This window comes from Ptychodera flava, chromosome 5 (assembly GCF_041260155.1).
Source record: "Ptychodera flava strain L36383 chromosome 5, AS_Pfla_20210202, whole genome shotgun sequence".
Classification (NCBI taxonomy): Eukaryota; Metazoa; Hemichordata; class Enteropneusta; family Ptychoderidae; genus Ptychodera; species Ptychodera flava.
Window position 1 is genome coordinate 46,085,815 of NC_091932.1, and position 144,179 is coordinate 46,229,993.

Sequence of the window (144,179 nt, forward strand, 5' to 3'; positions counted from 1 at the left end):
AAATTAGCGTCAGGGATAGCCAGACGAGGTGGCTGAAGATAAAACTTGCTGACAAAGCTTTCAGCTTGTTTCAAGATGAAGAAAATACAAAGAAATGAAAAAATGAACGGTCATCCCATTTGATAAAAAATGATGACAATTTCACTTGTCAAAATCGAAACTTATCCATCCTTCAGTTTCAGTTCTTTTGCAAAAAAGCTGATATCATGAATTTAAATATCCTTATGCAAATTTCATGATCACACTGAAACCAGAATAACGTCATTAATAGGGAGCAGTTAAAAAGTCACCAGCCAAGTGGTATGAAGGAAACAATTGTTGTGGCTGAATGAGAAACTTGGCAATAAAAATATATTTATATAAATTTGAACATCTGTTGAAACATTGCCTAATGTTATCTCTAGGAATCCAAGTCAAAATGTTCATAATTATCAAAGAGGTACCTTTTGTTAAAAGTTTTTTTAGTCAAATATGTGAAATCATGATATGAAAATTTTATAGTATTTGGACGAATCCGAGAATGCGTTTCTTAAATCCAACATATCAAATTTAAAAGGTGATAAGGATAGTTTTACAACAGATTGAAGTTGTTTTAGTGTATATAATGAAAACCTAGTGATTTATATTTGCAAATATTGTTCCAAATTTAGTAGACCTTATAAATATTAGGCTAAAGCAATTGGATAAGTACATCCTTGTTTTGATTTTTGACCATTTGAGCATTTTAAAACTGATTTGTATATTTCAGGAATAATGTCACTTGAACAAAGACCAGTCTTAAACCTATGACGAATCAATTATCAGACTAAATACTAAGGTGAAAAATGTAGATTTTGTGTTAAGTAGATGCATACACACACACATACACACACCGCACACATACATACATACATACATACATACATACATACATACATACATACATACATACATACATATACACACACACATACATACATACATACATACATACATACATACATACATACATACACACACACACACGTACATACATACATACATACATACATACATACATACATACATACATACATACATACATACATACATACATACATACATACATACATACATACATACATAGACACAGACACACAGACACACAGTCATATACAAGTATGAAAACGTACACCATTAAAAGGCAGTCGTACAGTCAAATGTCGATCATTATTTAAATGATTTATTCTCACTTTAACTGAAATCTACAAACTGCCAGAATAAAAGTTGTACAAACACGTCTTCTAGCAGAATTCAAAATTCAAGTTACGTGTACGATCACATAATATCGTTATAGTTTTAAATAAGATTGCTACATCACTATTTACATTCTCATCTACCTTTTATAAAGAAATCCTTATGTAAATACAAAAATTGTATCTCCTTGTCGGTCCTGGGAAAGATAGCGCCCTCAGTGAGTAACGCCTGACCATACGGTAGAATGTGCCTCGGGGACATATATTCGTACTCTCAAAATTTTACTATATTTCTTGTCTACAACTGGAGTGGTGTCATTTTACAGAACCTGCAGTAAGTAAACTTTTCACCGGCTTATTTTTGTCAAATAAGAAAATTTAATATTTTTCCATTTTGAATATCAAATATCGGTAAATTTAAGGTTGTTTGTTTCTCTGTTACTCAAATTTGCACGTTGACCCTTGACTTTTATTTTTGATTTTGAAAGAAAATGGTTGAATATTTTCATTGATGAAAGCTTGCGCAGAAGTTTAATATCACTTTCGTGGTGCGAGCTACCTTAATGGCACAGTAAACTCAATGCTTCGGTGACAATGCCTTTTGATAAAGACAGCTGTACGACATGATGACGTACGTCCAAAATAATTTACAACGAGCACGCAATGCTCTTAATAAAAAATAAATTTACAAACACTTTTAAGGTATAAAAACGTGACTGCTCATAAACGATTTTCAACACTGCATATGTATGATGTCTTAATATTATTCAGAATGGATTTGAAGTCATTTAAAGTCAAATAATGCCTCGTTTAAAGTTTTGAGTCGAAAATCAGCACAATAGTTGTCTTAAAATTAAGATTTTTCTGAAAATATTAATGATATATCATTGCAAGTATATATGTTAGGCAGTTGGCTGTTCATGTCCCCATTATTATCAAGCGGAAACGATTGTTTTCTGGTGAGTTTCAAACTTTTGATACAATACAGTAACAGTGAAGTAAAACGAGTTCTAAAATACACATCTTCTGAACACGAACAACAACAGACGATGAAATATGACTGGTTCCGCTTTTGCTGAACCTGTCCGGAGTTGTACCATGAGTTAAGTAAGTTTTGGAAGTGCCCCTTGTAGAAAGCACCATATGCATCTGTGCATACACTACTGACATTCCTTGAAAAAAGACCAACGAAAAATAAACCAGTCGAGTTCGAGTTTGAATTAGTCTCCAAGGAAACGCAGATGTATTTACATTGGGAGTATGAACCATTAGCTCATTAGCTGTTGACATGGTAACAATAATAACCTTGTGAACGTCCATTTATTGGTCGTTGGCGCGTGAGGTAGCCTTCCCAAATCAATTTTGCACCGCCTTCAGTTCGTTAGATAATATCAAAGTAAACTTACTCCTGGATAATGTAGCGAGTTTTAAGTCGGTTACAATCCATGGAGATTGTTTCTATGGCACAGAACACGCAGATTGTCTCTATGGTATCGAACATAAAGACTGTTTCTGTGGTATCGAACACGAAGACTGTTGCAAGCATTGTTCTTATTAGTCCATTTAAGAAACTAGAAATGTTCGCCCACCATGTCTTCACCGTCGAAATTCGGTCACCGTTTTGTTGTCATATTCCAATATACATGAAACAAGATGTTCCGGTCCGTAATTAATTTACGTTGGAGTATCCAGTTACACCGATGAAGTGTCAGGCTCAAGCATGTGATCTTGGGAAATATTGACTTCTGGTTTGGCCAGCTACATCTAACAGGCAGTGTCTGTTTTAAACCCTTTGTTCTGATGAGATCACGCTGTCAGTGTCTGCTTTTGCATCTTTTCTCGCTTTTTCTGGGACCGCCTGTTATTTTTACGTCGCCGTTTTCGCTCTTCCCGAACCCTTTTTCTCCGTCTGGACTTGTTCTTTTTCCGTCTCCTTTTGTCTCTATTGCCCCTTTCCGTGTTCTTTTCTTTATTATTCTTACCCCTTTCTTCAGCAGGTTTCGGTTCTGAACTGTTGAGATGGTCTGTGAGAGTAAAGGGATATAACAATTAACAGGGGAAAGAGGTGTAAATATGTATGGGGACGTTTTTTTCCTCCGGGTGGTGCCGAGCAGAGCCGACGTGAATTACACCCTGCGCATGCGTGACTTGCTGCTGGTTTAAAAAGAATTATATCTTTACTTGGTTGAAGAAAATCAAACAGCCTTACTATCAAAACGTCAAAATGCCTTACTAGGAATACTTTGTCGTAACTTTCGATACTATCCACAGTACATTTATACAAGTTAGGGCCAGGACAAAATTAATATGGGAAGGGCTGGTGCTTTTCAAACTTAATAAAAATGGCCCTCCTCTGATTGCTTGCACACAAATGCTGACCTTTCCCATTATCCTTGATCAAAAACAAGGACCTTTTCCTGGTAGTCTTTTAACATTCCAGATAGAAATGCCAATATAAAGGTAGTCTGTCAGCATATTGTCGACAAAGTAATTTACATAAGCAATTTGAGTGTCAGCAATAATATTTCTGACTTTATTCATGATGGGTTTACAATCCAATAGACACCGCAACATTTCAAGAAAAAAAAAGAAGTGGCAAATTTGTGACAGAAATATTGAAAAAAATTTATGACGGACCATAGCAGTGAAAGAGACTGATTTAATACTTTCTTGGCTTTTGGTTCGTTAAAATATGAAAATATGTCCTCTTCACGTTTTCCATATGGTATGTTTTAACAAAAGATGTGTTCGCTGCAATATGAACTTCACGAAAAGTTCTTTTATTGGTATAAAACAAAGTTTGTAATTTTCTTTTACATATTTTGATGTTTCTATGTGTGAAGATAGATTTTGTACAAAGTGTTAAAGTAATGACAATGTCGTATGTGCGTTTTATAAGCTATAGAGAGGACGTATTTGACAGTACAAGTGCAGTCAAAACTACAATCTTCAGTTCAGCATATTTCATGATTTCCCCATATACTGAAAATTCCTAGGCCTTGCTTTCCACAGTGTTGTAAAAGTATCACTTGATCTTTCCCTATGTCCATGCACTAAAATTGCAGAGCCGCTGCCTATTCGTGCACGAAATGAAATGGCCAGCCTCAAAGTGCTGCATGAATGGTAACTCTTCCCATCGCACCAGCCACCCCTCCTATGAAATCTGACCAGGCCCTTACAACGATCTCGGTCTGATAAGAACTTCAATCGAAGTGTTTGCAATGGTGCCTCTCTAACTGAGCGCGTTTTTCAATGAATCACACACGCTAAATGATGTTAGTGAAGGACATCAATTTCTCACTTTTATTAACAAATTTATAGCCGCAATCGTTAGGAGTATGGGTCTTATGAAATCTAACATCACAAATACTGCCACAGGTAAGATATAACAAACGAGTATGAATACTTTCCTCCTCATTCCACTCTGTCATGTGGGAAACTTAGGTCGATTGTTTTCCTTACAAAATTATGATATTTGATACAAGCACAGATATCTTGTACGCTACGATATAGTACCCCGTTAATCTTTTTTTATATAAAAACCTGGCAAATCACCACCAAATTTTGGAAATGATGCAAGCATTCCATACAGCGCCCGGCCCCTCTGCTTGGAGCGTGATTCTCACCTGGACAGTGTCTGGGCTTCATCTTGCATGGCTTGGACTCTCTTATCGTCGGACAAGATCTGCCCTGTGACGAGGGCTTTACGATAACTTCTCTTGTGCGGGTTTCTAGTCCCCGTTTAAAGCCACATGCTTTATCCATTTTCAAACAAATCCCCCAAGCGCTCCACGTGGAAACCTCGCAGTCGACTGCAAATAAAACCAGAAAGTTTCACATTAACTTATCTTCGCAAAGGTTTTGGGTTTCCTAATTGTTCTCATACAGGAGTTTCAACGGCCCTCACCGGTGCCTACAAATTATTTTGGCTCCATGCATGAATCACACTCAAAGCAGACGTGGCCCTCATAGTTCCCGTGTCCCATTTCTGTTGTTTGCTGCGCTGTGCTCATGAAAGGGATCTGGTGTGTGCTGTTCTTTCCATGATTTTCATTGACCAGCTTTATCGAGCAATCTGGTTGGTGAGTTGTTTCTTTCGCCAGGTTCATTAATGATGTCAGCTTGCTCTACGTATAAGATACGCCCTCGTGTGTATTCGAAGGAGCAAACTGTGTCCAGAACTAGGGCAGTGGAAAAGAATAGCCTTGTACTATGACGATCCCATGCTTTCGCATGAGATCTCATGCTTTCTTGATCTCATGCTTTCGCTTCCTCGGAACGCATGTGCAACATTGCTAAAGTCAGTGTGCCACATCAAATAACCAGAATATTGACAAAAATGACTGTCGCACACTGGGCCCATTTCTTGGAGTACAGCGCAGCCAGCGGCAGAAATGGGGCACTTAACCAAACCATATAGTATTCACACCCCTGCAACAGATAAGGGAGCCGTCATTATTTACGCTCTGTGGGCTAGAGGAATATGAGGGGGGTCACTCAAAATACTGAAAACTTCAAGGGGGATGCTCAAAATGTGGAGAGGAAGCAGGGGGTTATTAAATTTTTCGTGCGATATAAATTGTAACACCTCGCAGATTACACCATTCACACACCAATTTCTCAAAATTTTCGATGCGAAAGGGGGACACTTCTCGTGCTCTCCCCCTTCAGGTGTTCTAACGGTTTTCCTCAGTATAAATAAAATAAAAAACACCCCTAAGATTGTACCAGACTGCACCATTGCACATATCAATTTCTTCAAAGATTCCATGAAAAAAGGGGACAGCCCCTCTGAGGCTTTCTCCTCAGCCTCTGGCGTGTCCCCCGTACTTTCAAATTCTGCCTAGTCAGATATCCTAGTTAAGAACCCTGTCATTGTACCCATCTAAATTAAAAAATACTATATGGTTGGATACTGGTTATAGCGTGAGCTTTTATATCTGTCTTTTTGTTGTCACTTTGAAGTTAATTTTCTTGGTTTCACCTTTTTCAACCGTCATGAGATAACCGAAGATAATCTAGCAGGGTACATCAGGATTTGAAAGGTCTTTACTATTGCTGTATTTATGTAAATTTTACAAATACGTGTATTGGTGTTTCACTTTTCTGAGGGGGCAGTCAAAATTTCTTGGTTAGAGAGGGGGGTGACTGAAATTCATCATGGTTCCATGCCAACCATGCTCGAAATTTCGGGGTTTCCAATGAAATTCCTCCGACCTCCCCCAGGCCGTAAATAATGACGTTTCCCTAATTTCAAAGGCACGTAATATTTTCGATTCTTACTAGCATGAGATACTTTCATGGCAGGAAAATTAGGTCCTCAATTTTTACCGAGTCATGATAAACTAAGCTAAAACATCTGTTTGCATTATTCTTTGATTTTATAGGGAAAGACAAAGATTTTATGCGCTACGTTAGATATATGTGCTTCCAAAATGGGGCATGGTGTGGCGCTATCACTGCGTGTATCTGAAAACATGCCACATCCCGCAACAGTGGACAATTTTCGTGCGGTTCGAGGCTTTGAGGGATTTTGACTGGTTGGCGCAGTCAACATGACATTTACTTCTGCCAGAGGCTAAATGTCGCGTCGTTTATTAAATAAAGCTGTGGGTATTAAGTTCTATTCTGGAAACGATGCGACATCTGCCCTGTCATACGTAGTAGACATATCTGACTTGCTATACGTGGTGGGCAAATGTACACTCCAAGCGATGACAACTCTACAGGTGCCGCCAACGAAGCTGTTCGTGCTGAAAGATGTTCTTGCCCAGTTTTTCAGCAGGGGTTGGGGCAAATTTCGGTCAGTAGGAAGACAAGGTCAATTTAACCGTGGGGAGGGAGAAAGTTCTTGGTTGTTGGTACCAGAAAATAGGGAGGGGGGCGGAATGCTGTGGTTCATAGAACTTCAGGGAAGGGATTGTGCATAAGAGGGGAGCAATGTTGCAAGGTTTAAATGATACACGTATGTACATCTAATGGGTAGAGGGGAACTGTCACTGTTTGCGAGAGGGCATGCAGAGAGGATGTTGAACCGTGACTTTTATGGGGAATGGGGACGGCCAGACCATTGATACTGGGGGGGGGGCATTATTATTCAGTGGGAGGGCATGTTTTACGCATGTGTTGTTGGGAGGGAAGTTACGAACACTTTGACTTTCCCCTCAAAATTATAAGGTCACGATTAAAAATATGTGAAATGATTATATCAGCTAAAGAAACATGTTTTAGGATGATTTTGTAAATTGACCGAACTGACAAGTTTGTTGCACCTGACTCTATAACTTTAAGACTATCAAAAGTGACTTTGCGTTGCCATAGACCCTGACCTCAGGGTCAATGTCCGCAATCTATGACATAAAACACATGTACACTACTGCCGATAATAGCTCGGCACTAAGAGGTCAGGTCAGGTCAGATCAGCTTAAAATTCAATTATTGTCTTTCGGTCGTTTTTTTTTTCAACGGTCTGTTACTCCAATCACGCATAACCCGGCTACTGATTTAAGAAAGAGACGAGAAAAAGGAATTTTGTGAGAAACGATTACCTAACCAAGGTACATCCATCTCGTGTCACCAAGGAGGCCTAACATTTGAGATTTATCCGCAATAAAAATCTGACGTCTAAAAATTTTAGCCGAAGCACGATACAAATTTTGCAAGCGCATATTACTTTGCATTATATTTGTCGTATGCGCAAGCAGTCATCACATACGTTAACTTATAGCATCTTCTCAGTGATTTTGTCATAAATTTACGAAAAAGTGGAAAATCACCTCAATTCTTGCACATTTGGACGATGGTGTAAGTTCTACTAGGAGAGGAGCAAAACATTCAATAGACTTAATACCAAAGTCCTGCGATATCGTGAATCATCAGAAAATGATCAATTGCAAAGATGAGAGCTGAAAGATCAGAGAGCACTCAGTTAAGGGTTATCGAGTCTCTAACTACGTCATGGAGCATGGCAACAGCGGAACGCACTCTACGACCCGTGCGTCAACTGTAACTTGGCTACGCTGGCTGTGAGAGCTAAATCCTGAATTTCATTAGAAGATGTTCTCAAATTTGTGTAGTTCATAATTAATTCAACAGAATTACGCAATGAACGATGATTTCTCCACAGTAAACTGTTCTGGTTAGAAATTGAAAAGATTTAATTACAGTTGTATAACTACGTCAATAGGCTGATAATCCGAATTTAGTATTTATATTTTTTCTCTGGTGGAGGTAACGTGTTTGGATTTAATGATGTTATTATATAATCTCGCGTGATTTGTTACCTAATCTCGCTGGATTATCGAGAGTAACGGGAAATATTAAGGGATGGCGAGATTGGCTACTGGACTACTAGTCTTTGAATTTGGGAATCGAACTGGTTCTTCATAATTGTATATATTATAAGTCAAACAATAAAGTTATTGTCCACTTTAGTGATCTTCTTACCTCTCAGACAACTACGTAGTTGTTTGAGGTTACCGGAAAACGATGGTAAAATTTCAAAACGTTAAAAAATAAAGACATTCTACTGTACTGTGGAAGCGTTGATATGTCATTTCAACATGTCTTATAGGTATAAGTATGGTAAAAATTTCAGTGTAGGAGGGTGAACATCCAAACCAAGCGTTGGTAATGAGAAAGTTAAAGAGTTCTCAAGATTTGATGCTTTCACACAGGTTCACTCTGAGAGCGAAGCGCGAAATTTTCAGTGTATTACCGTACAGAGTAAGTACAGCAGAACGGATTCATCACAAATCGCATGGTATCTTTAAGTTTTCTCTGTCTGATATTTTCATTTCCATTTGTATTAGTTTTTTTATAGTTTGTGTCCCCCCTTTTTTCTGTACATTTTTTGAATGTCACAATAATCTAGGGAACGTTCAAATAGATAACAGCTCCAGGCTCGTTATTCGACACATTATATTATATTTCTCTAAAATTTGTGGCGAGCCTTTAGAAGAATGCGAGCGAGCCATAACTTTCAAAAAGTATCGATCTTTATTTCTGCATTGAAATGCAAGATCAAACATCATAGTCCACAGTACAACGTGTCAAGATACTCATTGCATGTAGACTGTAAGCTTAATTTTGCAGACGACACAAAGATTTACAATAAAAGCTTAGTAGTATGCACCTCGAACAGGGAAAGACTTAAAATTTTGCTCAAACTTTCCTGTAGGAATACTTCAACCATTCTCTTTCAAAATCAAGGATAAAAATCGGGTGTCACCGTGCACATTTTGGTACCGGGGAAACAGATTACCAAAGATTTACCTATATTTTTGAAATTTAAAATTGACGCCATCCCTATGTTAACTCTATGGAGAAAAATAACATTTTCGACTTTCGAAAAACTAAGACGTTGAAAATATTTCTTACACAAAGAGCTATAAAATGAACCACAACAAGTGGTAGATCAGAAGAGAATTGTAAAAGTTAGAGAGTCCCGATATCTGTCTCCGAGGCGCATTCTACCTTAACAAATCGAGTCATTAATTTGAGATCCCTGAGCTCTTTTGTATGCAAGTTCCGATTTGCAGAAAAATATAATTTGTTCTTATATTTCAAATTTAAAAGATGAAATTTCATATGGCGTTAAGCAGATTACAAGAAAGCGAAGGATGGGAGTATCAGAGAAAACCATAATGCATGGATGTCCTGCATTAAAGATTCGGAATCAAACCAAACAAGTCATTAAAATTGCCAATGCTGGCATAAGGGTTACCTGTACGTTTGCACTCGCTTGTTTTTTCATCTGGGTACATATCATCCGGGCAGGTTTCAACACAATCGCCTTCTGAGAGGTAGTATGGAGATTGACACCGAGTGCAGAAAGTCCGACCAAAGCATTTTGCACAGTTGTCGACTTTACATTCTGGGAAAGAAAAGGAAAGCATTAGGCTTGATCACAGACAAGGAGAAAATTTGTATGTGGTTCGATCTTGTATAATAAATCGTGTGAAAGATAGACTGTAAGACCGAGCGTAAACAAGTTACAAACACAAGTACATGCATCGTTAGGGCCTATATCATATATTTGTCAAAATTTCGATCGATTTACTTGTGAATATGTTTACGTCTGAGGCAATCAAGCATCGGTCATTTTTCATTAATTTTGTTTAATATGAGATACTACTTATATTGTTTGACATGTTGAAAGATACTGAATGAATGGGTGACCATGCATATATTCGACCCCGGTTTAAAGCACGATCAATGAAACCATCGCGAAAATGAATTAATGGTCATGACCGTCAATTCATTTTTGCGATTGTTTCATTTAATTTATCGAATATATGCATGGTCACCCATTTATTCAGTATCTTTCAACATGTCAAGCAATATAAGTAGTATCTTGCATCAAACAAAATTCATGAAATATGGCCGACTTTGTCCTTTTAATTATCGTTCTGTTATAACATCGCATTGCTCTTACATTCTGACATACTACTTGAAATTACCTACTGTAACACATGTTCATCTCCGGTGCCCTGTGTCCATAGTAACCGACGGGGCACTCATGCGTGCAAATGCCGATATGTTTCATGTCACTTCTGTGAAGAAGTAGAAAGAGTCTGGGTCGACACGTCACGCAGCCATTGTAGGTGGAACATGTCTTACATCCGTGCCTACACTCTGCAAAAGAAGTAAAGCAAAATGTTGGAGAATGATTTAGATTTGATTCGCTCTTTAAATGACAGTATTTACCCTGAACGGTTCCACACACACCGACAGAAGAGCCCGAAATTAAGCACAACAATATGTTTATTTTTATTGCCAAAACGAGATAGACGAACTAGACAAGCTCAAAGCCTAATAAGCAACGTGGCTAATTTAAAGCGCGCTAGCATGTGTACTAGTATTTTGTAAAGCGTCCCGGATTACTATTTTATACAAGTTCAGCGACAGAATGTTACATTTACTGGCTTGCATATATAGTTCAGAAATGCTTGTTTAAAAGTGTTTATTTTTTCCGAAGATCGACTGCAAAAAGCTTGCGGCGAGCGTCATTTAAACAGAGATGTGTCAGCACCGAGTGATAACTGGAATTAAACCAAACATACAGAAAATTTGAAAACTAACCCTGGTCAAACAACAGTGGGGAAACTCCGGTCGTGACTTGAGCTATAAAATAACAACAAATACAAAACCAATCAAGTTGTGTCTCTTACTTTCTTTGAATGTTTTTTTATAAAGACGAAATCTTTACCGTAACTTTCATTTTTGGTGTATGCTCTGTGTTATTATATTGATGTATAATTGACATTTTATATTAATTGCCGTTATAAGTGTTCTCGATAGTTTTTGGACGCCCTCTTGCGATTAAATGTTCTGAGTATAAGCATCTCCAGGGAACTTAAAGAATTGCCCGAAGCTTCGAAGTGGCGGTACAACAACTGACCAGCAAAACTCAGACCAAAGGTCCGAATAAGAAAATAAACTACTGTTTCCATTCAATGTGATTTCACAAGTGGGTGGGTTTTGAGGGGGTCACGTGACTCCATGCCCCATCGGAGGGGCAACCGAAGAATAGCAAGGCAGAATGAGCGAATCGGAGTGTGAAAATCCAAAGAATGCCCAGTATTCGAAGTGGCATTGTTATTCTGAAGATCTTGTTATTTCGATCGGCATTATTCCGAACCGAGGTCCTGACATCACTTATGGGGCTCTTAAATTGGAGAAAAGAAAAGGCGAATTAACGTATGCGTGTATTGTCGCGACGCATTACACAGGGAGACGCTACTATTAGAAGTTTAACTAGTTATGTCGTACATTCAGACAATACCACTGAAAAAGCTCGGCGACCTCTAGTCTCTTCAACTTGTCTCTACTTTTCCCTTAAAAGTATGTGCAGATTGGCTTCAGATAACTTTCTCAGGGAATTTTCTCTACCGTTGAGTTCATTTCAACCGTTGTATTTTATTGGCCGCGTCGCATGCAATCGGTCATGTGTTAATCTGCACTGCTTGTTACAAGATGGAGAGTTCATAAACAGAGATTTACGAGAATATTATTAGTTTAATGAATTATGGTGATTTATTAGTCACAGTCAGAAACGAGTAAGAAAGAACATAAAGTGTTTCACAAAAGATTGTGTTCTTTTATTCTTATAGGTCAGGTACGCTTGGATTAAGATGACAAAAGCGAATAAAACCACAGCTTTTCTGAGATTTCCGTTCTGAATCTAGCGATGACGTCACAAGGGAAAAGGATATCACAAATTAATAATTCCTGCACGAAATTATTTGATCGATTGTCAAAGTTTGCCATGCGATACGGATTTCTATCTTCACATGCGAAGTTATACTTTCTTACTTTCATTCAACTGAGAATGCTATAAGCGTGACAACCCGTTTCGCAATTTTGGTAAAAGCAATAATAAAGTAGCGTTTTTATCCGGATTCCATCGAAAAAAGTCTATCTTCATTCATACCTTCCGGATGCGTTTTGTCAAGTCATGTTTTCTTTTCATATTGAACTATTCGCTGTAATTTTTGATATTATGAATTTATTTCAGCGAACCTGAATTTAGGAGTGCTATAGTTGATTTGTCTTGGAAGAGTATCTAATGCAACCACACTATTGTTTCTATAGTCCTTCCATGGTATAGCATAACTGTTTCCAACGGATTGCTGCGATCCGTTTGCCTAGCACTAAGTGAGAGAGTGAAACCTAATGGTGCGTTATCTTCTTTGCGTAAGTTTACGTCCAACTGTCACATAGATAAGTCACTGGCCTGAGTTTGACAGCTGTCTGTCGAGCGACTGCTGACTTTGACAGTCGTTCCAAGACAGTGATCCCGAAAAATCCTTTCTGTGGGCAAGGTGGGTGTTTGGGTGGTCGATTGTAAACCGATCCTGTAGCCCAAAGGCAGGTTTTGTTTACCGGACGGGAATTGTCACTTTCTATTCAGGTTTTAGTAACTTCCCCGTGAATTCCGCTTTGACAAGTGGGTGGAAAATTTAGACTGGTGATCAAAACTTCACCGAAAGCCAAATTGTTTAAGATATGTGACCCAGAGAAAGGAGTGCGGTCTCCTGTTGCACGGACTATGGTAAGAATTCAAACAAGCACTACAAAATATGCGAAGGGCTAGAGTTGTGTACAACAGGTGGTCGTGGAAGCGTTTGGCTTGAGAGACCAAATGGACTGGCAATAAGAAAGAAATTTCCTTTGAATAAATCGAGCATAACTTCATTATCATTTAGCCTTACAATTGAAGGGACATTTCCACTTATCAGAGAATTGACGTCACCCGACTAAAGTAGTTACTCGGCGCGGCGCATAAATGAAGTTTGTAGTCGTCAGACTCGCTGTCAACTTGAGCCTCTCCGAAATTGATGATGCAAATTTTTGTCACGTTTCGCAAACTCCTTGAGTTGGATTTCTCGAGGAACAAAATGAATTGGTGAGTTTTCTTTACGAATAGCGTCAGGCGTCTTATGGTTTCCACTTATTTCAAATTATGGGAGACAGTGATAAATACTCTGTGGACGAGAATTTGTCGCCGAAATCGAGCATCGGCGTCGCCGGAAATTGGTGTTGAAAGACGCCATTGTTGTAAAAGTATATGATAACACAGTGGAGCTGTTTAGAGGAGCTACACTTTGGTCTATCCATCATCTTCAGAATAAAAAAAGACGACGACAACAACTTTGTTACGGTTCACAGCAGTTGAAATGTTGGCTTTTAGCAAACAAAATAATGAACAGTGTGTATGGATCACATTACAATCACCACACAAACCAACAAAAAGCGTCTCTTTTGCCCTTGAGTAGAGAATTAACGAACTCGGACTCTAAGTCATTGAGAAATCTTAGTTAAATCCCTTGAAATCTTTATCAAATTTAACCTGTCTACTTTGCGAGGAAGTAGGGCAAACATGTTTTGCATTTCGGCAAATTTCAAATATTTTCAGAATCAAGTTGAACGTCGAACACTTTGAAATATCATGGTTGCTAAGTTTTGGTTGACAGTTAAATTCCCACGCTAGCATTCAAATGCTGCAGCTTCACGGGCAAACGATGGCGTTGATTGGCATTTATAATACAGGACACATGTTTGGTTAAATGATGAGTATTTATGCGGCAGTGTTAGTTTTTTTATCATTTTGAAGTAGAGGCCACATGTTTGGTAGTGTTGCTCGGTAATCTACACACAGGTATTTCATTTCAATAAATGTGAATTGTACATACTACGGCTCCCGGCAAACTGTGCGACATTGCGGCGACCGTACCTTGGTACCGCGCAACGTAAGAACGCCGAACCAGTACACGCAGAGACTGTGTCTTTGACGTTGTCAACAAATTTACACATTTAATGTTTCTTACAAGTGACTAAAACACAAGTTTTGTCGCAGTACGGCCATGCAAAGCTTTGATTCCGTAATTTGTGGTAATGAAAGACGCTGCTAATTTTAAGCATTCGATTCACCAAATACACGTCCACAAACTCATGTATGTCCGACGAAATGTTGCATTATTTTGAAGTTACTCTCATTTAGCCTCGTTGGTCGCCAAACATGCTATATCTCAGGGCACAGGAGACTCAGAGATCGTGTGAACTTTGCGGGCCAGGTAGGACTAAGTAATAATCGTAAATCTCATTATTGTCTTCTATGATCTTTCTATAACCACAACAGTGAGTCCCCATAGCGGCGTGGCTTTGATGGCAGAAGAATTCGTGAGACTGAGTTCACTGCATCGTTGTGGTGTGATTATACTGCCATTTATTGACCTCTCCGATGTAAACTTGAAATATCGGCAGAATGTACACGGAAATCATAACCTCACATTTCGCTGGATCGCAACATAAAACGGTTTTCAACTCGATTCTTCCAGTGTTTGCGAAAATGCGTGCGGACTAAGCAGTCCTTTTTCAAAACAGTGTGAATTCCAGTTTTCAACACTCAACATGACCCTAAAATAACGCTTTCCCCGAAGGTAATAATCCAAAGGATTCTAGTTCTGATGCTAGTTATGGTAGTATGAAAACGACAAATGAGATCAAAAATTCACTTCCAGAACGTCCCGGATGTGACACACAATAAATAGTCTTTTTGACAAATTGAAACGAGATTTGTGCGACGATTTTATCAAAACTAAAAACATGTCCACATAAATCTATGCAATAGAGCTACATACAGTGTTCATATTTCCCGGCTGGGTTTATGGAATAACTTTGGTTGGAAGTCGCCCGAACACAGAGAATGGTGAGAAAGAGTCGAATCTGAGGGTGAATCCGATTGAGAAAGAGAGGGGCAAGAGTCTAAGAAAAATTACGAAAGGCTACTCGATTATAGTGAATCCAAGTCTCAGGCCAACTTTTTTCTCGTGCGGCTTGTTTACACACAAATCCACAATACAATCTATCATCGTCAGATTTATTGCAGCAAATTAACTCTCTGCGAGTCGGTAAACAAGTGACAAACTGTCAAGGACGGATAATCCCAGAATTCGCACGTTTTTATCACTATTGTCGTAATATGGCCTTCGGAGGGACCTTGTGTCTATCAATAGCGTTTAACTAATAATTCTCCCGGTTTCTTAACAGGCCTAATACATGTCCTTCCAGATAATGTAGGTAGGGTACAGTTCACGAAAACGTTAGTTTGATTCAGTCTGCCTCTCGAAAGTGTCTGAAGTAATTTTATGGATTTATTAATTATTATGTCGATGACTTGTGTTTGGAATCTATCTACAAATTTCAATCGAACAATTGTAGCTCTCTCTTAGGGTATTGTTCGCCTGAGCCCCTGTATGTATGTATGTATGTATGTATTTATATATGTATGTATGTATGTATGTATGTATGTATGTATGTATGTATGTATGTATGTATGTATGTATGTATGTATGTATGTATGTATGTATGTATGTATGTATGTATGTATGTATGTATGTATGTATGTATGTATGTATGTATGTATGTATGTATGTATGTCTGTCTGTCTGTCTGTCTGTCTGTCTGTCTGTATGTCTGTATGTATATCTATCTATCACATAAAAATGTAGGTCGCTCTGTCTGCCGGTTGGGATGATCTGTATGCTTTGTTTGGTCTGTATGGCTGCATATAATAATATTGACCTATCACTCCATCAATCAAATCACAGACTGATCTTCATGCAACCATTTATATACAGCCCGTGATCACTTTTAAATCTGGCACTGTTTTAAGCCACTCAGTCTACAACTTATGCTGTGCTTTCATATTGCTATGACTTTCATCAAAAGTTTCAATCACAGTGGACGATCGTGGACTCGTTTTCACCAACGCTTCTATTTTTGTGTGTCGGTCGATTCATAAACGATGGCTAGCCGACGTGAAATATACAACAATATTGTTATATTCTTCCCTGGGATTACAATATATGCCATGTCAGTCCTATTGCATACGTGACATTGGTGTTGATAACAGGTTACAAGAGATGAGTCAGTAAACAAATTACTATCAAAACATCGACCTGCACTAAGTACAAGTAACAGACAATAAAATCGAGTATAAACTAATTCTCTGCCTATGCGACAGTGGAACGTTGTCGCCGTGTTTCGACTCAACGTTGGCAAACTGACCGCAATTTATACCCACTGCCCTGACTTCTCTGACATTGCACTAAAATCTACCATCAAGACCATCAACCAACCACAAACAACCTCGCACTGTGGACTGTGGCTATTCGAAAGATGACATGTCAGCAGCCACGTCACCGAGAACGATAGACCAAGAACGCATAATGGAGTTGTACGGCTCAAGCCTTGGTCCGTAAACCACCTCGTGGATTTTTATTGCAGGGCTGGCAGAACGGATTTTTAAAAGATGAACTACCCATACATTAAGCCACCTGACCAGGACTTACTCACTGCCGTTTGTAAGCGCAACATCACTTTGCGACATCAACAACTTACCTGATTGACTTCCAACTGTAAAATATTTATTACTTGTTAATTCTTTGAATAACTTTTTACGGCGAATCTTTGAAAGTTCAGCGAACATTCGCCTTGTAGTGAGTACAAATTCTTCCCACCCTTCCCACGTGAAAGGAAAGAAAGGAGGCAAAGTTACGTATTGTATGTAACACTGTCGTAAATATATGACAAGTGGGTGTAATCACAACACTCAAATTTTGCAAGCACTGAATCGTCCTGCTGGCAAACAAACCATTCCAGCGACGACCACGTGAAACATTCTTTACATTTGTACATATTTACGAGTCAGACACTGTCAGTACGCGGTCTATATCATTGCATTTTTACGACAGTCAATAAAATAATTTCCATTCTGTAAAGACTATGTTTTTACCGCGAATATTTTATCCTCTTAAATATCACGCGAGGAGATACCAGGAACGCCGCAATTTTAACGATGACGACACATATTTTTATGGCTTGTTTACGTTGTACAGTGATGATGTCATTAGATCTTACAATCAAGTTTTATGTCCTGAAGGCTCCACTTCAGAACGCTACAACAAATATACCCAAGATAAGGCAAAGACCGCCCAGGTATAGATGATACCAAATGACTGAAAAAACAGGAAAACATAAAACCTATTCGACCATGTTTGAAATTACTGTCCGCCCGCATGCCCCATGCGCATTTTGACGTCCTCATCCGGTTGGAAGACATTTAGTCTTGTCATGTCGATTTTCAGGAAACTTGCATGCTCGAAAACAACTGAAGTAAAATGAAACGGTCCAAGTATTGGTGTTCATGGATGTCCGACATTTTTAATTGACAGATAAACAATCGAGAACATAAATATGAAATTAATATAATAACATATAGCCTCTCCCTGTTTATGTTGAGGCACGACACTGTGCAGTTGCTCAATTCCATTTCCAAACAGTTGCACTTAACTCAGAATCGAACTCACATTATTGGTTTTGATGAAAGTTGCTGAAGATGAATTTTGAAGAGCAGGCAAATTTCTGAAAGGATAGGTAGCTTTTGAAAATTACTAACCCTTATTTCTGGTACATGCTCTAGACAAATTTCAAATACTGACCCAAAAAATCATTGTGAGTTACTGCTGGAAAATATCGCGGATGCATAATTAGGAGGATTTACTTGGATACAGTGAGATCATGCGATCCTATGAGTCAAAATTGTAGAGACTTTGATATATGCTGACTTAAAACAGGTCTTATAATATGTTCACCAGGCTTCTAAGTTTAATGGGAAAACAGAAAAAATATCGTAATTTCGTTACACGCAAACCTAACATTGTAGTTCTATACCTGTCAAGGTATGAAAAACTATTTACAGCGTTTAAAAGTTAAGCAGGTTTCCAGGGTAACAACTTGTGTCAATTGCTTTCATATCATGAAACTAATTTCTGTACTGCAAAATTTTCTGGTTGGCAACAACAATGCACACTGTGCATGTCTATAAGAAATCCGTGTTCACGGGCAGAACTCGGGTTCGTAAGGCCTTCTTTGGAGTGAAACAAAAAGCGTTGCTAATACACAAAATGGGAACGTTGAAAAGAGAAAAAAACAGGACGAAAGTAACACAATTGTACTTGAAGATATAAGTTGTTATTAATACACGGATCTTCCGCTAGAACACTTTGGCCTGGATTCCCGTCTATATAAGGTCGAAAGTGGCACGCGGGCTGAGTACATTGATGGCTCGATATGAAGTATAAAAACATCTATGTCACATCATTGATAAGGCTTGTGGGGGTTACCGCGTCACAAGGAATGTGACAACCCTCCACAGATTTTGAAATTCAAAGTCATTTTGTGGAGGGACCGTGGTTTATCAATCTATGATTCCTAGTCGACAAATTTGTAATCATGCAATCTGCACCTGTGTTATTATAGAATGAAGACGGATAAATATCGTGATATGAAGCGTATTATTCATTGATCTTAACCAATAATATAGTTCAATAGTTGTGCTAATCTGCCAATTCAAAGGCTTCTATTTCGTATTATTACATCAGGGAATAAAATCTTCCTGTCAGCGTACGAATTTAATACTGCTAAGCTAACATACACGCCCTGCATGTCTGTTCACGCCTTAAATATTTGACGTCTGGCAAAATAAAGTCTGGTACAGTATCTGGGAATTGAAAATGGTATGCTTTTCTCACATCAAGTCATCACAACATGATTATTACATAACTACAAACTGTGAATAAACAACTGGACGGATTACGCCGCAAAGTTTGAGCCAATAAATGCAAAAATCCTTGTTCAGTTTAATTTGTATGTTTGCCGCCTTTGACTGTGGGGTAAAAAGAAGCAAAGGTTACGAAAGAGAATCTATAGTTATAACGTTAGTCACTCTTTGCATAACGTAAAATATCTTAAAATGAAAAAAAAGCAAAGCTTTGTACAATAGTAATACATTTTACTAAGATTGTACACCTGGCAAACTTCTCAGGCTATGAGAGAGATTTTTGAGGCTGGACTAATCTTTAGATGTGCACAAATCTCATCGGAGAAATGGACTTCAACTGTTCCATGCAACAAGTCACGAACATGCAAAGAGGCACGTTCAAAGACAATTGTCTCATAAACGCGCTTGTTCGTTAGGCCTCACCCCCAGCCAGCGTGTCTCTGTTAACAGGTGTTCCACAGGTTTTAATTTATTACCAAGCCTCAAATACCTTAATTCCCAAAGTGTTATACCACTACAGATCTTACAAGGGATTTAGAAATTCAAATATTGCATTATTCTACGAGTACTCGTGTTAATAAACGCATAAACTACGGAAGTACGTCACATCTGCGATACTGTCAGACCAGAACCAAACATCGCTGAGAACAAAACATGCCACCAAAAGGATGACCCTAGACGGGCACTACGAAAAATTGGCCAGAGTTCACGGGGTAATCTCTCTGTCTGTCTCTCATCTTATCTGTCTGTCTGTCTGACGCTGTGACCGTTTAGAGTGTTATCCATCTGTCTGCCAAAAGAGGTTTTTCTATGACTAAGTCTTTATTAATATATATTCGCACACTCAACCAGACTTTTAATCGATTCATGTATTGGTCTGTCGATCTGATTTTCTGACGGATGGGCAACTCGTCTGCATGGTCACAGCGCACACGTCGGTTTCTATAGAAAACTTATCATCCAGGGACAGGTACAAATTAACATGAAGTAGGCTAAATTAGCCGCTTCAAAAAAGGTTTAATCACTTCAATTTCAACAAAATAGCCTGCCTACGCTATCTGTATATCGTACTCCATCCTAATTGAGAAAACAGCGAGGTTCAATCTGTTGAGTCACTTGCGAAATTTAATTCTAGGATTATAATAGTAATGCTTTGGTTTCATTCAGGCGCCTTTCATTGCATAGTGTCCAAGATGTTGACAATAAAAACTGTGTATCGTGTCGCCGCTATCAGCCTTTTAAGAATGTCACACCAATGTTACCGTATCACCTGAGCTATTACTAAGTCGGTGTCTATTTTTAGCAAGACATGTCTCGCTCACTTAACATTCAAAGAAGGGTATGTGATAAGCAAAGGCTCGCGTTCATGCTTTTTGCTCTCAACTTTTAAAGCGCGATGTTTGTAGCGTTCATATCCAGATGGTAGACAAAAAGTTTCATCATTTACAAATCGGCTCTATATCTTACATTACCTCATGACGCATCGCGCCGGCCCCAAACCGATGCAAATCTAGCCACTTAGACTTAAATGAGAGCATTAATCGATCTTGTGATAATAATTAGCGGGGCAGAGATTTGGTTCGAGTCCAAACATTGTTTGTTTAGTACTCAAAGTCTGTATGAGATAAATCAAAATGTCAGCGACGACGAGTGGCAAGCAAATTGATTCGGTCTGAATCTCGATTCAGCTGACTGAATGATTTTGAAAAGAGATTGATCGTAACTTGTGTTTGGATTAAAGCGGGAAATAGCGGGAAAAATGTAACCGCAAAACACTTGAGTTTCACACTTATGATTATGAAAAAGTTTGCGAGAGTAGCCCTATCAATCAAACGACCGCTAAGATTTGTTGACATAGTAATGTCATCTTCATCGGTATATAGCCATATAAAAATAGTTGAAGATAATATTGCTCTATTTTAATAGACGAAGCGATTGAGCAAAATCGTGAAACAACTACAGCTAATGGACTCGAAAATGCCATTCTTGAATAGAAAATACAAACGATTTTTTAGCACAGTCGTTCAATTGCAATCTTAACTTTTGTAGAAATGGAAAAGAAATGTGACATGAAGTCGAAATGATTATTAGTTCCTTATTTAAGATGTTCTTGATATAAAACTGAGAAACAGATGGTGAAATCATATCTTCTTGTTTTTAACATTTCATGTAAAATGTTTGCATACGATGTGGCGATATACTCTAGAGTTTGTTTTCAACTTTAATGCATTCCGTTCTCGATACCAGATAGAAATAAATGTTTGGGGCCATACCAAGTCACTTCGATAAAGCAACGATATGTACACTGGCTCTTGTCCCTAGCTTACAGCGACTGTAAATTTGTGTGATAGGTATCTCTATTGATTCCTTGTCCTGTAAATACCTTTGTGTCAGTCGTGTCTCTATGCATCGTTACCGCACAAGCTCTGTCTGACGACCCATCCCCTTTAGTCATTTTGAAATCTGGAACAATTGAAAAACATAGAAGCCGCCCGATGGCCCAAATTTTTAATTCTAAACAGTCGACATTTATTTATTAAAATGGAGAATATTTTATTAAAAATGATATCGATACGCAATTTAGTAAAAGTTTAAAATAACACAATGTCAAACATTTAACTTCGGCTAACATCTCATTTACACACGAAACACTGACGGTACCATTTTGAGATAAAAAGTGAAAAATATTAAAACGCTTACTTCTTTCTTATTTGTACAAAAATCTTCTATGATTGAACAAAAATGACAGACGCCTCACTGTAATTTTTTCAGCAATGCGTATTCCTTAAACAGTATGAAAAAATACCGCATTCAATAATCCAGGGCTAAGATAGTTGCGTTAGTGTTGCGAACGTCCACCTTTCGAAACTTACAGGTTTGAAAGAGAAGACACTCAGAATCGTGATTACGAGTTGGAAGATGATGTTGGCAAGTTTGTCTTCGGTATAAGACAATTGGAGAATCTGAAGGTATCAAAATTAGAGAATTTCTGAAAAGACATCACAGATTAACGACAGATACTCAGTGTATTTCCCTCGATTATAGGGAGAAATATATTTTATCTAAGACCATCTCACAACAGCAGACGGATCAGCATGTCATATATGTCGATTGTTGCAAACGAAGACTTTTCTATGGTGTTTTGAAACCTAGATTTGACTCGAAATCTGAACTGACCATACTTTGTGCCCTCTTCAGGTCTTGCCGTTCACATTCTCAAATGTGAATTAATGCTGCGAATCACGGCAGATATTTTTTTTTAGTTTTCGAGTATTATTGCTCCGCCGTCATGGAGAGAAAAAAGAGGAAAAAAACAAACAAAACTGACGCACAATGGTACTGGAACGACGTGAAATGCGATCATGTTTTCATTCAACGGTAAACAGGCACGGTCTACGTGGAGTGCAACAGAAGTTTTACCTTTTTGTTGTGCTTTGATTCGTATCATGCGTTATGTAAGACTATGGGCCTTATTCGGTACAACGAGATTTGTCAGCGTTTACCAAATGAACAGCTGTGATTGAACTCAAACGAAAACAGAAAAAAAATCAAATCGCCCGTGAATGAAAAACAAAGGGGCATTTCGAACAGGGATAGCCAAACGAGAGTTTAGTGTAACCATGACAACAATGGGGTTATAAAACATCTTAATAAGTTGCCATGGCACCAGCTGAGCCAGTGATACTTTCTGGTTGCTTTGTAGTTGCAATGTTTGCAAAATTTACGTAAGAGATCGGCGTAAATTACATGTTTCAGTGCTGTGTACTTGGGTTATTTTGCTAGTCCCTGAGAGTAGCCCACGGCATGATGGTTTTCTTATTGAACAGGTCAAGATTTTGTGTGCCGACAGATGTCAACGGAAATTGTTAAAACAAGCATGGTGTAATCAAATGTCAAATAAATCATTCAGGTATAACTGTTTAATTTTCTCGAACGTTGTCCGCAAACTGATTGGTTCTGGCGAGTTTGTCCTTATGTATCTAACCCAACAAAAGAAATCGATTAACCTGTTAACAAACCCGGATAAATGTATCTTTACTTATTCTACACAAGGTTCAACAAAAAATACCGTACCAAACAGCGTAGGAACTTCGGTGATGGGGGCTTGTGAACATGGACTAGGAGGGCAGTGAGTGTCAGAAAAACAGGTATAACTTGATCCAAACCAAATTAATTCCATTGTTTTGTTTGAACAAAGAACTGTAAAGACAAAGCGATTTCTGGCGATGCAGGATTACCGTGCTAAAGTTGTCAAGGGAACACAGCTACAAGGACAAATATCCACATGTGGAGCATATAGAAACTAAATTATTAACGATTAAACGAGAAAAATGGCGTTTCTGTGGATCATGGAAACCTGGTGAGATTTGAACGCCTCGAAATCTACCGATGATCTGTTTAAATCGGGACACTTCCTGGTGCCAGGTCCTGTTCCAAAAACGCTGCGATTGCTCCTCAAGGGGATAATAAATGGTGTTATGGAGTGGTATGGGGAAGTCTATAGCGCCGGTTTACCGGTGAAGTCTCGCTGCCAATATAATTTAATCCCGTGCATGCCATCTCTGTACCGCATAGTCTTTGCATGTGTGGGACAGAAAAGTTTACCCAAACATAAAACTTGTAATTGTCAAATAGAGAGCCATAAACTCCACAAAAGTACGTTATATTTGTGTTATAAAGGTACTTTGGAGCGGTGGGGGTTTTGTTGACTTTTTCCACACACCCGTGCGAACTCATCGCTGCTATTGGGTTCTATTGTCTGCACGCCCTTTTAACGGCACAGATATGCTCGCCACTGTCTGGTCTTTTTAGACAATGGTGAACAGTCTTGATTTCGAGAAAAAAGCAACATTATTTACGAATTATCGGCCATGTTGGCCAACGTTGACACAACACGCAAGAAGTCACAGAACGTGTCATCGAAAAGAAACAAACGGTTAATCCTAGCGAAATCGGCTCGATCGGCTCTATCAAGTTATTTATAAACTTCATAGTCATTCCAATAAAGTATTCGCGAAGTGTTCAAAAAACCTCTCAAAGTTCGGTTTGTGTCTTCTAGCTTGGACAGAGGTGAACCCTATAGTGCGTAAATCATCCAAAAAGTAATTTGTCCGTTAGATCGCGCAATGAATCACTGGAAATTGATTACTCTCGCTTTGTCCGAGTGACCGCTTGTAACAAACAATCTAAAGAAGCACAGCTCATCTCCAATGGACTCTGAAGTACCTATATAATTAACTCCTTGGTTGTATTAGAGCAATCATCGTTTCAAGTATCTGTCATCTTCTATCACATTTTTTTGTTTGCTGGAATTTCTGACACTTCGGGGTAAATATTTACCGGGCAATTTTGTTACATTTCCGACATTTTTGAAGCAAATCCCAAGGTTTTAAAATGTTTACTAAGCAATTACTTCCCAAAACATCGTGGTCGCTTTTCGGTCACGGTGGCCGGTCTTTTAAAAGTTCCTTGGGTCTGTTTTTGTCTGTATTTAGGCGGCTATTGTCAGTTTACCGAGCAACAGAGTGGGGCTTAAAGTTTGTGCAGAGCGGCGGCAGAATGAACGCGGGCAATCCGTAATTTTCAGTAAATAATCGCGAGAGCAAAAGACACAACGTAATCGTCAGAATCTAAACAAGTTTTGTATGGGGATGATCAGGAATGAATGAGTTCTATTCAAATGGTAGTTTCAATTAAGACGAAAGAAAACTAATTATCCAAAGAGAAAGTGACTGAGTGAGCACTAACAAAATAAAACAAAACATCTTTTAGGAACCCTACAAACATCTTTCTTTCTGGGCGAAGCACAATGCGCCGGGAATGTACTGTCTTGCCGGACGGGTTATTTAGCTCGCATAACATTTTGGCAGATGCCGCCCTGGTTTGTCAGAACGTGCAGGTTTGGTCTATCTGTTGGACTGCGTACCGTTTACTGTTATCAAGGACATGAGAGAATTGATACCCCGTTTTAGTAAGGGTCAGCTGAACAGAGAGACGTGCTTGCTGCCTGTAACGGGATGAAATGTTCTGCCCGGAGTGTCAAGAGGATGCAGTCGCACGGGACGACGGCGGGTCCAAGGGAAAACTCGCCCGGCATGCCTTGAGAATAGCAACACGTTAAATCACGCGAAGCTTTATCTCCATACTTTAAGATACATCAGTTGAAATCGGAAAACTTATTCAAAATAGTCGGAGTGGAACCACGCTCCGTCCTAGATACTTCAGACAGCATAAAGGAGTTTAATAGAAAAATGGCGAAAAATTCAGCGGGGCAAAGGGTCTGCAAGGCGCATAACTTTCAATACAAAAGAGGATAGCGTTTATCTTGTCGCTGGAGTTGTGTCTTATCGGTCCGTTGAAACACGCTCACAGCACAGTGCATATGATATCCCGGTCAGTTAAAAGCCACTGGTCAAAGACAGACAATCCGCAGGTACTGCTGGCGAAACGCTTATCATGGCGAGAGCGTTCATCCGTCTGTAAAACTCCAGATAAAGATCGACATCTATACACGAACTGTAGTGTAATTTAATTATTCACAATGGGAGAAGGGCTCAAAGACCGGCCACTTCGTGAGGAAAATAAATAAATATAAATAAATAGAGTGGGTTTGCAGATCGCTGTGCGTGACTAAAATACGTGTACTGGCGATCAGAAGTAATCTACTCACAAAATTGGTGAAATCCTAAAGCGCGCGGGTTTACCGCATCAAAATAAGATTTCGCACCGGTCCAGTGACAGAAATAGCTCTGAGTGGATTTTCCTATCATTGCAAAATGCATCCATCAGGGCGTACTGACGGCCTATGTGGCTTAACTTAAGTAGAGCAGTATCAAAGCTTACCTCTAGAAGTGCCAGTGCTTCGATATCTACAGCCTGATGGAGTGATTTCACAAAACCAGATGACGAGTAAAATCAGTATGGTCCTGAAGGTCTCCATCTTCAATTATGTAGCCCGGCGACCGAGAAATCAGTTGCCAGCATTTAGAGTCCGATTTGATAACCTTCAGTCAAGTCAACGACCTCAGAAATCTTCTCCAGCTCTAACGACACGTGAAATCAAAAAATATCAAATTTTTTGGAACATGACCGGCTGGCCCAAGTCTTTGCTCCGCCACAATAATACACTATGAAAGCCGCTGTCAGAAGTTCCCAAGCTAACAATTACACTCTTTCACATGCCTTGAACAATACCAACTGGCTGTGCTGTGAACCGCGGCACCTCCCTATGAGACAGGTGATGTGCATGACAGGGGGGAACAACCACTCCTAATCTGGTCACTACGACACCACGACATGTGCAACGCCAGCAAGCAATTTGCCGTTGTCATGGTGATAATAAATTCCCTGAGACCCGCGATGTTTTGACAAGGCCAACGTTCTGGTTCATTGTCACGGCTGTGATTGTTTGGCATACAGGTGTACCATACATATATAAAGCATGCAGGCTTGAGTCGGGGCAACGACATAAAGGGACAGCAATAATATTCCCGCCACGATACGCCAGAATTACAGCGTCAGTTCATCTCTGCATACACATCCATTAGATTCGTCAAACCGATGTTGTCAACACACACATAACTGCAAACCAGGTGTAAAATAGCTGTCGTCGATTAACAGAAAATCTAGTTCAACAGGTTCATTACTTATGCTCCAATCTACCTTCACCTTTGTAATATTTCACACCTCAAGGCACGTGACCATACCCAATAAAACTTCGACCAACTTCGGACTTTTCAAGAGATGGACGACTCAGAGCATCGTTGTGCACTGCCTGCAGATACACTTTCATATATTTTGAGACATCATCTGACAACCGATGCGGATTTTCCGAGTTCTCCAGAATCCAGAGAGCTGAACTCGCATGTTGACCGATGTGACGTCACATCCGTAAGTTTCGGCCCATGTAGACAATCGACTCCGGCCGCACGCCGAAATATTTGACCAATACTTTTGGCAATATACATCACCAGGGTAACGAGAGAACGCAAGGAATTCCTAGGCGTGTTTTCGATAAGTGGGATATTGTTTAACGACCGTTTAATACAGTGTATCTCGATAACGTATTCCGTTAGGAATTTATTCATTATGGAAATCGACATGTAAGTTGGCATCTTCAATTGGACCAGGACATGTCGATTATTGGTAATTGACAAGTGGCACACAATATTCTCTCGTGTACTCGTACTATCACGTGACTGAGAAATAGTCTGATTGACAACGCTACAGATGAGCTGAATGTGTACAACCGCGTTGTGATCCACACTGTTTTCTTGTTTTGGTTCAAATTCATATGACACCCGAGATGAGGTCGTTATCTGTGACCATTCGTGAAACAGATTATTTTGTTAATTTTGCACCTATACCAGATCTGTTATCAGCCCGGCTTACAATACCTTCAACGTGTCGGAATCAGTCGACTATGGCCAAAGTACGACCCCAGTCTACCCTTTTACTGACTGCTGCAGGTGTCACTACGATTGGCGGTTCCATCAAAATAGAGAGAGCCATATAACCGCCCAGAGAATTCATCATTGAGGGAAGTTGAAAGGCGCATTTTTTCTGCTTCTGGCCTGGCAACTGGCAACGTATCAAATTTGGTACGGGCGATTATGGCAAGACAATTCAGCTGGTGTATACATTCATGTGCAGAGTAAACCGATTGGACCGTTCTGTCTGCTGGCAAATAGCCACCAGCGCGTAAACTGACACACTGTTCATTCTCTGCCGTGTGTCCCTGGACGGGGCTCAGTCCTTAGGGCCGGGATTGTGCACCCCTTTCGATTTTTTTGACGGCATTGTGCGAAACTATTCGTACATGAAGTGACAATGCGAATCAATTTGGATCAACAAAGGCGCCCTACCAGCTTTTCCTTGGGAACAAACAAAGTTAGAGAAATATGCGTCACGAACTAGACTGTCTGAGTTCCTTCGACTTGGTCAAAGCATTCACATCGCCAGATTGAGAGCCCTTTGTTGACAGTTAAGTCACCTGATCCACTTTTGAGACCAAAACGTCATAATTTCGTTCGTTGCAGATTTTCTTATTCGTTAAAATCGCACACCGTTGAAGTCACACGATTGGATCTAAAGCAGGGTATGACCGTTTACCGCATATTCTGGTTGATTGCATAGTTTTAGAAACGATTATGCATGAATAGCTATATAAAATTCTGATATGATTAGATAAAGAACGCATTAGGTGACACAATTATGATTGTTAGTGTTGGATGGGTGAGTAAATTAAAGGGTACGGATATAAGGCCGCAGTTCACTCGGAAAAATTCCTTTGTCGCTATTGTGTAGAGATGGTCTGACCGTTGGGGACATCAGGGCAGCGTAGATTCTTCACTCAAAGCCCGGATGAACTAAATCAACATGATGTTCGTGCTACGCTCAGACTTTGTATACCTGCAATGACGTTACGATGAAAAGCTCTTTGTATCTGTAGATTTCAGATAACCTCTACGAGGACTGCATCGACAGAAGGTGGACAAGATCTGATGATTTTTCACTGTAAACGAAACCTTTTAGTAGATTTATCTGACGGTAAATATGTACATAAAGATAACAATGATAAACAAACATAGGCAGCTCTGAGTTTGAAAGTGCTCCCTTTGAGGACAGTCAGCAGTTCAGTTTGTGTCTACACAGACTGACTAACGCATAACGTCTCTAACATCCTAGCTTCGAAGAATATAAAAATCTCCGACGCATGAGGACGAAAATTTGAATAGCCTGGCAATGCGTATAAGCTGCGATATTCTGTCAGGGTTTGTGGATGTCTATCTCAAGATCATACCGGTTCTCCAAATTAAGGCTGAAACCGTCACAACGAGAATGAACTACTATTGAATTCAGTAATTCCTGTCCAAAGGGAACTGTAGTTTGTTGTTGTTTTTCAGTTACAGCTATACTATCCAATTCTTGAACTCTGTTCTGTATGTTAAAGTTTGGATGGACGAGACTGTTAGTTATCAAGGTTTAACCGAAATGACCCTTTTTATCGCATTCAAAAACAACACACTATCTACGAAATCAATCACGATGTGAACACACACAATTAGCACACACGTCAACATGCCATTCGTCTCAGCAATTAACGACCGACTGCAAGAAATAAGACAACCGATCTTTTAAGTAGTTTCATGTTGCGATAAAATCACTTGAAGGATCATCAGTTTGATAAGAAAGGACCAACATCCTGCATGAGACCCACAGGTAGTTTGTGCTAAATAGTAACGGGAGAATTCGACTACAACCTGGATACACATGTGTGTTTGCGAAGTCCATGACCGGCGCAAATTTAGACAACAAATATACTCGGGGTTTGTTTGTAGAAATCACGGGCAATAGCAGTAATTAACCCCCATCTCTGGGGTTAGGCCGAAATTGAAGAGGCGTTGATCGGCATAGTCAAGTCGAAGCTCATTCAGCTGATAATTAATTGAGGGCAGCATGCCACAAGACGCTGATTGTTCCTACGGGAACGAAGCTCATAAACATGGTCAATCGTGACAATTTGTCATGTTATGTCTTGGTCGAGGCTGACTATGGCTATCGCCACGACGCGTGTGTGAATGACACTGACGCGTACACGGGAGAACATTTGAATTGTAAAAACTCGTGCTGGGTGAACGCTGAAATGGAAATGACATGCCCGTAGTCTGCCAGACAATGGATGGATGAAGTCGACTTGTGTGGCAGCTACCAAATTCAGGCACAGTTAGCTTGGCAGCAGATAAGGCGTGCAAAATCACAAATTACTCAAGCGTACAAGCATGCAGCGAGTTGTTGTTTATTCAAATGTGCTGATAAAGAGGTGTTTTAACTGTACACACACGAGGTGAGAGAGAGAGAGAGAGAGAGAGAGAGAGAGAGAGAGAGAGAGAGAGAGAGAGAGAGAGAGAGAGAGAGAGATTTTAATGAAACGAAAAACTATTTTTAATTAGGTGACATAATTTTGTTTGTACGATTAGGTTTAGTCTCGAAAAGCTCTTAAGACTTCCTCAGTATTTGATTCCCGCAGCATCGTGTGTATGGCGTTTGAATTTATTCAACACTTTGATCCAGTCATTGAGGTACAAACGTCAATTCCCTTGATTGCAATTTCCTCCACGATTATGAGAACGCTGTTGTTGTAAGAGTAGTACTCTAAGGTTATATTTACTTCAAGAAAGTGCATTGAGGTATCATCAAATGGCGTGATATAAACATCGGTTGACTAAAATTTGTTGAGTTTATCTCGAAATTCATGAGATGCGCTTGCAGCCATGATTAACATTCAAAGAAGAATAGCGAAAAAGGCAGTATTACCAATTTGTATCCTGTGTGGTAAGCCTACACATCCCATCGTAAGACATTCGTTTGCGTAAAATGGGATTTAGAGTCTATCAGCGTGTTGATTTATGTTGCTTTCGTAAGAAACCGTCATTGTCAATCTGATCTCAGTCTGTGAGTAGCCTCTGTGGTCGAACACCATGAAAGACTTGACATGCTATTTTGGCTTGCCATTCAATCTTTGCAATTGCTCTTTTTTAACCCCCTAGTGAATCCGAGCCGTTCAACCGTGATCATGGCTTAGCTTGAATTCGGATTTCTACGTCCGTAATCATGTTATGAAAACAACAGCATGTCCATGTTGATGTATTCGTGAAATCCGGCTTTTGTCTTTTAATAGTTATTTTGTCGAACATTCTTGCCCGACCGGGGCTCTTGTAATTACGGACACAGCCCCCATACTTCCATGCAGATAAAACACAGCCCCCATACTCCCATGGAGTTATGACACAAATGATGGGTACAGCTAACTCTTCTAGACACAGCCCCATCTCCCATGGAGATAACACACAAAGGCTGAGTACAGCTAACCCTTCTGAGAAAGTTTGGTTGAGTCCGACGTAAATTAAAGCTGAGGAAATTGCAGTGTTAGCAATTTCGCCAGCAAAACAGATGTAATGATATCCATTTTTCTTCTTTTTGACAAAGAGTAATCTATTATAAAGTTCTACAAAGCTTTAATACAGGGAAATGGAGACGATATTGTGAATAATCATTCTGGCACTGCCAACTTATTGTCATAGAGAAGAGCTCATCACCTTTCACCCCTATTAGAGTACCTTCTACATGGGTCTAACTGTGCTCCCAGAACTGTGAGATTGAACCAAAATTTGGGTGGTTCCAATTGGGTGGTAAAAAGATAACCAGACAGTGGCTAGGCTTCAGACTGAAGTCAATGACAGTGACAGAGCTTAGCTGAGAATGTTGGTCTGCCTTTGTAAAGGCTGATGAACGCATTGGTTTTTGCATATTGTCTGCTCCACGAATAGGTCTCTCCAGAGACTGCTAAAATAGGACCAAGTAGATATGCAAGGCAAATCCCTGATTTGTTCACATACCGTCGTCGAATACAATTACATGGTCTTTTCGGCGATTAGTTTCGATTTCAACTCCCACTCTGGGCTCACACATTCGGGATTAGTATAGTCGAAATCACGTGACAACTGTGCCATTCAAGCTGTGCTCTGGCACAAATTTGATGAATTAAAAAAAAGTCAAACACAACAGTGCATCAGAAGTTTCTAAATACCGATTTGCTAGAGATCTAACTGAAAACAACCTGTTTATAACACGGACCACACAAGTGGAAAGACGATTTTCACACTAATGCTCTTCATCTGTATCGCATATTCACTGCAAGTCTACCAAGGTGGAGAAGATTGTTACTGTGAAAAAAAACCCAAACTATCGCAAGTTTAAAGTAAGTCAATTCCGGAAATATGCGCGTATACAGAATTAAAGTTCCACATTTTAAAGGAAGGAACGCTCACCAAATTATTCTCTTTCAACTGGACGTTTCAGAAAAACTTTTATAAAGTTTCAACTCTTCTGTGAGTTTCCAAACGAATGAAACGAAGATGTTTTGTATCCACGTCGTATCTGAGATGTCATTAATATCATTTATCGAAGTAAAAGTATGACAAACAGAATAAACCATTTCCATGTCATTATGCCAAACGTTTCAATAAAGGTCAGACACATATGCATGTCCAGTCATCATACCTATCTAGTTTCAAAATTATTTTTAGGTTACGTACTCACAACTTGAGGGGAAGTTCGAAAGCACCCTTGACTTTGATGACGTCACGCAACTTAAAATGGCTAACTTTGATGACGTCACGCAACTTAAAATGGCTAACTTTGATGACGTCATGCAACTCAAAATGGCTAAATTTGATGTCGTCACGCAATTTAAATTGCCACTAACCACAGTTTAGTGAGTAAGGCCTCGATGGCGTGTCGAAAGATGCAAGTCTTCAATTGTTAACGACACTACGTGGTGCCATAATTTGCAAAATGTATTCCAAGCTCCCATTCACCCTAAATATTTGTAACTCTTGTTTCTTGAAACCTTTTATCTGAATTCTAGTTAGTATGTTACTAGAAACACTTGTTATTTTGCCTAAGCCCATTGCCATCGTTCATCATATAAAATATGTATTCATATGTCCCTAACATTTGCTCATCAGTATTGACAAAACAGGGTTGATGCTTCCACCAAGAGAAGCAGAGTGGTGAACCGTAAATATCACACTCTCCTGCGATCTTGAAATGGCGATTATACCGTTTCAAAGAGTGACTTATATCCAAATCGTCTATGAAAATATCAATTCTTCCTACAGATCTAATTTATGCGAGTAGTAAGTGTTTCGTTTTTTCTTTACGCCGATTTCCTTCGTGCAGATGTAATAATAAAACTTAAAAAGTTAGTGAAAAGCTCAATTCATTTTTGTCATCACAATGTCTGTTATGCAAGTTTCTTTCCTCTTGACATCACTTTAAGGTTCATAGGCCGAATGCCAAGACGCACACAGACTGCTACCTCGATGACGAAGGTCAACTTGTCAAAAACATCAAGCATCACTTATGTCAGCAGCTAGGTGATGACATTGAAAAGGTTAATAAACACGTCATAGCGTCAGTTTGTGATTGTGGCACGAAATATTTAAATGTTAGGATATTTTAATTCTATCCAGGTGCACCTGAAGCTCACTGGGCCCTATATTCCATATGAAAATAATCGGGTTTCTAAGGGATTCTTAAAGGACCAGCAGTTGTAACTTTTGATGTCTTTTGCACTGCTTTTGTTTTGTTTGCCAATTTCAAATTCTTGATCAACTGCCAAACCATGTTAAAATACCCACTATTCAACAAGTCAACACAGCGTGTTTATGGTAAAATGCACTGTTATTGTATATTTGAATTCATGTCTGGACCAGAATTCATTTGTCAGCAATAATAATTCAGTCTACACATGTACAGCCTGAGTTGACAAGCTGAATACTGTGTATCTCGTAATGTGTTTGGGAAGTAGAACTAGAAACTGCAATTGACATGAAAACGAAAATTGTGGAAGCATCATCCAAAGTTACAGGTACTGGCCCTTTGAATAGCTTTGTAAAGGAACTAGATCCCCGGGAGGTATCGATTTGTAAAATTGTTCTGTTTAGGGACAATTTTCTTCATCTTTCCTCCAGACTGATTTCCGAGATGTCTCAAGAAAGACTATGTAAACCGTAACCTACAGGATGGCGACTCAACTCCCTGGAATTCTCAAACTCAAAAAAGAAAACTTTCCGCATAGCAAATATGATAGTCATCATCATCATCATCATCATCATCATCATCATCATCATCATCATCATCATCATCATGCTGGTGCTGCCTCGGCCTCTGCCTCTGCTGCTGCTGATGATGATAGATGACGATTTGATGATGATGATGATGATGATGATGATGATGATGATGACGATTTGATGATGATGATGATGATGGATGATGATGATGATGATGATGATGATGATGATGATGATGATGATGATGATGATAATGATAGATGATGACGACGGCGACGATAACCATCACTATCATCGTCACCATTATTATCATCATCATTTTAAAGAGAATGACATTAATTTTTTCAAGAACGATTTCAACCATGTCAGACTTTGCCCATTGTTGTTGTTAAGTCAAGACTCTCATCGACTGTCAAATGAAAACTGTTGTCAGCTCTAAAGTTTTTCACTTCCTTTGCGCTTACGGATGTTCCTTGATCCAGTTTTAAAACAATTCATGCTTGAAAAGAATTGCATTTTGCGAAAGTGTCAAATACTCGTCATGTTTGTTCAGTCCACAATAGAGCAGCTAAACGGTGAAACCCGCCTCAAGGTGGGAGATTTTGAGAAAGGGCGACAAATTCTAAATGGCGCACCATATGTTACCTGATGTGGCCCATGAGTTTAATTAAAAAGCGTTCCTAAAGTGAGTAATTAATATGCGGAAGCCAAACTGAAACGTGAAAAAAACGCATGAAAATGTAGAACTGTTAACATGACCAATTGTATGTGAAGGGTTTTTTAACGATCTGGTGAACAAAATAGGCACTTCAATGCCCATAGGTATCGCGCTTTCGCCTGCAGTATTTTCAAGGCAACAGATTTGCAGCTTGTCAACTTGTACAGATGTTTAGATGCTATGAGAAGCCTCTTGAGTCAAAAATAGTCAAAAATTTGCACTTGAATATAGGAATGAAAGGCTGAATTTGAAAAGTTTGCCCAAGGTATTAGAAATACAACAATGGTGACCAGCAAGTGTTTTGATGTAACCGAACGGCCTCATGAAAGTGTCCATTCAAGGCGCAAAACACCGAAGAGAGTTGGAGTTTTGGCGCAAGGAGGGGATAATCTACTCAACAAAACAGTCTGAAGAAGTCATCCTTTTGCCGTGTATTTGTGTGCCACCCCCCTACTCGCCCAATTGCTTGGGCACAATGCGAGTCCGTCAAAATGGCACTACACAGAAACTATTCTGTTTATGTTCACCATTCACGCTTCCTCCAACGGCCAGCTCACTCTCAATTTCCGCTTTATTCTAAGTCTCTTGTTCCATTGCTTTACTCCAGCCAGCATCCATTCTGATGGGGGCACGGGTCAAATTTCGATCATACCTGATTCGGGCTCGACCGTGACTAGAAATGTCAATAACTACGCCGTGAATCGAAGCGAGGAAAACCCGAATCATAAAGACTGGTCTAATCAAGAGAATTGTCAAAATTATCCTTTGCTCTCGAAAGCAAAAGGGACGTTCTTGTTTGTCAACCGACTTCAAGGTGGTACACGAGTCAAAGAACGGTCTATACATTTTCCACAAGCCAATCGTGTACTCGGCTGGCAGTTTGTCCTGAAAAATCTGTCTGTCGTATTTTTTATCAACCAAGTATTGTACATATACTTATGTGCCTATGCTATTCTATTTACCTCAACCTAAACTCGCAACAACTTTACATGCATTATTCGAAATTTCAGACTATCGTGTTTCCACGGACCTTGCCATCAGCATTTCGTATCATTTTTGTGTACCATTTTGGTAAAGTGTAACCCCTTTTGAAAGTTTGATTTACAACAGGTTGCCTTAATATCAGTGACGGTCTGTTTCCATTTTATGCGCCTCTTTACATTTTCGCAGGTCTCTGTGTCCCGTATATGAAGTGTCTAGACATCTTGGTGCACAGCGTCAGCGAAGTATTGCAGTCATAAGTGAAGGATAAACAGCGCTTTAGCATATTGTGCCTACTATTATATATCTGTAGTTCCTTACTCAAATTTTGGCAAAGATATTGCATTTTAACTAATTTTAATTGGTCACCTCAAGTGTAATGGGTCATTTCTACATCTTGTAGAGTGCCTGGTAAAATCTAGTTACAATAACTTCAATGCATTCACTTGAAAGCAGGTATTCCCTTGAGAGGGTACGCATGACCTCTGTGTATCTCCCAGCCTTGAGGGTGTTTGAATATTGTATCCTGACATGTGACGTATTTTCCTTGAAAAACTAAGACTCCAGTGTTCAATCAAAATCGACAACAAATAAGTAACTGGCATGCTAAAAATGATCCACAGAGTAAGGAAAATATTCCAGGAATCGAAGCACAAAAGAGGGCAGGGATCAAAACGATCAATAAAATGGCAAATCCATGATTATACAGTCGGGTGTGCTAACACTATATGGAAACACCCACGGGTGTCTTCCTGGTATAATGGCAGCATTACCAAGTGAGCCATGGAGATGAAACTGTCGCAAGGGAACTCGTTGACTGCAGAATATTTGAAATGACATGGAAATGAATGGTCTGGCTTAAACACCTGGCGGAAGATCACCGTGGGAGAGGTGGAATTCGATCCAAGGTGTGCATCAAGGCGTATCAAGATATGTCTTTTAATGCTGTGCTTCTGAGTGGATCGTACCGGTGGAGATGGACACGACCAGGGCCTCTGTTGTTTTTAAATACTCAAGAAGCAGTATAGTGTTTGTCGACAGTCTTCTGGAAAAAAGTGGGGAAGACCAGTAAATGCGGTGAATTGTGCAGAGCAAACAATGAACATGAATGGCTTGGTGTGCCCACATCGTAATTTTTCAACAATGGACAGGTTACAAGTATTTACTCTGCGCAGATCAGTGGAGACAGGGAGATAAAAGCAGCTGCGGGATTCTGAATAGAGTTGATCTGCTCAGTCAGAAGTGATTTTGTCTATCAGCTCCTTAAGAACCTTGAACAACATTGAGAGAGAGAGAGAGAGAGAGAGAGAGAGAGAGAGAGAGAGAGAGAGAGAGAGAGAGAGAGAGAGAGAGAGAGAGAGAGAGAGAGAGAGGGAGAGAGGAGAGAGAGAGAGAGAGAGGGGGAGAGAGACAGACAGACAGACAGACAGACAGACATCGGCAGACAGACATAACGAAGAAAGATGATACAGAGACGTGTAGGCAAACAGAAGCAGTGAAAAGATAGTATGCTGGCAGTGTCTGATAGATTGAAAGAATAAATGAAATGGTTGCACTGTATCGAACTCTTTCCTTCTTACCTTGGCGGTGTTGACATAATATGCGAATAACAATAAATCTGTGAATCAGCCTTCATTTTAACATTGCAAGATATTTCTCATCGATCTACTGTGATATTATTAGCCGTGGAGTATTCGATGTTCTGTGATGTGCAGTACAGTATTGCATAAACTCTGTCAAACTTCTTTATTCATCCAGCTGCGTTCACAACACCTGTGGAGGGACGATTTTGGGGAAGGGACTTGAAAAAATTGAGAGTACATCAGGGGAACTCGAAAATGGTATGGGACTGACAGGGGAAACTTGAAAAAATAATGCTTTTTGGAAGCGTCATAATGGGCCAATATTGAACTGAACGTTAACAGTTGTACATTCGTTGTACACATACATGTGCCTTACTTTGTCACAGCCATTAGCATAAATCACATGAAACTTCTCCAGCCACTTTTTACGTCACGAGAACGCTGCTTGTTCAAGTGTAGTACGAACATAGTGATCTAGATTTACAGTGACACTCTCGTCTCATGCAGATATTGGAGTGGAATTTATGCTTTCCTTCTGTATGATAATTTGCAGTATTCTCAAGCAGAGACATGAAACCAATGGTGTGCGTTGAAGTTTCCAGACTGATTAGTACCGTATGTGTGCAATTCTATATATCCACGGTCGACAACAGCGTAAATTCAAGTGGAACAGTATGCATGCACATATTAGCTATAAAGCATTAATTTAGCTGACGATATGGTTTCCCTTGGGGTTTGTGAATGAAATACGGGGGATGGTTTATGTGGAGTCCCCTATATTTTCAATCCAATCGGCTATTTTTGGAAAGTCTGGTGATTTAACCATCGTAGCAAGTATCTAAGTCTATGATCATGTTTTTATCGCATGCCAACAATGTTGTCGACTAGCTTAAGGTATGAGATTGCATGAAATTGCCCTAAAATGTGTTAAATTTTCAAAACTTTTCTCCTTTAGGGACCAACTTTGCGTCTCTCTTTGCAGCTCGTGTACGATATTTTTAGACAATCCTGCATTAACGCCCAAATACCTTGCTTGACATAGTTTTGCATACATTAATCATGTACAGATTTTCTTTCCACAGTTGCATGGAAGTGGACTATTTTTCTTTTCGCAGCGATCAACTTTCAAAATATGACACGTGCTTTGCCATGTACAAAATATTTAGCCCGCAACCGCCTCTGCATATCGGAGATATACTTCAATATTTTTGTTGGGGAGGGGGACTTCAAAATTATGAGGCGTGGGGTACTTGAATTTTTTCGAGATTGTTAGGGATACTTGAAAAATTTTCAGAATTCCCCCAGTGTTTGTGAACGCAGCCTCAGTGAACGTTGACAATTTTGAATTGAGAGGGGAGTCACAACACAGACGCTGCTCTGCTCATCTGCTTGAGCTTTTGATCTGAAAGAGAATATGCATAAGAAATCTTAAACATTTTGTCGTAAAAACCACGTCTTCTCAACACAAATCGAGACTACACTGAGAATATCCCGACATACTCAAAATGCGCGGACACTTTCTGACGGACAGGCAAAGAGAAAACAGTGACAAGGTCGACTGAATACCAAATGCACAGAATCTTAAGTAAGCGCAAACAAATTGCAACCTGATCTGTAAATGCAATGCAAAGCAAATGCCACGAACACTTAGAGACGGGAGGACTTTAATTGAATTACACCTAATTTATGATAACTAATGCCCTGAACAATTCGGTGGGATCAGTTTAATCTCTAAGTCGGGAGTGACCGGCTCGACGGTACCTACTTTCACTGATACATCCAGTCTGTTTTGTCCGGTAGCTGCCCGTAGCTCCATTTTATGCAGGTTTTAATCGCTATGTTTAGATTATCAGTAACGGTAAACTGCATCTCTACTTAGAAGGAGTGTAAACAAAATGCACGGTCCGTCTACGGCGTTATGTATGGCTGGCTATGTTTTCCTACGGCTAGGCTTTGTGTGGACTTGAGCAACCATATCATGCACGTGCGAGGCCTGGTCGTTGTTGGCTTACACTTGGTTGTAAAATGTTACCGGCCAGTAGCTATAACTCTTTCGGCCTTTCTCAAGTTTCGCAATTCTATGAAAGGTAAACACAGACAAAACAAACACATGGTAAACAAATAAGGAATAAATACACACATTGATGTAATAAAACTTGTGAAAGTAAACGATTTCTTCATCAAGCACTTTGAAGTCTTCAGCTATAATTCTCACCGTGCCCTCTTTCTAGCACCTGTCGACGATCACCGAATCTGCCCACTGCAGTCCTCCCAATATTCACCAAACCATGGAATTTATTTCTCCTCCCGATGTCGCCGATTTAATCAGACGGACAACTACTTTCATGTTTCTGCAACAAAAACTGACCCTACAAATCCATGATACAAATGATCTCCGAAAACGAAAATAGGATATTGTAAGACAGAGACTATAAGCAGAAAACTTGTTTTTCTGATATCGGTGCGTCGGTCAGCCACACATTTAGACGATAGGGCTCTACACGGCTTTGTTCCTTGGCGGTGCATTTATTCCAAACTGCGGTCTTAACCCCAACAAAAACAGAACCCATCCATCTAACCATCCGATGTGTTCTCAATCTAAACAAAAGCGGCAAATGTAAGACCATGAATGTATTCCTAGCTCTTGCCGTTTCCTGAGCGTCGGTTCCCTTTGATCTAGTGGAGAGTCCATATTGTTGTACCTGGAAGCACTCAGTTTTGCTACTCGACGTCTGAAGTACTTCTCTTGAGAGGTGTCTGAACATGGGTATTAAGCTTGAGCACGTAGGATGTAAAAAAGCAATGAGCTTGAACGTTAATCACGGTTTCGGTGACAGATAAATCGACCGAGACTACATAAAGGCCGCATATCTCTGTGTCTAACAGATTTATCTAATTCGTCAACTTTACCGCATGGAGACAATTTTAATCGGACGTTCGAGGCGCAAGAGCGTTTGGTAGCGTTTTACACTAGCGTGAAGCTCCATGCTTTCCATATATTGTCACTATGTTTGTTACGTTTATAATTTGTTATTCTTCACCAAAAATCATAAAGAAATGTCTTAATGAGCTCAACTTTCAACACAGCCTCTATGAGTGTAATATTCACAGTTATTGTTGTTTGCTGAATTCCAGTCCGGACTAGAATTCATTCGTCAACAATTTGAAATTCAAAAACCGGAAAACCGTATTCCACCAACAAATGCATGGAGTATTTTATTGTCTTTCAACAGCCAATTTCCAGTTGCCTTTGATCACACATATTAGGCTCTCACCACACAAGGATGTTGATTCTGCGGTCGGCCGTTTAGACCCAGCGACGACAGAGGCCTTGCTTTGATGTGTCCGTTCTACAGAAATCCAGGTCCCCACCTTTCATCGGATACTTATTCCGTCTAATTTGATTCAAGAGCTTCCGTTTTGATGGACGACAATTCTCAATTACATAACGGAATAATTGTTTACCGCACACTTGAGGTCTCCCATTCCGAAATAGAAAACTTTCACGATTTAAGATACAGTACGATTCTTACAGTTGTGTGTCTGTCCCGTTTCCTTCCAAGTCTGTCTCCTCCATATTCTGTACATAGGTCTTATCACACCTCAGAAGGCACTGTGGATCCAATCAGCACAAATGTGTTGAATACAGGCTGGCAAATTTGAGGGAAGCCGTTTCGGAATTATCCGATCCTATTACGGATGGAGGTTCTCCCGTTTCCATCGAAATAACTTTAAGGGTTCCTGGTGTGCACATTTCAGGAAACGATATAAGATGTCTGAAGTGAGATCGAGGGAGCTTTGTTTTAATACAGAAGGCACTAGTGTCAGCAAAACATCTACTTGTAGCGATGGGTCCAGCTCCCTGTTGTTATGCTGATAGCTTGCATTATTAAACGTCAAAATTGTCACTCAAACTGAGATTTCTTGACGGACGAAACGATTCAAATCAACTCCATGAGATGAAGATCAACACCGCAACTGATTATTTTTTTCTGATATTGAAAGCGACTATCTTGAATTAAACACCAGCTTTGGCGGTTAACTGAGAGCCGATGCAATTAGATTATTGCTGGTCTGAAGTGGTCAAATCTAAATGAACGATTAACTTGATGTGCGTAATTTACAATTTGAGAAACACACTGACTGGTGAAACAAACTTTAGATGTTCTCTTGGAGCTGGCTAACAATGGGTGCGATCAAATGAAATCATACATAATATATACATATGTCTTTACAACTCCTTCAAAAAAACACGAATGCTAAAAGTTTGGGAGTGAGATTGTACAATGATGAGTATAAGAAGCCAATCGATGGCAATGTGTACAATACTACGATAAGAAACTAGAAAAAGTACTACGAGCAAAAGAGTATTAAATATCTCGATTGTATGATCAGATATAAACTGAGAGGGCGCCACCGCCGTGGGTAAAATCCCCGCTATATCGGAATACGTTCAGAAAATTCTTCCTTCGATTTTTTGGCTTGATAGTCCAAGACAACTGATAATAGTGGTTGGAGTTGAGCATGATTGAAACCCGGGATTGAAACATAGACTCTCGAGCGAAGGGTTTATGGTATTTGCGTTTTCGCTTTGATTTAAGTTAAAGGTAGAACATGCCTCGGGGACAGACATTCGGAATCTCAAATTTTTAGAGTTCTTTTCTGATCTACCACTTGTGGGGGCTAAATTTAAAGCCCTTGGAGTAAGAAAAGTGTCCACTGCCGTCCTAGTTTTTGGAAACGAGACAATTTTGTTTTCCCCCATAGAGTTAACACAGGGATGGTGGCCATTTTGAATTTCAAATACAAGATAGCCTAAATGTTAGATAATTTGTTTTCGTAGTACAAAATTTTGCATAGTAATCCCTAATTTTTATTCTCGATTTATTGTAAGAGAATGGCTGACAGTGTCATTGAGGAAAGTTTGAATAAAAGTTGAAGTCTGTCACTTTCGAGGCGCGTACTGCCTTAACACATGGTTTTTACACACCGAGCAGCAGATTAAGTTTTCGTGTAGTCGTTTGATGGGAACGCACTTCAGGGACAGACATTCGGACTCTCAAACTTTTACAATTCTCTTCTGTATACCACTTGTTGGGGTTCATTTCCAAGCTCTTGGTGTAATGAAACTTTTCGCCACCTTAGTTTTTCGAAATTCGAAAATTTTTATTTTTCCCCGTAGAGTTAACACAGGGATGGCGGCCATTTTGAATTTCTAATATCGGTAAATCTTGGGTAAATTGTTTCTCTAGTACCAAAATTTGCACGGTGACCCCCGATTTTTATTATTGATTTTGAAAGAGAATGATTGAAAGATTCCTTGAGGAAAGTTAGAGCAAAAGTTCAAGTCTTTCACTTTCGAGGTGCATACTACCTTAAAGGGAAACCTAAGTCCAGCGAAATTGACCGTTTATCCCTTCCAAAGTCACCCTTGAATAAAATGCAGCTCAAATTTGCAACATAATTGCACGCGCCGACGACTACGGAGCGACGAAAAGAGACATTGAAGTAGACGACATTTATGGAAATGAGCTCGGAATCCCATGGGCGCGAAAGGGCTCATGGGAGGAGCGTGCGTGACGTCATCGGCGATACACGAACGTGTGTGACAGCCTACCAAAGCATTGGAGTCTATGACTGCAGGAGTGCAGTTCTGCACGTTACGACTCTTTAATCCTCAGTAGCATAAAAAATAGTTAACTGTTGTTCAGTTGAGTGCAAAAATCACTCAAGGAAGAACAAACGGAGTCAGCTTATACCGTCTTCCCACAGAACAGTGGCTAAAGAAAGTCGGGCGAGTTTAAAAATCTGCAAAAGATACAACGTTATGTTCTAATTCTTTAAGGATGATTGTTTTATAAGGGATTTCGGGATCTGATACCGATACAAGACGATACTACAAAATGCGGTTCGTATCTTGACATGCTGAGTCAGCCTACTATCGCCGGTTTTAACCAGATATATATTAATATTGGCGATTTCGGGACTCTAAAATCCGAAAACGAAACTACACAAAGCGTCTCTTATCTTGACATCCCGGGTCTGCCACATCTCCGATATATAACCAATAAATATAGGCAATTTCGGGACTATACCTTGTGATATTGATATTACAAGATATTGTATGGAATGACTTTTTGCCTACTGTGTCTCGGCACGCCGGGTGTGAGAAATCGCCGATATCATATTTACCCGATAAATATCAATTGCGCCGGAACTCCTAGGCTAATATCGATACCAGACGATCCTAGATTTACTTGCACTGTGTGGTGTTGGCATGCCGGGTCTACGAAATCACGGATATTTATCCGATAAATATCGGCGACTTAGGACTTAAACTATGATACTAGACGATACTTTGTCAAATCGTGGGTAAATATCCGATGTATATCAGAGATTTCACCACCTAACAGATCTGACCACCCGAATACCTCTGTCCGACTCTTAGTTCAAAAATAGCATCCATGGCCGGAAGTCAAGAATACTGTATGTTTTACATTATTAGATTTATTAATGCACGAAATACATTTTTTACATGTAAAGCATTTTTTTCATTAAATGTCCACACGGGACTTCGTCGAGAGGGCCGATCGGATATCATCGGGACTCGGGAGGCCCTTGCACAAATTAGGGCCAACATTTTTTACATGTAAACATTTTTACTTGGCGATCGGGACTTGAACAGAGGACATATCGGAAATCATCGGGAGTTTGGGCTGGTCTTGTATGAAACACATTCCTTACAACAAGCTTTAAGACGACACTATTTTTTTAAATAGCGGGCAAATATTCATTATATCGGCGATTTCATCACTTTGTAGATCTGAGTAAGTCCGACTTACTAAGTTCGACACCAGCTTCGAAAAACAGACGACACTATAATAGATTTGTCAAATCGCGAATAAATATTTTCTGATACATATCGGAGATTTCGCAACCTTAAGATCTGGCCAAGCTCGACTTACACGGTAACACATACAATCAGTCAATCATTCCGTATCATTCACGAACCAAAAATTAATTTTAAGCGACTGATACAGAAAACTCTGTTTTAGAAACGTAGCGTTGAAGGATCGCAGGGTCACTCGTCTCTCCAATCCAGTTCGGGTCTGTACAGCACAGTGACTCCCTCCGCTGAATCATACACAAAACGCAAGCAACCAAGATATGAACGATGTTTTGAGATGTTTCTAATTATTACATATCTTGGACAGGTTCAAATTAGTATGGTTTGATTTCAGTCAGGGAAAGTAATACTCGATGTCAGAAATATCGCTGTCCGAACTCTCCATAGTCGTCTTACGAACGCGCTGAACTGTTCACAGTACTCCTCCAGCTGCAAGCTACAATCGTCTGTATCGCCGATGACGTCACGCACGCTTCTCCCATGAGCCCTTTCGCGCCCATGGAATTCCGGGCTCATTTCCATAAATGTCGTCTACTTCAAGTTCTCTTTTCGTCGTGCCGTAGTCGTCAGCGCGTGCAATTATGTTGCAAATTTGAGCTGCATTTTACTCAAGGGTGATTTTGGAAGGGATAAACTGTCAAAGTCGCTGGACTTAGGTTTCCCTTTAAATTGGCTGTAGATTGTCACCTTGAATGTGACATCACACATGCAGAGAAAAATCACTACTTTACAAGAATTAACCAAACATGACAAAGAGTTATTCATTCTTCTTTGTTTATTGTTGTTATACTGGATAACAGTTTATTGTATCTACAGTATTGATGTAATTAGCCTGTTGTCATAGTAACATCATTTTATTATCTGTGGATACCTTACATTATAACAATTCTCTTTCCATGATGAAATAAGTCTTTCAAAAACCAAATGAGACAGTCCAACTGCTTGTCAATGATGCTTTTCAATGAACAAGTCAATGAAAACAATGGTTACTTTGGTATCGTTGATGAATGTCTTGACACGATAAAAATCTACCCCATGAGTACTGAGGTAGTGGATGCTAGTCTCACAGGACAGCTGAATGTGCCACTGTCGCCATCTCTGGTATGCCAAGAAGACCGATGAAGATCAAACCTGCTCTGTAACTCTAAAACATTGTTTTCTGTGTACAAGTAAATTACTACATGATGGGGGAAAAGTTGGCAAAATTTCTTCTTTGTTTCCCTGGGTTGAAAGACCCTTAAGGCAGAATGCACCTCGAGGACAGATATTTGGACTATCAAATTTTTATGAATACTTCTCTGACCTGCCACTTGAGCAGCCTCATTTTGACGATCTTGGAGAAAATAAAGATTTTTTATACCACCAATTTTTGTAAAAATAGAAAACTTAATTTTTTTCCATACAGTTAACACAGGGATGGCTGCCATTTTGAATTTCAATATCGATAAATTCAAGGTAATTTGTTTCCATCATACCAAAATTTTCACACGGACCCCAACATTTATTCTTTATTTTGAAGAATGGTTGAAAGTTTCATTGAGGAAAGTTTCAGCAAAGTGTAGGTCTCCAAATCTCAAGGTGCATACTTCCTTAAATATTCCTAACCCTTCAAAACCTATTGAATGAGCAAAATATCAGAAACACACAGCTCTTTCTTCTGGGACCATCCATTTTTTCTGGTGTACTGTTGCAAAGCAACACAAAGGGGAGGATGTGAAACAATGCCAATGTAAATTACATACTTGAGAAAAAAAACAGAATATGAAATTCTTGAAGCAACAACGAAGGGGAGGATGTGAAACAATGCCATGTAAATTACATACTTGACAAGAAAACAGAATATGAAATTCTTGAAATACACACAGCCTCCTACCATGCAGTAGTTCTTGCAGTAAGCTATAAACTTGGTAAAATGCTAAAGAGCTTTCTGACAGTGCTGTAAATCAAAATACTGCCGGAAGAACAGACATTCATTTCTACCAAACAAGGCTTTCACATAGTGTATTCATGATTGAATTTGGTTGAATTCAAAAGAAGTTAATAAACTTAAGTGCCAGTATGTGTAGGAGGGTTATACATGGATGTAGCAATTTACTGATACAATTCAACAACCCTTTTGTTACAAAGTTTTGACACAACCCGTTTTGTTTTTACATTTGTGGTCGGACTTCTATTCATGGAAACTTGAGTTACAAGAATAAAACATCTTGACTTTACAGCTGGTCTTTTCTTGGAACTGACTTAGAACGCCTGACTGTCTGTTGCTCCCCAATGTGGTATCTGCAGGAAGAAAGGAAAACAGGAATTTCTAAATGTATGAACTTTACAAGGCTCACTGACTCTCTGGGTTTTACATGAAGCGATATTAAGTGCCTAAAGTTTGGAAAGTGGTGGTTTTCAGGTACAATGCACCTTGACAACAGGTATTCATAGTCTAAAATTTTTACAATACAATTTTGGTCTACGACTTGTGGAGCTCATTTTGAAGCTCTTAGAGAAAACAAACTTTTGAATATGTGAAAATTCAATATTTAATTTTTGCCTGTAGAGTTACCACAAGGTTGGTGGCCATTTTGAATTTTAAGTGTCGGTAAATGTTACATGATTTGTTTCTCTAGTACTAAAATTTTCTGTCTTTGACCCTGCTGTTTATTCTTTAGTTTGAAAGACAATGGTTTTGAGCTGCATACTACCTTAACTTGGTCTTCCTTCATTTGCAAATAACAATGTATTGTCGACAGCAACAGCAATAACAATCTCTCTGTGTGTGAATTGTTTGGGGCAAAGCTTATACTGTCTTACACTGAGGTATAATATAATTTTCTTTAGATACCGCAATTTTTATAGTTTCAGTTTCATAAAAAACACCTTGCCTTGAAATCACATTGATGAAGTTGGAAATTCAAAATTTTGAAAAATAAAGTTCATTTCTTGCCTGATCTGTTAAAATGGTTTGAGATGTGACAAAACTGAATTTCTACTCACCCCAGCATTTTGTGAGTTCTGATGTTTCATTGCTAGTTTCTTCTCCACGTTCATGGCCAACATTTGGCTACGAAATGAAAGGCCTTTCGTTTTCTCTATGACTTGCTGATATGCCGATACTGCCTGTGTTCCCATGACGACATGACCCTAAAAGCAAAGTTTGCAAGACAATTTTGAAACTATCAACACAGTCAAACCTGTCTTGGTCTCACCTTGTGGCAGTCCTGTAATATTTCACATGTTAGAGGCCACAGAACAGCTACCTCTTATGTTGAGAGTGGCCACATGTAATTACTCAACTTCAGTACAAAACCTGTGTATAATGGTCAGCACATCTGACTCTGTACGACCTCTGTCAACAAATTCTTAGACTGAACACAAGAAATGAGTCTGTTTTGATTGATTCTACACTGTGCCACAATTGTTTTAGAAATTAAATGAACATATCATGATTTTCAAGATTTGCAGTATTGAATTTTATTATTACTTTATCTGTTCCTAAATTCACCACTAAGCACACCACTGCACTGAAAGTAATGCCACGCCCACCCTGCATAGAAAGGTCACCTTCAGATACATGTAGTGGTCACTTTCTCTTGGTCCCTCGAGTGACCATTATACGCATTTCACTTTGTTCATTTTTGCTTGCTGGTAAAAACCATGTTTTCAATATAAGCATGTCACTAAAACAAGTAATTGCACTTATGACTTAAAACCTTACACCAAAAACTTTTGTACAAAAGCTCTTAAAAAAAAAAAGCATCTTATACTTAAATAGAACATGCCTTGGGGGCAGATATTCAGACTCTCAAAATTTCTACAATTCTTTTCTGATCTACTCCTTGTGGATGCTCATTTTAAAGCTCTCCAGGTGTAAGAAAAAACTTGCACTGTTTTAGTTTCTAGAAAATCTGAAATTTAATTTTTACCCCGTAGAGTTAACCAAAAGATGGGGCCATTTTGAGTTTCAAATATTGCAAAATGTTGAGCAGTTTGTTACGCTAGTTTCAAACTTTGCACGGTGACCCCTGATTTTTATTTATTGTTGATTTGGTAAGAGAATGGTTGAAGGCTTCACTGAGGAAAGTTTGCACAAAAGTTTTCGTCTTTCACTTTTGATGCGCATACTACCTTAATCACATTCAGTTGATAAAAGATACAAGAAGATGGTGATGAAATTGTTTGACAACATTCCATTATGGCTCTACCTTTCTCTAGAATATACACCTCTTTCATGCCAATGTCTTGTAGAAAGGTCTAAAACAAATTGCATATTATAAAGGGAGACAGGATTACCCCTTTCACTACAATGATCTGGTCCAAACTAATTAGCGACCTATTTAAAGGGAATGGGAGTTAACAGGTGAAAGAGGGGTTGGAAGGGACAAAAGAAAGGAGTTCATTTGCCGCTTTGTTCTACACTTTATTGCATGCCAGAGGAATTGACTGGAGCGGTATTTAAACTGTTTTGACAGCAAACTGCCACGGGGATGGAAAATGTTATTTTTGGCCAGCCAACTGTGATTGATGGATCAATTGAGGAAAGCTCATTGAGTCAAAATCCGGTACTCTGTTTCCAATCACTGATGCATACAGTGTTAAGCTTCACAGTAAAGCCTGCGTAAACACATAAATTTTCAACTGGCTTTAGAAATTTGCAACAGTAGGTGATTTGGTAGATGTGCTTTTCGGGAACGGCCTTCGAGCGGGCATGATTTGTTGATATGACCTTGTAGTTTTTCATTTTGAGGAGTTTTTTGAAGAAAGCGGGACAAATTAGCTTAGGCTGTTTAATATTTCTCTGTAAAGCATCGAATCTGTCAACATCACATAAAGGTTGTCCCACCATAATTAGTCAGCTCACCTGCTTAGAATCAATCTTGGCATCAAGTCTTGCATTTCTGATCAAATTGACAATCCACTTCTCAGCATCGTCAGGCGTCATGTTCAGTTTCTCCGCTAACATACTGAATTTTGTGAATATAAAAGAGGAATATAATAATTTTACCATGAAATGAACGAATTAACAGAAGCTCAACAAAAGGTAACTTAATGGAAAATGTATAGGCAGTTAGGTCAGTAGTTCATGAGTTCTTGATTTTTGACCATTTCAAGATTGTTTTAGCTCATTTGCATATTTTTAAGACCCATGTCATCGTTTGAACAAAACCACATCCACAGCTCATGATATCACACAAAACAGTGCCACATCTTTGGATCTCACCGATAAACAAGGGATGTTCCATTTATTTGCAATGGCAATCAGATCAGTAGACCACAATCCTGCACAGCATGCATGATCACTATGATGTTCACAATATGGTAAAACATGTTCTCTATATGGACACCCTTGTACTCTGGACACCTCTTTACTATGGACAGATTTTTCACATTCATAGTTACAACTTGAACAGGATTTTCCTGTCTAATCTGGACTATTTTACCATTCTACATCATGTTCTTAAAAGAAAGGTTTCATCGTACACAAGACACTGCATAGGCACCACCTAGTGACAATAATTTAAGAACCAAAAATTAGCAAATACCCTGTTTTTCATATATACTGCCATTTCATGAATGTTTCAATGGCAGAGGTTGGTAAATCTTCGTCCTTTGACGAGTGTCAAACAAAGGCAATGTATTAAACAGACACTGAGGGCAGTCTTACCTTATGCTAATACACTGATGAATACGACAAAATGTCTCAAAGATAAAGAGTCTGGCATTCTCGATGAAGTCATCCAGGCAGGCAACCAGGAAGAAGTCATTGATCAATACCTACAGAATAAATAGAAATATAATTATTTATTAAACGAAATATTCTTGCTATGAAAATTATAAAGGCCATGTAAAATTCTAGTCAGGACTCCAACGAGCCAAGGTTCAAGTGTGTGAAGGATTTAAGAAATTTAATGGTCTACACACTTGTGAGAATTGGATTTTGAATATTTCCTGTATGAACATTTCTGTTTACATGTTCCTTCTTGTCACCCTATCTGTTGGACTAAATACAGAGAATGAAGTTCTGAGATCAGAAATTGAAAGAACGTGCACTGTTGCTGTTAAAACGAAGAGTACAGATCGATTCATACTAACGCACAAAAGGCTTGCCCTGGGCTCCCCTTGGGCTAGCCTTCACCCTTGGAGACCAGCTGTACTTGTATGCAAATTTATTCACCTGCATTATAAAGGGCAGGAATTGGCCCACGTCAAAATGATCTTGCTAATGTTTACATATGATGTTGCAACTTCAAGAAATGGTCGCTTAAACTGTCTGGGAGAAAAATTGCTACAAGTCAAGATTTTTTGACCTCATTAACCAGGCATGAAATTAACTCACTTTTTTCGTCTGCAGAACGTTAAAATTGGATTGACCTTTGCCCTGAAACAAGGTTTTTTCCTCTGGCAAAAGGATACTTACAATCTCTTTTTTTCATATCATATTTTGTTTGTGGAAGAGATGCTACTATTGCAATGTTCATACGGGATACCGTTCTTTTTAACATAGCCAAGAAAGAGATGGTTCACAGAAACTATTAAGAATTTACCGAAGACGAAGGGAAAAAATGCCAAGTCCAAGCCGAAAGGACAACAGGTAAAATTATCACACCAATTTGTCCTGTATTTCAAATAGGAAGTTCCTGCTTGCCTTTGTTTCAGCACTGACAACAACAAGCCAGTGTCCTAAACGGCTCTCACATGTCTCACAGGTATTGTCCCATTTCTGTCTAATGAGAATGCTTCGGTCATTAGTTTGTTAAATGACCCAAACCATTCATTAAATGGATAGAAAATTTACAGTTTTACTTCGTGATGTACAAGACATTTTTTATTGAAGAGTTACATGACATGCTTAAAAATTCTGGAGGGCTTGGTATCCAACTAACTCAAGATATGTTAAATTTATTTTCATTATTGTATGCAGACGATGTTGCAATAATTGCAGCTTTGGATACGTTTGGCTGGCACAGGAAGTTGGTGATAAAGACAGATTCATGCAAGAGTTTGACTTGAGAATTAAAGATGTATATAAACAAAAATGGTGGGAAACTATCAGCAGGAAACCAAACATGCACACCTATATTGAATTTAAGAGCACATTAGATATAGAAAGAGATTTGTCCTTGAAGCTCGACTTCAAAATACTTCAAACATTTGCTTGTTTTCGTTGTTCTTGTCTTCCGTTACAAATAGAGGAAGGTAGACACACTGGTATTACCAGCATTGAAAGAATCTGTAAAATGTGTAAATCCAATAAGGTCGAGGATGAGTTTCATTTCCTCTTAGAATGCCCTGTTTTTGACAAGCTTCGGTTAATGTATATTGTAAAAGAATTTCTTATTCATCCAAATAAGTGTAAATTTCTACGTTTGTTACGATCTAAAGATAAGAATGCTTCGCTCAGAAATTCTTTCAATTGAAACTAAATTGTAATTTCTCTTTACCTGTCAAATCATTCATTTTCTTTTCCATTAACGATTTGTATAATTTTTGAATTGTAACTCCTTGCAAATGGGCCGGAGGCCTTGAAATGCAATAACTACTACACTACACTCCTCGCCCTGTATCCAATCACAAATGACTGTGTAAACTTGATCAGGGCTAGGGTGCTTTGGCAAAAATTATTTTAGAGTCCAGTCCAGTTGACCATTTACCGCAGAAAACTATCCATAACACAACAGGCTGTATATGTAGACATATAGTATACACTTGAAGTTGTTGATATGACAATGTGTGCTTTATCCTGTTTACAAGCATACAGCTAAAATAGTCCCGTCATGTGATTTTTTTCAAATTTGGAAATGAAATTCATTATGTCTCTTTGAGTAGTTGATGCACATTTTGCTGTCACGCAAGCGCCTTGTCTACAATACATTCATGAACTGTCAATGGTGTAAGCCATAGATGTTCGACTCAGTGAGATTGCAGGTGGAAAGTTTATTAAATTCTCTGTCACATTTATTTGTTGATTGTCATTGAGAGTGTTTCAGCACCTGAAGCTGCTATGCTTGCCGAACATGAAAACGGAGAGAGAAAGTTTCCACGCCGGCAACGTTAGTATTGATCTACGGGACGAAGAGCGAGGTAAAAAAACTTGTTGCAAAGTTCGCTGCAGCTCATCAAATACCACACAACGTCGGCGTCCAGACTGACAGACAACGCCAAGCGTGTTCCAACTGCGAGCACATCCCAGATATGAGGAAGGAGATTGAATTGCAGCAGATCAAATTAAGCCACTTAAAGACCGAGATTGCTACGCTTATGCGTTCTTTCAAAGTTATCAGATGAGCCCACCACCACCAGGATGACAAGCCCACCACCACCAGGACAACAACGTACAACCTGAGGTGGCTTTACTGCTGTTCAGGTCACAGTCCCTCCACCCTCACAGTCCCGCCACCCATGTGTGCTCCGGTGCAGGAATAAGTACAACCCCGAGAACCCCAAGAAGACATACAACAGCTATAATCAGCCAGAGATTAGAGAGCAGCAGCTCTCTCCGAAATTTTGCTAAGAACTTAGTGTTTGCTATTTCAGTGAGGAGGAGAGAGCACCGAGTAATTATTCAGGAAAATATATAATAAGACCAGTGACGGAAAAGACGCCCTTGATAACAAATGATTAAAATTAGTTAAGAAAACAGTGTTAAGTGTTTATCTTGAGCATATACCCACAGCCCATCAGTCAGTTGTTTGAAAACGATGCGTTAAAGCCATAGATAAGGGGCTGTGGGATGAGAGAGCTCTGAAAAAAGTTAAGACTGTGACAGGTGACTTTTTGTAAATGATATGTGTGAATGTTTTGTGATTGCTCATTTTACCCTGTGAATGATTCAATAAAAATTTATTTTTGAAAAACTAACCATCAAGTTTCCATATTCTACTACCTTATTTTCATTGTAGTAAAAGATGATTCTCTCATCTCTTTACTCCTTGGGTGTCATTGTTTTCCATATCGCAAAACGAATATTTGATATATGACTTCAAAATTGTCTCAGAGTTACCAGTAACCTATCATACACATGTTTATACATTCAAATTTACACAACTATTTTCCTGTTCTACGTCCTGGTGTGGGCATTGTAACTATCTTTTATCATTAATGCTATTGCTTGGAAAATAAACCCTGTGCTACTTTTCCAGTAAAGTTGTCGGCCTGTCAATACGTAGAGATGGCTCAGTCTTTTACACTATCGTATTATGGTTTTTTTGTGCGGTCCTGTAAGCAGAAGACCATACAAATTAAAAAACTGTAATACGATAGCGTGTAAGACCAACCCATCTCTACATAGGATTTTCATCAGATTCGAACATTGTATGTATACCCTCTACCTCATGAGTTGGCTTTGACATGATTCAGATTGACAGGCAGTTTTGTCTGCCTGTTATGGTTACTGTTTGCGCATACGCTCCATAAGATCGCCGAGAACATGAGATAGCTACCTTAATACATGTCTCCCAAATTTTCAATTGTACATGTCCAATATGTTTAAAACAACCATCCATCATCCATTTATGTTACGTCTGAAAACCAGATTTAATTAGTAACTGTGTTGTCTGTTTAAAATTCTTGAGCGATGATGCAGATTGGACAAGCAGTGAAGAAAATAACTCATGGATCTCGACGAACACATGGTGTGACATGGCATTCTGATCTCTCTGACCGAGGTTCTTATGTGTTTCTATTATTCCTGATGCAAACTATCACAAGGCTAATTTGTCCGTAATTTTCACAGTCATATGGAGTATACTATACTACTTTCGATGATGCCTGCTCACGCTGTTTCAGAAACACTGAAAGTCATGCATAGTGAGAAAGTCCTCACAAGGAAACATGGACAACTGTTGTAATGGCTTGTATCAGCAAATGTTACCACAATCTTTTAAATGTTTTCACCATAGCTGTCTAGATCAAGACCCATTTCTACTGGGCCATGATAAGAAGTAAGGACTCCATGTACTACTATAGCACAAACAAGGGACTGCAATATGCATGCAACACTTGACTGCCACTGGAAGAATATCTTACAGCACACAAAAGTTATACATGCTATGCCAATGTATAACACTTGATTGCCACTGGAAGAATATCTTACAGCACAAAAAAGTTATACATGCTATGCCAATGTATAACACTTGATTGCCACTGGAAGAATATCTTACAGCACACAAAAGTTATACATGCTATACCAATATATAACACTTGATTGCCAATGGAAGAATATCCTACAGCACACAAAAGTTATACATGCTATACCAATATATAACACTTGATTGCCACGGGAAGATTATCTTACAGCACACAAAAGTTATACATGCTATGCCAATGTATAACTTCTTTACGTGATGGTATTTACCCACTGATTTTAAACACGCTGTTGTTAAACCTCTTCTCAAGAAACCATCTTTTGATCATCAGATTCTTAAAAATTATCGCCCTGTTTCTAACCTACCATTCCTATCAAAGGTATTAGAACGCATAGTTGCTACTAGGCTGACCAATCATATTGCTAGTAATTCCCTGAGTGATCCGTTACAATTTACGTACAAAGCTGGTCACAGCACAGAGACTGCTCTCTTAAAGATTACTAATGACATATTGTTAGCGCTTGATGCAAAACATGATGTATTTTTGGTTTTACTTGATCTTTCCGAAGCCTTTGATACCGTTAATCATGATATTTTATTAAGTCGGTAGTCAGACCCTCTTGGTGTTTCAGGAAATGCACTTAATTGGTTCCGCTCATATCTTTCTAACCGTAGCCAGTGTGTTATTATCGATTCCACTAAATCATGTTTCCGTCAAATTGATACCGGGGTTCCACAAGGGTCAGTTCTTGGCCCTATACTATTTAATGTATATACATCTCCTTTGGGGAAATTAGTTGCAAGTCATGGTTGCCTGTATAGATTTTATGCAGATGATTCATCATTATACCGGTATATGTCTTTTAAGATCAATGAAGCTTCTGTGACAGCCAGCAATCTTGAACTTTGTATTTCACAAGTTAGGTCTTGGATGTCTGCAAATTTCCTTTGTTTGAATGATGATAAAACTGAATTTGTAACTTTCTCTGCATCTTCCAGTAATGCTTCGGATGATAGAATACAGGGGATACAGGTCGGTGACACCTTGATTCCTGCTCAAAGTCAGGCGAAAAGTCTTGGAGTTATCCTGGATTCTGGTCTTACGATGTACCCTTATGTCAACAATATCTGCCGCTCAGCTATTTTTCACCTACGACCAGTGTTCTCCACAAATGAAAATTAAAGGCGGGCGGCTATTAGCATATGTATTTGCATAATATTTGCATACAATTTACATATCACCAGGGCTATTCACAAGGCACTCCAGTGATGAGATATACTTCTGACATTCTCAATATTTTTCTCCATTCAGCAGTGATTAATGGCAAGCTATACAATTATTTTTACATTTAAATCCTGTCTATTTACTTTAAATAAATAATAAAACATCAAAAGTGAAAAAAAAACATTGAACTAATACAAACAATACATAATTTAGTAAATATATTGCACAATACCAACATGAAATTCAAAAGTAGGCCTACATGAGAAGTAATCAGTGTTCGAAATAATTGGTGGCAAATGGTGGCACGTTTTCATGTGACCCTCTGTTACTATATGTTTGTCTGTAGCCGGATTGGTAAAGCCATGAACGTCTTTTTTTTACGTCCATGACAAGTTGACACGGGACTGAATAATGCACAATGCGGAGTCAGCGGAGCATGCCTGCAGAGAAACATACGTTGACTTTAAAACTCAATTCATAATAAAGGGAGGCCCGAAAAAAATGATACCAAGTATTTCCAAGAGAAAGATTTGAAATTTCATCGACTCTTAGTTCGGCAAACGTACAAAACTTCGACAACTGCGCGGCGTAGGCTGCCATGCATGTTTGTGTGGAGCACGCTGGCGCACTAGATCTCGATCACACGCGACCTTTGAACTATACAGTAGGCCTACAGAACCGTATGTACGGTACATAGCTGCTGTATTCGGGTGATCACACGAATGATGATTTTAGCCCGTGCAGTTTCTTTTTACTTCATTTAATTGTGCCTTTGATATTTTAAAACGGTCACGGATTTTGAAACTTGATCAAACGCAACTGCTTCTCAAAGTCAATCGAATGAATCCATGCAAGTTACGAATGCGTGACAGGAAATGACACACATGGCTTCAACGTCATGTGGACGTACACGGATCTCAAAATGGCTAACTTGGCTCGGATACGCAACGACCTGAGCACGCGAAGTACCATACTTTTTTGCATCTGATATTTGTCTCAACCAATCGTACGATTTTAGCCAGATCTGATCGAAATCACTTTTCCTGACCTTCGGATCCTTACAAGTACGAGACATTGGCGGCAATGGCAGTTGACAATAGCATAGATGCTTTGACTGAGTGTCCGCTGGCAAAATGCAACACCGAGCCTTCGAGTGTACCGTGTCCGTTGTATGAAATGGACGGTGTCTGTACGGTACGGTCGGCAGCTTAACACATTTCAAGCTTTTTGAATTGAAGTCTTAGCCAGTGTTCATCGGCACTACGGCCGTTTCACACTTGAAAAGCTTGCTGAAATAAGAGCGTGACAAAATCGCCGCTGAGAAACATAGGTCTTCAACCACATTTACTAAAGAGTATCGGCGCCGGCGGATATGAAACAGGATCGGGCGAAAAAATAAAGGATCGGGGCCGTCGGGGCCTGGGGAGCCTGAGGATTGCATGCAGTCGCAAAACAAACCGACAGATGTGTGAACGGTCCCTCTTTATTACACGACGTTGTCAGTTGCTGTCATTTTTATTCAATAGGCTTTCAGATATTGTTCGGACAACTGACTGTGAAAACAGTTTAGGCGACAGAAAACAAAGGTGGGCGGGCGATTAAAGGCGGGCGGGCGAGATTAAAGGTGGGCGGCGACAAAAAAAGCCGGGCGCACCGCCCGTCAAAAACCCCTTGTGGAGAACACTGACGACGCATTGCAAATATTCGCAAATATCTTTCTAGATCAGACACGGAACAGTTGATTCACGCTTTTGTGACATCTCGCATTGATTCATGTAATTCTCTTCTTTATGGTCTTCCGAAATACTCATTTAATTGCATTCAACGTATCCAGAATATAGCTGCTAGAATTGTAACTCGCTCAAGAGTCACTGAGCATATCACCCCGATTTTGTTTCAGTTGCATTGGCTGCCTGTTTCTCAACGTATTGTTTTTAAGATTCTTATCTTCACCTATAAATGTATCCATTCACTCGGTCAAAGTTATCTTTCTAGCATGGTTAATTTGTACGTCCCAACCCGTAATCTGAGGTCCGCTGACCAATTTAAACTGTGTCAAAGCAGGTCGCGCACAAAGAAATATGGGGACCGTGCCTTCAGTATTGCTGCCCCTTTTTATGGAACAACCTTCCGATTGAAGTTCGTCACTCCCCAAGCCCGCCTAGTTTTAAATCAAGTCTTAAAACATTTCGTTTTAATTCTGCTTTAACTGAACTCATCCATTGTATTGATTTATCTTTGTGTTTAATTCTTGTAACTTTTTAAAAATTGATTGTATTTTACACAGCGTCTCTGATCACACTATTTGTGTGGATTAAGTCGCTTTATAAAGGAATAAATTATTATTATTATATTATTATAACACTTGATTGCCACTGGAAGAATATCTTACGGCAAACAAAAGTTATACATGCTATACCAATATATAACACTTGATTGCCACCGGAAGAATATCTTACAGCACACAAAAGTTATACATGCTATACCAATATATAACACTTGATTGCCACTGGAAGAATATCTTACAGCACACAAAAGTTATACATGCTATACCAATATATAACACTTGATTGCCACTGGAAGAATATCTTACGGCACACAAAAGTTATACATGCTATACCAATATATAACACTTGATTGCCACTGAAGAATATCTTACGGCACACAAAAGTTATACATGCTATACCAATACAGGGCTCGAACTTAACGGTTGCCCGCTTGCCCGGGGCAGGTAAAACCTGACATCGGGCTGGTAAAAATAAATTACACTTGCCCGGTCGGGCAAGTGTTAAACTTTGATCAAATTTACATGTTCTGGAATAAAATCTCAAGAAATTTTGTTGAACAATGTTAGCTCTTATCGAGTTTCAAGTCACTGAAGCGGGTATCACAACCGACAAGCCGGACGTCAACATTCAGCGAGTGATATCCAGCTGTTGTCTTTCCTCCCTCTGGAAGTCTAATCTCATTAACGTAAAACTTGCACTTGTTTGTCGCTAGTGACTCCCAGGGGTGTTGGTCAGTAATTCCAACAGCCACTTTGCACGTGGAGACCTGACTGAGACAACGCAGACTGTACGTACAGTCTGCGGTACGTCATGGCGAAGCAAACCACCCTGTTTTCATGTAAATTTTTGAAATCCAAGCCTGAAAAGTTACAGATTCCGGAACAGGATCTGTGTCAGGGGATACAGCACACATTCAACCGGCTGGCCACTCAGAAATCGACAGTGATAAAGCGCTAGCTAATGGCGCGGTCGCAGCATCGAGTTCAGTGGAAAGTAAAGTGAAGAAGCAGAAGTGCGATATATATGAAAAGAAACGACAACGGAAGTTTCAAAACTCCTGGAAAAGAGATTTGCTGATGCGAATATCGATTGATGGGCCACCCCTTCAGCTATATGACCCCAATCCTGCACTAGCATATTGGTGGACGAGTGGGCAAAGATCACGAAGACTAACACTAGTGGATCGTAACCATTAATATGATTGTCAATAAAGATAAAACAGAACCTGCATTGATATGATGCTGTCGGCCACATTTTGAGATTGCTTGGTCTTCGTGATCTCTGCCCAAATAATGTAAACAGACAAAAAATCGGGCAAGTAAGATTGTTCATTGGGCAAGTAAAATTTCTGGAAACTTGCCCGCTGGGCAAGTAGGTAAAAAAGTTAAGTTCGAGCCCTGCAATATATAACACTTGATTGCCATGGAAGAATATCTTACAGCACATAAAAGTTATACATGCTATGCCAATATATGACACTTGATTGCCACTGGAAGAATATCTTACAGCACATAAAAATTATACACGCTATGCCAATATATGACACTTGATTGCCACTGGAAGAATATCCTACAGCACACAAATTTGAAAGTTATACATGCTATGCCAATGTATAACACTTGATTGCCACTGGAAGAATATCTTACAGCACACAAAAGTTATACATGCTATACCAATATATAACACTTGATTGCCAATGGAAGAATATCCTACAGCACATAAAAGTTATACATGCTATGCCAATATATGACACTTGATTGCCACTGGAAAGAATATATATCTTAGTTATACATACTATGACAATATTCAAGTTACTATCTGAAAATTATAGTAAGCATCCTACTTACTGTCTCACATTCTCTGAGTTTCCTCTGTGCACCGTCAAAATCAAAGTTGACATAAAGACATTCAAGGAACTCCGTGATTGGATCTCTGTACGTGTACGACTCTTGCTGGATAACTTTGACCAAATCTTTCAAAACTGTCCGCCGTCTCTTGTTGGTGATTACAGCTGTGGTCAGGTAGCGTAAGATGTGTGGGCACATTGTCTGAATAGCATTCAGGTACCTACAGTGGTCAATAGAATACAAACATTGTCAACATTAATGTTAGTAAGAAGTCTGTACTAAATTAATATCATCATCTCTATATCAACTGTGCACACAGCGATGTGGAGGCTTTCTCGTCCCTTTAAAGTATCGATAAACGCTTGTTTTCATGACTCAGTTGGATCTCTACACAAGGACATAGCAGTCTCTTACAACATAGCAGTCTCTTACACCCGAAATTTAAAAGATGTTGTCTCCTTGGACTTGAACAGATGGGTTAAATCGACAAAGAGATGGAGAAAGATGCTGAACTCTCTTCACATGAACTTGCCCACAAAATCAAGAGAAACTTTGACATCAACGTTTCTGTGATGACGGTCAAGAAAGTTAGAAGGCAACTTGGTTGGAGGAGGAGAAACACCAAGTATTGTCAGGTGATACGTGCGGCTAATTGACCTAAATGGTTTATGTGGTGCAAGAGAAATTTGTTGAGCAGAGACACTTTTGATGATGTCATCTTTACTGATGAAAGCAAAGTTGTATTTCAGCAGGCAATGAACTACAAAATGGTGAAAGATGAAAGGGAAGAAAATTTACACCCCATTGCAAAACACCCAAAATAGGTATTTATAACCTCCAGTATATGTTAGCTTTAATGCATTTGTTTAACTGTCCTTAATTTTATGCAAGTTCAATATTGATGACAACTTTAAAAAGATCTCTACATGCTTTCACCAGTGTCTGTATTGATCAAATTCTTTCATTTCTATATTGTTTACAGGTCTACATTTGGGCGGGAATATCTAAGAAGGGAGCGACATCAATTTGCATCTTCACCCGCATTATGAAAAGTGAATTCTACCAGGAAATCCCACAGAAGCATCTCCTACCATTTGTTGAGATGAATTATCCTACTTAAACAATCCTGGTATATCCAATTATCTACACCACATCTACCCAGATGATTTAGAAATAAAAGAAACAACTGAAAGTGTGGACTCGGCTTCATACCTAGACGTATTGTTTGAAATTAGACAAAATACACTATATACTAAGCTGTATGACAAAAGAGACGATTTCAATTTTGAAATCATAAACTTTCCCTTTTTGTCGAGCAATATACTATCATCTCCAGCTTATGGTGTGTATATTTCACAACTCCTTAGATACAGTAGAGCATGCAATTCATATGAAGACTTTCGAGTTAGACACAGCCTATTAGCTCAAAAGTTAGTGAGGCAAGGATTCTCAGAAAGTAGATTAGTGAAATCATTTAAGAAGTTCTACGGTAGATACGGAGATGTTGTATCAAAATATGACCTGTTTTGTATGCCTTCTTTGTAAACGCACTGTTATGAGACCATTTGATCTGACGTACTTTGTAGAGTGATGTGGAAACTATCATTCCCTGAAGACTTTATTCAATGTAGACATCCAAACTATGCCGTGTAGTGTCTGTCAATTTACAATGATCATTGAGGTCTGTCTATTACCTCCATGCAACGCTGTAGAAAAATCTCAATTCTGTCTTTCTGTCTCTATAAAAAAATTGCCTAGCAGTGAACTTTCATGTGGAGGATTTTAATTGTTATTCTCTTCTTTCCGTAGGATTTGAACCCGATGGAGAACATATGAAGTGAAATGAAACACCATCTGCGAAGATATGCAAAGCCACACAACAAAGCTGAGTTCATTGCTGGGATTGTGTCATTCTGGAAGACTGTCACACTGCAGACATGCAACAAGTATATCAACCACCTCCATAAAGTCATGCCACACGTCATCCTTAGGAAGGGAGCTGCTTCCGGGTTTTAGACCAGAAGAGTACGCATAGACTAGCATTTTCCTAACTGAAGCGTACGCATAGATCTGTAGCATTTTCTTAATCTTGGTTATTTTTACAAAGTACTTTATTTTGCATTGTGTATTAAGATATATAATAATGATATTTTCATTTGTTGTTGTTATTTTTGCATTTGCCTCACAGTCAACTTGTGTTTTAGTATATGCTTGATTTGGGTGATGGTTTTACATTTTAAATAAAGTTTTGAAATTGAGTTGTTTGTTTGTTGTCATAAATCCGTGTGTTCACAAGCCTTGTCTATGTGTACCCCTCCTTTGATCAAGCATGATTTTGTGGAGTTGCTGCTGAAACAAATACTGACAAATACAATGCTGCTTTGATAAAATGGCAAAACCCTTTTGAAATTTCGCTAAGTAATCACGCCTTTCTTGATTCAAAGTATTCATGCCTCTCTCGATTAGAGATGCACACACTGAGAAATCTGGTGAGAGTTCGATGCATGACTCTGAAAAAGAAGCATGATTAAGGTTGACACAAGAAAACTATATATTTGATTGCTGTAGTTGTGTTCTGTAGTGTCTTTTGGCCCTTTTCCTGCCAAGTTCATATTTCACCATCGGGTCAAGTTCGTTAAAACTAGTGAAGCACAATATGTCCCATTTGGTGCATTTTGATGAAAATTGAAAATTGGAAAGCCCCTGAAATCACAGATACTGTAAATATAATTTTTATGGACTACAGCTGTTGGAACAGACCAAGTCAAATGGGTGGAAATAAGAATGGTTTTGGCTCAATACCACTTTTCACTTGGTTGGCTGATGGGGCAATGATACTGTGTGGCAGGTAAAGGGTTAAAATGGCCTCGGTGAGGAGTTGATCCAATTTTTGAGCAGTAAAATGACAACTTACGGTGCTTGATAGAGGAACAAATCAATGATAGCATCTCTACCCTTCTGATGGTTGAAAAAGACAAAGAGACTCCAGTGTATAAGCCAAGTACGCTGTTGTAGCATTTGAAGAGGCGTTACATAAACCTGAAATTAAAGCATCAGACATGAAGAATATTATCAGAGGAAGACAATATTTTTTTAGGTGAAGGATATTCTAATCAACTACACTAATGTACAGTCACATAGCCAGGCACATCATGTGCAAGCTTACAATGCTGTGCACATCATGATCTTGCACATCTTGAGAATAAATACAACTAATTGATGTACTAATGTATATGACATTTGCTTTGCCAATACTTTGAACTGATATTGGGCGTTGTAATATTGTTGTCCTTGTTTTCTTACTCATTTTATTTTCATTCCTAGACTTCACTCATCTTACTACGATAAGTCCATTTCAATCTCACATATCCATCTTAATTTTACAAATCTCCCTGCATCCATTCAAATATATTAACAATCAATTCAAATCTCTTACCAAATTCTTCCCAATCTCATAAAACAATTCCAATTTTACAAATCCATTTTAATCTCACAAATCCACTCTAATTCCATTCCCATATAACAAATCCAGTCAATCTGTGCATTTTGATTACATTTTGTCTTATTCTGTGTACCTGAACATTTCTTCTATGTTTAACGATGTGTTACTCTTTTTAGCTATCTACTTTTACCGTTCATTAAAATCCATTTATGGATGCACTGTCTTTCAGCAATAACTGGAACAAAATGAATTGTACAAGAGACAGAAGTGTTGTATTTGCTCATACAATCATCTCAGGAAAATATTGTGTTTCTTTACTTACATTGGAATCAATGACTTCTTTGAGTCTGTTCAAGTCTTCAAGTGCAGCGTCCCAATTCTGCATGAGAATCTCAGAGGCCAGTTTACCCCAGAGTGAACTCAATGCATTCTTATCATTTGGGAGTACCTAGTAAAGAAGACAATTTTATCCTGTTTAGACACAGCAAAGTCTATGGTATACTACAAAGTCACATCTGTCTGATGGGGATACGTACATCTTATGGTTAATTATAACAAAACAGATACAAACAACCAAACTAGGGTTCTGTTGTCTGCTCCTGTTCCAATTATTTCAGTGCTTATTGGGCACTTTTTATACATATTCAAATATTTTGTTTTCTTCTGGGAGTATGTGGAAATATTCAGAATTTGTTCTTTCAACACTGCATGTACACATAATGCCTCTATTATTGTAGACAATTTTTAAAATCTAGACACCAAGTCATCAGTGAAAATGTAACCAGTGGGAGATTTTGCGGTTTCATAAGAAAATTTTACTCACTGCCTGTGTATCTTAGCCCCAAAAATCTTACGAATAATGCATTTTTTTCTCTAGACTTAGCCTTCCGCAGGTGTAAGCTGTTCTTGTATGAACTTACCAAGACTCTGTGGAAGTAGAGATACTCAGCCGCCCCAGAATAGTTACCACATTCGTATTGAAACTTGGCATATCTGTAGAGTGTGTCGAGCATTTCTGGGATGAACTGTAATAATGAACAACATGTGTCTGATGGTTAAGATTGATTCAATGAACAGTTTTACCTGTTTCAAATGGTGACAGGTAACTAATGCAGCTCTCTGTTCATATCAAAACTTTAATTTATGACATGAACGCTGTTGGATAAAGAGACATGCTGTCTTTTGTGAAATGTACATGCTCCTGTTTGAGTTTCTGGACCAACTCCAATAACAAGCTTGTTTTAATATGATGACGTTATTGAGCTTTACTCTTTTCCTGCCATACAGTATCACTTCCAAATCTGCAAAGTCAATGAAAAACAGCACTGAGCCAAAACTTACTGTATGAATTTTCACCCACTTTGCTTGGTCTGTTATAACAGTTTTAGTCCGTAAAAATCTTGTTTACACTGCCCAGTATCGATGTTTTCAGGGGCCTTCATGTTCAAAATTTCGTTCAAATGCACCATACGAGACATGTTATGCTTCACTAGTTTTAACTTGAGCTGGTGGTGATGACACGAGCAAAGGCTGACTAAAGATGTGATCTGTTAAAAATCATTTGCAAGATTAGAAAAAAATTTTCTTACCCCATGATGTTTGGATAAATAGTCATAAAACTGTCTGCCGTCCCTTGTACTCTGTATCTGATTACTGACTTCTGGGTCTTCAAAGATCTTTACAATTGGTTCTGTCTCAGATTGTAATCTCTTTAAATCTGCTACTACTTCTGCACGCTTGTTTTTCAGAGCTGCAACACAAAGATAAAACTGATTTGCAATGACATGAAGGTTTAAGGTAGAATGCACCTCGGGGACAGAAATTCGGGGCTTCAAATTTTTTCAATTTTCTTCTGACCTACCACTTGTGGGGGCTCATCTTGAAGCTCTCGGTAAAAGAAAAGTTTTCATGGTCTTAGTTATCGAAAATCGAAAATTTTATTTTTTCCCATAGAGTTAACACAGGGATGGCGGCCATTTTGAATTTCAAATATCGAGAAATCGCAAGTTATTTGTCTCTCTAGTACCAAAGTTTGCATGGTGACCCCTGATTTTTATTCTTGCTTTGGTAAGAGAATGGTTGAAAGTTTCACTGAGGAAAGTTTGAGCAAAAGTTTAAGTCTTTCACTTTCGAGATGCATATTACTTAATATATCCAAAAATATTTGTTGGAAAATTTTGACCACACTTTTCTGAAGTTACTTAATTGGTGCACTATTTTCATAAACTCTGTATTGAAATTTGAAAAATACATGGCAGTGATGAGATTTGAGTTGAAGGCATTGATAAGTTACTTACAGTCTGGAACCTCTTCCTCAGGATGCAAGTTTTTGTATACATCCATGGCAAAATCAACCTGAAACATCAGGAAATGTACGTCACATTCTGGCCTTGCCCATAACAGGTTTGTTGTGTCAATCATTTTGGATCATGTGGTGAACAAGGACACAACAAACTTACAATGGTTTGCAATATACTCATTACTGAATTATTGAAGCAAAAAGTTTTAACTCAAATCTACTCAGAACAATATATTCAAACACCAGATGTTGAATTGCATAATTTTTGCGACACAACATAACATAATTCTGACAATGTAATGGATGCGTGTGCAGTTTGGGATTCATGTAATGATTAATGACTCATGAAATAGCAATATTCCCCTCACTATCAAAATGTTTGCTGGTTTGCTAACATACAAAAATATGTCTAGTATATCGCAATGGAAAGTGTGTTGTAACTTGTAAGCTGTTTGAATTAAATGCTTCTGCTGGCAAGCTATTGTTGACGTTGTCAGGATGGAGTTGTTTTAAAGACAAGCGTCAGTTTATAATATTCGCTCTCTGATCTGCAGGTGACCAGAGAAATCAAGATATGCGACACCCCCACCCCTAACTTAAGTGAATTGGGGAAAACGTTTACATTATGAAACCATACAGAGCTGGACAACAAAGTTGATGCGTCCACGATCACAGCGCCCTCACTGTCTATATTCTTACCATGTTCGTCTTACTGAGGAGGTCAAGCTTCCCTTGGAGCATTTCTTTCTCATCGTAAATCTGCAAATAAGAGACGGTTGGCAGCGGTCAATAAGACAGTTGACATGAAGTACATATTCTCCTTTTGGTGCGGAAAAGACGGATCATACATGTCACCATAGCATAGCCATATTGTTGAACTCATGTTTCTACACACATACTATGTGACATAGTATCACACATGTGGTTCCAGGTTTCGGAACCATATACCAGAAAACATAAAGAAACGGGTATATTTTTGCACTCGTAGCAGGATATAACTGATACGGTATTACACTGTTGCACCCACCTCTTTCACCGACAAGAATTCCAGAAGAGGAAACACTAAATGCCGGTCTAAATAATTTCCTATCTTCGATGTCAGATCGAATTCCGCCATGTTTTTTGTCAATTACCCACAATGCATTATGATGTGGCGGAAAAGGAATCGGTGTAACTCACTTTTGAACAGGGACGTTGCCTGCAGTCACGCTATTTTCATATTAGAATAGCGACCTTTTCATGGGCGTCTAAAAGCGTTTGAATAGTATTTAACTTTGAAAGTATATATCTTTTACTCGATAAAATAGATTTACTCTCATTTTAATCCTCCACTTTGAACTTTTCAACACAGAGAGCGGAGTCCCACAGAGTTCACCTTCAAGTCGGAAAGTTCACTAACCCAAAAGCTAGGTCCTCGCGCATTAGTTAAATTGCTATGACCTGCGATACGGTTGTCAAGGTCGTCCAAGAAATCTGGCATGTGGAGGAATTAATTTACAGTCATATCAAAATGTACAGATGAGTAAATCTACAATATTAACGAAAATGCAATATCGTATATATGAAAATCACGCATATAAGGAAATTATAGTAAGGAATTACTTTTTTCTAGGTCATTGGATATCTCTTTTTTGGCGATGTTGTGCGTCCTTGATGACACAGGGACGGATGTTCTGCTTTCCAAAACCAAGTCGTACAACTGAAGTTGTTTTAGTTTAGATGTCAATACAATAACTCTGAGACACTATGGCTGAAAGCGAGTCAACTGATTCGATTCCAGACTCATCTAAGGGAGACCAATCGAAAACGGAGAGGAAAACCAAAGGTGTGAAAAAATCTGGTAAGCCATGTCTAAACCAACACAACGTTAACAGTGCTCTAATGTCACAATCCAGGAAGTAATATTATTTTGAGATCTGATTAGAAGTGAAATCGACATGGTTTTGAGTTTCCTATATACACTGTACTGTGGACATCGTGTACACATTGTGCAGATCTTGCAAGTGCGATAAAATCGTCAGTACGTGCACATTGTCTTCAAGTTCAGGGGAGGGCAGAAGACTTTTTCAGCCACGATCATGACGATTTTGTGATATTGTGATGTAGATTGTAGAAATCTAGCTGTTATTCCCTAGCCTGAGCCAAAAGTGTGAATATAAGCGTTGTGAATCGTCATAATTAGCATTGCTTTAGAACTTAATTAGCCGGATATTTTGTTGTCCAATATTGATTATTTTTATATGTCTGTTCTGTTCAGTTTTGTATTGCTGTACTGTACTCAATAGTCTTGAAATGCAATTCTGTGTACTGAGTGTATCCAAATCCTGTATTTATAAGGTCTACTTGGACTAATTGATAGAAACCAGAATTTTACATAAGGTGACGGTAATCACTGTAGATACCTGGTGTTGTAGATGATGTACTTTTCACAGCCATCATATTCAGTACTGCCCAAGTTTCAGCAAAGTCCCTACTCATCACTTCTCGGATTTTTTTTCCCTAGATCTGAAGACAGACAGTCAAGAAGACAGTGATCATAAAACACCAGTCATTGATATACCTGAATGCGCAGTTTGCTTACAGACCTGTGTCCAACCAGTGCAATTACCTTGTGGTCACATTTTCTGCTTCCTCTGCGTGAAGGGAGTGGCCAACCAAAGCAAAAGATGTGCCTTGTGTCGTAATGAGATTCCTATGGAGTTTCTGAACTGTCCTACCCTTGTGGAGCCCATTGGCAGAGTACAGCCTTCCTCAACAGATGCTAAGGACAAGTATTCATGGTTCTATGAAGGCAGAAATGGTTGGTGGAAGTATGATGAACGTACCACAGTAGAGCTAGAAGAGGCTTACAAACAAAAAAACCGATGTGTTGAACTGCTGATTGCAGGCTTTCTGTATGTTATAGACTATGAAAATATGATTCAGATCAGACGAAATGATCCAACAAGACGTAGAAGGATCAAGCGGGACTTGTCTTCTGTACCCACTAAAGGTATTGCTGGGATCAAGTATTTGTCCAGTTCTAGAAGACAGGATGAAAGGCAAGGGGATGGTAATGAGATGCAAAGTACAGACTCTGTGGTCAGTAAAGTGACTGCATCTCCTGGGGGTGATCAGGATGTCCATACCACCACAGCTCATTTCAGTGCAATGACCCTCTCAGATCAAAACGATGGCGTGGACACTGACGATGAAGCTGAAACAACCTATGAGGTAGTGGTTTCTTCCACCGGAAATTCAGGTGGCGGCGATCAAACCAGTATGTCGTCTGGAAGGAGCAGCCGACACCACCATGTCAGATCTCCAAATTCTCTGGCAAACATGAGTTCACAAGCACTTAGGGAAGGTATCCAGAGCCTCTTTCCACAGGGACTTAGATTGCGTAGAGGAGCTCGGAGACAGAACAGACGAGCTGACAACATGGTCAGCAGGGAGGAATATATGGCCACTGAGTCAGAATTCAGGGATGGTAGACATAATATACCAAGTTGTGAAGATACAGTCATGCAGTCTAGGTATGACGGAGATGTTGAGAGCAGTGGAGATGACGATGATTGAGGGAGACTAACTATTTCTGTCCATTAAAGAAACTAAGATTGATTACCTGGAGAGAAATGCTTACTTGGTCAGACATTGAGACAGCTCTAAGTGGACTCACCTCTCACAATGCCAGCTTCGATAGCGATAACTTTTATGTAAAGGTGTGTTTTAGTATTTTTGTTCTTGCTGTAAAGTGAAGTTTCTGATGGTACATTTACTTCCCAAATCATGTGGAAATGCATGTGTTTAACTTGTAATCACAGCCTGTACGTTTTTAACTTTTTAATGTTATTTGTGTCCATTTTATTCCTGACCATAATTTATTTGTCACCAAAAATATTGTAATAAGCGGCCACAATGCAAAGCAAAGACAAAGCTTATACTTGGTATGGCATTTAATTTCAACGTATTTGAAGGAGAGAAATAAGAAAAATGTTCATTTTCTAAAATAAAAATTATGAACATATTGTTAAAAGTTGTTATCCTTTTAAGATGCCTTCGTACACAGTAAACTTTTAGTTCCAACCACTTGCTTTTGCTGTACTGCTTGTTGAAGCAAGTCCACTATTAACATTGAAATGTTATTTTGCAATCATGATAGGAAATCACATCTCTCTAGTTCTTTCACTCTGTGCTTCTACTTTCTTTGGGCATTTATTTCATTTCTTATCACTTTTGTGACAAAGATGTAGCCAAGTCCACTCTTACTTTCAACAATGTCAACAATTTATGAGTCAGTGGACGCATTGAAACTATTTGACTCAACATCAGAAATACAGTCAACAGAACAATGTAATTACTGAAGATGGCAACTCTTTTTGTGCATGATACATGTAAGTGTTACCTCAGAGCAAATGGTTTCTGAAACGATTTTGAAATATTTGTATAGCCTCTGGCTTGTCAGATTGCACTATCATTCAAAATAAGAACAGTGTCTTAGAGAAACAGTGCTGTTATAGTAGTGTTAAGCTCAAAGACACAAGCAATGCTATGCCATGGTGTACTCATTGATTTATCTATCATGGCAGTGGCCTTGTGGTTCTGATGCCAACTTAGGTACATGTAGTATGTATATGTTTCTGTGACTTACATGCCCTAGTTTTGTTGTAAGTATACCCAGGATTGATGTGTCCCCAGATTATGCTATGATAATTTCCAAATTTGTGGACGTAGAAGGGAAAGACAGCTTTTGCATGCAGACTGCTCACAAGAGGTTGCAAGATGTTTTAGTAAAAGGTTAACCTCAAAATTGAGAAGAAATATACTATCACAAATCAGTACATGGAAATCAACATTTTGTGGTGGAGGTTAAAAGTACATGAAACAGTAATTATATGATATGACTATTTCAAGCAAACAAGAATGTAAATTGTTTTATGTCAGTGCTTTGTGATGTACTCAATTGTATTATTTCCAGTGCTTGATGTGTTTTAAAGATGTCCATATTTACCCAGAGCATGAAATCAATGAACTCTTTGGTAACTGTTCCTTGTGCAGGGTTCAGGGAAAATAATTATTATGATTGTAACAGTGTTGTACGTCGTCGTTTGACAGTTTCACACTACTTAGTATCATTATGAAAAGATGAAATCATGATAAGACCCATTTACCGTATATGCTTTATCATTTATGGGAGATCTTTTGATTGATTTTTATTTATTTTATCTATTTCTTCTTTTTGTCTTGCTGATAATCGTCTATGTAGTTCATGTTTTGTTGATGTCTAACATTTGATGTGTTCATTAAAATAGGCAATTAGAAGTATGCCAAAATGGAGCCCTTTTTTCCAGAATGGGATCTGAGAGATGTAGGCGCCATCCATAGTTTTGAGATTGTAAAGAGAGTTGAAGAATGGTTTAATAGATTACAGGTGGCTGATCGACCAAATTCCACCAATAATGAAATGTTCACTCATATCATACATACTATTGTTTTTCAATCATGTCTTTTGGGATTCTCGCAAATTTGAAAAAAAAAGATTGATGGTGATCTTAGTAAATTCTAAGTCTTGTAAAATTTGGTCACTACTAGTCATAAAATTGACACAAGATCTGAACTGCAATCAGGCCAAAGTACGTAAATTCTTTGTTTTGCATCCTTCCACACTTTGGGGATTGGATGGTTTTATTTAAAACAGTGCATTTGAATGGAAGTTTACGTCCGATAAATCTGTGTTTACAAATTTTGTAAAATGTACTTAAAATGCCAGCATACTTGCAGGATGTTGTATTGTAGTTTACATTGTACAGGTGAACAATCAGGGAAAAAATAAGTTTCTGCTTTGGTTCTTGAATTGACACTCATATTACATGGAAACAAATCAAGTAAATATAAAACTTGCTTGTGTAAATTTTTCGATGTATTTACCGGCTTATCCTTCAAAATTTTGAGTAGATGCAAAACTGAATGAATTCACTCTAGCCTATGGTAAAATGTGACTGTCACTAAAACTGCAACAAGTGGCCTTTTTCTGATTATTATGAATGATTGTATTGGATGGTGAACTTATTTTCCAACTGTTTCCAAAGAGACCCTCGGCTGTAATTATGATCAGGAGAACTCGGGACTTTTATACCAATAATGTGCCGTGGAGGTTCCCAGTACAGTGCCAGACATTACTCTTCATCATACCAGTATATATATACACAAGGGTTAAGTCCCTGAGCGCTTTCCAGTGTATGGTGTACATTTAGAGGGTGTTCAGTATTCTGCGCTTTACTGTGTACTCAATGGTTTTTTATTTTTGTGGAAGCCAGATTACTTCAGTGTTCTTCAGCGTGTATTTTTAATGACATTAACGTGATTGAAACAACAATAAAAACAAGGTAATGCACTTCAATTTTCAAATAACATCAACAACAACCAGATTACCTAAGTACCCTGTGATCAGCAAAGTGATAGCTTCTGTGCAAGGTCTGGCAGAGATCCAATTATTTCCATTTGGCATCCTGAAGACAAACAATATGGGGTCCTGCTACCGAACAAGCAAGGACAAGCTGTAGGCAAAGCAACGCGGACATTCTGTAGACAAAGTACATGTAGTCAGGGCATTCAGCAGGCAAAAACAGCTATGAAAACTAGTAAAGAAAACCATGACGACATCCTTTAGACAATGCAGTATGAGCAATAGGCAAAGCAGGACAGGCATTCTGTGGATAAACCAATGACGATATATTGAAAAGTTCCATAGCCTATTATATGATCTGATCAACTGCCTAGCCTGCACTGGTAGAGGGCGCTCTTTCTCTCTCCACTGGTACCTCATTAAAGTCCCTCAATCTCTTTGTTCTGCTTTGAAATCTGTGATGGCAAACCTGTTCCTTTAATCATCGTACTCAGATCACTCAATGACCCTGTCTGCAATCTTATGGGGTGAGATTAGTGCCAAAACAATTGTGTTATCATTATTTTACTAGGTTTACATTATTTCGTTTTCTCATTGCTTGCATTTCAAGTTTAATATGTTTGCATTGTTATTTCATTATGTTTACATTTTTATTTCATTCTTTCATTTTGTTTGCATTTTTATTATATTATGTTTGCATTTTTATTTCATTCTTTCATTTTGTTTGCATTTTTATTATATTATGTTTGCATTTTTATTTCATTCTTTCATTTTGTTTGCATTTTTATTATATTATGTTTGCATTTTTATTTCATTCTTTCATTTTGTTTGCATTTTAATTATATTATATTTGCATTTTTATTATATTATGTTTGCATTTTTATTATATTATGTTTGCATTTTTATTTCATTCTTTCATTTTGTTTGCATTTTTATTATATTATGTTTGCATTTTTATTATATTATGTTTGCATTTTTATTTCATTCTTTCATTTTGTTTGCATTTTTATTATATTATGTTTGCATTTTTATTTCATTCTTTCATTTTGTTTGCATTTTTATTATATTATGTTTGAATTTTTATTTCATTCTTTCATTTTGTTTGCATTTTTATTATATTATGTTTGCATTTTTATTTCATTCTTTCATTTTGTTTGCATTTTTATTATATTATGTTTGCATTTTTATTATATTATGTTTGCATTTTTATTTCATTCTTTCATTTTGTTTGCATTTTTATTATATTATGTTTGCATTTTTATTATATTATGTTTGCATTTTTATTTCATTCTTTCATTTTGTTTGCATTTTTATTATATTATGTTTGCATTTTTATTTCATTCTTTCATTTTGTTTGCATTTTTATTATGTTTGCATTTTTATTATATTATGTTTGCATTTTTATTTCATTCTTTCATTTTGTTTGCATTTTTATTATATTATGTTTACATTTTTATTTCATTCTTTCATTATGTTTGCATTTTTATTATATTATGTTTGCATTTTTATTTCATTCTTTCATTTTGTTTGCATCTTTATTATATTATGTTTGCATTTTTATTTCATTCTTTCATTTTGTTTGCATTTTTATTATATTATGTTTGCATTTTTATTTCATTCTTTCATTTTGTTTGCATTTTAATTGTATTATGTTTGCATTTTTATTTCATTCTTTCATTTTGTTTGCATTTTTTTTATGTTATGTTTGCATTTTTATTTCATTCTTTCATTTTGTTTGCATTTTTATTATATTATGTTTGCAGTTTTATTTATTTCATTATGTTAACATTTTTAATTCATAGAACTATCCCACAATCCTTTTAACAAAATGGCTGGTTCCAATAGTTTGACATCGGCTTATGAACTAGTACTAGAAATTGCTGATTTCCTTCAATCAGCATCCTAAGTTTGTTAGTTGGAATATATGTATGATAGCTTAGGTGCTTGTCAAAATGAACTTATTGTACTCCAACTGGAATTGCCTTTTCCTTAGTGTCAGCTAAGGGAGCCTTCAGTAATTACAGGGGGGTGGTCTGGGGGAATTTCGCACACACCTGTACCATAAAATGTGACCCTCCCCTATCCTCCTGTCTAAAATGTGACCCTCCCCCTTGTCCGACATTCTAAAACTTGACCCTCCCCCAACTGCTGCGGTAATCTCCCCCGGAATAACTGAAACAGTATCAGCTAATTTACATAACAGTTGGTTCAATTGTTATGTTAGGGACAAATTACAGAGGGGAGGGCTTGTGGTTTTGGAGGGACAGTCGCAATTTATCACGCAAGAATTTTTGAAGAGATATTTTATTTCATACATTTGCGGGAGGGTCACAATTTTTTGTGCAACTATAAGAAGGCAAGATTTTTGCTGATTTAGTGCTTCACTAAAAAATATCAAATCATAATACATGGAGTCTATCAGGCAAACTATTGACAATTTCCCCCCCACAAAACATGCTATATCTGTATATTATTTATGTTTGATAAAGTATTTAAATGTACTGTGCTTGAATTGGGAAGTAAAATGTGCATTCGCGTACAAGAAATTGATTTCTGAATTTCATCTAAAAAGTTGGTTCACTATCCATGGTGTCTATGATGAAACTATGAATAGTATTTTCCAATACAAAAACAGGTAAATCTTTGCATTTTTGTACTCTTGATTACTGATATTAATGATCTTGATAAGACTAGAGTGGTTACAAGTCTATGGTTGTGTAAAAATTTGATTTTAGAATTTCACCAAAATGTTGATTCACTTTGCATGGCGGTCTATGATGAAACTATGATTAATTTTTTTTCCAATACAAAACTAGGTACATCTGTGCATGTATGTGCGCTTGATTATTTATATTAATGTTTGTGATTAAACTAGAGTGGTTATGGGTCCATGGTTGTGCAAGAAATTTGATTTGGAATTTCACTGAAAAGTTGATTTACTGTATATGGGTAGTCTATGAGAGAACTATGCACAATTTTTTCCAATATAAAACAGGCAAATCTTTGTATTTATGTACATTTGATAATTGATATACACTTTTCCACCTGTTGCATATGTTTTTGTCGCTTGTCTTTCATCAGTTGTAACTGTTCAAGTTGTTTAATGTAGGATACCACCGCATCTTCTTTGCTTGTGAAACTTGTGGATAATGTGTACGTATTTTGTTGGTGATTTCCTATTCAGGATTTAATATCGAACAGACAATCAAAGTTTTGGCCATAAAATCAGCTTCTGTCAAAAGTGACCCTCCCCCCAAGATAGGTTTATAAAAAGTGACCCTCCCCCTTGAACTGTTTTCTAAAAAGTGACCCTCGCCCGCTTCCCCCGCCCCCTGTTATTACTGAAGGCTCCCTAAATTGAACCAGCTTCGAGACTAAGGTAGTGTTGTGTTCTAGAACCTCGAAATGTTCGGCAAATTTCTACACCTCCTCATAGACCTTAAGGTCTATGACCTCCTGCTCTTTCGATTGTGGGATATGCAATGTTCAAAAACTCAACATCCTAAAAGCCATTTTCTCACCGAGGCATTGCTCTCGTGAGTAGAACTTTTAGGAGCCGTATAAGAATGTTATGTCAAGTTGGACGACTCCGTAGGCATGATGTGATGACAGTTTGTCTCGCACTTGATGATGAGTACGACTCTGAGCGAAAATACCTACTCAGTTCGTCCCTGGTTACTTGTGTCCTCAACAGCCGCATTATTGTTGTTGGTTTAGATTAGATGTAGTTGCAATAATTGCAGCCCACGGACCGTGCGCCAGTTTTATGTCGTCACGGCGTTGGTTGTGTTGTAGCGGTGGCCAGTAGGACTACAATTCCATCCGTAGAAAACGCGGAAATTTTGCACAGATCGACTGTGCCCAGAAACGATCGCAGAGTCTTCCCTTTACCTCATGGAAATGTCACCATAGTCTAGCTGCCTGGTCATCAGCGATGCCATCTATGCTAACGACATTGTCAACAGTGTACAACTGTACATGTATACTTAAAACTGAAAAACAACGGTTAATAAAAGCTGAACGAAGCTTTCCTTCATACCCGCCGCGCTAGCCCTGCGTACGATGCTGTGTGTTCCGCTACAGCTAATCGCCCCGCTCACGATTAGCTGTAGCGGAACACACAGCATCGTACGCAGGGCTACCGCCGCGCCGCCATATCTTGCACGTTACCATGATGATCTCGCCCAATGTGACCACAGACATGGGGACGGCAGACTACTGTCTATGAACTGTCGTTTTTCAGTCGAAAATACACACCGTCGACCATTTCCTTAGCGTAGATAGCATCGTATCCATCTCCATGTGATAAGAGAAAAATCGCCGCCCGTGCGACCCTTTCTCTTCACAACAAAATGTCCGCGTTTTCTTCAGCCCTGCGCCACATGTACACAGCAAACATATCAGAAAAAGCCGAAGCACGGCCTGTTGGTTACTATTATTGCTGCTACTAGCGTCTTTCCTTCTACCGAAAGGACTGACTTGTCTAAAGCAATCTGCTGCTGGCCTTACTAACGCCACAGATGTCGTGGTACTGTTGAGAGTAGCGTGTCTCCCAGTACCAGCGCACGAACAGCTGGCGGCTATGACGGCGACTAGTGTTTTGCCCTTTAACTTAGTACATTTTCATGCTGTGATACGTCCATGGTTAAACTTCGGATGACAAAAACGTGAAATGAGATCAAGGGACTTGCTTTTAAGTACATATAGTACTGCAAATTTCACAATCTGCCTTACAAACTGAAATGATAGCGAACGCATATAACAGTATTTCACACAAACAGGAAAGTGAACTTTCGGCGCTAGGCTAGGGAGATACATAAATTATGATAATGAGATAGATAAACATGTGAACACAATCAAATAAAAATTTTAACACTGAGAAAACGCTATAAAAAGCTTTAAAAATGCGTGAACGAAATAAAAATGCCAACACAATATAAAAAAAAATGAAAGCAAAATGTGCGCACGAAATAGAAATGCAAACATTATTAAGTAGAAATTCAAGCAAAATGGGTAAAAGAAAAATAATGTTTAAAAAATGACATTCTTTTTTCATTATGTTAACATTTTTATTTCGTTTTTTCATTTAGTTTGCATTTTTGTTGTACTGTGTTTGCATTTTTTGTCATTTTTAATTTTGTTTGCATTTTTATTTTATTATGTTAGCATTTTTATGTCATTCTTTCATTTTGTTCGCATTTTTATTACATTTTCTCATTTTGTTTACATTTTTATTTCATTATGTTACATTTTTTTCATTTTTAATTTTGTTTGCATTTTTATTTCATTATGTTAGCATTTTTATGTTGTTCTTTCATTTTGTTTACATATTTATTTCATTATGTCTAGAAATGAAATGTAAATATATCATAATAAAAATGCAAACAAAATAAGAAAAATGACATAAAGATGAAAACATAATATAAATATAATGCAAACAAAATGAAAGAATGAAATAAAAATGTAAACATAATATAATAAAAATGCAAACAAAATAAAAGAACGAAATAAAAATGCAAACATAATATAATAAAAATGCAAACAAAATGAAAGAACGAAATAAAACTGCAAACATAATATAATAAAAATGCAAACATAATATAATAAAAATGCAAACAAAATGAAAGAATGAAATAAAATGTAAACATAATATAATAAATGCAAACAAAATAAAAGAATGAAATAAAAATTTAAACATAATATAATAAAAATGAAAACAAAATGAAAGAATGAAATAAAAATGTAAACATAATATAATAAAAATGCAAACAAAATGAAAGAATGAAATAAAAATGCAAACATAATATAATAAAAATGTAAAGATAACAAAATAAGAATGCAAACACAATGAGAAAACGAAATAAAGATGTTAATATAATAACATAAAAATGCAAAGAAAATGACAAAATGTAATAATGTAAAGATAATAAAATAATGATAACACAATTGTTTTGGCACTAATCTCACCCCATACAATCTTTCCTTGTTTGTAACCACTGTTGAGGGGGACCGTATGGTAACACAGCTGATGAAAGTTAAGTTGATTCAGTGGCCTAGCTCTTGAGTCAAACATTGTAAGTCTTGTCATTCTGTACAGTGTGTTATTTTGGATGTATTCAATATTGTTCATTGTCTTTCTTTTGCTTTTAGCATTAAAGCTGAAATCCCTCAATCTGACTAAAATATGTCAGGTCTTGTTGTCATTACTGAAAGTGGTTGTTTCTTCAGTTTTTGTCCATCTTTGTGTATTTAAACTCTGATCTTATGGACCTCGGGGATAAATGTTCAGACTGAATTTTTTGCAATACTGTTTGACTCTATCACTTATGGGGGCTCACTTCATAGAGTTAACACAGGGGTGCAGCTATTTTAACTTAAAAATATTGGTAAATGTTAAGTAATTTGTTTCTCTAATACAAAACTTTGCATGGTGACCCCTGATATTTATTCTTAATTTGGTAAGAGAAATTGTTTCCTTGAGGAAAATTTGATTACAAGTTAACGTTTACATCTTTCAATTTCAATGTGCATTACTACCAGCACCTAAAATCTAAGGATTCAGTAAAGATTGGATGCACAGATATTTCTTCCCCTAGCTCTCACTTTTCTCTCATGGAAAGCATCCTCTAGTGATGACTATTTTTGTCTATTCAAAATGAAGAATGGATTTATCTCAATCTGACTGCATTTCTCAAACGTATCTATAAAATAAAAATCAAATGTGTTTTTGAAGGGAGAGGAGATATATTGATAGAAAATACAGTTCTTTATACAAAATATCACGGCAAGATATCATCAAAAGGCTAGGTGAATTTCCACTGAATTCTGATGTTTTTCCCTGTAGTATTCTGATGTGTAGCAGGTGTAAGGAAGACTGGCAGCAGCAATAACTATTGATCAAAGATGCTAGTCTTTTTAATCTCTCATTCATGGTCTTTCTTTTCAAGCTTTCTTTCCTAAATTAATAATTTTGTCTACCTATTAAAAGTATGTCAGATCTTGCTGTTAATTACAAAAAGAGAAGATTGTTCAGCATTCTTCTTTTTATTTCAAGGTACGCTTCATCTGACATTGTGAGAGGTGAAAATTGGGCACCGTACCCGGCTCTGGTATTTTCTGCCTTCTCTCCACTGCCCCTTATGCTCTTCTTGGAGAGCGCCCTCTAGCGATGGCTATTCCGTTATATAATTCTGAAAGAAGTGATGAAAACTTTCCAATGCATGTGACATATCACCGTACAAATGTCAATTTATTGCTCTCCTTATTCACAAGAGTTAAAACACACAACACTAACAATTTAATATTTTGAATGGCAAGACATTAGTTAATAATCACACAAATTATAAAGGTCCTTTTTAAATTTGTTGTATTGTATAAAACTAGTTTGTATATACACACAGCAGTCAGACTTTGTCAATTTGGACAGCACTCGGTAATTAATACTATTAAAATCTTCCTTAATTACATAGGTCATGTAGTGGTTTTACTTATTATCAATCACAACATTTTCCCATCTTAAACAAAAATTAATATGCACACTTCGTATCTTCTAAGAAATATCATAATCTATTGAACTGTTGATTAGTATGCTCTTCAGTATGTCTCCTAACTCACAAAGTCTTTTGCATTGACTGCCCTGACACAAATAGGCAATACATATAAGATGTAAAATTCTATTGCATCATAGATAAGTTTCTTTAGTCACTGGCACATCACTAATTTGCTACAAGTGCATTGTGACTTCTTCCTTACCAAATCTACCAATAGCATAGAATTGTCTCTTAATATTCCTATTAAAAGTTCAAAGTTAATTCATATTTTAAGATGCATAAGTATGTCAAGTACATTACGCACACTACTGTGCAGTTGGACAATCAAAACATTACGGGAAGGCTTCATTTACTTAGGAATACCCTACTTCCCTAGAGGATCAATTTCACAGACCTGCCTTTCCTACAATGGCACTACAATAGCACCAGCTGGATTAGATAAACATAACAATGGAACATTCACACCTTGGGGATTAAAAGTCTTCTGTTTGTCACCAGAGTTGCTCAGGCAAGGACTCGGGTTTCAGGTACCATGCAAGTTAATACAGTCGTCCCCTAATGATAATTACTACCTTAAATAAAACAACAACACAAAATGCAATGTCTTTTCCTATCTAAAGGATTACTTTCTTGTGTCATAAGACATATATTTTATGTTATTAAAAAGCAAGGTTGGAGTATTGATTTGTTGATCAACATTTCAGAATGTTCCGATTAAAGGGACAAAGTCGGCCATTTTTCATGAATTTTGTTTGATACGAGATACTACTTATATTGTTTGACATGTTGAAAGATACTGAATGAATGGGTGATCATGCATATATTCGACCCCGGTTTTAGACACGATACATGAAATCATCGCGAAAATGAATGTCATGATCATTAATTCATTTTCATGATGGTTTCATTTAATTTGTCTAAAACCAGGGTCGAATATATGCATGGTCACCCATTCATTATCGTTCAACATGTCAAACAATATAAGCAGTATCTTGCATCAAAACAAAAATTCATGAAAAATGGCCGACTTTGTCCCTTCAAACAATGACATACAGTGCATATGAAGATGAAAGGGCGTGTCTATCACATGACTGCATGGAGATGTCGATGAACAAGAGATCAGGAACTACAAGAGTTAAACAAGAACGCCATATTTACCACCAGTTTTTGTTTCTATGGCAGAGAGGGAAAGAATGAATGATTTAGGTGCTACACTGTCAAAATGCAGTCTCCATAACAAAATGAACAGGTAAATTGTAAAAAGAAATTTTGTTAAAAGATAGTGGCTTTGTCATGTGTTGAAGAAGTAAAATTGACACATGAATCTACAAAATTTGAAGGTACAAAATTCAAATGTAAAAACTCAAATAACAATGTCAAAAACACCCTTGTTTTTAAAATACTTTGCAGAATAAGGGACACAAGGTGTACTAGCCCCAATAGGGTATGTAATGGGCAAGTCAGGCATACTCCCTGAGTTCAATGCAACAATCCTTTGTGGATATACTAGCTGCTTTACTTGTGCTGATTTTTTCAATGAACTATTTTTCAACAATTCTGAAAAGTTTGTACCATTCAACAATGACTTATTGATAAAATTACACAAACAAAGACTTCATTCCTCAGATGATGACACACATCTGATCCTTTTAAACTTTGACCTGCATCATCCTCAGATGATGTCGATGGCACCTGAAATGGTACAACAGGGATGTAACTCAGATTTTCCATATTTGCAGTCAGGAGTAGCATTTCAGAAAACCTTGTCTGATTCGTCTCATACTGATGAAAATTTTACATCAGTAACACAGTACTGGCTCCATACATGATAAAAAAACCTATTGACGAATATGAGTTGTGTCCACCTAACCCATCTAGCCTGTGAGCCATTGATACTACAGAATCAGGAGTTTAAAGAGAAAGTATGCCATCAGGATGCATCATGGGAGTTATTGAAAGGGTAATCAATGTACTTAATATACAGACGATTTTAAAGGGCCAGTAGCTGCAAGTTTTGATAATCTTTTCACTAATTTTTGTTTTTAGTGTTAACTGCGGTTCCTTGTTCTACTCCCCTAAGTATGTGGAGATACACAGTATTCAGTCTGTCAACTCAGTCCAAATGTGTGTAGACTGCATTGTTATTGTTGACATGTGAATTTTGGTCAGGACTAGAATTCAAATGTAGACAATAAGAGCGCATTTTACATGTACAGTTAATATGTTGACAAGTTGTTCTTTCAACAAGAACTTGCAATTAACATAAACAAACAAAAAATCCATCAAAAGATACATCTACAGGCCCTCTAAACCACAATTGTACACTGTGAAATTGAAACATATAGCATTGCAAGAATAAGTATTTATACCAAACTATAGTCATATAGAAACTTCACTGAAAATTTAATATCAACAACCCAAAATATATAGTGGTAAACATTTTGACCATGTTTTAACATTTACAAATGTAGGAAAGAGCATAATTGTTGTATATTCATGTGAAAATGTTCAGGTCTACATCATCACACAATGAATGCATCAAGGTCAATAATACCATGTAACTGTGTAATTTTTTACCACAATACAACATCCTATTTCAATGAACATTTGTGTTAGCTATCATGCACCAAATTTACAGTATTTCATAAAACTGTGACATCCTACCAGTAGATTTTGTCAGTTTTGAGGAACAAATGCCTGAAGTGCTAGAGCACTCATTTTTGCAAAATGTATCCATTTGCACTGTCAACATAGAATGATCATGACTTGTTCTAGGTGGTGGAAATTCATGTGTGTTAGCTCATACACTCTACGCCTACTTGGTGGACGAAACAATCTTACAGAACAATGCGTCACCATACAAAGCTCATGAAGAGACTTGTAGCAAACTGTTCATATATTTGCAATAGCATACTTACATGTATGTACAGGATGTGATGTGTCATATTAACCCTTTGAGTTCTGTAATTTTTCCAACAAAAATTTTACTGCCACATTTCACCAATTTTTATTAATTTTTATGAAATTTTTTGGACCAAATGGACATCATATTTCATTAGCTCCAGTTTTCTATCAAAACTTTGGCAAAAATTTGAGAAAAATTGACTAGGGTATATTTTGTAAAGGGGAGAAAAAATGACATTGGCGCTCAAAGGATTAATAATGCTAATCATCCTCAATGAGATACTATCATTGAATACATACATAATTTATAATAATTTGCATTCATGAATGTCATTGCATTGTACTTCAGACATGTACCTTGTGATCTAAAGACTACTCAGATTACCGGGATTTCCAGTCAGAATCTACACAGTACAACTTGACATAATAATTACCAATGGTAGTACAATCTATCATCAAATAATAAAATATCTTACTAACAACACAAATGAATAACATTTTCAGAAGTGTCTTTCTATGTTTCAAAATTTACATCAAAGTAATTAGAATAATGTATTTATCAACTCAGATAATAAATATTTAAAATTGTTTGCTTCTTACACCAAATTATACAACTGCAAAAAGAAAAGATACCTTACACATGATGGTTGCATAAAGACCTTAATTACTAAAAGACTACCCGAGGTATTTTTTTACTGTAGACTTAAAGGCCAGTAGCTGTAACTTTTGATGGGTTTTTTTCATCATTGCTGTTTTTTATGTCATCTACAGTGTCTTGTCTTACTACTAAAAGCATTTCTAGATGCACAGTATTCAGCTTGTAAACTCAGCCTGTACATGTGTACATTGTTGTTGCTGTCAAGTGAATTTTGGTCTGGACTTAAATTCAAATGTCAATAAGGACAGTGCATTGGACATGTTTTGATGCTGGATTGACAATAGGGCTGTTCACATTTCACGTCACTGTTCTCACATTAATATGCAAAAATAACTATTTGTCCGCATTTTTAGATTACGCTTTTGAAAATTACGCATGCAAAAACGGCGAAAATACATCTCAGTGGGCGACTGCTAGTGTAACAGTGAATACTAAAAAACATATTCACGACTCAGAGTACAAGCTGCCAAAACAGCCATGTACGCAACATTGATAAAATTTGTCCGCATTTCAAGCTGTGTGTCCGATGTCGCGCGCGTACAGCTATATTTAGTAACAAACCTGTAACCGTGAACAGCGCTATTTAAACAGTCAGTGTTTTAACATGGGGAGTAGAATAAGGACTTGCAATCAACATACAAAATAAAAATGTAATCAAAAATTACAGTTACTGGATCTTTGAACAAATGTATTGTACAAGCACTGACATGGTAACACAAGGTTGTATTTTTATGTCTTGTGTTGGCAGTCATAATGAGAATTTAATTTTTTTAAATTTGTTAATACATTTTTATAGTTGGTACACTCAACATACTTTTTTCATGAGTCCACTTATTTACTTTCCAGACACGCTATTACTTTTTTGCAGGAATTGTTGACCACCTCGTCAAAAATGTAATGGTTCATCCGGAAAAAGGCGGTATCAAAATGCCTTCTCAACATTAACATTTTAAAGAGTTTCATACCGTCTCTTGATAGGGTCAAAAGGTCAACTGTACTGTCATGAGGTTATCAATGCAGCATAGAATCGTTTAACACTGTATCATTGCTGTGATCATCAGAAAATGATATATTGGCAATTGGAATCTTATATTTTGGTATTTTGAGCCCTTTACTTCATTCATATCAACATGGAAACAGATTATCATAAAGAATGAGATAAATTTGAAAAAGTTAATGTTAAATACTGGATAGAACTGAATGTTTATCTTAGTGGGAGTGTGAAATCTACCTGAATCTGAATCCGAAAATGGCAAGCAATGTGAGATAAAGTCTGATCTTTGCACCCCATTTCTACAGCCTGGCTGCATTGCTCATGAAAATAAGGTCAGGTATGGGCTTTTGTAAGCATGGCTGTCATTGGTCAATAGTACAAGCGCAGTGATTGCATTGAATATAATTACAACTTGGAGCAACCTAGATTTCATTTGCCCATTGAGTAATTTTACTACCTCCATGGTTTCCTGAACCAAGCATCCTATGTTGACGTTGAATGAAAAAACCATAGACGATAATTGTCATTATCATTTCACCACTAAATGCCATAATAGAAGTAAAGTGTGAGAAACTTTGAAGTGAAGCCGTGCTATTAACTTCAATGTTCGATGCTTCATCATTTAATTTCTAAGTTTGCCACAATACAAATGTGCTGATCACATGATATTGTCAGGTGACTGTGCTCACTAATATGCAGTCAAAATTCTGACTAAAATGGTGGCCCATGCCCTGACCCTAGTTTCATGAGCAGCACAGCCAGCGTTAGAAATGGGGTAGGGGACCAGATAATGAATCTTAGTTTGCATGTATATTTATGTGAATTCAGAATCAGGCTACAAAACCTTTACTGATATTGAAGGTCAAAGAACATTAGACAATGTCAAAAAAGAGTTTATGAATGTAGCATGCCTGAATGCCAGGCCTCACTCTGGGAGAATTCAGGTTGTTTTTGTGAAACAAATGCCATTTGGATCTGATGTGCCACCCTGTATCAAGCAAATCTAACCCACATGCGTTTCTCGACATGCCGACAAATAAATGTATATAAATCTTGCGTTGTCATATGCAGAATGAATTAATATTACTGCCAATTGTAGTGCGCATTTGATAATGAGATATACATGTCTTAATTTAGTGGACAGTTTGTTTCAAAATCTGTTTCTCAAAACATGACTGTATGGGTAGATTATTGGTAAAAAATCGAAAAGTATGGTTTGTATGATGTATATGTTAACAGTTTCCGCATTTACCATGGTGCGCTATATCTGTTTACCATGGTGCATTATATCTGTCTGTTACTGTGACAATTACTGCATTTTAGATTTCAAAAGAGAAGTTTAGCAAACACACAGGATTAGTCTTTTTCCTAGTAGCCATGGGAGTGATCAGGGTTAGAGTCACAGTTATGGTACAGAGCTTAGAGACCTGACTTGAAGGAAAACTCAGTTCACAGTTATCAAAGGTTTGTGTCTTCTTTTGTGCTGTCAGAAATTGGTCAGAGCACGGAGGAATATGTATAGAGAGATGTTCTCACACATAACTCAATGGTCAGAGTAGCTGATGTTGGTTGATGTAGTATTTGATATAAATGTATGTAGACACTGTACATCAAACAATTTGTTTGTGCTCACAGACACAGTACCATGTACTGACAGAGTTTTCACAGACCTGTGCTTACACAGAGCTTTTCAACCCTTTTACCATCATTTTTTCATCAAAACCAATGATTATTGAACCTGCTTTACAGGGAACTAGGAGTGAAAAAATTAAAATGCTGGTTTTACAAACCATAGCTTGCTGTTTTAAAGTTTCCCACGCTCGATTGTTTTTGTTTTGTATAAACTCTACTTCTTGACACCAAATGGCATTCTACAGAAAAGTACGCATTGTACATGTATTTGTAACTTAATTACAATATATGTACCCATGTTTATGGAAGTTACCATCAGAAAAGAACATTGCTGACAGTCTTCCAGAATGAGGCTGACTATTTTGACCAATCACACTGCACGTTTATGTCGTTGCTGCCATCAAGAGACACCCACCTAGGGTGCCAAACACCAGTGATTTCCAGTAAGCTGACCTTCCCTTCTCTGTTGCTAGGAATGCAGTGAGAAGACCACTCCAAAATATCAAAGCTGGTACGGTTTGCATTAGGCTAAGTGGTGACCTTTGACCCTCACCCGGAAGGCGACCTTGTACATTTGGGTCATTGGAGTAGAAGTCTTCCAGCATTCTGTGAAAGAATAGCAAATCATATATCATTTATTAATTATTAATTACATGAAGATGCATCTTTCTATTATTAAGCCTTTGAATGTGGTAATTTTCCCACCTAAATTTAAGTGTAATATTTTATCAATTTTTATGAACTTTTCTGTAATTGTTTTGATAATTCTTGACCAAAGGGACATTACATTTCATTGGCTCCAGTTTTTTTATCAACATTTTGGCAAAAATCTGAGAAAACTTGACTGGGCTATATTTTATAGAGGCAACAAAAATTGACTTTGGCACTCAGAGGGTTAATTATACATTATACCTGTATATTGGTGGCAAATACACAGCAATATCATTGGTTGTGACAATAACAGTGCTATATTCACTATAAAGCAAAGTTGGAACACATGTGTGGACTTTCAGTTAGCGAAAAATCCCTTTTTAACCCTTCATGCCAGAATTTCAAAATATGTAATAATTTGATAGCAATAAACCACGTAAACAACAGGTATATACATGTGCCTTTTGTTTTTGACCAGTTCATTAACTGGTTAAAATATTATGGTATACCCTTTGCTGGGGATGGTTTATTGCTTAGATATATCTCACTACTTGTTGAACAGTTGCATAGGATCTCCTTTTACTTTTAGCAAGCTTTCAGGTATTTTTCAGACAAGTGAAACAACATATCCTTGTCCTGAAGTATGTTGAAATACACAGTATTCAGCTTGCCACCTCAGCCTGGTACTTGTGTAAACTAAATTTTGGTCGAGACAATTAAAATGCAAAAAATAACAGTGCATTTTACACATATACGTAGAGATGCAGTGTTGAAAAGCTTAATAGTTGGTTTATGAAAAAGCTTAGAGGACTAGAACAAGAACTGGCAATTGACATACAAAACAAACAGTGAAAGTTACTTATTAAAAGTTAAAGCTACTGGCCCTTCAAACAATGTTACCAAGACTATGAATATGCATATACATATGAATATATATGTACATAAGTACGTACATTTTATATATACATACATTTATACTTACATAAAACTATAACATTTATGAGTTAAAGAAGCATAAACAAGGCAAGACTGTGAAACTTTGGTAAAGGATGTACAAGTAATGTAAACAGAAGGTGACCTACATGTCTTTTTCTTCAAAAGCGTCATGCAACCATTGTCTACACTCATTTGTATCAACCGGCACATCTTCAACTTTGACCCTGCGTATATGTACATGAACTCTTGAACAACATCCAGTGAGGAAATCTGATGAAAGAGAAAAATGGAAACTTTACAGTTGGATTGTGACTTTTGTGGCCTGATATACTGGTACATTCACTCAATCATCCAAATTTTCATACTGAAAAAAAGACTTGATAAAAAAATTGGAGTAAAACCATTGTGTGATTGTGTTTTGGTTTATACAAAGAGATTTTCAAAAAACATTTACATCCGAGGGAACAGCAACTTCTAATGTTTTTTGCAGTATCTCTGTTATGATTGTCAATGCTATTTCTTTATGGGCTCAATAAACATGGTGAAATATAAACTATTGAAGTTTATCAACATAACCATCATTTGTTGTTGAGCAATGAATTCATGTCCTGACAGGCATGTCATAATTTACACAGGGTGTGCAGACAAGCCAATACTGGACATTTGTTCACGCTTTTGGGATCGTGCCAGGAATATGTTGTCAATACAAAAACCAAAGACACCGAGAGATTGTCGAAAGGAACTGATACAAGAGCATTATGATTGCTGCTGGACTAAATCTGCGCATCTAAATTTCTACATCAGGAAAATGTTTGATCAGTTTAGTTGGATGACGCCACTACATGTATTTGCTTGCAACAGTTTATTTTTAGACAGTCCAGTGAACACAAAGCTCCTCACATACATACATACCGTACATTTCCACAGCTCCAAAATCTCTCTCTCTCTCTCTCTCTCTCTCTCTCTCTCTCTCTCTCTCTATATATATATATATATATATATATATATATATATATATATATATATATATATATATATATATATATATATATATATATATATATATATATATATATATATATACAGGTCCATTCTATCCATTGAACAACAAAGGACTAAACCAAGGCTTGATTATGATGACAATGGTAAAAGTAAAGTGCCTTCCAATTATGTAGGATGTTCCTTTACCACATCATGAAACATAAAAGTTTTCTGCCTGTTGAAACATCTTGAAAGTGAAATATCACATAGTTGCCTACCTGTCATTCCAGGCCCTGGTTTTCTTTGAAAGTTTTCATCTTTCCATTCATAAGCTATGGTACAGTCGTAGACAGCATCAATGTAGTTCCTCAATTCATGCAGACTGGCAGCTGTAGCTTTCACTCTCGGTGTCAGAACTTGATTCAGTACTGTCAATCCTGAATTAAAAGTCAACATCACCGAAATTGAAGCTCAACAATACCACGGACAATACAATTCAATCAATAGTTGAAGTTCCCAAGTGTATATACATCCTTTATAACATCTCCAGAATGGCTAATTGGAGCAGCATCACCTCTAGTAGATTTTCTTTGGAGTTGACAAGAGCTGATTAGTTTTGGTGGGTATGGCTTGCAAAATTTGCATACTGAAGTGTCCAATATTCAGTGTATTTCAACAATGGATGTTTGTCTCTCTCTCACTTTGCATTCAAGTACACATAACAATGAAATAGATGTACTGAGTCAGACTGCGGACAACCAGCATGTTTTGATGAATCAAAGTGAAACAAAATATTGTTTGTAGAGGAATTTTTAGAGCACTTACCACTACTGTATGCAAATCCTTGGCTTTTCTTGATCACATCCGGAAGTTCTGGATTGTATCGAGTGCCTTCTGGAAAGATGACCAACCATAGCTTGAGAAGAAAGCAGATTTATGAAAATGTTTACAAGATCATCAATAAGACTGCTGCAGCCGTTCAATCAAAGATAAAATATTTCAGCAAGTTTGGCACATACATTAACCCTTTCACCCCCAGTTCCCTGTATACAGGTCCAACTTTACCATAGAAAACAATGGATTTGGGACAAACCATGGTGGTGAAAGGGTTAAATTATACAAAACAATTAGAGTGAGTAGGTTTGACTGTTTTTGTCTTTATCCTAACACTGATAATGCACAAATGCTAACACTTACCTGATGGTGAAAGGATCAACATTCAATAACTACTGTACAATTCCTCACTGAATCTGCATCCGCAAACAAAACCATCACTGACTTTATACCTATGTGTTTGATAATTTTTGACAATTTTTGGGTCTTTCAATTGTACTGTATTGGAAGTCTCAGCCCTTTTGGAGTGTCCAATGGAACAATGGCCTCAACCACATTGGCTATGTCAATGATTGACAAGCCATTTTCTTGCAGGAATAATGAACAATAAGTTTTGATAAGAACTACCCTATCAAAAGCCTTTTTTACAGCATTTGTGTTTTTATTACTCACTGTATGTACTAGTGTGTGTATGTGTGCATATGAATGGTTACTTCCCAAAAACTATTATATGATAGTCCTGGAGCATGCAACAATTTAACTTTAGAATGTGCGTCAAGGTCGGACTCTCAAATTTCTACAATTCTTTTCTGATCTACCACTTGTGGGGGCTTATTTTAAAGCTCTTGAAGAAAGAAAAACTTTCATTGGCTTAGTTTTTCGAAAATCCAAAATTTAATATTTCCCCTATAGAGTTAACACAGGAATGGCGGCCATTTTGAATATCAAATATCCCCAAATGTTGGGTAATTTGTTTTGTTTGTACCAAATTTTGCTTGGTGACCCCTGATTTTTATTGTTTATTTGGTAAGAGAATGGTTGAAAGATTCATTCAGGAAAATGTGAGCAAAAGTTTACATGTAAGTCTTTCACTTTCGAGGCGCATACTACCTTAACAGCAGTGACTCTTCCCACAATTTACCTGTTCACTCCAATTTTATGCAAACAGATCCACAATTACCATTGATAACAATAGGTTTGGGCAAAACTATGCATGGTGGTGAAAGGGGTTAGGAACAAACTTACCGGTATGTTATGTTTGGGAAATTTTTCAAGTCTCTTGGTGAAGGTATCAGTCTTGAATTGTCCACTTCTTTTAACGTACACACCACCATGCTTGAAAACAAAATACATATGGTTTGCTGTCTCTGAATGATACATGACTGGCAATGATAAAAGTAGTGTCAGCTTTTTGAGTTTGTGGAACTTCAATTTCTTTGTAGATGTATTAATCAAAAATTCATCCCCATTAATACGCTTGTTTGTGTACAGGAAAACAACAGGTTACCTGAATGGTAGATTTTTCACCTATGGACAAAGAATAATTGGTGAAGTTTATGTAAAGCTCATTGGCTAAAGTGTGAAGAAAATACAATAATGATTGGATATTGAATGCAATTTCTTTTGATTGAGCAATATATGATGTCATAAAAGTTATAAAACAAAAGAACCTTGATTTCCGGTAATCTTATAATGATCTTTGGTACAAGTACATGACATACATTTTTACTCATGAATAGTACACTTGACTGTCATTAAAACTGTACTACTTCGCGATTGTTTCACTTTCATTAAAAGCTAGGCTTCTGTTGGGCTGTTTGAATGAATACATGTATGCTGTTTAACCTCTTCAAAGGACGAGTCAAAATATTAAAGCTTACAACCAATGGTTCACTTCCACCTCTTACTGATCATTTATCTTTTGTCTTGTGTAGTTTTGCCTGCTACAAAACACCATAATTTTTAAATTTTTCACATTTACAGGACTGTACTCTGTCTTACAGGACTGTACCAATTATACCCCTCATGATCTCTGTTTTGCTGTACTGCTATCCAATTTTTTTTACAAATGTATGTTCTCTTTTTATAACATCCCCAAAATTCTAGAGTGCATCTGTTTTCATGTACCTTCCCACTCTTTACACTTAGAACAGCAATTTAAAGCCACTGCATCTAGGCTCAATGTTCATTCTTGATATCAGCAATTTTACAATGAACTGCGAAAAACGTGAACATTATTTTGAACAATTAGGGTTTCAATATTTTTTATTGTAACTATGGGCAATTTCACAGATTTTTATTTAATAATGTTTATACGTTTTAGTTCTGTTTTATGCTCTATGTTTCTCTGCTGTGTTTCATGTTCATTGTCTTTGTCTTTTGCTAGAACTGTAATTGGGGGAAAACCCATTGTTCCCAGCCAGTAAATGGATAAATAAATAAATTAATAAACTGTGCGCACACAAAACAATTGGGCCATACCAAATCTGTATGTGAAGTGATGACAAAATGAGAAAAGAAAATAAGAAGTCACATATGAATATCACTCTCATTACACCATAAGAATTACACACATACCATTGCAAAATAAGCTCCATAAAGCGGGAAATATTTGAGACCATCTTTCAGGACATATCTGAGATGGCCGAGACTTCCTTGTCGGATTGAAACCAAATCGCTGACAATCCAGTCGATGGTAGATTGGTGATTGCAAATGTAAATAACATTTTCTTTCTTTTCCAAACAGTCTACATCACCGTACAGAACAACCTGAAAAGAATCAACATGCATAAATTTTTAGTTTTTTGCAATTTGGTTTATGTCACTATTGTCCTGCCGGTGCCCCTGTGTTCCGAGTCTGAATACATTCCGTCTGTATGAAGTTATACATTAATTTACTTTTAGCAAGTAAAGGTAACTTAGTCAACGGAAATATTGTGAACGAAATGGGTGTGGCTTGAGTACAGTGCGGAGATGTCCTTTTTCAGCTCCATGGGAGATGTAACAGATTATCACTTCTAAGTTCTATGATTCTCCGAAGAGGTGTCCGAAACAATTGTACTGACTGAAACATCATCTCTGCCAACCACACAACATTCAGTTTGGAAACAAATAGAGGCCTATTACAGTGTGTGATGCTGCATGCAGTCGACCATGCGACCAGAATGCCCGGAAAATATAAAGTATACTATTGGGGGGGGGGGGGGGTAACAGGGCTTGTACAGATGCGGACAACTTAGGGTATCATTGCTCATGACGTGTAACACTTTGCTGTGATTTCATCATCGCCGATCAACAACTGAAGTACAGAAAAAATGCTTCCATGTAACTACCTCAAGTCCTGTATAGTGTTCATAGAAGAAGACTACCATTCTTTGGTAGCATGAGTACATCACGTCGTCAACGGCGTGATACCATCGAGTCGGGAGAATCGCCGAAATAACTCGCCAGGGCACAAGTAGAGTAGCGACGTAGCATGGCGAGGTTCCAAGCATGACGAAAGCCGGTACGGCGAATCGCAGCGCTTGAAGGTACACTAGTGCTGTAAGCATAGTTGTTAAATAAGAAAATGCGGGCTTCTTTCAAAACAGAGTACTGTAAGTTGCTATGCACGACCCACGTGTAGCGGTAGCGCGTACAAGCACGAACGGTGTCCTCTAGCCTCGATGTGAAATGTGAGAAAGGTCAAAGGTTAAAATGTGGTGGCGTTCGCATATTCTTAGCAATAATGGCTGCCCACTTATCGTGAACACGCGGTCGCTCTTGGTGTAACAGTTTTGCTCAGTCGTCGTCCTTTACTGGTAAGTGTTGGATATTAGGGAAGGAGCTGTAAAGATGAAGAAGGCAAAGAACAGAACTAAACGGAATCAAAAAGGTAAACAGCATTCAAGTGGAAACGAAGACGTTCAATCTTCGTCCCAACAGTCCACAGCTCCGTTCGGTCAATATGCAGTAGGTGGCATCGCCAGCCTGGTTAGCAAGTCAACACACACTCCACGAGGTATTGGCATCAGCGAGAGGGCTTCGTCTACGAAATCGTCCAAGCTTGAACAGCTGTTTGGTCAGTCACAACAGCCTTTCAACACTGTGATACCTTCCCCAAAAACAGCAAAGGCAGTGTCGAAAAACAAGCGCTCTAAAGCCTCTATCGACAATATCGAGCAAACTGAGATTGATCAGGTGGAAGGTAAACAAATCGTGAAAATTCCCGATTCTTCCCAACTGAAGTTAGGAAAATCGTCGAGGAGAAACAAGTTAAAACAGAGCCAGGTGTTGCTTGACCGAGAACAGGGTCTCCGGAATGCCGAAAAGACATCGATTCCGACCAAGAGGAAGAAGAAACTAGATAACAAGGATGACGACGAAATTGGCTTCGCCAAGCACAAGGAAAAGAAGGTAAAGCCATCCCCAAGAAACCAAGAACAAGATAGTAGAACCATATTTGTTGGTAATGTACCTGTTAGTATTACCAAGAAGGATATCATGAAGCTTTTTGGAAAGTTTGGTGAAATAGAAAGCATGCGACTGCGGTCAGCAGCTCCGAGCACCCTCAACTTGCCCAAGAAAGTCATTATGATACAGAAGGACTTTCACCCTGACCGGAGCGGTATGAACGTGTACGTGGTTTTCAAGGAAGAAAAGTCTGCCAGGAAAGCCCTGAAGTGTAATGGAAAGGAATTCCGAGGACACCACCTTCGAGTTGATCTTTCTTCAAACACAGATAGACATGACCACAGGCGATCCATCTTTGTGGGAAACCTTCCTTATGAAGTAGAAGAAGAAACTGTCAGGGGACATTTTGAACAGTGTGGCAGTGTTCAAAATGTAAGGCTTGTACGCGATGGTAAAACCGGCATGGGTAAAGGGTTTGGATACGTGCTCTTTACTGAACCAAGTTCGGTAGAGTTTGCCCTGAAGCTGAACGAAAAACGCCTGAGTGGCAGACCTCTGAGGGTAAAGAGATCCGTAAAGAAGGAGAAAAAGAAAATGCCAAATCAGGCTGAAAGGAGAATTATGTACAGAGAACAGAAACGTGCAAAGTCTGCGTGGAGAGACAAAAAGAAAAAGAGAAAGATTCGTAAGACCTAAATGAAGAGATAAATAGTATGTTAAAGTAGAAAGTAGACAGCACGTTTGAATTCTACTGTTGTTATGTTTTGATCCGTATCAATTTTAGTACCCTTCACCATAAACAGTAGAGTGTTTCTCTAGTATGTCTCAACTTGCGAATTAAAACGTTATACTCTACAAACTCTCTGATTGGTTGATTGCTTATTGTGATGTGTGTTGAGAGGTGTACATTATCAGCCTACACATCGAGGTCGCCCACCAATTATATATTCAATGAGTTTTACTTTGGCTTCGTAGCCTGTTGAGTGTTAATTTATTTTGTGTATGTGCGTGTGTGTGCAGGGAAATACACGATAGAGATTTGTCAAGTGCTTGTTGTCCCTAGCATACCTTGAATGGCCATTTTTGTTAAAAACAGGACAGTAATTTCAGTAGAGTACCATCCTATAAAAACGTTACCTCCCCCTCTCCCCGCATGATGATGATTTACGTTGGTCATGCCCATGTCTAAGTATCCACTACCTCTCAGCTTGGTGGATCAAGGCTAAGTAAACTGACGTAGCTGGTGATTATGCCAGCTTTCTCTTTGTAACGTAACTCGCAAGGCTGCTTTGCAACTTAGGGCTGTGTTCCATACAGTTAGCAGCCATGCAAATGAGTGATCGTGAAACTCAACCAGTGAACTGACCACCCTCTTCCTCATCAGAAAATAGAAAATAATTCTGTCAGCAGTTTTCATGATTCTTACATCACCTTACATCATGGTGTCTTGTTAATCATGGTCCCTCTATCCCCGTGTATGAATCAAGGTTTTATTGCGGATTCTCTTGCCGTCAACTGTACAAGCAATTATACGAGTTCTCCTTAGCAGAGTTTGACAAGTTTACAAAACACTGCATTATTTGCATATTCTGTTGCTGTGACAATACATTCTTTAGTATGGTTGTTAACATGTGAATATGTTGTTTAAAAAACAGGGGTGGCCCAACCCTCAAATTCCCTGTAGAGAACCCTCTACAATAATAATTGCCACCGAGACGATTTGCACAGTTCACATGACAAAGAGTTGAAGTTTAGTTCTTGATACCACCAAAATACTAAGTCCAAGAGTAAGATCTGAGGCTTGTCAAGAACATGGCCTCGGTATTTCAAGTTGATAACATGAGTGTTTCTTGATATAATGTGTTATTCTTTTCTTTTGCCAGTCCAAAACGTCTAGGTATTTGTCGGCATAAAAATGAGTAAATTCCTAGCTTACCTTATTTGATAGCAAGATGAAAATTTCATACCAAATGTCGATTTTAGATCATGGCAGGAGGACTGCAATATCCCGGTAGCTTGTGTTGTGATAGACTCCATAGCTTGATTCGAAACTGAATACATACATTCTTATTTCTCGTTCTTTGTCATGAAACTTGTTGGTTGTAAACTCTGCTCACGTTAACGAAAGGTCGATATTTTCAAAATTCCATTTTCGTGCTTCACCTCTTTTCTGTGCTCATTCACCTGCTGTTTTTATAATGTTCGTACGTCAAGGATGTTGCAGGGATCGGGAGACATACTCTGCCGAGGTACACGTTTCGTCGAAATGATTAATTTTATATCAAATTTCATGTAAAGAGCAATCGTATGATAGTCCGACCCTTTGATATTAAGGTTTTGAATAGTTCTGCTTTGGCGATGATTCCATCGCAGGGTCTAGTGTTTGTAGTCTCCAACAGGTTCGAAAGTTCCCATAAAAGCTGGCAATTACATGAGATGTTGTTGTTGTTGTTGAGGCTAGGGCGCCCTCAACATTATGTCGGTGCCGATTATTACTCTTTATGGAATGAGACCAAGGCTAGCCATCATGATGAGGCGAAGAAATAAAGCATTGAGCGTTTCCTTTGGCTGTTGAAAGTAATAATGTTATCATGATTTGTCACAACGGATATCGAGAGCGAAGTGAAACCTTCCTATAGTTATCACTCGTGACAAGGTTGTTATTAAAGGACAATTTAAAACTTTAATGCATGTACATATAAAATTTCTGCAGCTTTATATATACAATAGTTTATTTGTTGTCGTGACCTGGAGCTGTTTTTATTTGTAAAGCTAACAGAATTGCAAGACGCTATTTAAGATAACCTGTACACAGACAGCACACAGGAAAGTAATGAACAATAATACTACACAGAGATAGTAAGGGAGTAGCTATCACAGGCACTCATGTACTGACACAGTTCAAGCTTGTGTTGTAAGAATGCTTGATATGTTATAGTTATTTATCATAACCAATCAATGAATGTATGCTAGCTATCCCCGTTGAGTTGACCTAACTTTCTACAGCTTCTCTATTGTCATGTCGATGAAGATGATAACAACGTTATTATTTAACGTATTTTAACGTTGATCATGGTACGAAGTCATCTTGGTCTTGGTGGATTCCGAAGACTGCACAGATTTAATATTATTAAGATTTAATATTCATCAACCTTCGCTTAGCTTGTCTTTATAAATGTGTTATTCAATGAAATATTGTAAACTGATTCAAAAGTGTAGGCTGTCCAACGCAGTGGAGCTCAACTGAAGGTAGTATACGCGCCTCGGAAGTAAAAGACTTAAACTTTTGCTCTAACTTTCCACAAGGAAACTTTCAACCATTCTCTTAAAAAATTAGATTCAAAGCATGGGTCACAATGCAAAGTTTAGTACTGGAGAAACAAATTGCCTAAAATTTACCGATATTGGAAATTCAAAGCGTATTCTACCTGAACGATGAGAGAATCACTTGTATGGCACCGAATCATCACCATCTAAGGTATTTGAAACGTCACTTCAGTGGATCCAAATATCGTGGACTCGGGAAACACTTTGCTCACTAATCTTCAAGGCAAAATAAACTGATGACAGGAGCCTCTGGACAACAGGCAAGGAAATCATGACATCAGTTCTCTTCGTCTCATTGTTTCCTGTAAACATTTCCATCATATTCATTTCTTTAATATTTCTTTACTTCCATTTTCATGACTGTGTTGTGTTAAAGTCAAAGAAAGAATACTGAGTCAGGAAGTTGTCATTGAGGTCTAAGAAAGTGATATTTCAGCGAGTGTTTGTCCATAAATGACGAAGGCGGACGATGTTGACGGAAGAAAAAAATCGGAAGAAAGAGTAAAAGTGGTATTGTTTGTATTTTTCGGTTTACTTCCTTTGATTTGCGAACCTTTAGTTTGCTTTTACTGATTCAACGTCAGCGCGTTAGTAGTGTCAGTTCAATAGATACTAAAATCAAAGAAAACATTATGGCCTCTCACGAAATCGTTGAAAATGAGTCAGAGTATGAATAATCAAAATACATTTTTTTTTCAATCTGAATGCGAGGAATGGGCACACATCTGTGAAAAATGTGAAAAGGCTTCTGAAAAAAAATTGGTGATCAAAATATGTAAAAAGTCAGTTGCCATGTGGGTCTGCTGTCTCGCCACTGTTGAAAATATCCTTAGATATCTATTGCCAGGAAATCTCGTGTCATAAAAAAATCTTACTGGGTAAGCTAGTAAATCTCCGAAATACCTATGAAATTTTCCAGATAGGTATTTCTTTGTGTCTAGATAACAAAACATGTTTGGGAAGGGTCGGTGTACGGACTGTTCGTTTTTATTAGCGGCGTACGTCACCATCTTTGCTCGCCGTGTTCGTGTACACTTATGCAGTCGTAACTCGACTCTTGCGTCGACTGCGAGCTGAGTACGATCCTGACGACGCCTGCCATAAAATGACGGAATTACTACAGGTATTCGAAGTTATCACTTTTCAATCAAAGGATTGTCAGCAAGTTCAAACTTATCTATCGCTGACATCGTTGTCGTCATCACCACCACCGTCTTTGATCACTTCTTCCGCGGCGGAATAGCCCCTCTCATGATAGATAACATTCTGATATGAATGCTAGGTTTTGAAAAACATTCTTACTCAAACTGTCGTAGAAAACAGTCATGCAACATTAAATTCTTCAAACTTGTGTCAGTCACGGGTTCCCTACAAATCATGAATGTTCATTAACGTTCTCATTCCTATCAGTTTTGTCTTGTTGCTGTAGGTCTGTTGCCATGACAACGATCCTATAATTTGCAGGTCTAATATTGGCAAGTGGTTTGGTTTTCTTAAATTGTAGCGTTTTTAACTGTTCTGACGCATCCAATGGTTTAAATCCTGCTTCTGCCGCACATTCCTGTATAAGCGGGTTTCCATGGAATCCAATGAGTCTCTTGTAACCATGGTGACGGGCAGTTTGTATACTCTCTGTAAGAAATTCACAACATATCTTGAATAGTAGAAAATAAAGTGAAGCAATAAAGGATTTCCACTTTGAAACTAAGCGATCTCATTACCGTTTAACGAGAAACGAACCAGAAACGGTTTCAAACATGGAAAATTTGCTGAGTTATTCCTCCTAGAAATCAGTCTGTGTCTGTGTGTCTGTGTTCGCTCTCAAAAGTACATACATTTGAAGATAACTAACTACATGTCTTATATGAACCGTGTCAGTGTGAAGTTTGACAAATAGGCAGAATAGTACATCGTAATAAGAGGGACAATCAGGCTATAATCAGCAAGCAAATAGTGAAAATGACATGCTTCAAGAAGGACGTACTGCACGAATAGTAAAGGATTCATTAAGTTGTCAAGAGGGATGCACCATTTTGGGGATTTAAAATCAACTTAGTCAGTACGGCATTGCCCTGCTGCAGAAGTACAAGTGACGAAATATATGTTTGTGCAGTAACTCCAGTAAATAAGAATGCCGATTTCATTGTAGGGCATAAAGGACGATTAGTTACTGGTATTATTCTTTCTTTCTCATTCAAAAAGGTATTCTCATACCTGATATTAATGATCTCTGAAGCGAGAGTTGAATGACCGGGTCTCCGATGATGTCCACGGCGGATAGGACTTGACATGCCACTAATCCAGAAGACGTTACCTCAAGGTTTTTCCTGTGTTTCATTTCAAGAGAAAACAGTGTTTGAAGGTAAGCACTCAACGGGAGGACAGGTATTCCCTCGTGACTTGGATGACACTGATAACAAAAGTCTGCGGACAACATGACTCCTCTGACGTCACCACTTTCCCTGTGACGTATGAAAAATGAAAGCGAGTGACACTCGTAGTTGTTGAACAATTCCCTCAGCGCAGACGCAATGAAGACTTTCTTGTCCGCCTCTTCCAAGTCTGATGCCAACACGAAGGGTTCAACTTTGACGAGAAATCTTTGAGCAAAATCAAAAACTTTACTAAGTTCAAGTTCAGATGCACCGAGAAAGGAAACTACGTCATGATCACATGGAAGGTGTGTCCTGGTTACGTCACACGTTCTCTTCTTTTCTATTCCATACACTAGTTCATACGGAGTGTAATATTTCCGATGCATGCCAGCAACAACCTCACAAAGATTTGACGCTTCACAGAAATGCTCAAGTTCTATTTCATATCCTCGTTCACGAAGTTTTCTGACGGCCACGGCTGCAGTCACTAAACAAGAAAAAGAAAGACACGTTATTTGTGGCCTGTACAGCATAAGTTAAAAGTGTTTCCATTCCGTGGATGAGGGAACTGAGACGCGGTTCTGTGATTTCATTTAAAACTTTACAAAATTGTTGACGCAGTATCTAAATTTTATGCAGCATTTCTGTACAATAAACCGTATCCCATCTTACCTCAGTAATAGTATTTCGGTGAAGTTTACGGATGATTAACGAATAGCGACGGATGATATTGGCTTAATTACGTTAAACCACAGACATATTGTCCTTCAATTGAATCATCATTTGTATATATTGAATCTAAGGTTTAACAATTATCTAACTATTTGAAAATCCCTTACAATTTTGGATAGGCGGAAGTGTCAAGGGAAATATGCGTTTGGAAAGCAGACATCACGTGATGGGTGAAGAATTATTATAGTTCGACTACACTGATTTGAACGTACTTTCCATAAAAGATTACCTTCAATGTCACGGATAGAATTGCTGTTTTATCACGCTATAATTAATATGCCTGACCTGTCCTGAGTCTGAGCGAAAACAACAGAAAGTTTGGTTTTTTTCTCAAACTTTACTCCAGAAAACTTTAAACACAGTCTCTTTGATGATCAAAAATACAATGGTCATCGCGCATATTTTTGGTTTGGGGAGGCAAACTACATAAATTTACCGGTATTTGAAATTTAAAATAAACTTTGTTTACTATATGGGTAAAATTAAGCTTAAATTTTCGAATTTCACTCCCGCAACAAGCTAAAAAATTCGTATGCTCCATTCAACAGGCCTAGAAGTGAGTTTACTTACAGCATGAAACAGGAAAATTATCGTCATAAAATTAGTGTCCGAAAAAATGTCACAGAGGCACGTTTTCTGCCATGAGTTTCAAATTACAGCAGGCAAATAAACGAACGAATAAGAAAGGATATGGTTAAAAATTAGAATTCTTAGCAATTACTTTTAAACTCTTGTACTTTTTAGTTGATAATGTGACCGAGTAGTATCTCTTTCTTATATTCAAAAACCAATACCCTGGCGTCCATCATAGGCATGTAGCATGATGTAAGGCCGACAGTAATCAAATACGTGGGTCACGACATCAAAAATTTCATTGCTATTTTTCGCTACTAAAGAAAATTTACAGCAGTTTCACTTCTCATTTCACTGATATTCGCTTGACGAAGTCACCCATTCTTGATGCTACATCTTACCCAAATTCCCGCCGATTTCAAAGAAATTATCCGTCAGGTCCAGGATGAAGAGATCACGTGCGTCCACAGCTTGCCGAACAACATCGAGGAGGACCCCTTCTGGTACACTCCCTTCCTTGCTTATAGCTCCATGACAGCCATTGGACAATTCCTTCTCTCCTTCCGTACAAGCTGACGAAACTCCAGCGGACATCATGTGTCTATGTAGTTGTCCTTGTTTTCAAACCACTCCGCTGAAACACAATTTATAATGAGTGTGAGAACAAATGGTCGTACATACCTAAGAGAACGTAACCGAATACCCGAGGGCGCTTGTCTTAATTGCTTGACCTCCTCTACAGGCCACGACCTGCAGACATAGTTCAAAGTCCTCATCGAAGTCGTTGGCTCCATTCAGTTACTGTCTGTTAGCGCCGTGCATTAAAATTTTATACGACAGATTGATATGTTAATTATTACTCATGGTGACAGGAAAGATTACGGGTCGACAGAAAATTATAAGTAACACACACCTGTCTACCATGTGTTTGGCTGGGGTATTCAACTAGCAACCATGAACTCGTGATTTTAAACAAGCATCGTGCTCAGTCTTGTTACCAGAAGCACGTTTATAAAATATATGCCTACACATGTCACCCAGCCATATTTTAGACACTAAGCTTAATATACAGAAAGCCAGGAGAACGATGTATTCACTTCTCGGATCTGGTCTACATGGTATCAACGGTCTAACTCCACTGGCCTCCTTCCACTTAATCAACACATACGTCTTACCCGTCCTACTGCATGGTACAGAAGTTTTCATCTTTAATAAGCTGCACATTTCCATTTTTGAAGATTTCTATAAAAGAATTCTCAAACAAATTCTTGGCCTACCGGACAGAGTGGCGGATCCTGCTCCATACATTATTCTTGGTGCACTTCCAATCGAAGCGTTAATACATCTTAGAAAATTCACCTTGCTACGTAATATTTGCGTGACTCCAAATAGTATTCTCTACGAGATTACAATCCGACAGGTTGTAATGCAAGGATTCTCTGCCAACAGCTGGTATGCTGATACTCGCTCATTGTTATCTAAATACAAATTACTTCTATACATCTTATCATGAAGAACAAGCCAACCAAGACTTATTGGAAAAATCTAGTAAAGAAAAGTATCTACAGTTACTGGTCAGATGTCCTTTACACACAATCACAGTTTTATTCATCATTGCGTTATCTTTCCACTAGAACACAACCAACACTTCATCCACACTCCTCAGTGACAACTGTTTCTTCTGCTGCCTACGATATTCGGACTGTCCCTATTCGTTTAAGACTCCTAACGGGAACATACACTCTTCAAAGCAACCGTTCAGTATTTAACCAGTATACAGTGAACCCAACTTGTCAGCTGTGCCTAGCTGCATCTGAAGATAGACAACACTTTATTTCATCCTGCAATAGTCTTCGTCACATCCGGACAAAATACATTGCGCTTTTACAGAGTAGCCTCTGTCATCGTTGTTACACTAACTTGACTGATCTGTGGTCCAATGAACATGCCTTGACCTGTTATATCCTGGAACCTACTTCAGTGCTTAATACAGCCAGCTGCGATTGTTTTTATAAACAGGAAAAGTACATTAGACAGTACCTATATGTGCTCAACAATGCAAGATTAGATATCTTAAATCGCTGAGAAGACACACCAGAATCCAGAATCCAGCATCAGGAATCCTGATAGCAGCAGTCTTCTTTTACCTTTTTATGTTCTTATTTGTGATGTATCTGTTTGTATTTGTTTGCTTTATCTTTACTCCACAGTGGAGGTGCTCCTATACAAAGGAGGGATTTATGCATACTGAACTGAACTGAACTGAACTGATGGCAGAACGAACGCCGATTCACCTGCAATGCCTGAGCGATCTTCATGGACTCCGGTACACCTGGCGATCTGTGAATCAAAATCCCGCGAACTACTCGACAAACAGAATTCGACATAGCCTGCCAAAGTCTTCAAAAGTTTCGAAAATGATGAAGTGGACGCTTAACAAACAATGTGTTTGATTTTGAGTATTTGAAATAATGTACTTTGTATTGTATAAGTATGATGTCACCTTTCTATTTCGAACTTTACCCATGCATTCTTGAATAGGGGTCGAAGACGAATGTGGCTTACCTTTAGTCTATCTGCACGAAAAGGAGACACTTCGATTGAGGAGAACAGTACTAAACACTACCCTCCTTGTCTTTGTTCTTACGCCTTCATGGTGTTTTCAGTGCCAAGTGATTATGTTGCGCTGCAACTTGAGCATTCTCTGATGGGTCGTAACTTCACAGTGAAGTACCATTAATCATTAAGGAGTGACACGCAGCCTTAATAAAAACAAAGACGAACTTTGTGAGCTCTTCAGTATTGTGAACAGCGACTGTTCACGGTGCTGTTAAATTGATGCCCTTCACAACAAACAGTAGATTCTCTAACAGGTACTGACGGTTAATGTTTATGTATGTTTTGCCATCATTGTGAAAATACTGCGCATAGCTACCTATTCATTTATATCACAAAGACCACAAATCTCGCCACTGTATGTGATGACCCCGATCAATCTGTCCTTGAACTATTTTAAGTTTGGCTTCAAGGGAAAAAAATACTTATACTCACCTTTTTTATTCACCTGTTATTACAGACAAGTATAAGGCGAAGCAGTTTTAAAGGCGATTAAATTGTGTCTTATGCTTGTGACAACTCGTTTCGCGCGACTAGAAAGGTCTTTCGTCAGACAGTTGCAGATGAATTAAAGGGGACTTGCACCAATTTACAGAACGTTCAGTTCACTCTGTTATCCGAAACCCGTATAATGAAGTACGCTGTATGATGGATGTACTCCACTCGGTATAAGACTGGATGTCCCGACTGTCCCGAGGCAGTGTGAACTATGGTTTCGAAACGCATGGAATTCTTGACAACCAAGCTGATGCTGAACGGTAGACAGAATACTTGCTGTCTTGCGCAGAATTGACACACACGGACGTGTGGATTGCCCTTATCAGCCTTATATCATTTAATGAACTGTCTGTCCCGTGGGAATTTCGACGAGGCATAAATTTGACTGTGCGCGAGTCATTCATACCTGTCTAAGACTTAAATATCTCCTTTGAATAATCTTTTGTCGTTTTTGACAGCTCTGATTTTAGTAAGCGACAGAGCTTTAGCTGTAAGGGTAAACCAGGCTTGCCGGGCAGCCTTCATTATTTTCTTGTCTGAATTAGATTTTACACAAATAGCTGTGAGGAATACTACAGGGGCGGTCAACAAAGCTTTGATTTTCAATAGGAAGTGTTCGCAACGTTGGAACTGGCTACGTTGAAAACGCCGAGCGAACGGGTAGGAGAAGTATACATTTGTTTTCAGGGATTTTCCGATTGGAAGGGCAATTGACAGGGAAAAAGCAGTGGAGAATTTTCCTTATGGATTGAGGGGGTGGGGAACACTGATGGGCGGCAGCCCGAGGAAGAAAATTTTCGAATCATTGAGAACAGCTTTCACTTTCTCATTCAGTTTTGAATTTCGTTCGTGTGCAATACGTGCAAAAGCAATTCTAGTGACTAAACCTGGAAATCGACTGGTTGGCTGACACCGAATAACAACCAGTACTTTAGTGAATACGACTCGAGCACACACACTCGGTACCACTGGCGACAATACTTCCGAAAAACGCCATATTTTTGACACATGGCAGACTGCCATTATCGTAATACAGTTATTTTAAGTACGTAGGGAAGTTGGCGTCAACAGGTTGCCAAGTACTTGACGGTATCACGACAGACTGACAACAAACGGACTTGTCTATGTTTGTATAATAGACCACCTTGTTTGTGTACTTTTGAGCAGGACTTGATTCTTTGAGCAGTGTCGAGCCAAGGAATGTCGGAATTCTTATGGTAATACGCAACTGAAAAATGGCATTTTGACACTTCGGTTCATACTTTTAACAGGGTTATTCTCCCTTGTAATCAATGATAAAATATCAAGGGTCAAGGGGTCATCATGCAGTACAAAGAGGGTCACCATCTTCATCAGGGGTCATCAAGCGAATATTTTAATAGCATTACCTTAAATAACATCTGTTCGGCATTCAAAATGGCCGATATTCTCTGTGTTGATTCTACTTGGAGAATACAATGTCCAATTTTCAGGAAAGAGCAAAAATACCGTAAACGTCTATTGTCCTTAGCGATGGGTACATTTGCCATTCAGTGTTATCGTCCAGCCTTAGCTCATCTTTCAATAGCGGTGACAAACGTGATCTTTTTTCGAAGAGGAGAGGCGTAAGCCCACCAACCTATATCTCCAGAAATTAAAACAGAGAAGTGTGAACTCTTGGGATAAACAGCAGCGACAAGACACGAATATAATAAATTGAGATTCCGCAAATCTGTCCCAGGGATGCATCGTGTTATATACTCGTACTTTACAAAGCGATAACTTGCTTTGCATGTATGCCCATTGCAATTTCCTGCAATTGTTCTCTGTCACAGAAGCATACAGACATGCGCAGTGTTTCCAAGCTCGGTTCGATCGCGCTGTAAGTTGAACAATATACACGAATGTTCGCAACCCGTACTTTGAGTCTTTGTTGATCTAGATAGAGTTTATAAATGAAACGAATGCAAACAATATGTGAATAACCGAATATTTTGAACTCTCTATGGTAAGCATGATTTCATGTCAAGCTAACTTGATATACTTTTCACTCATGACAACAGAAAACGTTCGTTGATACGAATCCTACTGTTTCCCTCCCATAATCAATCAAGGATAAAAATATAATCGGGTGCCAAACAATTTTTTTTGAAAAGAAGCAAGTGATATCAAATTTATATAATGGTAGGCCTATCTGAAATTCAAAATTGCCGCCATTTCCTCTAGTTTCATTCGATAGGAAAAGATACATGTTCGATTTCAATAGAACCATTTCAAAATAGTCTGCATTTTGAATTTATATTTGTCATTCCAGATATCTGTTCCTGAGAACGCGCCTCGGGGCAGATATTCGAACCCTCAAAATTTTACAATACTTTTTTTTGGTCGACCCCTTGCGGATCCTCATTTTGAAGTACATGCGTAGGAACTAAGGTTTCCATGACAATCGAGAATTTTGCTTTTCCTCATAGTTTAACACTGGAATGGCTGCCATTTTGAATTTCAAGTGTCAGAAAATACTGCATGGGTATTCTGTCTCTCCAGTACCAAATTTTGCAGTGAACACGATTGGAACTAAGTTCGGATAACTGGATGGTGAAGCAATGTCGGTTTCATCCGCAAATGTAAGCTCATGCTTTTCCTTTTAAATTATACATATGTTTTTATGAGTAAATTGTAATATTGCAATATTCAACTATAGGGTATCTAATACTTTTGAGAAATTTGAAAAATAAGAAGATCAAATTATCCCAAATTAGTTCCAATCGTGTTACTATGACCCCTGATTTGTTTTTTTATTTCTTAAGGGTATGGTGTTACGTTTTCCCGAGGAAAGTGAAATAATTACTAACCTTCCTACAGGACGAACTCGAGCATCACTATCTGGTAAGTTGCACTGAAATAAAAACATTGCTTGCTATTCTATTGATTTTAAAAATGCAGTTAAAACCGTCTTTACAATCGACGAGGCATAGTGACTTTTGTTCTTGGATAGCCCTTTGCAATATCTTCATCGTGATTTATTCCTTAATTTTTAAAAATTGAAAATAACAATTTAGCTATTGCTCGTCTTGACCTGGCAGGACATCGGTACATATCCTTGATGGTGGCATCCTTAATGCATCCTCGCTGGATCATCGTATCAAACCAGTTTAATCAGTTTCCTCAAAGGATTATGCAATAAATGAAGTGCAACGTTAAACCTAAAGTAATAAAGAATAGTGATACACTGTAAAGTAATCTCCTTTTTATTTGTGTCTTTCTTGTTCGAATTCTTGAATCAGCGATTTCTGTTGACCAAAGGATCGAATTGGCCATCATATGAAATTATTTAAAATCCATTCTCCTTGCGTAACAAAACCACCGTGACCAGCTTTAAAGGAACTGTAGTTGTAATTTTTGTTCATATTTTCATAATATTTATTCTCTGAAACACATGTTTTGTAAATATATTTCATTCTTTTTACCAGGGTGCACTGCCATACAAAGAATTATCCTCGCAAACAGAACACGTTTGATAAAATGGGCAATGTTGTCGTTTACATATGAATTCTTGTCCGAATCAAAATTTAATTATCAACAATAACATTGGAAAGTGCACATGCACATACAGGCAGTATTGAAAAGTTGAATGTGGGGTATTTCAACATGGTTTTTGGAGTAGAATTACTGCAGTTTTTAGAACAGATTCATGACAAAAATGCTGCATAGTACCTGAAAAGGTAAGTCTATTGGAGCTTTAATTCGTTCTGATGATGAGTCCTGACAGGCTCTATGAACGATCTTCAAGCCCCCCCCCCATGATGTCAGTTTTGAAGGCGAACAGCAATTACGTCACTTAGTTCATGTTAGTAAAGCAAGCATAGTTTGATTACTCAGTCTGGAGAATGATGTAATATGTTTACTGACCTTTGACATGAACCAGAATAAGAAAAAAACGCAAAAACCTATAAAAAATACTATTCTGTCCCAAAGTTGAAATCACTTATTACTGTGTTCGATATTCGTAGATCATAATCAATGTTTAGCTCTTGGATATGTATCTAGTTCTTAGTCAATATTTTACGTGACTCAAAACTCGCTATGTACTTGCTGTGTATTGTAGCGACTGTAATTCTAATAACCCTATACATCAGACGTAATCGGTTGTTCAATCTCCGGGAACATGGTAACGTCCCCATTTTCTACTGTAAGGGCGGCTCAGAAGCAAACAAATGACCACAACTCAATGATTTTTACTCTAAATGTGTGCACATTCTCCGCCAGTAGAAACGTACGACAGTCTGTGGTTTCTTGATGTGAATGGAACCCATTACCCACAATGTAACACGCTTCCCGAATGCCTTTATTGCTCACAAACATGTTTAACCCTTCGGAACCGTGCTTCGAATACTTTTTGGGCAGCCTCAAGACGTTTTCACCACACTTAAAAATCTGCTGACGTAAAAATTGCCCCAGGGAACCGATGAATGGTAGGTTTTCAAAAGCGATATTAACAGAATTACGTGTAAGTATTCTTGATGTTATAAGTGAACAATGCTGCCTCTGTTCATCTTGCATTGTACTCACGCAGAGGGCGACATTACTGATCAGCGCACACACTTGTGGACACTTGCCGGTATCCTCTAATACTGACTGTTTGTTTAAGAATTTTAAAGAGACAAGAGACTGCTATTGTCCGTTTTCTCAACAAACGTCATGAATAGACTATTGTTATCTTTTCAGAGTCCATAGCGAGGTGATGAGGCAGACATTGTTGTGCTAGCAATATAACAAACTTCAATGGACGGAGTGGAAGGCTGTTTTTGTGATATCTTCATATTTTCATGGTCACAACAATGCCACTGTCTCATTGTTACTGAGATTGACCTGAATTCACACTTGACGGTAAAAACTGCATGGCACTATCAGGAAAGTAGGTCATGAAACGGTAGAAGCAAGAACAGATAGTCAGATCTCAGTCTATAGTCTTCAAATTATTTGATCGTTTCATCAATTTATATCACATGTTATCTCCGAGTATGTAAATTCGTTTGTTCATAAATTCTGAAGGTGCATTCGACATTGATATGAGGTATATGTTTTGTAGTGTAGTACGCAGGGATAGACGCTGTTGCCGTAGTCAGTAATCAAACCAAGGCTTTGTCCTTGTTGTACTCGTAGCCTAGATACGACCATTCTCACACAAGTGCGGCGCACTCTATCATTCTAGTAAGTAGAATATAATATCGCTTTTTGCAAATATCATCTGTGCGATAGTTATGATTGCCTATTCTCATAAAAATAAGGCAGACTGCACACTTTAACATCTCTGTGTACACATTGAGGTAAAATAGATACAACTATCTATTATGTTGTACATGTTGTCTGTTTTTTCCTCCGCATGTTGTTTTTGCTGACGAAATTATCGTTACGTGCCTGTTTTTGTACGAAATACATAATTTCTTGATTGTAATTCTAAATTAAGGAATTCACCATTAGATCTTTTCAGAGGGTGGTAGGAATGAGGATAAGCAACCTAAAATGTGGCATGTTCATAGCAGTAAACAAAACACACTTACAGTGTTCTACTGGTTTTAGGGTTAGCTCTCCAGTCGTGCGCACCTAGATTTTGTAAACTTTACAAGGCTGAATTGTGTGTTTGAGTAATTCCACTCAGCACAACTTTACTCCTTTCAAATATTGACCAAGAGATCGAAATGGTCAATGTGAGACTCCAGGGAAAAAAATTGGCACATTTATTTAAGTTTATGAGAACTTCATGAGAGCTGTAGAATGGTGTTGAAACTTTGGATCACAATTGAATGAAGTAACTCATTTATCTCAGTAATCGACTGCAAGGTTAACAGAGACTGCGAAGATTAACCGGTGGTTACTTCGCTTTGCCTTGCCCGCATCAAAAATGACACGAAGGGTCAGAGGTCAGGATGCAATGATGCAATGATTTATTTTGTCACTGGGTATTCACACACGTAATTCAAACGATAGAAAAAAGCACATGCAATAGAGAAATACTCAGCCTAAGATCAACCAAAAATTACCATTGGATAACTTAAATACGTGGTTCCTACAGTGACCATTTTTAGAAGACATGTATAGGAAATAAAGAAAAAGTTACGAACAATAAATCACCGTGAACACGATTGGAACTAATTTAGGATAATTGGATTTTCATATTTTGCAAATTTCTCAAAAGTGTTAGCTGTCATATAGCTGAATATTTCAATATCGCAAATTACTAATAAAAACAAGTGTGTAATATAAAAAGAAAAGCAGATGAGATAACATTTGTACATTAAATCGACATGCATCACCACCCAATTATCCCAAATTAGTTCCTATCGTGTTCGTGGCAATTGGTCGATACGTGGACCATATTCGTATCTTTTATGTAATTATAATAATGTGACTACATCATCATGTACGTATATATAGACTAAATAATGTTCGGCTGTTTGTATCAGTCATTTATGATAAATATTATATGGTAAAATGATACTCAACGATATCAAAACCCTTCAGATGCTAAAAGAAAATTTGTTATGGTTTTTAAAATTCAGCAACACGTAGAAAATACAATATGGTTGACACAACCGATACGTTGGCCTCCTCAATATGAGAAGAGCGCATTTCTGATAGACACGCACTTCTGATAGACAGTAAAGTTAAACACACTCGTTCAGACCGACTCTTGACTTATAAAGTCTGACCTAGTCTACTGAAAACAGACGATGGCGTGACGTCATCAGCAGCAGCCGCAAGTAACAGACAGTCAATAGGTGGCGCGTATCTTGAATGATTATATCGTAAAAGTTAATAATTCATAAGAGAAGTTCTTGTATTTAACGGTCATTTTAGTTGCACTATGTTGTTATCTCTATTCTACAAGAAACAATATATTATTGCACAGACCACGTAACGCACCTCAGTCATGGTCTTTTAGACAACATTGCGGTAAATGCTTATTATGGAGTAAAATCTGCCATGTGCTAATCAAGGTAACTTGAAATTCCATTTACTACAAGAATCTTTTCGTATCTCTTTGCCTCTCTCTCTCTCTCTCTCTCTCTCTCTCTCTCTCTCTCTCTCTCTCTCTTCATACTGGAAACAGCAATAAGTCAACGGCAGCAGACTCATGCTGAGATTCCCGGATGTTGTAATGAACAGGGGCCAAACGTCTGAGAAACTGCATTTTCGGACTTTGCACAACATTAGAACAATAGGTTCACAAGGCGACAATTTAGAAGGGCCTAACAAGGCAGATCTGATGGCCAGCTTATCAACCATCAATAATGCAGTGGAGATACAGCGATTTAAATGGTAGGAGCGAGTAAAATAGACAGTTTTCAAAGCCGTGTAGAGAGGACTGGCTGTGTAAGCTGGCCATCTTCACTTCTAGTATATTAAACGTCCCGGCCGGCTGTGGCCGGCCGCCCATGGCATACATTAAGTCATACACATACAACGATTTTGTCGGGAGCTGCTCTGCAGAAAGAAAACTCAATCCCGATGAAATACTAACTTGTTTATGTGATATCAATATTTCATAATTACGATTTATCATTTTTAATAATTATGAAAAAATATCATACTTTAGACTATTAATTTCCAGTTGGCATGTGGTGAGAAGTCATATTTACCATCCGCTTGATAAACTGCACATGTGGGTGTCCTCTATCTTTCCTAGCTTAATGGCGCCATATGATATTTTGACAATTCAATCATCCCTGATTTGGGTTATAGACAATATTTTGATCCGCAGCTGTAAGCACGGAAGTCATCGTTATGTTACAGAGTTCCCCCAAAACAGAACCAGATATGAACTGAACATGCTCACGTGTTTCATTATATATTGCAGTTATGTATAAGTTTGAACCTTCGCCACATGTTTGCAACTTCATTGAAAGTGTTATGATCAACATAATGAATAATATTCACCACAGATTGATTCTAAAGCCAAGTGTACCGGTATATCCCCAATCAGGAAAGTTCATTAAAATATGCAAATTAGGAATTGACTGAAATGTTCACATTAAAATGCAAATTAGGAATTGGCTGAAGTAAAAATGTTAAATGACTTTCAATAATCTCGTATCATAATATCTTTAATGTACAAAGCAATTCGTCAACTTTGGTCTAGTCAAGACAGATAAATATCCTTAATTAGGAAAGTTCATAACATTTGCAAATAAGGAATTGGCTAAATTAAAATTCTTAATGACTTTCAATGTTGTATCATTGTATCTTTAATGTATGTACCAAGTTTCATCAAATTTGGTCTAGTCAATACAGATAAATATCCCTAATTAGGAAAATTATATTAAATATTCAAATTAGGAATTGGCTGAAGTAAAAAAGTTTAATGACTTTCAATAATATTGTTTTATAGTATCTTCAATATATGTAGCAAGATTCATCAACCTCAGTCGGGTCAATTCAGATATATATCCCTAATTAGTGAAGTTCATTAAATATGTAAATAGGGAATTGGCTGAAGTAAAACTGCTTAATGATTTTCAATAATGTTATATCATAGTATCTTCAATGTACATAGCAAGTTTCATCAACTTTGGTCAAGTCAATTCAATTCAGATATATATATCTAATTAGGAAAGTTTATTAAATATGCAAATAAGTATTTGGCTGAAGTAAAAATGCTTAATGACTTTCAAAAATATTAGATCATAGTATCTTTTATAATGTACAAAGCAAGTTTCATCAATTTTGGTCAAGTCAATTCAAATAAATATCCCTAATTTCAAAAGTTCATTAAATATGCAAATTAAGAGTTTGATGAAGTAAAAATGCGTAATGACTTTCAATAATGTTAAATCATAGTATCTTCAATATACATACCAAGTTTTGTCAATTTTGATCAAGTCAAATCAGATATATATCCCTAATGAGGAAAGTTCATTAAATATGCAAATTATCCATTACCTTTTACGTCATCCCTTAATATCTTTCACAGCTGATATATCTTGGTGTGATCAACATTTGTAGCGAATCTCATCAAATTGTGTGCAGTCGTTGTCAATATATACCTGTTTTTTCTAAAATCATTAATTATGCAAATGAGCAAAAAGTAAGCAAGCCACACCCACCAAAAACTAATCAGTTCTTGCCATTTGCAAACTGAATCTATGTACCAGATTTGATTCTGATCTGATGAGCCGTTTTTGAGATATCGAGCACACAGACAGACAGACAGACGGACAGACACACAGACAGAGACAGACAGACACACAGACAGACAGACATCGCTGCGACATATGCTCACGTGTGTCAACACGTGAGCAAAAAAAAAGGACTGAGTGTAAAGTTGCAAATAGTCTGCTTAAATGGATGATAAATAAGGGTTGTGCGTAATGATCGACTGACTCTAATTTAATCTAAAATTGGACCAATTATTTATCAACAATAACCTTGAGCACTATACATATGCCAAATCTCATTTCGTATAAGAAATGATGCGATGTCTGAGTGGATCGTCGAGCAATGCTCACTTGTGCGTTGACATAAAAATAACAAAAAAGTGTGACAGCTAGCATGCATTGTGCTTTACAGTATGTGTTCCATTATGCCAGTCACAATTCGTTTCGTATGGACGATGAGAACCGCTTTCTGCATTAAATTGATGCAAATTAGAACAAAATAATCGAAATGGTTACATAAAAGATGGAAATAATCCCACATCATCAACCAAAACAAAAAGAATTCACTCTTGATTGTACCACAAAAACATTACAAGGGTTATACCAGAACTGGCAATGCCACAGTCTGTCAGACTATGCTCTACATCACGCTTCGTTCATTCCCATCAGTAATCGCATATAGGCAGAAGAATTATTCAGTTGTGTGACCCATTGTCCTTGTTTTAAATGCAGAAAAAGGTAATTGTAAGAAGACAACCATAATCAATGACAGTCTGAAGTTTTGCCCCCGACAAGAAGTTTCAAAGATTTGTGGCACTTCATTCAAAAATGTTACCATGATGAGTGAGATAATTGATGTACGAGAACTTGTGATCACAATACACAGAACAAGATAACTTAGCGTAGGAAAAGAAGAAACAAACACTTATGGCGTTAACACAGTTAACGTCGTTTTAAAGCTTTTGCCAGATTTATGGTGAGTTTGTTCCAGCAGATGCCTCAACATATAGCTTTGATGCTATTTACTTATTTAATGTTCTGAACGTCCTGATAAGGGTTCCAATCTTTCTCTATGCTGATATCACATGCAGGGTTCCACTGCAGATAACTTTGTCAATCTCAGTATTATGGCGTATTAGTGATGCTAATCATTCGATATCCCATCGGGAAGAATTAGACCGCCAAACTTGGAAGTGATGACCCTTTTTGTCAATCCTAAAGAACGATGCACATCTTGGAAGAGCACTTGGATCTGTCATTGTCGTTGTCAAACTGGTAGCTGTAAACCTGTTGCGAAAAAGTAGAACAGAGTACATGCAGTCACATATCTAGAATTGTTGACCCTTTGAGTGCATTGATTTTTTTCCACCAAAATTTTAGCGCAACATTTAATGATATTTTTCTGTAATTAATTTAATAATTTTGGACTACATGGACATCATTTTTGTTTGGCTACAGTTTTTGATCAAAAGTTTGGGAAAATCTGAATAGAAAATTGACTGGATTATATTTTATAAAGGTGACAAAAATTGAATTTGGCACTGAGAGGGTAAATCATGAAATTGCTATGAGATTCACTCTCACGGAGAATAAGCACGGGATGCGGAAGGGGAAAAGTTGTTCGTTTAAAACGTGTTGTCAAGGCAACACATCACCAGGCTGAGAGGTTATTCTTATTCCCAAAGTAGAATATGAAAAATCCGGATGTGGGGCTGAGAAGTATGATTTGGTTGCCTCCGAAGGTTTACCGATGAGTAGGTTAAAAGCATGTGGCAACGAGATAACAGTGATGGGTTCTGTGATGCGGAGAGGGCAGGGGAAGCTTTAATAGGGATATGGGAAGACTAGTGAGCGGGAGAAATTTTTTTTTGAAAGGCTCGCGGGGGGGGGGGAGCGAACATGTTTCATTGTTCCCTCAACATTTTGCACTCAACGACATCAGAATAATATTATATTTACAATGTTGAAACACCTACAGTCAAGATTTACCAAAATCGGTTGGTTGGCTGCTACTAACTACAAATTCTCGGGTAGAATCGCCCGTATCAGTAGGTTTGAATGTACTCATGATATTTGGACCTGTTTGGAGTAGCTATAAAGGGACACTGGATATATACCCTTCCATATTTAGAAGGGCCGGAATACAAATCTATATGCACTTTAACAGGTAGACTCCGGAGCTGCTATTCTGTGCACACTGCATCAGCTGGACTTAAGGTTTCATTTGTGTGTTTGTTCTGTTCTACCAAGGTTCTTCTGTCTACGCTTTCTTGAACTTACCTCGCTGGACCTTTGCGTCCTGTGGCCAGATGGACCAGGTTCACCATCTATCGAAACATGCTTTGCATCAGGACCATTATACTTTTGTTGTTTCGCTGAAACAGTCTGTTCAACGTCGTCAACACTTTTCGGACTCGATGTCACCTTTGCATCGGGACTTTTAAGCAGTAGTTTCCTTTCAGTATCCATGCTTCCCTCCGGAGAAAGTCGTCTTCGTCCACCTTTCATGGATATCAAATGGGATGAGGTGTTCGGTGGCTTCTTCTTAATACTCGGATGTTCATTCATACCATTCCCAGGATTTTCTTGTCTGAAGTCTCTCTGCAGGGTGTATTTCTTCAAATCAGACTGCAGTTCAGACATTGACAAGGAAGTGTCGAGTTCCCGGCTGCTGTCTGACGAGATTCTCCCTGACGGCAAGCTGCCTTGTCTCTTTTCCGACCTTGCCTTCTGTTGGCTTTCAACGCAATCCAACGAAGTAAGTCGGGCTTTGTTTTGCTTGCTCTTCCTCTGATGATTCGCGGGAGATTTAACGAACCGTCTCTGGTGGTGGGATTTTGACTTCTTATGCGACGGTGGGGTGGGGCGTACTCCTGTTTTGGTGCCTCTCGGATGATCTATAGCTATGTCCGTTTCTTCATCCCTAGTCACGTGTCCATTATTTTTATAGGGGGATTGCTTAATTATACCAGAGTAATAAGCCTCTCCTGCCATATGCATCTCTTCTGTGACACTACTATGCTGTATAGCCTGAACAATTATATCACTTTGGACTCCTTCTGTTGTATTCTCCTGCAAGTCCCTCCCCTTTCTTAAATCTTCATCGTCACCATGGTCTCCATTTTGTGTTAATTTGAGTCCTCCGCATGTTGACTTTTCGAAACTTAGACTATCTTTCCTCCTGCGGAATGTTTCACTAGAACTGTCCAAGTCTCCGTTTTCCTCTTTATGTTGTCCTGTAGAACATTTCCGAACTGCAGCACCGGAGTCTGAATGGCAACTTCTACGGTCTTCACGTGAGGATTTCTGAGATATTTGGCAGCTTCTAGAATCACCTATCCCTCCAGTCTTACCAGGGTTTTGCCTTTTGCTATCATGTCCATTTGGCTCAGTGAAACTGCTTTCAACGTCAGTGAAGTTGAAGTTTTGTTCGATTTCCAGCAACATATCTTCAATTGAGTCTTCGGGAAGTGTATCCCTAGGATCAGTGCTTGTATCTTCTATATAATCGACAATGTCTGAAGCAGCTTTCTGACCATTATCACCTACTTTCCTGTCAGTGTTTTCATTCTCTGTCTCCCCTGTTCGATATAATCCTATCCTGCCCCTTGCTGACTTAGGTCGCTCTGGTAGTGCATCCCTACACGTCAGCCAGTTTGGCTCACCCACCGAAGGGAAGTGGCTGACAACTTCTGATGCTTGTGCTGTGCTTTGATCCGGGACACAGCTGGCTGACATATCCATGCCATCAACCAGGCTTTGGAACTCCTTTGAAAACAGACTTATATTTTTTATTGTCTGTTCATTCTTCTTTACCGTGGGGTATCCTTTTCTCAGATCAATACTTTCTTCAACCAGTTTACTTTCAGTTCTCTCGCTTTGATGTCCTCTATGATCTGTATCGGATTTATCATCAGACGTAGTCGACCTCCTCACATCATGATCTGGGTGATGCTTGTTCCAATTTTTTATTTTGTTCGCCGATTGGAAATTTCTGTTTTTGATCACTATTTTGTCGTGTTCAAGCTTATCCCGAGCATTGACTATGATGTCCATGGTATTGGCAGACAGTCTACCGGGTTTTACATATTCGTTACTGTACTGAGCAGAAGGTAAATAGTTTCCTTCGCTTTGATTTGTACAAGCGCTGGAGGAACAATTGCTAGTAATAGTTGAACGTTCTCTTTCGCTGATATGTATTTCATTAGCTTTGCTACAGTTCCGCTCATCATCAGTATCTAAATCAACCAGATCAGAGCAAGGAGGAAAGGCTGAAGCCTTCTCATGTTTCTCAGCGTTTTTGCAGTCCCCCGGGCTGTCTGTTAATGCGAATTCTTTACCACCGTCGTCTTTAGGTAAACCTTCAACGAGTTCCTTAGTTGGAATACTCGTTTCCGCATTCGAAGACTCCTTATTGCCCTCTCCAATATCAAGGTTTGGTTCACATTTATCGATGTTGGATTTCTCGCCAGAATCTTGCTCATCTTGTAGATTTCTTTCCACCACACTTCCGACGATTTGCAAATCTGGTGCATCTTTCAACATTTTCTCATTTGTTGTAGTGTTGGGCTCATTCACTACTTCCTTGATTCCATTAAAAGCATAATTTTTTAAGCAAGCTTCCCCTTGGGTGTTTTCGCTGTCTTTTAATTGGATCTCCAGGGATAACATCTTCCTTTGTTCCGTTTTCTGCTCAATTAAATCCGATGCTTGTCTAGATTCAGCTTCGTGATCATAGACCGATGAACTTCTTTCATTTTCGTCATCAGTGCTCGACTTTTTGTTCCCAGCTGATGCTATGTCATCGTTGATTGTGTTGTTTTCGACGCTGAGCTCATCACTTAAGTCCTTGACGGCGTTTTCAGTCGGTGTACAAGCCTTGTTTTCTTCTTGATCTGGGTTGCTCGCTCCGGTGTCGTTATTCATTGATCCTACTGATACACCTATTTTAATAAACAGTGTACTGCAGTGCCTAACCGAGTCTTTTTCAGCAATCGCATCATCGTCTCCGTCATTCCCGTCGCCATCTTCCTCTGATAAATCATCACTTTGTGAACTTTCAGCGTATTTTTTGTGTACTTCACTATGGTCAGGTGTTTTACCTCTCTCCGATGATCTGTTAAAACCGTTGTCCACTGTCGACACGTCCGGCTTGTCCTCACGAGCTGCTGTTCTGGTCGCATTCATCGTAGGGTGATCTTTATTTTCGTGATTAAGAGGTTGTGAAACCCTCTCATCCGATTCTTCTTCAGACTGGTTGTCTGCGTCACTGCTGTCAAGAATTTCCTGTTTGTTTCCTTGGATATCGATTGAAAGGAGAACGCTTTTGTCGTGAGGCGCTTCTGTCGTAATTTTAGATCGCTCCTGCTTTTGAATTTCACTTTTCAAGATATAGATACTCATATCACTATCCTTAGACTCAGTACGAGATTCGTCGTTTTCATAATTGTCACGCGCTGATTGGTCTTCACCCTTTGTCAGATTTTCATTTTCCTTTACGGAACCAGCAGACTGCTCGTCGGGCGTTACGCTAGCTGTTTGTCTACTCATACTAGAAGATGACCTTCTTTGCCGTGAATCTGTTGCCACAACACTCCCAATGATATTCTCAACTATACTACCATCATGAGCGCTATTTACATCAATTCCAACATCTGTCATTGTCGGGAAAGACATGTTCTTCGCCTTGTTTTCTTTGGAATAATTCATATTCTTCATTAAGTGATTTTATGTCATTGGCTGCTGCAGATTAGATCTTCAAATATCTAAGCTTCGTCCAGCTATTAGAAAAAAATATAAATTCACATTCAGAATAATGTAAAAGTTGACGAAATTATTGCTTTGTTTTCCGATTCAAACTCGTCTGTACATGTATTTAATATTTACATAACTGTTTATTTTTAACACAATGGAACTCCGGAATTGACTTCAATGTTATTTAATTAATATGCAAAGAAACCAAAGATACATATATTTCCGCACTTTTTGATTAAAATTTTTGAAATAATGTATGCTAGTATAACGAAAACACCACCGAGTAAGCGACTTCCATTCTTACAATACACGCTAAAATATATGTTTACAGCTCAGAATACAAGCAGTAACAACAGATGCGCATGACAAAACTAGTATTTCAAGCAGCAGTGTCCGATGTCGCTCGCGTGTTGCTATATTGAGTAACAGACCTGTGAACGCGAACAGCCCTTTTCAATTTTTAGACGTCGAATACTGAAAAAATCTCTACGGGCCACTTTTCTCAATATGGTGGTATGCACGGAGTACGAAATACATGTTACGTTAATTATTCTGTTCACCCCGATTTCCTGTAAATAGCTTCACTCTCACCATTTGATAACAACGGGTGTGGGCAAAACGTTTGGGGAATGGTTAAACATTTGAAGCTTCCGACTTAAGTTTGTATGATGTTGTTTTTGTAGCTGTGATTATTGGATTATATGTTGGAGCATATCGCTGACGCCACAATACGGCCATGGCTGCAATTTTTGAATTATTTTTTCACTATTTTAATTCTACCAATTGCAAGTTTTTGTTCTTCTCAAAAAAGCACGTTGAAACATCAACTATTTAGCTCGTCAGCGTCTACACTTGTAAAATGCTCTGTTATTGTTTACATTTCAATTCAATTCACATGTCAACAATAGCAAATGCATTCTACACATGTACAGGCTGAGATGATGAGCTTAATACTGTGTATCTCAACATGCTTTGTGGAGTAGAACAAGAAATTGCAATCGACATTAAAAGCAAAAATAGTGAAAAAACTCATTGAAATTTACAGCTATTGACCATTTAACCTTTGATTTGTTTAAGTTTTCACGATAATAATGGATACTCACTTTTGCACATTTTTTGTAGTTTAAATTCAGTATTGCTGCGCTAATCGGAAAGTGTTTTGGTCGATCAGGCCAAACACTTCTGCGTTTCCGATAACATACCGCCGGAAATTGGGGTGGGTAGGTAAGGGGATTTTTTATTTTTCATTTTTGCCCGAGACTTATAAAATGTGGAAAACTTAGAAAATTTACTCGAAATTTTGCTGAAAATGCCATGAAAATGTCTAGGGTCGATTGGTTTTTTCTGCGTACCAGGTCGGTTCTGGAAACACATTATTTATTCGGCCTAAGTGTATATTCGAGAAAGTCATTCATTACAAACAGAAGAAAGCAATTAATAATGCCTTTCGTCTTGCCCGTTTTCTAAACCACCGCTGCACCGGAATTGGGATAATTACAAATAGCGTCATGTTGTTTATCGAATTACAAGAGATATATTTTTTCTGAATATTATTGTTAGTTTATTTTTAATCATAGAAGTCATACGGACTCTACAACGACAGACAGAGGCGTATAAATTATACTATGTTTGCCAGAAATTCTATCCATAGAAGCCAATTTACGCCAAAAAGTTTGCTATATTTAGTATTAATGAGCTACAACCATGGTGGAAGACTATACGCCCAGAAGGTATTTGACTGGTAAGTTTTCAATTACTATAATAGTCACTGCAAACCATACAATTTCTAGGACGGCTAAAAAGGGGCACATCCACCATTCGACCTCCCCGGGTCCTATAGACTTTGTACAAGTCGGTGATTTAAAAAGATATAAATATTTACATCATTTTCTCCTGTGTCTCTTTTATTTCATACAAACCTATTTGAGATTTGGCGGCCCAAGTCAGGCTCCCCAGGCGATCGACCCCGTTACCTTTGAGTCTGCGCAGTAGTGAGTTAGTTTCTGAAGGATTCACCGGGTGAAACTCCCATCTATAGCGTTCACCCACTCACATGTTTTAAATCGCATTCACCCCACTAACACGTTCACAAATTACAGACTTGAACCAAGTCTAGACCTCCCCCTGCCAATGACCAAAGATTATCGACCGCAGTGACCCCAAGGTCGCTGCAAATCCGATCACCCTGATGAGATTTCTTTTCAGCCTGTTAATAAAAAAATAATGAAAGCCCTGGTTATGGATGATTTCGACCCCCCAACCCACTAAATATCCCTTCTTTCCGTTGTATAATAATTCGCCTTGAAAAATCTCTCCTATCTACTCTCCTCTATTCCTTAATTACAAGATTGGCGCGAATAAATACGTTTGAAAACAAGTAAAGCGAGTAGTGCGACAGATTAATTGCGACGTTTCTTCCTCTCGTTCAAAGAGATATTCAATATCGACCACAAGTCAACTCTCTCTGTTTTCTTTATTTGAAGTTTTGAGTTCAGCGTAAAGTGCAATTTCTAAATACCTGGTGGTGTGAACAATTCACGTCGCTTTTCGTTGACGCTTCATTATTGTTCAGACATTTTAACACACAGCTAACTTGAAATTACTAACCAGTGCTTCAATTCAGTGTTACAACATCGATTAACCCTTTCACCCCCAGTTCCCTGTATACAGGTCCAACTTTGCCATGGAAACAATGGATTTGGGACAAACCATTGTGGTGAAAGGGTTAAGGTAGAATGCCCCTCGGGAACACGTAATCGAACTTACAAACATTTACAATACATTTTTGTGCTATCACTTGTAGGAGCTCATTTTGAAGCTCATGGTAAATAAAGTTTTCACAGGCTTATCTTGTGAAAATCGAAATTTTCGTTTTCCGCCATACAGTTAACACAGCTATGGCGGCCATTTTGCATTTCAAATGTCGGGAAATATTGGGTAATTTTTGACTCTCGTGCCAAATTTTGCATGGTCACCCCTGATTTTTATTCTTGATTTCGAAAGAGAATGAATTTAAAGTTTCATCGTGGAAGTTTGGGAAAAAGTTTAACTTTGAGGCGCGAACTACCTGGAGTGCTATTGATTGCATTTCTACAGCAGATCTTATCTTGACCTAAAGAGGTCGTGAAAAGAATTTCGTGTGTGGTATGTGCGTTGCAGTCGGGAAGATGGCTTGGAGGTTGTCGAAATCCGACAATTAGCTCCAAGGAGTGTTGTGAGCTGATACCCCACACTAAGACTTGATAACCTCGCTTCCTTGTCATCAATGACATTACAGAAGGAAAGTCAAGTACAGTAATATGTTTCATGCATCATGCTGGTGTGTTGTTGTTTACGAATCGTGTTGATATATCAGAGAAACGGAATGGCATTCAGAAAGTTGGCAGGCTGAGAATCAGCAGTAATTTCATATTCATACTAAATCTGCACCCCCCCAGGTTCTAGAATTTCCTGATACTGACTTATTTGGTTCATGCCTCATTTGGATCAATCTATTGAACGTTCTATCATTAAGTCAGCGACCAAACGCATTACTTTGATATGCACATTAATCCAGACGTCTAACCATAGTGTGTAGCGCAATAACAAGAAGTGGCTATTAAACAATGTGGGAATTTTTTTATTTACTAAATTTGAACATTTTTCTCACATGTTTGCAGTCATTCATATGCAGTTATTCACGGTCAGTATTAACGTTTACGTCACGACGGGTTATAGATTTGGTATGTGCCTGTATACAAGAATATGTGCAGCGCATATTTTGTTTGACAGCAAGATCAAACACTGTCACCCATTATGTCACAATTTTTTTATGTCTGGAGCGACTAACAGGCTAGTTCATTCTATGAAACCGATTTCTTTCGAAGTTTTCACAAAGATAAATTGTTATGGCATACGTAAATTAAAATATCCTTATTGGCTAAAGATTTGGTTACAATATTCCATTTCATTCAAACTTGGTATCCGCACATTTCTGCGATGACATACATATGTACATCAAATTGTTTGTACGAGCCAAAATCATAGTATTTTTAAATTTTGGATTTTTTCTCTTGTTAAGGCATATTTATTAAGATATTCAACAAATCTTTTCGCTCTAATCTTGCACCAGTTCAGAGTACAATTCGTATACAGACACAATAGATAACAGTATACATGTGTGGGCGTATTTGGAAGTCTTGCCACAGTGACAAGTATGATGTATTCTGTCTGTCATAATCAAATGATATTCACTGATGATACAAACAAAATACAGTTTCAAGGTGCAAGACCGCAACCTTGATACATTGACCTGCTCATCAGTGTGATTTAAGATATAGTGCAATCATGCCAAATTTATCTTCAGATAGCAAGCGCCTCAGGGATGGATATCAGGGTCCCACATTTTTTACAATACTCATGCTCTTTCTGTCTACCGCTTATGGGAGGAGGGAGTTATTTCAAAGCTCGAGGAATAAGGAAAGTTTTTTCACCGTCTCGTTTTTCGTTTTGTTAGTGTTATTTTTTTATAGGAAATGTATTTTTTCTCTCTATAGACTTAGTGCGGGAAGGCGGCCATTTTGAATTTCAAATATCGGTAATTTAGGTAATTTGTTTTCTCCAGAACCATATTTTGCACTGTGATCCTTAATTTTTATTCTTGATTTCTGACGGGCACTGTATCAAGTTTCCCTGAGGTAAGATTGAGCAAAAATTTCAGTCTTTCAATCTCGAGTCGCACACTACTGTAATTTTAATGTAAGTTTCCCTGACCAACGGGAGACTGAGTAAATCGCGATCGACGATGACTTATCGCACAAATGCATGTGACATGCGTGTCGCTTAGTAGCGACAAGTGAACGTGCACAGCACAGGGTTAGCCAAGTAGGTAAAATAACCAGTATTTTAAAATCCCTGTAAGAGATCCTGCAGAGCGCAGAAACCAAGGTTTTTGTGAAATGACAAAAATGTAAAATCTACCCCCAGAAAGCTTTGCGTGGTTTATTATGTTAGATATTCACAATTCTTGAAGATTTCGTGTAAAAAACATGAGAAACTACTTCCAGACAAAATTGAGACAAAAATACTCAAATATATATTGCCAAACAAATGGACCCTGACCAGTTTTATGGAAAATGTGAAAACTGTATGAGTGCAGGGTTTCAAAGTCGGTCATTTTTTTCGCCGACCTCTGCAGAATTCTGCTGCGAATAAATTTATCAGTCCAGCTCGCTTGCCTAAGATACATCGCTACTCAAAATATGGCCAAGCAGTCATTGGTAGTCGATCAAAATGGCATGGGTAGGCATGGTTTCGCCTCAACGAGATGCAAATTTAATCAACAGGTGTTTTTTGTTTACAAGTTTTTATTTGTCTTGTATACTGTGTCAGACAACTTGATAAAAACAATATCAATGACGTTTACAGCCGACCTTAAATGATTTGAATTAGTTAATCAGAACCGATATTAACATCGTTTTCATCACCTCTACCTGCCATGAGTGAGACCGATTGCTGTATATTCGGGCAAGTTAAGTTTTTGTTCAAAGAAAAATACGCTTTCTATTCCTCTTCAGTTCGTTGTTCAAGTGTAATTTCGACTCTCCCTTGTCGCTAGCATTATTTGTATTTTCTATTAAACGAATTCCAAATAGGATCAGCAATTATGGACTGTGATATACTGTATCATGTAGGTGTTGTTATTCAGGTTGTTCAAATGGCGAAAAGTTTTTGAGTGATACCTTGCGGAGGACTTACCGAATTCAAGACGTGATAATTTCGACTCTTCTTCATCGCTGTCCACCACAAAGATTAACGGTGTCCCTTTTTCATCTCAAGCTTGAAGTGAGTGAAGGTCATTATAGGCTCCACAGCGAGGTTTTCCAGCTCAACGTGTCAGAACAATACGGACACTGCCGTTACCATGCCAACAATAGAACCACGTCACGTATCTGCTCAGTGGTTGCCATGACATTGTATTCTTGGCTTTTTTTCCTTTGCAAAGCATGACATGCAATAGGTCGGCCAGAAAAGACATACTTACGAGATTAAAAAATAGGAATTGACCGTCATTTTTCATTTGTCAAAACAGTAAACATCGGCAGCGTGACGTGTTATATGATACTTAGATACCGTGACCATGCCAAATAACATTAAGAATGACACAGCGGTTCCGCTCTTCTGGACGCTGTTGTCAAGGGAGTCATCCAACTGCGTGGTCTCTGAAAGGCAAGTAGTCTAATCCTGAATATCTTCAGCCTATTGCCTGAATCCTCTTATAATCCATTAGTTAATCACGACATCGGAAATTTGGCGGCTTTACACAAGATAAATGTTCCGTTTTTGCCTCCGCCATCTTTGCGTCCACAGCTGTTTAGGAAAACTGGGGAACTTGCTCGGACCTATTTTATCGAATTTTTTATATCTGAAGTTTCACTTATATCTCCTGAAAAGATTTCATTGTCATTTCTTTAAAAAAAAATTTATAATAGGTTTAAAATTTCTTCAAACCTTGACCTCGCAAAGAAGAATAGCAAACTTTCTCCGCTGAGATTCACACTTTTTGGAAAACCTAAATTTTCGCCCATAATTGCGTTGTCATGAAGATGATTCGACGATGATGGTGATTTGCGACGATGGTAATGACGAAAATATGTGTTGTTGTTGTTGTTGTTGTTGTTGTTGTTGTTGTTGATGCTATTGCTGTCGTTTCGTTGTTGTCATATTTGTTGTAATGAAATCTACTTTACAACGATTACTCGGAGTCGAGGCCTGAGCACTTCCGCTCCGGTAGCGTGTACCTTTACATCAAGAAATGACTTAATTGCACCACGAACAAAGCAGACACACCATTACAGGAGTTTGGCTTCCTTATTCCCTGCGGCAAATGATCTGGAAAATTCAGGAGACACGATTTCGCCCGGTAAAATTGAATGAGCCATCTTATGGCTTGGGTGCGTCCCTTTGTTATTTATTACAAAGACATCTTGTGTAGGACCAAATGCTGGTTTTCAAAAGTACAAGGGACATTGATTTAGAAACCATTTTTGTTGAAAAGACATCTTGTGTAGGACCAAATGCTGGTTTCAAAAGTACAAGGGACAGTGATTTAGAAACCATTTTTGTTGAAAAGACATCTTGTGTAGGACCAAATGCTGGTTTTCAAAAGTACAAGGACAGTGATTTAGAAAACAGTTTTATTGAAAGAGCTCCCAAAACTTCAGTTGTTGCTGAAGCATGTTACACTATGGACCCTATGTTTAATTAGTATCTATGGTCAAACAAACCAATTAAAAGTATCTATTAACTTTTTACAGAAAAGAGGAAGAACTAAAAAAACGAAAAATACGGTTCCGTTTCCATTCCAGCTATTTAAAATTATGTCTCCGAGCGCTCGATTCGTTTGGAAAAGATTACGTCACACAATTCTTACAAGCTGAGTCCACAAGTGTTGATGACCATAACGCCAAGCCATCGCGCGTTAGTGCATCAATCATCTAATTGTCTCTTACCAAAGTGCTAATTTTAACATTGATAGTGCATCATTCCCTGATATTTTTGTACAAGATGTGCAAGAGTTGTTCCTATTTATGAGGATCTGGTAATGTTAATGAAAAATCCAACTGCAGACCAATTTCAATCTTACCAGCTATTTCAAAATCATGTTCATTTTTATTTTCATAAGTTTTTGACTGATAGAAGTTTGTATGAGAAGCAGTCAGGTTTCAGAAAACACCACCCGTGTCAAACAGCTCTACTACGTATTCGTGACGATTTATTAGGAAATATAATTATCGTGTCTCTGCAGTCCCTTTCTAAAGCGTTCGATCTTGTTGATCACGGCATTCTTCTTAAAAAATTGTCCCTATTTGGGCTGCAAGGTAAAAATTTAAACAGCTTCAAATCTTACTTATCTGGTCGTTCACAGATTGTCTGTCACAGGGGTAAGATCTTAGAAAACCAAAACGTTATGGTTATTGTGCCACTAGGCTTAAAACTTGGTCCTTTGCTCTTTACAATTTTCATTATCCCTAACTTGTATAGATTTACTTGGACATGTACGCCGATGACCAGTTCAGTACCTAGGATCTTCAAAGTAATGATTACACGATACATTTCAGAATTCGTTGGTACAACATAGACTTTATTTTTCGATAGACAAGCTTGACAGGTGCCATCGCGCAAGATACGCTGCTCCCATGGTCTTAATGTCTTGGTCCCTTGTTGATCGTTCTGTCCTGTTTGTTGTATCTTCTGCACTTTGTTTGCTATCATCCTCTCTCGTATTGCCTTTCCTCTAGGCACAGACAAATAGAGAGACTGTCTATCTATTTGTCTGTGCTCTAGGTCTGCTGTATTCCTCCCCCATATTTTTTTAGAATGAGATTTTAAACGTTATCTTTAAGATGTGAGTTGATCATACGATTGACACGAATGAAAGATTTAATAATACATCCAAACATAAACATCAATGAAGGTCTTGATATAAATAAATTTACACGTCACAATTAATATTCAAACGTCACTGTGACACGTTCAAACCCATCACGTGAAATTCTCATGTTCCTTCATTAAGTGCTGACTACGTTCATCATTCTTAGTATAATTCAAAATTATTTTTATTTTCGGCTAGGCTTCATAAACATCCTTTGTCAAGCGTAATTAGCGTTATCGTGTATTTGTCGCAAATATGGTTTGTATTCATATGGACTTATAGAACTGAGATCTTGTTGTTTTAATTAATAATTTTCCAAGTGTCTATGACGGCAGTTTCATTAATACAACCTTTATTTGAGATAAACTATCTCAGTCACAAGATGCAGACTAGACTCGAATCAGTGGTGAAAAATTAAACTTTGTTATAAATGATACACTGAAGTATTGCTAATGTTAACTTTGAGAAGCTAGTGTAACTCTTGATAAGGAGCCGTCGATAATAAAAGCTGAAGCACGGCAAACGTAATTCTTTCGTTTGGGGGGAGGGGGGGGGGGGGGTAAAAGCTCATTTCGTTTTGTGTGCGTCAAAATCGCATAAGGATTTTCATCTATTGTTTTCGAAGTGCGATTGCAATGCTACCTTTACGTTCATCGAGAACAGAATGACTACAAAATGTGGACACAAAAAGACATCGAAAAGACATAAATGTGAAATAAAAACTTGTGTGCTTATTCAACGTGAAACATGTACGTGAAACATTTTCCTACGTGCGATATACATTAAAATGTTCTGTGTTTTAAAAAGTGAAACTCGTAAAGTGGAGGTTTATTAATTAATGTGCACTTCCGGTATTTTTTCATGGGCGTGCGGATTGGAGAGGTGCGTGTGGGTTTGTCAGAAACGGTATCATAATACGAAATTGATTTCGCATAAGAACTTTCGTTTTGAGGGGGGGGGGGGCTTCAAGTAAAACGAAGGAATAAAGTTTCTTGTGCGCCAGCTTTAATTATCGACGGCCCCTTTAAAAGTTGGTTTCTTTGGGTAAGCACATTGACAACTTATGTGCAACGTCGAATCAAAGAAGGTTTACGTAGACGTCTACAAAAATGTATTCCCTCTCATCTTCAAATGATCTTGCACTATGGTTAAGTCCAATCTGCAATCGACTTCTGTTGCGTTGTTTGAGGAAACGCAACCATGAAAATATTTTACAAAATGCAGAAAAGGGCACTAAGAGTCATTCCTAATGCCGACCTTGACATTTCGAGTAATTACATTTATAAAACGGCCGATATTTTCACTGTAAAACAACTTGAACGCATTTTGTTTTTCACTTGTAATTTAGCCTTTGAATATTTCGAGAATGCTATTCCAACGTATATTGCTAGCATGTTTGTGAATGTCCATACAGTGTCCTACACGTGCTTCTGTCACGGGTAAACTGAGTCTGGTCAGAGACCACGATTTTCAATTCACTGCCAGAGAATCTTCAATGTGGCCCAAGTCTTGCCAATTTTGAAACCCAACTTAAGCATTTTTTAAAAACAATATTGACAAATAGCTGTTTTTTATTATAATGTTTATTTTGTTGCTGCTCATTATTTTATGACATGATTTTTTTCCATACTTTGTAGTGTTTTTATTCTAAAGTTTTTCCGATTGGTACAGCTTTGTAAGAACTTTCATAGAACCTAATGGAAGGTTACGGCCAAATCGGGAAACTCACTCAATTTGTGTCAGTAAATGGGCCATCCTTTAATGTGAATAAATGAATGAATGAATGTATGAATGAATGAATGATTGAATGAATGAATGAATGAATGAATGAATGAATGAATGAATGAATGAATGAATGAATGAATGAATGAATGAATGAATGAATAGATAAATAAGTAAATAAATAAATAAAGTCCATCTTCATTTTTACTCGATTGGAACTAGTGTAACTTTTTATTAATTGCCACCTTCAGCGACCAAAGGAACCAGCACACGAAACAATGTGATGTGACGAGTGATCCGTAACATAACGAATGAAGCTGTTAGCAATACTCCGTAGCTTTAATCTCCAAACGGATGCAGAACGGATCTTCTGAACACCCGGATATCTATCGCAATCATAAGAAATCATCGATTGCAAATTAAGGTAGGATATACAAGTTTAGATGGTAGACTTCTAATATTTGTTATAGAAGACAAGCCACAAACCCATGAGACACTCTGCAACTAGTCTAGACTATTTCTATCGTCAATTTCTACGGTTTCTACAGTAGAACAAATATTGTCCGTCAACATGCCCCATCGTGATAAACCTCAGGCCTCTTTACGGCAACAGCTTGGCGCTACTCCCAAAGAGGCCGAGGTCCGCAGAGTGGAAATCATGCTCTGGCTCGTGAGAATGGCATGCCCTAAAGAAATGAGATTAGTCGGTCAGGAGCTTTCAAACAAATCCAGCAAACTTTAGTAAAATCATGTTTAGGGTCTTCTCTTGACTGCGCAATTGGGCAAATTGCGCATTTCGAGCCATTTTCTGAGCGGAGGTCAATAAAAAAAGATGTATCTTCTCATTTCCACTTTGGTCTCTTTATTAATGATTATTAGCTTACATTTACAGAATATTTTGACAATTGACTGAATCGAATCTTACTGTTTTCTTTTCGAATGAAACAAAGTTTGACAGATAAGCTCGCACCTTTCTGTTTATCTAATTTGTTATTCAAGTTTTTAAGTTTAAAAAATGGAAAGTTAAAATCTATGTATACTTTGGTGTACGGCTGGCTGGATGGATCCGAGTCGATGTGTGAGTGTGTGTATTATATACCCGGCGGTGGCAGTCCCCGGGTTGGTGGGTACCCATGCTTGTTACCCAAGTTTGAAAAGTACCCCCTTTCCTAGAATATTTCTGAGAAAAACACCCCCTATTTAGGGCAAATCTAGGAGAAATTAGCTGTAAAAAACATACCCTTATTTTCGAAATCTAGGAGGTTAGTATGTTGACTTCCAGGGTTGACCCTGGAGGTTGACTTTGTATACATGTACATACATCACAAATGTTTGTCCTCACCTGATTTTAGTCACATTCATACACAATCATCTAGAGTGACATGTGAGACTAGACCAGATTTAGTGTCCTAGGGAGATTATGAAAGGACTACCCCTAATCTCGGAGGTTACTGTAAAAAAGTACCCCTTTTTCTCGATTTCACGGACCTAGAATCTCCGAGATGACTGAAGAAAAACACCCCCTTTTCCGTGAATTTGGTAACGCGCATGGGTACCCACCAACCCGGGGACTGCCACCACCGGGATTATATATTATAGCCCAAACATGGGACTTTGTGCCTGAGGGTAGGTGACCATTTGCCCGACGTAAGGAGGGCAAATGGTCTCCTGCCCCGAGGGTACATAGTCCCTTGTTTGGGCTATAATGTTTTTATTACATGCCTCTCTTACTCAGTTTGCACCAACAATATTTACGTTCATTGGCAAATTATAGTCAAATGCTTTATTTTCATTTTAGACGAAAAACGGTTAAAAATAGAACCATTTTCATCATCGAATGGCGCATTGATATATTTAAACTACTGTTATGCGGTTTATCAATATTTTTATGCGAAAATTTCAAAAAAAAACCCCGGATTTTCTGTGCAAAACATGAAATTTCAAGACTTTTACATCCAAAAGTTTTCAAGTTGAAAATAGTTCCGGTTCACTTTCAGTCCCGTGATGACTATGCGGCCCGCGACGTCATCGGCGAGTTACCGTTGAATCCTATGGAGCGCGCGACACTCGATGTACGAGGCATGTAATAATTATGTTTGGGTTATAAGAGAAGGGAGGAGAACAAGTCACACGGAATCAAAGTCCTCTCACAAGCATGGTGATTTAACCCTGATGTTCCTGCACACTGTTGAAAATTAACTTTATGTCATTACTGTATAAAAGATAAAAACGACATTAAACAAGTTGTAAGACCAATGAAATCTCTCGGTACGTGTCATGTATTAATATCGATACTAAAATATGGGAACTACTTACAATAAGGGAACAGCTAAATATTAATAATATTCTACAATTCCAATTTTTGTGCTACAATTAGTAAAGAGGTAATATGCTACAAACTGAACGGTATAGTGTGAATTGAAAACTATTACAATAAAACCAGTTAAATCCACAGTGTTCATATCATAGATGAATGGTGATAACAATTACATATTCAAAAAGTAAACCATAATGTATTAAAGTAACAACATAATTGTATCCTTCAGTTTTATTATTACCTTCTCGTGTCTATTTATAGACAGAGAAGGTATTAGAGTTGAAAACCAATATGCTGCTGTCAAGAACTTCCGTCTGTCAAGACTTCCGTCTGTCAAGATCCGTTGACGTCATGCCATTGTGATGGGTCATATCATAAACTGGTGGGGGTGTTCATGGCTCAGGTTGAGGTGTGGGAGAACGATTTTGAGCTATGATAAAAATCAAAAGGGACTTAGCGGCATAGCCACAGTGTTAAGCCTTTCTCCAAGGTTTCTTAGTTGACTACAATCTATTACAGACTACTGAGCTGACGTTAGGGGTACTCACTTTGTGTTTGCTCACTCTGTGAGCGCTAGTGTTTGGTACTGAGTTGCGTGGATATCCCCTCATGGCCTCACGTGATCTGGGCCTGTTGCATAATCTGCAGAGATGATCATATGCCTCCGAGTCTGAAAACTGTCATTGTGTAAGCCTGTCGGCATTTTCCTTGCATTTTTTCTCATTTAATTTTGCAAAATATCGGCGAGTACCTCAATATTTCAAGATAACCCTTTCTTCCCAATCCTTTCCTGGAGTTTCAGAGTCATATGAACGAAAATGAGTGAAAGTTTTAGACAGGAAAATCGGACGTCGGCCATGTTCAATGTTTACAATACAATCAGAAGTTTACGTGGAGGAATTAACAACAAACACAGGAGTGTTCATGATGCCCGCCCTCTAGAGGCAGACCCTCCTATATGAAGTACCACATTTGATGCTTGTGGAAAGCTTGACCACACTATGGAGCATTTAAACTTTTAGAAAATGACAAACTGAATAAGAAGGTATTCAGAAAATGTCAAATACTGAGGAAAAATGCACAAATATTCAAATAAACAGGTTAACTGATTGGTCAGCTATAAAAACAATGAAAATGTTTATGATCAAAAGTTTTTGAGATGCGCACATTTTAACAAATACAGAAATTATTAACATTATAAATATAAGACCAAACTATTTCTTCAGGGATGGGACAGTTTGGAAATGAGGGGTGAGAGACCAAGGCACTCCTATTGCTGCATGTGGATGCAGCCACACCATTTCATTTACAGCATACTTATTCACTGTGTTGTGTTCAAGTTCCATATTGTACTGACTGTCATACAAGGATAACATAAGCAAATCAAATCAAATTAGAAAAGGATCAATGCTGTTGTGTGGATTTTGCTGAACATGGCTGATATTTCGCCCTATATATTTGGTATCCAGCAAAGGCATATTTTGATGTAAAGTCAAAATTAACACTACATTGCTGACAATATATTTTACCGTTTCTGCATGAATTTTTCTTTTTTAAACTATAGTATATTAGTACTTCAAACAGATTAACAGTTATCGTGATGTCAACCCATAATTTTACATCACAAAGACTGTAATTCTGCCAATTTTTTTTTGTTTTTCAGTCATTTTATAAATTTTGCACTGCACAAGATGATTGAACAAATTGCAATGTTTGAATTTGTAAACTCAAAGAATAAAAATCCTTTGGTCACAAATTAAATTATTTTTTGAAAAGAAATTTACTCTTAAACACTTTTAGCATATATTCTTTACACGGTCATGTATTTCAAGGAAAATATGCCTATTAAAAACAGTAATTTCTTCACTTTCAATTTTTTTTCAATACTATGACAATTATCAGCCATGAGGTTATACAAACACAAGACCAGATAAGCGTTTTTCATCATTTCCACAGGACTCTTTGGAAAATCCATTAAAAACAGTTAAAAGTGACTGGAAATGATCACTTGGTATACATTTAATTTACAGATGCCAGGTTGTGTATTTCACATGCACTCAGGTCAGTAAGGAAGTGCGTCATCACTATTTTGGACTTTTAACAACCAATTACCTGACCTGGCCACACATTAGAGAAGGTGCAGCGTCATTGACGGTATTTTTACATCTTGCTAAACTCTGTACGGATCTGCATTTGTATTGACAAACACGATATGAACTATTTTGAGATAATTGGATGGTGAAGTAATGTTGATTTAATCTACAAATGTGATCTCGTCTGCTTTTCTTTTTACATTACACACTTGTTTTTATAAGAAATTTTTATTATTGCAACATTCAACTATCTGGCACCTAAAACTTGTGAGAAATTTAACGATTATGAAAATCCAATTATCCCAAATAAGTTCAAATCGTGTTTGACACCATTTACAAATATTAATATATTTAAAGTATGATGATAATGGCCATATTAGTATGTTCAACAAAATATTCAAACTTTTATTGATACAAGGTGAAAATTCGGAAGCTAATACTCAATTCTAAAAATGCTAATTAAACTAAATTTTGAATGTAACTTCTTGAACTTAAACAACAGAAATCTTCATCATATAATAATCGAAATTACTCACACCAAAATCTATCATTATACCACTGCCAATCTTCGAAAGAAAGCTGTAATTAAGTTATCAACCATAATCGAATTTACTTTGTTCTAAATACATGTACTACATTACTTGTATCGTTAAAAATATTACGAGGTTATCACTACGGATACGTAAATCATTGAATCGAGAAAGGCTGCTAACATACAGAACACACGATAAAAACCCGAAATCTCTCGGTACGTGTCATGTATAAATATCAATACTAAAATATGGGAACTACTTACAATAAGGGAACAGCTAGCTATTAATAATATTCTTCAATTCCAATTTTTGTATTACAATTAGTAAAGAGGTAATATGCTACAAACTGAACGGTATCGTAAAACTATTACAATAAAACCAGTTAAATCCATAGTGTTCATATCATAGATGAATGGTGATAACAATGACAAATTCAAAAAGTGAACCATAATGTATTAAAGTAACAACATAATTCTATCCTTCAGTAACACGATGAGAACTTATTTGGGATAATTGGATTTTCATATTTTTAAAATTTCACAAAAGTGTTAGGTGCCAGATAGTTGAATGTTGCAATAATGCAAATTAATCATAAAACAAGTGTGTAATGTAGAAAGAAAAGCAGATGAGATTAAAATAATCGGCATTACTTCACTATCCAATTATCCCAAAATTAGTTCCAATCGTGTTCAGTTTTACTACATCTGGCTAAACTCTGTGCGGATCTGTATTTGTATTGACACCATTTACAAATATTAATATCTTAAAAGTATGATGATGTAATGGCCACATTAACATGTATGTACGTTCAACAAAATATTCAAACCTTTAGTGATACAAGGTGAAAATTCGGAAGCTAATACTCAATGCTAATAATGCTAATTAAACAAAAATTTGAATGTAACTGCTTGAACTTAACTTGAACTTAAACAACAGAAATCTTCAACACATAATAATCGAAATTACTCACACCAAAATCTGTCAGTATAGGCCTATCACTGCCAACAATTCAAGTTAAATGCGATTAAATCTCTTAACGTACTTAACTTGCATTACAAGATACTTCGAAAGAAAGCTATAATTAAGTCATCAACCATAATCGAATTTACTTTGTTCAAAATACATGTACTACATTACTTGCATCGTTGAAAATATAACGAGGTTATCACTACGGATACGTAAATTATTGACTCGAGAAAAGCTGCCAACAAACAGAACACAAGATAAAAACCCGAAAGCGGCAAACGAGAGAGATTATGGCTGTGACAGCCCAAAATATTTAAATATTTACCAATATATTCCAAATTAAAGATCCATTAGCTGTAACTTTGGTCATTTTTTTTGCTCACGTGTTTACACACGTGAGCATATGTCGCAGCGATGTCTGTCTGTCTGTCTGACTGTGTGTCCGTGTGTCTGTCTGTCTGTCTGTCTATCTGTTGGTCCGACATCTCAAAAACGGCTTATCAGATCAGAATCAAATCTGGTACATATATTCAGTTAGCAAATGGCAAGAACTGATTAGTTTTTGGTGGGTGTGGCTTGCATACTTTTTGCTTATTTGCATAATTAATGATTTTAGAAAAAACGGATATTCATTAAAAACGACTACGCACAATTTGATGAGATTTGCTACAAATGTTGATCACACCAAGATATATCAGCAGTGGGAGCCATTAAGGGGTGACATGAAAGAGAGTTGCTAATTTGCATATTGAATGAACTTTCCTAATTAGCGATATATGTCTGATTTGACTTGATCAAAATCGACCAAACTTGGTATGTATATTAAAGATACTATGATTTAACATTATTGAAAGTCATTAAGCGTTTTAACTGCAGCCAATTCCTAATTTACATATTTAATGAACTTTGCTAATTAGAGATATATATTTAAATTGACTGTACCAAAGTTGATGAAACTTGCTACATGTATTGAAGCTACTATGATACAACATTTTTGAAAGTCATTAAGCATTTTTACTCCAGCCAATTCCGAATTTGCATATTTAATAAACTTTCCAAATTAGGGATATATATCTGAATTAACTTGATTGTAGTTGTTGAAACTTGCTATATACATCAAAGATACTGTGATATAATATTATTGAAAATCAAAGAACATTTTTACTTCAGCCAATTCCTAATTTGCATATTAAATGAATTTTCATAATTAGGGATATTTATCTGAATTGACTTGATCAAAATTGATGAAACTTGCTCTGTACATTAAAGACACTATAATACAATATTATTGAAAGTCATTAAGCATTTTCTCTTCAGCCAATTCCTAATTTGCATATTAAATGAACTTTTCTAATTAGAGATATATATCTGAATCAACTTGACCAAAGTTGACAAAACTTGCTACATATATTACAGATACCATGATACAACATTGTTGAAAATCATTAAGCATTTTTACTTAAGCCAATTCCTAATTTACATATTTAATGACCTTTGCTTATTAGGGATATATACTGGATTTACTTGATCAAAGTTGGCAAAACATGCTTATGTACATTGATGATTATACCTGGTTAAAACAATATCAAAAGTCATTTCACATTTTCATGTCAGCTAATTTATAATTTGCATGTCTAATGAGCGTTCACAGCTCGGCATATATGGCTTGAAGGACTTGGCCAACGGTAATTACACTTGCTATATAAAGTGGTGATACAATGACAGCAGTAAAAGAACTTTGATATTTGTATTTCAGCTAATTACATATTTGTATACTTCATGACCTAATCGGCGGTGATTATTGTTCATTACGTTGATCATAATATTTTCAATGAAGTTGCAAACATGTGGCAAAGGTTAAAATTTACACATAACTGCAATATATAATGCAACACGTGAGCATTTTCAGTTCATATCTGGTTATTTTGTTTGTTCTGTGTATCATCAGCAGTTTCTGGTTTGAATCCCTGAACCATGGAGAAATTCCTAATATTTAGCTCATAAATATACCCTATACGAGTATAATCTGCATTGTTATTGTTTAAATTTTGTATTCTAGTCCAGACCTGAATGCAAAATTTCAACAATAACAATGGTCATTTCACATACACAGGCTGTGTTGGCAAGCAGGACATCGTGCATTGGTCATGATGATCGAATTATAGTAAAATTCTGTTGTTGATACATTGAAAAAGAGTAGTGAAAAATTAGTCAAAAGTTACAGCTAATGTCCCTTTAATTTAAAGATAAGAGTTAGAAAACATAAAGCAGACTGTGCCCATACTGTACAGTGTTACAAATTAGCGTAACTATCGGTGATCCAGTTGCTGCAAAAAGATATGAGCACGATTGGAACTAATTTGGGATAATTGGATGGTGAAGTAATGTCGATTTATCTGTAAATGTAAGATTTGCTTTTCTTTTTTAGTTACACACTTGTTTTTATGAGTAATTTGTATTATTGCAACATTTAGCAATACGGCTCCTAACACTTTCGAGAAATAAAAAAAAAATGTGAAGATCCAATTATCCCAAATTAGTTCCAATACTGTTTATGGGAGAAACCTTTGAGAAAAAACATTTCCTTTCGTAGCAATAATTTGACAAAGTGTTCGTCATGTATATTTCGTACAGTGAATTCACTTTAACGTCGCCATGCAATTTGATATATGTGCTTTGAAACGTGATTTACATGTTTTCAAATTAAAATGGCCTTTCCTGCTTACACAAAGTTGATGGGCACAAGTCTTTGAATCAAAAGTATAATTGAATGGCATTTGTAAATCTCTACATACGATGGAACTGGAGTACTCGACATCATGTACAAATCATTTAACCTATGACCCTTTGCAATTCACGTATGTAAACTTTATTATAAATCCGTTCGAACTGCGGCTTTGTTTCACCTCATTAGGAATATGCCTCGTTTTTTTACAATTGGTCATCTTTACATATTCTCGTCATTTACATTTTGCCCTCGTTCGACAACTTTTGTCTAATAAACACAATTTCGTATATGATTCTTATTTTCAAATCGAGTATAAATTGTTTGTCACGTTGCCATAATGTTTTCAGCTTTGCGTTGGTGATCACGATTTGTCATTTGACTTTTCATTTTACCAGTAATTTACTTTTCGATCTGAGGAACTGTGACGTCTTGCCTGATCTAATTTCATGTAAAGGTTTCATACACATGTTCAGGGGCCCTTGTATCAGATGAGGCAGAGGTGTATGTTGAATCACCCGTTTCCATCGCATTTGCATTTTCATAGATGTGCGTTTGTGAAAGTTGATCAGATATTTCTTGAGGCTTTATATATCCATCAGGTGTTTCCTCTCGATTTGTTACATCAGCGCCCTCATTTTTCTTGACAGTGGTATTCGAATAAACAATGCTATCATTGCCTTTTTCGCTATCGTGTCGACTTTTGAATCTGAACGTAAGGTTTGATTTTTGTTCGTGACATTTATCTTTTTCACTGGTGCGTTTCCTTTTAACAGCTGTTATCAAAATCATTATTATCACACCTACACCTAAAAAAAGTCCGCCAAAGAATGTTCCGGTTGCTATGATTAAGGTGCTTTTGTGTTCTGAAATTGATTTCGCGTTAGTAATCGGTTTAGTAGATGTGTGATCGATAGCCGTCGTACTATATTGGGTGGAAGATGTCACTTTCTGAACGATACGTAAATGTGTAATGCAAACCGCATCGCCTAACAAGTTAACAGCTATGCATGCATATAATCCAGAATGTTTCATCTCAGATCTCGCTATAACAATTGTACCTTGGCTGTTTAGCTCCAGGTCGCCAAATTCAACAGTTGTGTTGTTGCTGTTGCTATTTTTGTTTATAATATCTCCATTCGGAGTTATCCAAGAAACATTTGGTTCAGGCACACCTGTTGCATCACAGATCAATTCTACCGTATTACCTTCTTCAGCGTCAACCCATCTTATGAGTTCGGAGAATTCAGGAGACGTGCATGTCATATTCTCTTCTGAAATATCCATGAAATCCAGTCCGGCATAGACCTGTGGTGTTTGACACGTCAACCCGGACATGTTGATTGTCTCACTGTTATCCTCGACCCACTGTCGCAGTCCACGAAGGCGACAATCACATGCCCATGGATTGTCATGCAGATAAACGTAGGTGAATGATCCCGTTTTCATATCATCGAAGACTGTCATTGGTAATGTTGAGAGTGTGTTGTCGCTAAGGTACAAATATCTGAGATTAGTCATTCCCCGGAATGCTGAAGGGAGTATATTTTTGATGCACGTGTTTTGCAGGTAAAGAGTACTTAGCTTCGTTAATCTTTCAAACACCCCATCTTCCAATGCAGTAATACAGTTATAATTCAGGTTCAATTTATAAAGCTGTGGTAAGTTGGTAAGTTTGGCAACTGCTGTGATTTCATTGCTCTGTAAGTGTAACTCAAATAACGAATTTAAGCCAGAAAAGATTTCTGAAGGTAATGCTGGTATCTTGTTGTTGTACAAAAACAGATACCGTAAATTGGACAAACCATTGAAGGCGTCAGATGGCAATGTTGTGATGGAATTGTTATGGAGATCAAAACGATATAACGAATTTAACCCAGAGAAGACTCGTGATGGTAATGTTGATATCTTGTTGTTGTACAAATACAGATACTGTAAATTGGACAAACCATTGAAGGCGTCAGGTGACAGTGTTGTGATGTTATTGTTATGGAGGTAAAGATGTTGTAACAAATTTAAACCAGAGAAGATTCCTGATGGTAATGTTGATATCTTGTTGTTGTGCAAAGATAGATACAGTAAACTGGACAAACCATTGAAGGCGTCAGATGACAATGTTGTGATGTCATTGTTATGGAGGTAAAGACTTGATAACGAATTTAACCCAGAGAAGATTCCTGATTGTAATGTTGATATCTTGTTGTTGTGCAAATGCAGATATTGTAAACTGGACAAACCATTGAAGGCGTCAGATGGCAATGTTGTGATGTCATTGTTATAGAGGTAAAGACGTGTTAACGAATTTAAGCCAGAGAAGATTCCTGATGGTAATGTTGATATCTTGTTGTTGTGCAAATACAGTTTTAGTAAGTTCGACAAACCATTGAAGTCGTCAGATGACAGCGTTGTTATGTAATTATTATTAAGTTGAAGATCTGTTAAATGAGCCAAGCGGCTGAACTGATTTGGTACTAGTGACGTCATAGCATTTGATTCAAGTCGCAAAGTTCTCAAGTTTCCAACTTCTTCAAATACCGTGATAGGTAACGTCAAGTTAATATTGTTGCTGAGATACAAATATCTAAGATTAGTCAATCCCCGGAATGCTGAGGGAGACATGTTATTGATACAAATGTTTTGCAGGTAAAGAGTACTTAGCTTCGTTAATCTTTCAAACGCCCCATCTTCCAATGCAGTAATACAGTTATACCCAAAGTTCAAAGAAGTAAGCTCTTGTAAATTGGCAAAGTCGGGGACTTCAATGAATTCATTATTATATAATCGTAGATATGTTAACGAATCTAATCCAAAGAAGATTCCTGATGGTAATGCTGTTATTTCATTGTTCTGTAAGTGTAGCTGTCTTAGCGAATTTAAGTCAGAGAAGATTCCAGATGGTAATGTTGATATCTCGTTGTTGTACAAATACAGATATTGTAAACTGGACAAACCATCGAAGGTGTCATTTGACAATGATGTGATGTTATTGTGGTGAAGGTATAATTTCTCTAGACTGGTCAGTCCAAGGAATCCTCCGTACCATATGACTGAAATAGCGTTATTGTTGAGGTACAAGTTCTTCAGCCGTGTCAAATTACTGAACGCCTCTGTGGGAAGTGAAGTTATGTTATTGTAATCAAGGTCAAGGGTGACCGTTTCAGCTGGAATATCTGAGGGTATCACTTCCAAGGATCTGAAGTCACAGTCGACATAGCTATTCGAACCGCAGCTGCACATTGAAGGACAACTCATAGCTCCATTGCTGTTCAGAAGTAGTATGAGCAGCGCCAGCAATACAGTTGTGCATTCAACCATGGTTGCATCCGGGGACATGCCTAATGCACAGGTTTCTCTGTTGAAAGAAATGCAAAATTAGGTCAAGCGAAGGCAACAAATCTGCTCGTGCAAAAAGATAAATGCTAGTCAATCATATTACTATGGTGTCTATGGCTGTGGTTGTGCTGTACTTGTGTCACTCAAAATAGCTGGTGAACTAACAGTTGTTAACACCCTTGACCGAGTTTTCTCCATATTTTTATTTCGATTTTGTTGCAACTTTCGTTCAATTAGCGAACTTGCTAAATGCATGGACGAAACGAAACGAAAGGAACGATACACGCCCTATGATTGGCTAGACGCTGCAATGTTCGTTCTTTTCGTATGCAATCCTTTGTTCTGATTAGCTGAACGAAAACGACGAAAGACTTCCTTCGTTCCTTTCGTTCACATTCTTTTTCTTGATTGGGTTAACGAAAGTGACGAAATATTTGCATAACCCATTTTACTGATTGTCTGGAAAGAACGAGCTATTGTCGTTCCTCAAAATGTTGGCGCCTCGCTCTTACTATATATTTACCATGTAATATTAAACTCCCGTCTTTGAAATACAAGGAATAACAGTGAACGCATCTTCGCTTGCCAAGGCCTGCTGTTCGGGCAGCTGGATGCTTCCCGAAATCAGATCGTAGTTAGTGTAAGACTCCTGTCTGGCTAACGAGCCGTGCGAGTGGACGATGCAGTGAACGCAGATTAAACAGAGTTCATTCAGCGTGACCTCCATTCAACTGGTGTCATGAAAGTCCAGTGGACCCTCGCTAAGTCGCGCCTCAATAAGTCGCGGTTTCGGCTAAGTCGCGGTTTACGTTATGGCTCCCATTGTTTTCTTTGCATAATTTACGAACTTCAACGTGTTGCGGTGTGTAAAAGCATGAAAGTGGTCTCACAAATCCGCACGTCAATCATACAAATTGTCACTATCTACACCATAATATGGTGTCGCGCCCCCCCCCCCCTTTCAAGCATTGTGTAATTCGTGTAGTGCGTCAAACGAAGTGTCAACGTGTTTCGGTTAGTCTCAGTGGTCTCATGAACCGGTGGTCAGTTTTATTCCTTGTATTTCAAAGACGGCGGAATTACATCATGGTGAATATATAATGAGAGCGAGGCGCCAGCATTTTGATAAACAATAGCTCGCCCTTCCATGCAGACAAAATGAATATGCAAATCTTTCGTCACTTTCGTTAACCCAATCAAGAAAAAGAATGTGAACGAAAGGAGCGAAAAGTCTTTCGTCGTTTTCGTTCATCCAATCAGAACAAAGGATTGCATACGAAAAGAACGAACGTTGCAGCGTCTAGCCAATCACAGGGCGTGTATCGTTCCTTTCGTTTCGTTTCGTCCATGCATTTAGCAAGTTCGCTATTACACCGAAACCAAAATAATATCATATCATCGTGCTGATTTGACCGGAAAAATCCACACCGTGCATGCAACGAGAAAAGGCGAATATTTTGAAGAACAACTACCAAATACTCGAATTAAATGAAGGTTCTGCGATCCGACTCTTTATGTTTAACTGTCATGGAAATCTGCGAGAATTTACAATAAACTGCAAAAAGGACATTATAGCACTAACAAGTCTGCATAGCCCCCATTGTCATAAAACGAAAGAAAGAGCATCAAAATTGAAGCACTATACTTCTTTCCCTATGCAGAGACTTGCCTTATAAGGCTTTTCTGATGTTGACAATAACAACTTTTTTATACCACGACATTTTCCACAAGATTTCATGATTTTCAACGGGAAGACACTGAAAGATTCGGAAGAACGCTGGAACCCCTTGACTTCAACTCGCACTAGTGACGAGCAGCTTGTTTATGATTGAATATTTGACCTTTTGTTCGTAAAGCTTACAGCGATTTTTGAATTCCTCGCGTTGATTTGTAGCTGCACAACTCTCCGTTTTAGTATGAAAATTTCCAGACTCATTAAGGTTGGATGGGTTTCTCTACTATATCGTTCTTGGGGCATAAGCCAGGTAATTACCAACAAGAAAGAGTACGAATTGGACCGTCAATTCTATCCGTTGTAAGAAACATGCCTAGCTGTGACACCTGTAACCTCCACAAATGTAATAATCTCCACAAATGTAATATCAACCACAATTGTAATAAAATGCACCCATAAATGTAATATCGCCCATAAATGTAACAAAAATCAACCATAAATGTAATAAAAACACCAACCACAAATGTAATAAATGGTAACCATAAATGTAATAAAAAAATCACCCATAAATGTAATACTTGTCAACCATAAATGTAATAAATCTATTTTGTCGTTGCAATTGAGGAATTAGCCCTTAAATATTTATCTATGTAATAAGGAAAGCAACTCCACACATTATTCATTTCTTAATTGTTTGCGTTTAGTGTGTTTTGCATATTTGAAAGTGTATTTTACGTTTCCCTGTTTTGTGTACAGAACTGACTGGCTATGGCTAGACACAGCTGTAATCTGAGTGTCAGTGCAGTCACTACTCCAGAGTGGGGAAGACTGTATAACACTACGATCCTTTAACGCCGTTTTTTTTGAAAATTGCCGTACTTTCGTAATCAATCTTCTCAAATTCGTCTTCAGTGGATAAATTGTGTGGAATAATCGATAGATTGTCTGTATTCCTATGTTGTCCCACTTGAAGTTTGTTCCTTCACTAGGGATGCCAGGATGTCTAATTTTGTTCTACTGTGTTCAAGGTAGTGTTCGTATTGTTTTTTACTAGATTGAAATATATGTTCTCGTCAACATGTTTTGTATCGTAAGTTTCTGTTATAAGGTTTTATATTTCTCTGTTATTTGTTCTGAGTCATCTGTCATAAACTTTGTGTGGTATCACTGGTTGACGAGTTATTTTGACGCTTCCTTATTATGTAATTATCAGTGTCTAGAACTGCTGTTCCACTTCCATTATCTAACGGTTTGATCAGTACCTCGTCGTTTTCTGATAGCGTTCTCAAAGTATTCTATTCTGTGTTTCGGAAAGGAAACCTAGTTTCAGGAAAGTATGCAATAACATTACACTAGTCTTATTAAAGTTATTATTTACTCAAGGCATTGATAAACAAATGATCACATATGCAAGTTCAAGTTTATTACATTTATGGTTGAGTTTTATTACATTTATGGTTAATTTGTTTATTACATTTGTGGTTGCGGGTTGTTACATTAATGGTTGACTATTTTATTACATTTGTGGTTGATTTTATTACAATTGTGGTTGATATTACATTTGTGGAGATTATTACATTTGTGGAGGTTACAACACCAAGGTGGCGGATACATTTACTGTTCCATATGACATATACCGATTATTTTTCGCTTACCTTTACCTGGTGACAACATTTAAATAACAATAAACTGCTGGGTGGAGTAAACGTATAGTTCAGTTGTTTTCTATACTTTGCAATACAAAGACTTGCAAAGTCATGATCTATCTCCAAAGATTTATCAAAGCAGTCGAACAGTAAGTGACGGCTTATCCTACTGTAATATTTTTTCGACAACTTAAATGATTAACATCATTTTTGGGTGTTGGAAGGAGCATTAGGGGCTGCCTAAATGTCCATCCCTAGGGGTGGGTAGGTATTTTGTTGTATTGCTAATAAAGGTTTATTCTACCAACCTTTGGTGTTTTGGTCTTAACTTAGCACTGGCCCTTGACAATCTTCTAATTTTTATCGCCATGTTGCATCTATCATCTGAGGAGTTTGATCGCCTAATGCGCCAAGCAAGCAAGGGTAAATTACTAATCTGTGGACGCTGTCACCAGATTATCACCGGATGAACTTTGAAAAAGTCAACAAC

The 144,179-nt window shown here is 37.8% G+C and overlaps 8 protein-coding genes and 1 long non-coding RNA gene across 14 annotated transcripts; 2 read left to right on the forward strand and 7 right to left on the reverse strand.

Annotated features, from left to right (window-relative positions):
- Positions 1 to 1,179: 1,179 nt before the first annotated feature.
- Positions 1,180 to 27,375, reverse strand: LOC139134104 (R-spondin-2-like). Of its 3 annotated transcripts, XM_070701017.1 has the most exons (6): positions 26,185 to 27,202; positions 11,298 to 11,339; positions 10,680 to 10,850; positions 9,940 to 10,089; positions 4,841 to 5,026; positions 1,180 to 3,238 (listed from the first exon to the last, which is right to left on the reverse strand). In XM_070701017.1, the coding sequence occupies exons 1-6, from the start codon at positions 26,279 to 26,281 to the stop codon at positions 3,021 to 3,023; spliced, it is 864 nt and encodes a 287-aa protein (XP_070557118.1). In that variant the 5' UTR covers positions 26,282 to 27,202; the 3' UTR covers positions 1,180 to 3,020. The 3 variants fall into 3 exon arrangements, with proteins under 3 accessions (XP_070557118.1, XP_070557119.1, XP_070557120.1); XM_070701018.1 differs by lacking the exon at positions 11,298 to 11,339 and having other exon boundaries at positions 26,185 to 27,375; XM_070701019.1 differs by lacking the exon at positions 4,841 to 5,026 and having other exon boundaries at positions 26,185 to 26,472.
- Positions 27,376 to 38,537: 11,162 nt separating this feature from the next.
- Positions 38,538 to 39,795, reverse strand: LOC139134106 (uncharacterized). Its single transcript, XR_011552719.1, has 3 exons — positions 39,475 to 39,795; positions 39,025 to 39,337; positions 38,538 to 38,661 (listed from the first exon to the last, which is right to left on the reverse strand). It is a non-coding gene; the product is annotated as an uncharacterized lncRNA (long non-coding RNA).
- Positions 39,796 to 44,923: 5,128 nt separating this feature from the next.
- LOC139134107 (eukaryotic translation initiation factor 3 subunit E-B-like) lies at positions 44,924 to 66,490 on the reverse strand. The gene is made up of 12 exons (XM_070701020.1): positions 66,368 to 66,490; positions 66,040 to 66,099; positions 65,339 to 65,396; positions 64,631 to 64,791; positions 63,962 to 64,066; positions 63,364 to 63,489; positions 62,514 to 62,638; positions 59,600 to 59,819; positions 49,820 to 49,929; positions 49,016 to 49,118; positions 47,152 to 47,298; positions 44,924 to 46,446 (listed from the first exon to the last, which is right to left on the reverse strand). Exons 1-12 carry the CDS (start codon positions 66,455 to 66,457, stop codon positions 46,408 to 46,410), a joined length of 1,344 nt encoding a protein of 447 aa, XP_070557121.1. The 5' UTR covers positions 66,458 to 66,490; the 3' UTR covers positions 44,924 to 46,407.
- A 258-nt stretch (positions 66,491 to 66,748) lies between these two features.
- Positions 66,749 to 70,652, forward strand: LOC139134108 (E3 ubiquitin-protein ligase rnf146-like). 3 transcript variants are annotated; one of them, XM_070701023.1, is made up of 3 exons: positions 66,758 to 66,852; positions 66,953 to 67,180; positions 67,844 to 70,652. In XM_070701023.1, the coding sequence occupies exons 2-3, from the start codon at positions 67,087 to 67,089 to the stop codon at positions 68,896 to 68,898; spliced, it is 1,149 nt and encodes a 382-aa protein (XP_070557124.1). In that variant the 5' UTR covers positions 66,758 to 66,852; positions 66,953 to 67,086; the 3' UTR covers positions 68,899 to 70,652. The 3 variants fall into 3 exon arrangements, with proteins under 3 accessions (XP_070557123.1, XP_070557124.1, XP_070557125.1); XM_070701022.1 differs by having other exon boundaries at positions 66,749 to 67,180; XM_070701024.1 differs by lacking the exon at positions 66,758 to 66,852 and having other exon boundaries at positions 66,976 to 67,165.
- An 8,283-nt stretch (positions 70,653 to 78,935) lies between these two features.
- On the reverse strand, positions 78,936 to 92,539 carry LOC139134110 (1-acyl-sn-glycerol-3-phosphate acyltransferase epsilon-like). The gene is made up of 7 exons (XM_070701026.1): positions 92,198 to 92,539; positions 91,443 to 91,634; positions 90,111 to 90,200; positions 88,857 to 88,947; positions 88,310 to 88,468; positions 87,197 to 87,320; positions 78,936 to 86,069 (listed from the first exon to the last, which is right to left on the reverse strand). Exons 1-7 carry the CDS (start codon positions 92,414 to 92,416, stop codon positions 85,847 to 85,849), a joined length of 1,098 nt encoding a protein of 365 aa, XP_070557127.1. The 5' UTR covers positions 92,417 to 92,539; the 3' UTR covers positions 78,936 to 85,846.
- A 42-nt stretch (positions 92,540 to 92,581) lies between these two features.
- On the forward strand, positions 92,582 to 94,116 carry LOC139134109 (RNA-binding protein 34-like). Its single transcript, XM_070701025.1, has one exon. It carries the CDS (start codon positions 92,700 to 92,702, stop codon positions 93,951 to 93,953), a length of 1,254 nt encoding a protein of 417 aa, XP_070557126.1. The 5' UTR covers positions 92,582 to 92,699; the 3' UTR covers positions 93,954 to 94,116.
- Positions 94,117 to 96,164: 2,048 nt separating this feature from the next.
- LOC139134111 (uncharacterized) lies at positions 96,165 to 103,656 on the reverse strand. Of its 2 annotated transcripts, XM_070701028.1 has the most exons (5): positions 103,316 to 103,656; positions 102,830 to 103,026; positions 100,666 to 100,898; positions 98,799 to 99,446; positions 96,165 to 98,216 (listed from the first exon to the last, which is right to left on the reverse strand). In XM_070701028.1, exons 3-5 carry the CDS (start codon positions 100,859 to 100,861, stop codon positions 97,960 to 97,962), a joined length of 1,101 nt encoding a protein of 366 aa, XP_070557129.1. In that variant the 5' UTR covers positions 100,862 to 100,898; positions 102,830 to 103,026; positions 103,316 to 103,656; the 3' UTR covers positions 96,165 to 97,959. The 2 variants fall into 2 exon arrangements, with proteins under 2 accessions (XP_070557129.1, XP_070557128.1); XM_070701027.1 differs by lacking the exon at positions 103,316 to 103,656 and having other exon boundaries at positions 102,830 to 103,193.
- Positions 103,657 to 115,147: 11,491 nt separating this feature from the next.
- LOC139133768 (uro-adherence factor A-like) lies at positions 115,148 to 118,188 on the reverse strand. The gene is made up of 2 exons (XM_070700537.1): positions 115,384 to 118,188; positions 115,148 to 115,249 (listed from the first exon to the last, which is right to left on the reverse strand). The coding sequence occupies exons 1-2, from the start codon at positions 118,186 to 118,188 to the stop codon at positions 115,148 to 115,150; spliced, it is 2,907 nt and encodes a 968-aa protein (XP_070556638.1).
- Positions 118,189 to 136,714: 18,526 nt separating this feature from the next.
- Positions 136,715 to 140,382, reverse strand: LOC139134112 (leucine-rich repeat and immunoglobulin-like domain-containing nogo receptor-interacting protein 2). Its single transcript, XM_070701029.1, has one exon. It carries the CDS (start codon positions 140,366 to 140,368, stop codon positions 137,483 to 137,485), a length of 2,886 nt encoding a protein of 961 aa, XP_070557130.1. The 5' UTR covers positions 140,369 to 140,382; the 3' UTR covers positions 136,715 to 137,482.
- Between the last annotated feature and the right edge of the window lie 3,797 nt (positions 140,383 to 144,179).

Bases quoted from the DNA above. Each gene is read 5' to 3' on its own strand.
- LOC139134104 (XM_070701017.1), bottom strand. From the start codon at position 26,281: ATGGAGACCTTCAGGACCATACTGATTTTACTCGTCATCTGGTTTTGT. The intron at 10,851-11,297 runs GTTAGTTTTCAA...CTTCTTTTGCAG, and splicing joins CCCACTGTTGTTTGACCAGG to AGTGTAGGCACGGATGTAAG. The intron at 3,239-4,840 runs GTGAGAATCACG...TTACTCTCACAG, and splicing joins GAAGCCCAGACACTGTCCAG to ACCATCTCAACAGTTCAGAA.
- LOC139134108 (XM_070701022.1), top strand. From the start codon at position 67,087: ATGGCTGAAAGCGAGTCAACTGATTCGATTCCAGACTCATCTAAGGGA. The intron at 67,181-67,843 runs GTAAGCCATGTC...TTTTTTCCCTAG, and splicing joins CAAAGGTGTGAAAAAATCTG to ATCTGAAGACAGACAGTCAA.
- LOC139134107 (XM_070701020.1), bottom strand. From the start codon at position 66,457: ATGGCGGAATTCGATCTGACATCGAAGATAGGAAATTATTTAGACCGG. The intron at 65,397-66,039 runs GTAAGAATATAG...CTGATGTTTCAG, and splicing joins TCCTCAGTAAGACGAACATG to GTTGATTTTGCCATGGATGT. The intron at 59,820-62,513 runs GTAAGTTGTCAT...TGACCACTGTAG, and splicing joins TTGTTCCTCTATCAAGCACC to GTACCTGAATGCTATTCAGA.
- LOC139134110 (XM_070701026.1), bottom strand. From the start codon at position 92,416: ATGCTTACAGCACTAGTGTACCTTCAAGCGCTGCGATTCGCCGTACCG. The intron at 91,635-92,197 runs GTAGTTACATGG...GATTCTTTTCAG, and splicing joins AACACTATACAGGACTTGAG to GTTGTTCTGTACGGTGATGT. The intron at 88,469-88,856 runs GTAAGTGCTCTA...CTTTTAATTCAG, and splicing joins AGGATTTGCATACAGTAGTG to GATTGACAGTACTGAATCAA.
- LOC139134109 (XM_070701025.1), top strand. From the start codon at position 92,700: ATGAAGAAGGCAAAGAACAGAACTAAACGGAATCAAAAAGGTAAACAG.
- LOC139133768 (XM_070700537.1), bottom strand. From the start codon at position 118,188: ATGTCTTTCCCGACAATGACAGATGTTGGAATTGATGTAAATAGCGCT. The intron at 115,250-115,383 runs GTACGCCCCACC...TTGCGTTGAAAG, and splicing joins CGAGAGGCACCAAAACAGGA to CCAACAGAAGGCAAGGTCGG.
- LOC139134112 (XM_070701029.1), bottom strand. From the start codon at position 140,368: ATGTCCCCGGATGCAACCATGGTTGAATGCACAACTGTATTGCTGGCG.
- LOC139134111 (XM_070701028.1), bottom strand. From the start codon at position 100,861: ATGATGTCCGCTGGAGTTTCGTCAGCTTGTACGGAAGGAGAGAAGGAA. The intron at 99,447-100,665 runs GTAAGATGTAGC...TTTCTTGTTTAG, and splicing joins TGAAATCGGCGGGAATTTGG to TGACTGCAGCCGTGGCCGTC. The intron at 98,217-98,798 runs GTATGAGAATAC...AATTTCTTACAG, and splicing joins TCAGAGATCATTAATATCAG to AGAGTATACAAACTGCCCGT.